The 114,559-nt window shown below is 40.6% G+C and overlaps 1 protein-coding gene, 1 long non-coding RNA gene and 1 pseudogene across 3 annotated transcripts; 1 reads left to right on the top strand and 2 right to left on the bottom strand.

Annotated features, from left to right (window-relative positions):
• Positions 1-31,242: 31,242 nt before the first annotated feature.
• On the bottom strand, positions 31,243-71,551 carry LOC134296495 (cysteine-rich protein 2-like). Of its 2 annotated transcripts, none has more exons than XM_062971564.1 (4): positions 71,307-71,550; positions 50,178-50,272; positions 40,158-40,212; positions 31,243-32,533 (listed from the first exon to the last, which is right to left on the bottom strand). In XM_062971564.1, the coding sequence occupies exons 1-4, from the start codon at positions 71,350-71,352 to the stop codon at positions 32,454-32,456; spliced, it is 276 nt and encodes a 91-aa protein (XP_062827634.1). In that variant the 5' UTR covers positions 71,353-71,550; the 3' UTR covers positions 31,243-32,453. The 2 variants fall into 2 exon arrangements, with proteins under 2 accessions (XP_062827634.1, XP_062827635.1); XM_062971565.1 differs by lacking the exon at positions 31,243-32,533 and adding an exon at positions 37,544-37,835 and having other exon boundaries at positions 71,307-71,551.
• Positions 40,377-40,511, top strand: LOC134297226 (U2 spliceosomal RNA; annotated as a pseudogene).
• A 4,683-nt stretch (positions 71,552-76,234) lies between the features above and the next one.
• LOC134296494 (uncharacterized) lies at positions 76,235-78,531 on the bottom strand. The gene is made up of 2 exons (XR_010003270.1): positions 77,921-78,531; positions 76,235-76,456 (listed from the first exon to the last, which is right to left on the bottom strand). It is a non-coding gene; the product is annotated as an uncharacterized LOC134296494 (long non-coding RNA).
• Positions 78,532-114,559: the final 36,028 nt, after the last annotated feature.

Here is a 114,559-nt window from a genome sequence, read left to right as displayed (position 1 = left end):
ATGTTATGTTGTAATTACTGTATTTACGAATTTAGCACCAAAATATCATGATATATTGAAAACATTGACTACAAAAATGGCTTGGATAATCCAGAAGCTTGGATAAGCGAGGCTTGGATAAGTGAGACTCTACTGTAATTCATTCCTTGTGTTGTCAAAGGCTTTCATGGCCAGAATCACTAGACTACTGTGAGTTTTCCGGCTGCATGGCCATATTCCAGAAGCATTATCTCCTGACATTTCACTCACATCTATGGCAGGAATCCTCAGAGGTTGTGAGGTCTGTTGGAAACTAGGCAAGTGAGGTTCATATACCTGTGGAATGTCCAGGGTGGGAGAAAGGTTAAAAATTGCTCACATAATAAATTACTTTTTTTAAAAAGTCCTGTGTATTGTTTATTACTCCAGCTTTGTGAAATCATTATGCTGGAGATTTTTCCCTACCAGTGACAACTATTGATGTGAACTGGGACTGGAGAAATGTATGCCTTAATGATACACTGTGGAGCTAAAGTGATACTCTCTGTTTTCAAAGCAAGGCACAAAACGTAGAATGAGAATAGAGCCCAGCACCTGAGTCTTCTCCTTTTGCAACTATTAGAATGGACTACCAAGAAATAAACATGCTGAAAATCAGTATTCCAGTGTGCTGCATTGTTATCCTGCAGGTATTCCTTTCCATTATTTTAATTCCACTGATTGCTCAACAATTTAATTTCCTGCTAGGATTGTGAGCTTGCAAACAAATGCCTGATCCTTGCACCATCTGTTCCTTTGGTGATACGTTACCTTATTTTTAATTTTTCCGGATTGTCAAATATTTGTTCTCCCATCAAGCTAGCATCCTCGTGTCGACAGTGTGTTGAATCAGGTGTAGAAACCAGCCTATTTGAAGAGTATAAAAACTTATTTATAAAAGCAGCAGCCAATAATACGCCCATGAACCTTTCCAGCTAGATTTATATAGCAAATGCATTTTCTCTTCATTTCATCCAGCTATGTGCCCTTTATCTATTGATGAATGTACACGAAATACAGACTTGGGATTCCCCATCAGGATAGTGTCTTGTCTGTTTATTCTATAGCATTGTTCTCAGACATGGCCATGCAGCCTTCTTGGAGTCTAAATAAAACAGCTTTAGATACTTCCACCTGAAAAGACACCGCTAATCCGGCTTCGCACCCCACCCTTCAGACTTGGCCTCTTTAATATTTTCAAATGATACACAGAGATTGCAACTGGAGCCAGGAAAATGTTGCCCTGTCTAGAATCTGTTGTCTGAAGCAACTGCTTTATGTTATTTCATGGCAGAGCTAATCAGGCGAATATATCAAGAACATAAAAGCCAGATAGATCAGATTAAAGGTCTAGCTAGTTCCACATTCAGTTCTCATAAGACACATCTATATTGTAGAATGAATGCAGTTAGATACTACTTTCACTGCCATGGCTCAGTCCTATATTGTGAGATTTCATGACAATAGTTGTTATTTGTTCCTTGTTATGAAATAAGGCAAAGCAGGCAACAAAGATTTACAGTGGACCGTCAGTATTAGCTGGGGTCTGGTTCCAGGAAATTCCTGATATACCAAAATCTGTGGGTGCTCAAGTGCCATTATAATATATACAATGGTATAGCAAAATGTTGTCTTTTATATAAAATGGCAAAATCAACGTTTGCAGTTTGGATTTTTTAAATTTTACTTAAAGTCATAGACAATAGTTACAGAATCTATTAATATAGAGTAGTGGTTTTTTTAATGTTATAGGGAAGGCAGGATGGTTGCTATAGTAATCTCAAGCACAGATATCCTGTGTTTAATTTGAAATATTCATAGCTGTAGACAGATGGTTTGTAAACTTGAGAACACTGGCCTGCATTGGCCAGCTGTGTTTGTGCATTTCCTCCTTTAATCTGAAGGAGAAATTACCATTTTAGTGCACCCCATTAAGGTTTGGCTTTGATTGATAATGCCTAACAAGAGACTGACATTGTTTGAGGTTTGGATCTCTTTCTTCTGTTAGTGAAGGGAAAGAGATAAAAAGTTACTTCTGAGGGCCCTTCCGCACAGCCATATATCCCAGAATATCAAGACAGAAAATCCCACAATACCTGCTTTGAACTGGGTTATCTGAGTTCACACTGCCATATATCCCAGTTCAAAGCAGATAATGTGGCATTTTATTCAGCCATATGGAAGGGGCCTTAAGCTGCCATATAAAATCCAGATTTGTGTTGTCGAAGGCTTTCATGGCCAGAATCACAGGGTTGTTGTATGTCTTTCGGGCTGTGTGGCCATGTTCCAGAAGCATTCTCTCCTGACGTTTCGCCCACATCTATGGCAGGCATCCTCAGAGGTTGTGAGGTATGGATAAACTAAGTCAGGAAAGGAAAGAATATATATCTGTGTAGAGTCCAAGGTGTGGCAAGAGTTCTTTGTCACTGGGAGCCAGCATTAATGTTTCAGTTAATCACCCTAATTGGCACTGGAAATGTTTTGTCCCTTGCCTGGGGGCATCCTTTGTTCAGTCAAGTCCTCATTGTGTTGGTTCCCATCTACTGTTTTGAAATCCACATGCTTGTGGATTTCAATGGCTTCTCTGTGTAGTCTGACATGATAGTTGTTAGAATGGTCCAGCATTTTTGTGTTCTCAAATAGTATTCTGTGTCCAGGCTGGTTCATCATGTGGACAACTTCAACAGAAAGGAAGAAACCATGAAAATGAACAAAATCTGGCTACCAGTATTACAAAACTCCAAAATCAAAACAGTAGATGGGAACCAACACAATGAGGACTTGCCACACCTTGGACTCTACACAGATATATATTCTTTCCTTTCCTGACTTAGTTTATCCATACCTCACAACCTCTGAGGATGCCTGCCATAGATGTGGGCGAAACGTCAGGAGAGAATGCTTCTGGAACATGGCCACACAGCCCGAAAGACATACAACAACCCTGAAAATCCAGATTATCTGCTTTGAACTGGATTATATGGCAGTGTAGACTCATATAATCCAGTTCAAAGCTGATTATTTGGATTGTCCGCATTGATAATCTGGATTATATGGCAGGTTCACCAAGGGGGCAGAATTAACATCCAGATGGTATCATCTGACATACACTATGCATAAAATATCAAATATTTGTATGTACAGTTACTCCGTGTCAGAAATTCTTAAACCAAATGCTTATGTAAAATGAAAGCAAAACAAAAAATATTGTACTTGTTTATGGCATTCCATCAATAAATGCAAATTTAGAAGTACACATTTATCATATGTGCCAAAAAAAGTCGTGTATGCTTAAAGGTAAAGATAAAGATTTCTCCTTAACATTAAGTCTAATCGAGTCCGACTTTGGGTGGTAGTGCTCATCTTCATTTCTAAGCCGAAGAGCTGCTGTTATCCGTAGACGCCTCCAATGTCATGAGGCCAGCATGACTTCGTGGAGCGCTGTTACCTTCTCGCTGGAGCGATACCTATTGATCTACTCACATCTGTATGTTTTTGAGCTGCTAGGTTGGCAGAAGCTGGGGCTAATGGCAGGAGCTCACCCTGCTCCCCTGATTCGAACTGCCAACCTTTCAGTCAACAATTTTAGCAACTCAGCGGTTTAACCTGCTGCATCACTGGGTGCATACCGAGCATCAAAGTTGGGTACTGGCCTCCAAATGCAACAAAAGTGATATATTCTCTGAACAAGTGAATGGCAGGCCACCATCATTAGTCTGAAATAATTTGATCTGATAAGATGAATCAAATTGAGATATACAGGCCTCTTCTACACTGACCATTTAATGCAGTTTGAAGCTAGATCCAAATTGTAGCAGCCTGACAAACTCTCACAAAGGTACATGAAAGAAAGCTGTCAGGACTCAGCTTCCTCTTAAGGGGCCACACACAATAAGTAGAGTTAACAAATGTTTATTAAATGATATTTTGAACTTAGAAACACTTAAACTCAGAACTGCCCCTTGGCCCAACTACAACAAAAGCCCTTAATGCACATCAGTGCTCCATGGTTTGTGTAATCACCATCTGGGCCTCAAACTGCTTCCAGGATTTTCTATGTAATCATTTGCACAGCAAAACCACTTCCTTCAATACCAGTTTGAAACTGCATTAAATGGTCACTGCAGGTGTGACCTGTCATGGTTTTCCCACCTTTTGCAGGGGACCTGGAAACGTAATCCCCATGAATGTGGGTGGGGTGTGTGTATACATGTAATCAAATAGTTGGTCCATGCTATAGAAATATTAAATCTCAACATTAGTGAGTGTTCAAGAATTTTTTTTTTAATATATTGGTGTCAACTTTTATTTTGCTATATGTGATCTCAGCAAATTCGCATAAAAATAAATGGCAGCACAATTTATCATACTAAAATCTGGGGAGAACAAAATAGGCTTAAGGAAGCTACCTGGAGAGTTTGCTTCCAACTCATAAAGTGTTTGCATGCTTTCTTTTAATTTTATGGGCAATTGGTACACATATCTCAAAAGATCTAAGTAAAATTACCCATTGCTACAAAAGCCAACCACAGGGTTATTTGTCTCTCTAGACCTAGGGTGGTTACAAAAAGGACTCTGCCACAGCTGTAAATAAGCTTCTGTTAAACATTGTTAACCACTGCCTTTACTATAGCTAGTTTTATCAACTAAATGCTGTCAAGCTACACATTTTTGTACAATGGTGGTGCATAGCTTGTGCTTTGTTTGTTTGGCTCTTGGGGACAGAAAGAAATCTGAACTTAATTCTTGCTGCTTTGTTAGCTTCAATAAGACAGTTTCATGTACTTACCCCTGAGAAGTAATCTATATGGAGAATGTAAGATCAGGACACACATTAGGAAGAACTTTCTCACTGTGAGAGCTGTTCAGCAGTGGAACTCTCTGCCCCGGAGTGTGGTGGAGGCTCCTCCTTTGGAGGTTTTTAAGCAGAGGCTGGATGGCCATCTGCTGGGGGTGCTTTGACTGAGATTTTCTTGCTTCTTGGCAGGGAGTTGGATTGGATGGGCCATGAGGTGTCTTCCAACTCTATGTTTCTATGAATAGGAAATGTCTCATGATCTCAGAGTCACTTATGTACCCATGTTGGACCTAGGATGGTTTCACCTCTTTCCCGAGCTCCATTAGTTTTGTTTTGCTTTGTTATTACATCTGGAAAGACTCCTATCCTCTAGAAAAAATGGGAGGAATTTTGCCAAGTTTTCACAACATCTTTTGGTATGTTTTAGGATCAAGACTAACCTTTTTTCCCAGTCAGGAAAATCTATTGGGAAGAATAATAGAACACTGACACTTGAGCACATTTTTCTCCTGCTACTTAAATAGCAAGGGATATATACAGGATCTTTAATGATATGTTTGGCAGGAAAAAATGTTTCCATGCAAAAAAGTGCATTTCTCCACAGAATTATTATAAGTGCCTGCACATAAATGTTATTTTCTTTGAATAATGCTATTTGTGCATATGTTTCTTTCTGTATATTTGGCAGGAAATGCTGTTTTCTGTACAAAAAAAGCCACATATGAATGTTGTGCAGAATAAACCCAAACTGTAAAGATTGTTGCTAATTCAGGATTCTCCTTGGCAGGGTTTCCTGACATCCAAGAAACATGCCTTTGAGTAATTTCTAATAGTCTTTGCATTTCTGAAAGTATTGGGGCCCTAAATGTGGTCAGGAGAGTCAACATGGCATGCTGGGGTGAGCACTGGACTATGACTTAGAAGACCATGGTTTGAATACCCACTTGGCCACAGAAACCCACTGAATTGCCATGGGTATTCAAGGCAATTGGGGTAAACATAAAGCAACTGGGTGTGCTCAGTTTTCAGTCTCAAGTGTTCATGAGCTGGAGAAGGAAAACATTTCTGTCTAGAAAATTGATACTATAGCAGGTTCCTGGACCCTCTTTGAATATTAAAATCAATGGATGCTGAAATCTCATTCCATACAGTTGGATAGCAAAATGATGTCTCTTATACAGAATGACAAAAGAAAGGCTTCCTTTTTGAATGGGGAGGATGTTTTCAAGTTTTGGAAAGTGAAATCTGTGCATACATAATCCGTGGATATGAAGGGCCAACTGTACAGAACTTTGCTCTTAAAACAAGGATGTTCCTAATGACCACAATTTCCTATATTTTTTCAGCAATGCATTTTATTTATTCAGAATGTACCTTGACCTATCCATATGGCTCAGAAAGTACTACAAATCATTCAAACATTTTGACCTATCTATCTTCAGAAACATTCATGTAAAGAGACTTTATTTAAGTTCTTGGGCAACGTGTGTGATTCATCAAGGCTTCCTATCTTCCTGATCACAAGTTTGTCTGACCATGAATGGTGGTTGCGTTGGGCAGGGTATAAGCTGTATGCCAAGACTCATTGGTAAAGCTAGTGATACTATGTGGCGCCAAGCCTGGCATCAGTCTATAATGCCAAATATTTTAGACATACAACCTAAAGCACAGTTCAACGATTCGTCTTAGTTTTCACTTCCCATCCCCACCCTGGTGTGTTTTGGCAAAAACTGACATGGAGTTAGGTTTCTGCCTTCAGGGTTGAAAAGAAATAGAAAAAAAACAAAAAAACAAGAGCAGCTATTTTCCTTTGCTGAGAACATAACCTAAAAATCTCAGCAGCAAACTTGTATGATGTAGATGCAGGTAGAGCATTGCTTATTTGAAATTCTGAAATACTCCAAAATTGTCCCCATTGATGGTTGAGATAGTGACATCCTTGTTGATGGTGACACAGTGTGTTAAAGCACTGAGCTGCTGAACTTGCAAACCAAAAGGTCCCAGGTTCAAATCACGGGAGTGGAATGAGCACCCGCTGCTAGCCCCAGCTCCTGTCAACCTAGCAGTTTGAAAACATGCAAATGTGAGTAGATCAATAGGTACCGCTCCGGCGGGAAGGTAACGGCGCTCCATGCAGTCATGCCAGCCACATGACCTTGGAGGTGTCTATGGACAATGCCGTCTCTTCAGCTTAGAAATGGAGATGAGCACCAACCCCGAGTCGGTCACGACTGGACTTAACATCAGGGGAAACCTTTACCTTTACCTAATATATGCTAATTTTGTTTCATGCACAAAATTGTTAAAAATAGTTTGTATAAAATTATTGTCAGGCTATGTATATAAATATATATGAAGCATCAAGGTACTTCATGTTTAGACTTGGCTACTATCTCCAAGATATTTGGTTATATATGAATATGCAAAAACAAGTATTTCAAAATCCCCTCAAAATCCAGATCACTGCTCATCCAAAGCATTTCAGATATGGGATACTCAAGCAGTGTATCAGACTACAAAAATATCTGAAATTCTTGGACCTAGAAGCAATCTTTGGAGAGAAATCAAGGCTTGCCTTACTATTGAGGGTGAAGAAGCTTCTTGGAACTGTAGCAAAGGAGGACAATTGTATATTACATACAATCTGCTCTAGATCCCCTAAGATAATTTGCTGCTTTTGGGCATTGTAGAAGATGTATGCTCACTGGCACTTTCGAAGTTAATCACCTCCCAATCTTGATAATCTTTGTACAAAAAATATATTGTCCTTCACTTCAGGCTGTAAAATACGTGACATCAGAGAGTTTACTTCTATGTATTGCATAAATGTTGTAAGAATTAGACATTAAGTTAGCGTGGTGTTTTAAAATCTTATTGCATTCGTTTTATAGCAGTTGTGTTGCCCCATTTATTCCAGTATAGCAATGCTGTAGCTATATTACACTGGAGTTGCATTGGATAGCACCATTTTGCAGCAAGCAGTTATGAAATAGGTTGCAATGACCTGTGCAAGGTTGTAAGTGTTCCTCAATAATCAATTAAAATAGGTAGACCTGACATTTCTGGAAGCTCCAACCATTTGTGCAAGGATTATGTTGATATAACATGGTTTGTGAGTCTCTCATTAGTATTCACACAAGTATAAAGCCTGCTTGCTTTGGGGCACTGATCTAGCGATGTATACATCTAAGCTCTATGAGGTATAGCTCAAGACATTTTGCTGCATAAGAAAAACAGCAAACAAGACATGCAGAAATTCCCTTCCGATACTGCTTTGCTCTGTTTGGATGGCGAGACTATTTCTGCATGTCTTCATCCATCCATCCCTGTAATCATGGTGGGCTGTGCATTATCAGAAACAACCTTGACTGACCAGAGAGAGAAAAAGGGCAGCTCCTCTGCAAAAGAAGTTATCTGTATTGTTAGCATTGACCGTGTTGCTGACCATCTTGGTTAGAGCTTCCCTCATTCCTCCTGACCCATTGACAGAAATCCCTGGAGCCTGGATGTTAGTGCTGAACGGATGTGACATTCCCAACCCTAGAAAGAGAGACATCCACAAAACCTGCAGACTTCAAGGACAGGACAAGGTGTAATGGAGTAAGTCCTGCATTATTGACAAGAGAGGGCTGCCAGCGCCATGCCATTTAGGTGCCCATCAATCCTGATCACTTGTGATACAGGAACAGCCAAATATCCGTCTACCTGTGTGATGGCCAGCAAAGACTGATAGTATCTTCACTCTACAATTAATACAGTTTGTTGGCTCTTTAATTGCCATAGCTCAGTGCTATGGAATTGTGAGAGTTGCAGTTTGGTGAAGCACCAACACTCTTTGGCAGTGAAAGCTAAAAACCATGTAAAACTACAACCCTGAGAATCCCATATATTTGATCCATGGCAATTGAAGTGGTGTCTGCATTATTCTACAATGTACTTTTTTGGGTTATATCCAACTTTACTAACATTGCCATCTAAATTATACCTTCTGTACCATGAGTACGTCAGGTCAGGATCATTAAGGCTAGTTTCAGTTCTTGTAAAAATGACTTATTTGGAACGTAATTTCCAGACTTCCACAGCCAGCATGGCTACTGGCAGAAAAGCAACCAGCTACTTTCCCATATATCACAATTGCTACCCCGAGGATAATTGAGAGATTTTCTCTTTTTATGCTGAGTATGAATCAATGGATAAAATGTTTGTACTCAAGCCAATGAGCCCGGGGTAATTCCTTTAGCCTCCAAAATCCTGCAAACTATCTGTTGTTATTATTATGATGATTAGAAACCATGGTGGCGCAATAGGTTAAACCCTTGTGCCAGCTGACCTGCTGACCTGAAGGTTGATGGTTTGAATCTGCAGGATGGGTTGAGCTCCCATCTGTCATCTCTAGCTTGTGGAAACATGAGAGAAACCTCCCAGCAGGATGGTGGAGCCCCCGATGGTGCAGTGGGTTAAACTCTTGTGCCGGCAGGACTGATGACTTGAAGGTTGGGTTGCTGACCTGAAGGTTGCCGGTTCGAATCCATCCCGGGGAGAGTGTGGATGAGCTCCCTCTATCAGCTCCAGCTCCATGTGGGACATGAGAGAAGCCTCCCACAAGGATGGTAAAAACATCAAAACATCCGGCATCCCCTGGGCAATGTCCTTGCAGAAGGCCAATTCCCTCACACCAGAAACAACTTGCAGTATGTTCTCAAGTCACTTCTGACATGATTAAAAAATTATTATGAGTGTTGTGTTTATTATGCTGATTTATATCCTGCTTTGTCTCTCCATAAGGAGACCAATTGGGAAATATGTTCATACTTTCCAACATTTCACAGATGAAAAGCAGGACAAAATGGCAAAAATTGTTAATGAGAAAGAATACACAAGCTAAGAGATACTGCAACAGTTTGCTTTCACCAGTGTTTACTAGGAGAGACAGGATTTATTCCTCCTCTTCTCTATCCCTTTCCCTCTGATACCTGAGTACAAACTATCTTTGCACTTTGAATTCAGTTTTCAGCAATTGAAGCAGTCTGGGGCTGAAGGAGGAAAGTCAAAGGAAGAGACAGAATCTAGGGACATCACAACACACCATGCACAAGCATCACAGGATAGTAGCTACTTGCTATCAGAATGACTGGTAACATTGTACAATTGTAATTCCTCATCACACTACCCTCCCACTGTGCTGCTTTCACCTCTTTGTTTTTACCTTTCATTTTTAAGTCTCTTTGCAATTGTGAAATCCTTTCATTGTCTTCCTCTGTCTTTCCTCCACTTTACCCCATGTTTTTCTATCAGGAGTCGATTGACACCTGACTCTTGGTAGAGGTCCTCTGGCTCCATTTCTATGTGCTTGGGAAACGAAGCACTGTGGAATCCCACCAGAAGAGCCACCGTGTCAATGGTTCTCAACTTGTGGGTCCCCAGGTGTTTTGGTCTACAACTCCCAGAAATCCCAGCCAGTTTACCAGCTGTTGGGATTTCTGGTAGTTGAAGGACAAAACATCTGGGGAACCACAGGTTGAGAACCACTGCCTTATGTCATCTGATGGCCTCCGTGGGACTCTGTTTCTCAAGCACATGAAAACAGAGCCTGAAGACAATCTGATGAAGTCCTTAATGGGCTTTGCCTCTCAATAGCCCCTGACAGCTTCATTTTGTAGAGACGGCAGGAGTGGGCATCACACAACATTGTGCGATAGGTACTATCAACAAAGGTGATGTCCCTGCTTCTATCTTGGTTTGCAACCTCTGTGCTATACAGTCCTAGGATATTTTAAAAGTAGTTTCAACAGCAGGATAAAAGGTAAAGATAAAGGTTTCTTCTTGACATTAAGTCTATTTGAGTCCGACTCTGGGGGGTGATGCTCATCTCCATTTGTAAGCCGAAGAGCTGGCGTTGTTCATAGACACCTCCTAGGTCATGTGGCTGGCATGACTGCATGGAGCGCCATTACCTTCCTCCTGAAGTGGTACCTATTGATCTACTCACATCTGCATGCTTTCAAACTGCTAAGTTGGCAGAAGCTGGGGCTAGCAATGGGAGCTCACCCCCTCCCACGGATTGGAACCACCAACCTTTCGATCAGTTAGTTCTGCAGCATAGTGGTTTAACCAGAATAGAGGATTAATCAAGACTGTCCTTGCCAAATCAAGATACTTTGGGGGGGGGGGAGGAGGGTACGCATGTTTGGCTATGGTATTGTGGACTATTAGATAACTATTCATTTTCTTGCCTGAAAATCAGGAAAATATTCACATATAATATTTTTAGTGGAGGGGCTGTCACTTCATGAGTAACTTTAAGTGCCGCATTGATTCTTCTACCTCCTCATATATTTTCTCAAACGCTGTTGCCTTCAGCAATGAACGACAACCTGAAATGTTCTTTATGTTACAGTCTGATGTGTATTTTTGAGGGAATGAATCTCCACTGAGTAGACATATATGAGTGTGCAGAACAGCAGAGAATGAATCCATCAGCTCAACCTCACATACGTGAGCACTTGAATTTATAGGGTTCCACTATTTTCTTTCCAATTATACCATCTGACATATCTATGTGTTTTTATAAACTCTCCATATGAAGGCTGAAGAGAAAGAATCCAGACATTTATCACATGCCAGATGTTCCCTGGAGAACCTGCCATACAAATACTGCTAATTTTAGCTCCTAGGTTACGTACCAGTTCTGTGAGTGATAAGAATTAAATGAGTCACAGAAAGTTTTAGTATTATTTATGGGGAGAATCCAGCAAATAATATATGTAATGTGGATCATAAAGAAAAGGTTAACTTGGCATACTCATAAGTTAAGCACAGTTTTTACTGTTATTTTGTTAGTTTGGAGTATAATCTTCACAAACAACTTAATTAAGGACTTTGTAGTCCAATCCAAGTGCACGGTGTTTAGTGAGACTTTTTACAGACTGTTCTCTATAGGGTTGTTGTATGTCTTTTGGGCTGTGTGGCCATGTTCCAGAAGTATTCTCTCCTGACGTTTCGCCCACATCTATGGCAGGCATCCTCAGAGATGCCTGCCATAGATGTGGGCGAAACGTCAGGAGAGAATACTTCTGGAACATGGCCACACAGCCCAAAAGACATACAACAACCCTGTGATCCCGGCCATGAAAGCCTTCGACAACACATTGTTATCTATATAATTTTGCAGCTCCTTTTGATTCATTGCTTAGGAGTAAAGTTCAAATGGAGGGGGACTGATTGTGAAGACATACTTTTTATACTTAAAGTATCTTATTGTGAAATTGAAGGCTTTTGTGAAGTAGCTAAGGGAATACTAAAATGTTAGTGGGGAGTTATTTAAGGCAGCGAGTGCTAGATTTTATTCAGTGGCTAATTTGATCAATGGTTAACTTTTTCTGTGATTAATTTTGTTTTTTAAAAATATTTTTATTAGAAGTTTTCTTTAAGATAAAAATATGGGAGGAAATGGGGAAGGTTAGAAAGAAAGGGAAGAGAAAAAGAAAAATAAAGAGGAAAAATGATAACAAAAAAAGAAAAAAAAACTATGATAAGTTAAAAAAATATTGTTGACTTCCAGTCCTCTTCGTCATGATGTATAGTCCAGAAAAAAGAACATTTGAAATCCAAGATGGAAGCTTGAGGCAGATGAATAAGGCAGTGTTCTGAAAGTAAAATGTAAATTTGATGGGAAAGTGCTGTTGAAAAAGACTGATTTTTGCAGCTTCTCGGCATCTACAAAGCTTTTTCCTTCCTCTTCCTTACATGAAAGAGACGACTCTCTGTTTCTTAAGAAGATCACACCAGGTCATGATCTAACCCTTATCCCTCACACAGACCTTTTATCTTCTCTCGAAACATTATGATTCCAGAAAAGGGCTTGGCCATTTGTTATCTCCTGTTCAGGACCATGCAATTTATAATGTTATCCTGTTACTTTGTAAAGTTAGAAGGTTGATCTTTTCTCTCTCCTTGCAGAGACCGAGACCTGTGACCTGGGGAAAGGCAGTTTGGCTTTATGCACCGGAAAGATGACAAGCACCAAAAAGTGACACAAGAGCCTGTTCAAATGCAAAACTATTCTCAGCGAGAAGAACAGGTGAACCTAAATCAAGGCAGGGGCATCTAAGCAAGAAGGCAGATGCTTCTTAGGGAAAGATCTGATGAAGGAATGTTATGCTGGACTGACTCTGCCAAAGCCGACTGATCTTCAAAGAGAATATAATAAATACAAGAGAGCCTGGGCTGAAAGAGGGAGGGGACACTTCAGAATGCTATTCAATATTCTCTGTGTTTGGCCCAGAACTGCACACATGAAAGCTGGGATGTTATGATTCCACTTTAACAACCATGATGACTTCCTATGGAATCCTGCATTCAGTAGTTTGTTGAATCACCACTGAGAATTCTAATTGCAAATCCCAAGAATCCACAGGATCTTTCCATGGCAGTTAAAGTGGAACCACACCAATATAAATGTGTAGTGTATAAGGGCCCGTCCAGACAGTACTTTTATCCCAGGAGCTCCCACAGCAATCAGGAGGGTGGCCAGATGCCATTCCCTGTAAACCCGGAAGCAATCGCTACAAAAGGCAAAAAACACAAGATTTCCAGGTATGGGAATATCACAGTTTTAGCCGAATATCCGGATCTTCGCATGTCTGTATGTCCCTGCAATCGGAAATCATGGAATTTTTTTATCTGGGTTTGTTCCTGGGTTTTAGGTGTTTGTTCCTAATTGGTCAGTTCCTAAAAAGAAGGTGACACTTGAGTAGAAGGCAAAAACTTTGTCCTGGGAAAAGGAACTTTGTCCTTCACTTGTTTAATGAAGTTTGTGGCAGAAAAATAAAGTTCATGGCGTGCAATAAGTACTTTCACAGTAATTAGTACACAATGAAACAGGAACAGACACTTTCAAACCAAGAACAGAATGCCATAATTACTGTAATTACTCAGACCTTGTTGTATGGCCATCTGTACAGACAGGTTTCGTGATGTACTTGTGCCAGGGAACAACAGGATGATTTTGCTGGGTTATACTTGTTGGTTCCTCATTGGGTGTATGCTGACAATATGTGTACGCAGTTTAGTAAATGGCAAAAACTTACTACTGGCTGTTGGGACATGGACGTGCTGGAGAGGAATGTACTGAGAGCAAAATCATGCAGGTGTCTAATAGGAAAAGCAATGTATAACCCAGGAACAGCACCCTGTTGTTCGATGCCACAAGTACACAACCAAATCTGTCTGAACAGATGGCCAGGCAGCCAGGCTCTAAAAAGTGTCAATAATGACAATGCTCTGTTCCTGGCTTGAAAGTGTGTGTTCCTGTTTCATTGTGTACTGCTGACTTGGGCAGAAGTGACCCTATCCCATGAGGTCTGTTTGTGTGGCAGATACTTCATGAAATGTCTGGATGGGCACAGTTTTTCTGGCCAGGACAAAGAACAGAACTTTTGCAGTGATCCACATATCCAAATCTCCGCATATCTGCATCTCGCCAGTTTTTTTTAAAAAAAAAAAAACTGTCAAGGTTTCTGGTGGAAGTCCCACAGTGGCCATCTTGGGAGTCTCTAAATCTCAGAACAAAGCAGCAAGTCTGGACAAAGGAGGCAGAAATCCCAGGAGTAACACGTCTGTATGTGGACCTTCTCTGAAGTCCTGGGATTTTTTGCCCTGTTTATCACCCGTGATTTAGAGCTGTCTGGAAGCGCCCTAAGAGTCTCCACTTTTGATGCGGCACTAGAGCTGAGCTAAAAAGATCTGTTCACTTCACAGCCTTGTTTTCAGGCTGCAAAAGTGGGGCTACTTTTTGCCAGTGCTTTTGGAAAAGGTTTCAGAATTAGGCATTACACCAGTGAGTCTCCCTGTTTTCCACCAGGGAGCTACAGCACAGTGACAGAAGACAGGAAACATCACAGTGGTTGCTGAGGCAACCTGGGGCTCCATCGGTCCTTTGGGATTGTGCTTTGCTGCATTGCTGGAAGAACAAAATGGCACTCATCTCTGTAGCCGTGAACAGCCACAAAAGAAAGGCATGCTGGATATCTTTAATCTGAGGGGCAATTCACAACACACACCACAAACCCATCTTATGTGCATGGATCTTCCTTTTTTTGGCTGTGGGATATTTTAGCACTCTACTGTGGCTTAGGGCTATGTTTTCTGAAAAGAACCTATGATGTTTTTGTGATACAGGTTGAGCATCCTAGAATTCTAAAATCCAAAATACCCCCAAAATCCAAAATCGTCTGCATTGATGCTGAGATAGTGACACCTTTGTTCTCTAATGGTTCAATGTACACCAACTTCATTAAAATTGTTTGTTAACACCCCTTTTTTTGTATGTATTGATTGTATGACTGCTTTTCATGTTTGATTTTACAATGTGTAATTTGTCACTGTTTTTATTATTGTTGTGAGCCGCCCCGAGTCCCCTCGGGGAGATGGGGCGGGATATAAGAATAAATTTATTATTATTATTATTATTATTATTAACTGGAAGGACTATGCAGTGCACAGCAACATTTGTTAGGGTATACTGAAAAGGGAGTAAGTTTTAAAAGTACCAACATTGAGGATGTATGTTTCTATTGTTTATTCTTTCAGTCGCTTAATACAGTAGAGTCTCACTTATCCAAGCCTTGCTTATCCAAGCCTCTGGATAATCCAAGCCATTTTTGTAGTCAATGTTTTCAATATATCATGATATTTTGGTGCTAAATTCGTAAATACAGTAATTACAACATAACATTACTGCGTATTGAACTACTTTTTCTGTCAAATTTGTTATATAACATAATGTTTTGGTGCTTAATTTGTGAAATCATAACCTAATTTGATGTTTAATAGGCTTTTCCTTAATTGCTCCTTATTATCCAAGATATTCACTTATCCAAGCTTCTGCCGGCCCGTTTAGCTTGGATAAGTGAGACTCTACTGTAATTCAGTCTGGGAGGTTTCATATGCATAGTGTGTTTGTTGTTGTTTATTCGTTCAGTCGCTTCCGACTCTTCATGACCTCATGGACCAGCCCAAGCTAGAGCTCTTTGTTGGCCGATGCCACCCCCAGCTCCTTCATGATCAAGCCACTCACTTCAAGGATACCATCCATCCATCTTGCCCTTGGTCGACCCCTATTCCTTTTTCCTTCCATTTTCCCCAGCATCATTCTCTTCTCCAAGCTTTCCTGTCTTCTCATGATGTGGCCAAAGTATTTAATCTTGGCCTCCAATATCCTTCCCTCCAGTGAGCAGCTGGGCAGTATTTCCTGGAGTATGGACTGGCTTGATCATCGTGCGGTCCAAGGCACTCTCAGGATTTTCCTCCAACACCAAAGTTAAAAGCATCTATCTTCCTTCGCTCAGCCTTCCTTATGGATGCATGTATTAAAGAAAAACTCATACTGTTGATCATTATGTGCAGGTACAGTAGAGTCTCAATTAACCAAGCTCCGCTTATCCAAGGTTCTGTATTATCCAATGCAGTTTGCCTTTTAGTAGTCAATGTTTTTGTAGTCAATTTTTCAATAAATTGCGAAATTTTGGTGCTAAATTCAGAAATACAGTAATTATTACATAATGTTGTCATGTACTGAACTGCTTTTTCTATCAATTTGTTGTAAAGCATGATGTTTTGGTGCTTAATTTGTAAAAACAAAACATAATTTGATGTTTAATAGGCTTTTCTTTAATCCCTCCTTATTATCCAACATTTTCGCTTATCCAATATTCTGCCAGCCTGTTTATGTTGGATAAGTGAGCTTCTACTGTACTAATTTAGGTCAGTAAGTTTGAACAAAATCCAGTGGAGTATAACTGTGTTTTAGGATACATCTTTGCTCTTTCCTTTGGAAGAAGAAGAAGCCATGCTCTTTGCGTTTTGTAATGCTTACACAGATTATATAAGTTTGTTACACTGTAAGATTTATTTTTGATGCAACACTGCAAGTTTGTGTTTTGACTCTGCTGAAAAGAGTAAAGTTTTCTGTTTTTCCTCTTGCAACTGTCTAAAGTTACTGTGTCTTTGTTGGACTAGACTTCCGCTTGAAGCGCAACAATGTTTACCAAAAATAACTTTGCAATGTATCAAACATAAAGGGAATGCTTATTATACTACAAACAAACAAACAAAAAGCAGAATAGCACCTGGAAAGACCTGTGGAATTGTGCAGTCAAATTAAAAAATAAAAATGGGCAGACAGAGCGAACGGGGAAACAGGGAAATGGAGCAGAGAAAAGTGACAAACAACACGCCCACACCACCATGTGGATTCACCTAATACCACAGCAGTAGCACCAGTTATTTGTCATCAGTGTCAGTGCAGAAATGGTGCACTTTCAATAATCTATTCATGGGTTTCCTTCATGAATTAAAATATATGTCCAAGTAAAAGCGGGGGGGGGGGGGGGAGTCTGATATGCAGCAACATCTTACAATAAGCCGCACAATCATGCACTGTTAAATGGCTGCTAAGCACACCCTATCCCTCATGTTAAAATGTCCTCTAATTTCTGGTGGATGTTATTTATTTCAATAGCATTCACTATTATCCATGGTATCCTGTTTCCATGGTAAGTTAAAGAATGCATCACCTGTGGATATGGGGTGTTGTACTGAATATGCTTTCAATTATTTACTAACTCTGGGAAGCAGTAGCTAAGGACCTCATCACGTTTTATTTATTTATTTATTTATTTATTTATTTATTTACTACATTTATATGCCGCTCTTCTCACCCCGAAGGGGACTCAGAGCGGCTTACAAATCAAATGTACATACAATATATTATTAGCATAGCACAATATAAGCAATTAAATTACTATATTGTACTATATAATTTTATGGTAATATTATTAGTAATATTACATTTAATATATAATATATAATTAATATTATATTATTAATTAGTATAATATTGTATTACATTATAATACTATTATCAATATTATAAGAACATACAATAAATTGTATATTTATAAATTATTGTATATTATTTATATACGTTGAGGTCCTCAAGCTGTGTGACAGTGGGGGGATTTGCCAGGCAGTGTGGCAAATCCATGGATCAGCAGGGGAAAGTGTCACCCTGCACCCTGCATCACCCCCATCACAGCTTTCCCCATCACATTGGGGAAAGAGTTGCCACCCAGCTTCCCCCCACACTGGCCCCATTCAAACTAATGAGCTCCATCCTAGAACGCTTCCAGGATGGAGCCCCACCAGAAGTAGCCCTGCGACATGTGATGGGCTCCAGTGGGCTCTGTCCTGGTTCCGACATGGAAGCATCCTAGGATGGAGCCCTAAGCTAATGTGATGAGGTCCTTAGTCAAACATGTAAGATATGTTACTTGAATTCTGAGTGGTCAGATATTGTGGGGATCCTTTTACAGAGTCACAGTAGAGGAGTGCTAGTTATATGGTGTGTCATGTCTTCATGCGATCACTGGTACTGGATACATAGCAGCATAAGCACCTTTGTTATCACTGCTGCTGCTCAGTCGTTTAGTCGTCTCCGACTCTTCATGACCGCGTGGACCAGTCCACGCCAGAGCTCCCTGTCGGCCGTCACTGCCCCCAGTTCCTTCAAGATCAACCCAGTCACTTCAAGGATACCGTCCATCCATCTTGCCCTTGGTCGGCCTCTCTTCCTTTTTCCTTCCATTTTCCCCAGCATCGTGATCTTTTCCAAGCTTTCCTGTCTCCTCATGATGTGGCCAAAATACTTCAATTTTGCCTCTAATATCCTTCCCTCCAGTGAGCAGCCGGGCATTATTTCCTGGAGGATGGACTGGTTGGATCATCTTGTGGTCCAAGGCACTCTCAGGATTTTCCTCCAGCACCAGAATTCAAAAGCGTCTATCTTCCTTCGCTCAGCCTTCCTTATGGTCCAGCTCTCGCATCCATAGGTTTCCAAGGGTGAATACCATTGCTTTGACTATACGGACCTTCGTTGCCAGTGTGGTGTCTCTGCTCCTCACTATTTTATCAAGGTTGGCCATTGCTCTCCTCCCAAGAAGTAAACGTCTGCTGATTTCCTGGCTGCAGTCTGCATCTGCAGTGATCTTCGCGCCTAGAAATATAAAATCTGTCACTGCCTCCATGTTTTCTCCCTCTATTTGCCAGCTATCTATAGGTGTAGTTGTCATGATCTTTGTTATCACACCTTTCACAATTTCTGAAATGCTTTGATTCACCTTTCTCCATCTTGGTCCCTCAATTATATTTCTGCATAACATCATAACTTCAGCTTTGTCCATAGACACCTCCAAGGTCATGTGGCCAGCATGACTGCATGGAGAGCCATTACCTTCCCACAGAAGAGGGTTAGAAGGCATTGATCTACTCACATTTGCATGTTTTCGAACTGCTAGGTTGGCAGAAGCTGGAACTAACAACGGGAGTTCACTCCGCTCCCTGGATTCAAACTGCCAAACTTCTAGTCAGCAAATTCAGCAGCTCAGCGGTTTAATCCACTACTCCACTGGAGGCGCCTAAGAATGATATAATAAGGGTTAAATCTTGGCCAATTTACAAAGGGACTGACAACCACAACAAGGACCCTTTCCCATGTTAAAACTGTGTACATTTAATCAAGATTTTATAAGGGTAGAAAAGGGAAAAGTCAAGTAAACAATATATTTGATATTCTTGCCCTTATTTCTCACATTTGAAATGTATCCTTCTGCCTATCCTTCTACCTCTCTTTGACTCACCTTTTCCTGTTCCCTTGATGCTGGTGCAAGATTCTACTAAAACACACAGATGTCTAAACCATCATCCACCAGATGATGGTTTAGAATTTTGAACCTGTAAAGTGTATAAAAGTGCATGTTTACTGTGTTATGTATTTCAGCTTATTTTGGGTGGATTACTGCAGGCTGGCATCACTTTCAGCTGAAATTAAATAAACACTTCGGTGGCTTCTGCTTCAACTTGGTGAGATCTATTCTGGAATACTGGCTTCTTTTTATCACCAGGCATAACCCACAGCAGCTTGGTTCTCACTATCCACTGCCGTTTTAAATTGCTCGACAACACTAACATGCTGGCACAGAAGCGAGCTGGAACCATTGCACAGATTGGTGCTGGGAATGTGGTAGGATTGGCATGTATTGACAAGTTTTTCCTGTCAGTAGTAGGGGATGAGAGGAAGCAGACTGGCAGTGGGATGCACACAGTGTCATACTTCAATGCCAGTTTGCCTCCTTCATGCAATACAGTCCTGTTTTTGTGTCTTATTTGCTCACTTTAAACTATACAGTGGTGGGTGGATTTGAACAGTCTTGATGCCCACATGCAACATTCATGAAATTGCATGATTCTCCACATGCAACAGCATGAAACCTGGGTGATCTTTTCTTTCTGATCAGCTACTTAGGTTTCTTATCTAGCACTTTCATCCCATACTGACTCATTCCCTATCCTGACTCACCCTTTTGCCACTCAAGGCATAAGTGATTAATTTAACCACAGTTTTGCCTTCACGGAATATATGGACAAATGTGACCAGAGTCTGTCCATGATAAATATTTTAGCCACATTTTTCAAACATGATCCATCCTTCCAGATGAGACAGGAGACAAATATATATGTGGGAAAAGATGAAAGTTGCATGTCCAGCATGATGCTGGAAGAGACCAGCCTGTGTTTGCAATCCCTCTCCTCTCTCTCTCTGTCTTTCTTCCTTGCACCAGGTGCAGTGCTTCATCACACTGCAGCATCAGCAATTACTCATGGCCTCATGGAGCTGCCCAATCTAGTTCATTTGCATGTAGATGCATATGACTAAGGGGCTCGAACCCCGCAGCCTGCTTGTCTAGGAGATCCTGCCAGCATAAAGCAAGCAAGACAGCCATGATCAAAAGAGCAGCCCGAATTTATGAATTATGCAACCTAGCTTAATTCAACACATTTTAATAGAAGGGATTGCTTTATAAACTAACTAATAGAGTTGCTGCCATTATGGAAATGAGCATATCATTTGAAGGGCTCTCCCTCAAAATGCCCTTTTCCCACCTGGGAAGATGCCCATAACGAAATAGGATATTTCAACAGCAATCTCATGCAGATATGCAAAACAAATTGTATTTCAATTGCACCCTTCAAGAAGAGAATGGGATTAAAAAATTAAACATCAACCGAATCCTATTTTCAGCTTGGTAATAGATGCATGGTCGAGCCTAAGAATCTATCATGTTTTTGATTAAAGTATTGTTTTGTTTTTTTAAAAGGTGGAGCAATATTTTCTTTTGAATGGAGTATTATCACGCTGATTGTGTAATTTGCAGAACAAAGCAAAGCGCTGCTGCTCTGTGAAGGTCCTGCGGCTAACCCATAAAGAAAACAGAACTTGCATTTCAGAAAGAAAGCATCTAGGGTGCTCCTTTAGTTATCCTTTACATGTTGTTTACTGGATATACAAATCTATCTCATATTGGTCCAACTAATCCTGAACAGTACATTCTGTCACAGAGCTTTTAAAAAAATAATTTTTTGGCTCCCAGAGTCCTTCATATTCCCTGGAATCCCATGTACTGCCTCTTTTCTTTTCTTTTTTTAAAAAAATAATTTTTATTAAAGAAGAGGGAAAAAAGAATGTTTAATACATAAAAAATGGGGGGACATTTTGGATAAAGAAAAGTAGGAATAAATAGATGTAGGAAAAATAGAGAAAAGGGAAATAAAGAAGAAGAGAAAAAATAGGAAAAGAATAAACAATAGGACATACACAGAGAGGGGTAGTTGGTGACTTCCAGTCTCTTCCTCTTGGGAACAATCCTTGCATGTTCTTTCTTCTTTGAATAAGACTCTCTTTATTCTTTATATTCTATTTCAAGTGAACATTTCTCTATTGTCTGAGTTTAAATAGTCTCTAAAACATGTCCAGTCTGTTTTTTTAAAATTGGAGTAGGTTGATATTTCTTTAGATGGTATGTCAATATGTCCATATTCATAATATCCATGATTTTATTAATCCAATTTTGCATATTAGGTGTTTCTTTAATTTTCAATTTTTTGCATATTCTATTGCAGCTGCTGTTGTAAAATATGTGAATAATTTGTCTTGATTTTTATCAAAAGTTGAGTCCATTATACCTAATAAAAATATTCTGGTTTCATTGGGAATTTCAATTTCAATTTTTTAAAAAATTATTTCATGTATTAGTTTCCAGAACTTGTTTGCTCCTTCATAGGTCCACCACATATGGTTGAAGATACCTATTTACTTTTTGCATTTCCAGCATTTGTATTGTACATTTTTGTAGCATTTCGCCAATTTATCTGGTGTCATATACCATCGATATTGCATTTTGTACCGGTTCTCCTTTAAATCATAAGAATACTAGCTGTGCCCGGCCACGCGTTGCTGTGGAGAAGTATGGTGGTATGGGAAATAAAGTATTGAGGAATTAAGGTTAAGGTAAAGGATCCCCTGGGCTGAGTGGGTTGCTAGGAGACCAAGTGAGTAGAGCTTAGCCTTCTAACTGGCAGCAATTGGATAAAAACAATTATTCCTCTCCTTCTAATTAGGACTTTATTTTTCTTTTCTTTTTGTTGTATCAACCTAGAGGCATGGATGAGGGGTTGTGCTGTCAATTTTCGAGGTTGTGGGGTGTTTACTTTTGTTGTTTTGTCCGCTGCCATGATGCCATCACTCTTTTATATATATAGAGGTATACTTTAGCTTCTTATTCCAACATTTTCCCCAATCTTCCATTTTTCTGTTATGTCCAATATTAATGGCCCATGTAGTCATACACTCCTTTACTTGTTCTGTTTCTGTCGACCATTGCAGTAGAATTTAATATATTTTTGTAATTAATTTTGTTTGCATTTTACTGACTCTTTTTTCAAAGTGCACACACAGCCAATATGGGATGATGAGTGGATTTAAGAGTGCCAAAAGCAAGATTCACATTTCCACAAAATCAAGATACTCAATGGGTGATATTAAACCCATCACCAATTTTCAACCTAAGATTTAGTTGAGAATATGATGGTAATGTGAGATGGTAGAAGACATGCATGATATGTTGAGCTACTTAGGAGTTTATTGTGCAAAGCTTCGGTTCCATGGCAGTCACACAATAATAGATAATGGATATATACTTGCATGAGCATTGACATCTCTGGCCCATCTTGTGTTTTGATAACATCCAGCAAACCAATGCCTTAAATCAAGAAATAGCTTCCTAACATCTACAGAGATACTCACAGGAACACCTCAGCAAGCAAGAGTCCAAAAGTGGCAGGTTAAAACCCAAAACCTCAATCAGTGGCTGATACTGGAGGTGAAGCTCCCCCCGGGCACAAAGAAGACTGAGTGACCTGGGAGGTCATGAACAGACTGCGCTCAGGCACCATGAGTTGCAGAGCCAACCTTAAGAAATGGGGCTGCAAAGTGGAGTCCACAACATGCAAGTGTGGAGAAGAACAAACCACAGACCACTTACTCCAACGCAATCTGAACCCTGCCACATGCACACTGGAGGACCTTTTCACAGCTACATCAGAGCCTGAGGCATTCCAAGTGGCCAGCTTCTGGTCAAAGGAAATTTAGTATAATGCCAAGTTTTTAACTTTGTTTGTGTTTTTTAAAAAAATACATTATAACTGTATTCTCAATTCGCATCTGATGCGATAAATAAATAAATAAATAAATAAACTTGCGTGAGCACCTTTGTTATAAAATATCTCTCCTTTCATGCAATTGTGCCAATGTGCTAATCCATGGCCATGTAGTCCTACTTCATCCTACCTTTGTAACCCTGCCTTCCTGTATTTCCATGGCTCCATACTTTTTTTTCTATTTATTTTTACAACAATTTTACAATGTTAGGTATGATTTACAAAAAAAATAGGCAAATGTTATGCACAAAAATTAAATAAACAACAATAATTGTTTGGAAATAGCAAAGAGGGACAAAGAGAGGAGGAGAATCCCACCTGCTGACATCACTTTGCTGCAAATACAGGAGCAGATCAGGCCCATCTCACAAGGCAGCTGCTAAGAACATTGTGGGATTGTAAAACATTGGTGGATTTTGCCCATCAGTAGCAGAAAACAGTTTAATTGCAAGAAGGAAGCAGACTAGCAGTAGGATACACACAGCATTGTGTGATAGAAACCATCACCCAAGGTAACAGTTCGGTTTCAATGCTGGTTTACCTGCTTTATATGATAAAGTCCTTAGGGAGAAAAAAGGATAAAATTATAATAAATCATTGTTAGATCAGTGCAGTGCTTTATAAGCCATTAAAATATACTACTTATATTAGAGCAGCTCCATTAATATGAAGAGAGTAAGCTAATGAAAATTATTGAATTATTCTTTTTCAAAGTCATGGAGCTACTTTATGGTAAAGATGTTTAGAGATGTGGGGAACATATGGAAAATTTAAGAGCAGTTGCCTTAATCAGAATGTTGTCTTTGAAAACATCTTCGTTTGAATCTGAAAGCAAGCATGTTTGTTGATATGCACTTTGCAGGAATGTCCATTTATTTGCATTTGCTTTCTTTGATCATTGATGGATTCCAGCTCATACCAAATATTGTAATTTAATAAGACCATGAGATTCCCTGTAGGTCAAACCAATGGGGTCCTTCGAAGGGTGTGTGAACAGGAAGACTTGTTCTGTTACATGGGTCAGTGCCACACATGCTCTGCATTGTGAGGAAAACATTTACTTGTGTCATTTGTCACCGCAGTAGCAGTCATGGAGCTCTAAAGAGGTAATGACTATTGCTTGGCCCCTTGACAATGTAAGCAAAGGCGACTGCACAAGTCAGAGAAAGAAGGAAGATTGTAAGGGTGACTGTCCGGTAGAACTGAATCAGATTTGGCCCAACTGAACAGTGAGGACCTATTTCCACTGCTGATAGGGGCAGAGTAGGGTGAACACCAAGGATGAATCTGGGGTTGGTCTGAAGCAGCAATGCATTGAACCAATTCCAGAATTTGTTGCCTGTGAAGATTCGGCCTGAGACCAGTAACTCCTGATTGACTGGCACAAATACTCCCTGTTTCCAGCCCCCCTCCCTGCTGAATCCTGTTTGGACAAGCCAAAAATTAAGTCTGGGATGTTTCATATGCATAGTGTGTTTGTTGTTGTTTATTCATTCAGTCGCTTCTGACTCTTCATGACCTCATGGACCAGCCCATGCCAGAGCTCTCTGTTAGCCGTCACCACTCCCAGCTCCTTCAAGGTCAAGCCAGTCACTTCAAGGATAACATCTATCCATCTTGCCCTTGGTCGGCCTCTCTTCCTTTTTCCTTCCATTTTCCAAGGCATAATTTTCTTCTCCAAGATTTCCTGTCATTATGTGGCCAAAGTACTTCATCTTTGAATCTAATATATTTCCCTCCAGTGAGCAGTCGGGCATTATTTCCTGGAGTATGAACTGGTTGGATCTTCTTGTGGTCCAAGGCACTCTCAGAATTTTCCTCCAACACCACAGTTCAAAATCTTACTTCGCTCAGCCTTCCTTATGGTCCAGCACTCGCATCCATAGGTAACTACAGGGAATACCATTGCTTTAACTTTGCAGACCTTCGTTGCCAGTGTGATTTCTCTACTTCACTTTTTTTATCGAGGTTGGCCATTGCTTTTCTCCCACAAAGTAAATGTCTTCAGATTTCCTGGCTGCAGTCTGCATCTGCAGTGATCTGCACGCCTAGACATATCAAGTATGCCACTACCTCCATGTTTTCTCACTCTGTTTGCCAGTTATCAATCAGTCTGGTTGCCATCATCTTGGTTTTCTTGATGTTTAACTACAACCTAACTTTTGCACTTTCTTCTTTCACCTTGATTATAAGGCTCCTCAACTCCTCTTTCCTTTCAGTCATCAAAGTGGTATCATCTGCATATCTAAGATTGTTAAAGTTTCTTCCAGCAATTTTAACTCCAGCCTTGGATTGATCAAGCCCTGCATGTCAGATGATGTGTTCTGCATACAAGTTGAATAGGTAGGGTGTACTTCACTACTAATCTGAAGCTACTGCTCCACCCATTGATCAACAGTGGTAATTTATTTATTTATTTATTTATTTATTTATTTATTTATTTATTTACAGTATTATATTCTGCCCTTCTCACCCCGAAGGGGACTCAGGGCGGATCACATTATATACATATAGGGCAAACATTCAATGCCCATAAACACATCGAACCGAGACAGAGACAACAGAGACAACAGACAGACAGACGCAGAGGCAATTCAACTTTCTCCTGAGGGGATGTTCGATTCTGGCCACAGGGGGGAGCAGCTGCTTCATCATCCACTCTGATGGCACTTCCTCACTTCCTCATTCCAACGTTGTAAATTAGTTAAACTTGCCTCCCCACTTTTATAAGTGGTACCTTATTTCCTACTTGATAGATGCAACTATCTTTCGGGTTGCTAGGTCAGCAACTAGCAGGGGCTCTATTTTATTTTTAATTGACGGGTGCTCACCCCGCCACGGGCTGGCCTCGAACTCATGACCTCATGGTCAGAGTGATTTATTGCAGCAGCTGTTTACCAGCCTGCGCCACAGCCCAGCCCCTGCTTCTTTAAAGAAAATGATAAGGCATTACTTTCAACGCAAGAATAACATCAACAGATAGTGTATTTCTGTTTTTTAGTGGGTGGCTACAGCCTCTTGCCATACATTTAGAATGACAAAATTGGACTTACTGGCTGGGAGGAATCATAGAATCATAGAGTTGGAAGAGACCTCACGGGTCATCCAGTTCAACCCCCTGCCAAGAAGCAGGAAAATGACATTCAAAGCACCCCTGACAGATGACCATCCAGCTTCTGCTTAAAAGCCTCCAAAGAAGGAGCCTCAAGAGATGTAGACCTCCCACATAACACTGAACTCATTTATTGTCAGAGTTTGGAAAACCTTCTTTTTAAGGATGGCAACACCTAGAATCTCCCCAATCAGCATGGTCATCATCCATGCTTGCTGGAGGATTCTAAGATTTGTTGTCCAAAAAGGAGGCTTTTATCTGCAGCCACCAATGAATTATGATTAACAGTTAATCAAATGCAATGCGGGTCACATAAATGCACAGAATCCTGCATGGCATTAAAGCACATCTAGCTGTTGCATTGGCTTTATCATGAATCATTGCTAATGAAAGCTGTTTCACAATGGTTAGATTGAATTACCAGATGCTTTCCCTTTAGGGGTGAGCATAAATATGCCCACTGCAATCTCCTTTGATAGTGCAATCAGACATCTCTTGCCTTCAGGGCCTCCTGGTTTGCTAAATACCTCTTCCCTTCCTCCTCCTTGACTCCTAAAGAAAGATGACAATGATGATAACACGTAGTTTCATATGCATCTTGGAAATAAAATGCTCTTTAAAAAAACTATGAAGAGTTAATAAATAGCAGGACCCTGCAGAGATTGGTGTCACATTAGATCCCAAGCTCATTTCTAGAAGACTGACAAAAAGGCAATATTCTAAAATCTTTTCATTTAGATGTCAGTGGGGTGGTATACTATTAAGGATTTCGTAACAAAAAAAGTCCCAGTGGGAAGACAGAATTTTAGCCTTTTTCCTATTAATTATACAAATGCTAGAACATAATGCGAAAAACGTTTTAATGCTAAAATATGCTAAAGACAGAAAACAGCTATCTACTTAAAATGGCAGGATGTTATGATTGTGCAAAGCTTGATGGGTGGAGGAGGGGATAAATTTGATTCCTATTTTAATCGCGACTGACTTAATTTGCATTTCTTGAACCAGTACACGATCCTCTGGTTTTTCCCATATCTCTGAATTTTGTAATGGAGGCTTTCAGTTAAAAATGAATACACAAATGTGTGCATTAAGGAAAAATCCAAAATAATATATGAAAGGAAATTGTTTGAGAAAATAAGCATATTGGAGGAAAAACATACCAAGTTTTTTTTTCATGTCAAGAGTGACTTGAGAAACTGCAAGTCGCTTCTGGTGTGAAAGAATTGGCTGTCCGCAAGCATGTTGCCCAGGGGATGCCTGGATGTTTTACCATCCTATGGGAGGCTTCTCTCATGTCCCCTCATGGGAAGCTGGGGCTAACAGACAGGGGCTCACCCTGCTCCCCAGATTCGAACCTTTCAGTCAGCAGTCCTTCCGGCACAAGTGTTTAACCCATCGTGCCTCCGGGGGCTCCAGCATACCAAATACATATGGATTATACACACATACCCGCATACATAACCATTTTTGCCCCAGATATTTCAAAAATAGCAGATCTGATGTGGAAAAGCAAAAGCAAAAGAAGTGGACTAGTCCATCCCCAATGTTCAAACCCAAACTCTTGTGCATTGGAGGCAGCATAGAGAGCCATGCAAAGTGGTGACAGAAGGGGACATATTGTTCTCCAAGGTGTCTTTTGGAGATATCCCTCAGCCTCCTACAAAGATCCCATTGGTTTCCAGCCTCACATTTTCTTTGCCCCAACACAAGTGGAGCTTAGCGGTCTTGGGTAGCACAATTTTTTCTCACTTATAGTCAAAACATTTATATTTTGATTGATTCTGTTCATGTATTTTTGACACCAACCTTCCTTACAGAAATTAAGTGGAGAAGCTTCCCCTTGAAAAGAAATAAGTGATGAAGATAATGTCATATTTTGTGGAGCTACTGTTACAGGCCCAGGAAGTCGTGTGAAAAGGCCAAAGCCAACATGCATATGTTGAGATTGTATTTGATGCTGATGAAGTAAAAATCTGTCAGGATACTTGTGAAGGAGATCTAAGGACCCTTCCACACAGCTGAATAAAAACCCACATTATCTGCTTTGAACTGGAATATATGGCAATGTGGACTCAGATAAGTCAGTTCAAAGCAGATATTGTGGGATTTTATGCCTTGATATTCTGGGATATAGGGTAGTGTGGAAGGGCCCTAAGAAGGTGCTGGCTACCAGCACAAGGCAGTATTCCTGAAAGACCTCTCAGCATTTCAATGGTCATTTATTTTGGAGAAAACATTGTGCCTCTGAGCTGAGAGGAAAGTGGTAGCACAAGGAGATACTGTCTTTGTGTAATGTTCAAAACAGGGTCATTCTGCCCAACAAGATCACTCTGCCCAAAGTATTTATTCTAGATTTTGTTATTCCATTAGATGTGATTGACGGTATGGATTTTTCCCCTTCTGAACTTTCATGAAGAAACAAAGAAAAATGACAGTGGCGCTATGTTCTGTGTGTATAAAAGTGCCCTCCATGCAAAGAAGACATTGTGGGGATTCAGACATTTCATAGCTCACATGGCACATGGATATCTGAATAATTGGACACCAGCATCCATATGTTTCTATGCAATCTGAAACCTTGATCATATACATGTGTAGAGCCGAAGGTGAGAATGATGATTGATTTGTACGATGTTAGGGGCAGGAACACCAGCATGGTCTCATTGCCTCTTCTTCTTCTTTCTGTTCCCATCTCCTCCTGTTAATACAAAGCCTTTTGACCTCCAATGTTCTTTTAATTTACAAAGACACATTTCAGCATAAGCAAGATTCAGTCCCACTGAGAAAGGAAAGGCAAAGAGGGAAGACTTTCACATACCTAAAGGGCAAAGAATACTGTGTGTGTTAAAAAAAAACACACTTGTGGACAAAGCACTGCCTTGGGACAAAACACAAAAGATATTTGTGGAGAATATTGTGCAATCTTCTCACACTAAAATTTAAAAAAAAATCAAAAAATCTTGTAGCTACATCCCACGGTGAGAACACTTTCATATGGAAAAATGAAATCAGCAAGGTTTTTCATGCCTACATAGAATAATAGTAGTAGTAGTAATGAAGAAGAGGAAAAGATGTTCTTGTTAAACTCAAGGGAGAGGAAGCCAACCAATCTGTCTCAGAGGCCCCATCATGTAATTACAGTAGAGTCTCACTTATCCAACATAAACGGGCTGGCAGAATGTTGGATAAGCAAATATGTTGGATAATAAGGAGGGATCAAGAAAAAGTCTATTAAACATCAAATTAAGTTATGATTTTACAAATTAAGCACCAAAAATCATGTTATACAACAAATTTGACAGAAAAAGTAGTTCAATACGCAGTAACGCTATGTAGTAATTACTGTATTTACGAATTTATCACGATGTATAGACTACATTGACTATAAAAATGCATTGTATAATCCAGAACGTTGGATAAGCGAGTATTGGATAAGTGAGACTCTACTGTATCACTATTGTGAAAGACCCCCCGCTCTCATGTCTTCACTAAGCAAATGTCCAAAGGTCAAGAAGCACAGTGTAGAATGTCAAATTTTCAATACACTTTTATTGTTGTTCCATTGTTGTGTGTTGCTCCTTCAAGAATATTTTTTTTCACACTGCAGTCAACATTCGAGGGTTCATCTACACCTATTAAAAACCTGGGAACAGTATAGAGCATTTCTCTCTGAACTGCCCTGGAGGGTTTCAGATACTCCTCCCCAACCAATGGCACCTGTAGAAACAGATTCCAGATAATGATTCAGCCCAACTGGACTGTTACCGTGACATGTCTTATTGTTCCTGTGCCTGTGCCAGCTAGCCAAAGAACTCCAAAGAGTTTCTGACCATGGCTGAGTACCTTTACTCTTTTTCATGTCAGGAGCGACTTAAACTGTAAGTTGCTTCTGGTGAAAGAGAATTGACCATCTGCAAGGACGCTGCCCAGGGGATGCCAGGATGTTTGGATGTTTTACCATCCTGTGAGAGGCTTCTCTCATGCTCCCACATGGGGAGCTAGATCTGACAGAGGGAGCTTACCCGCTCTCCCCAAATTTGAACCGTGCCCTGCCAGTCAGTAGTCCTGTCGGCACAAGGGTTTAACCCATTGCACCACTGGGGGACTCCAGTACCTTTACTGATATCAGAGAATTATTCCTTTTTTGTGTATCAGGAGTGACTTGAGAAACTGCAAGTCGCTTCTGGTGTGAGCGAATTGGCTGTCCGCAAGGACCTTGCTCAGGGGACGCCCAGATGGTTTTTTTGATGTTTTTAACCATCCTTGTGGGAGGCGTCTCTCACGTCCCCACATGGAGCTGGAGCTGATACAGGGAGCTCATACGTGCTCTCCCGGGGCTGGATGAAATCCCAAGCATAGGAACCTTTCTTAACAAGAGGCTAAACTGATTCATCCGAGTTTACACCTCTTTGAGGACCGGCATCCAAGACGTCCAGAAGTGACTTCTGATCCACTTTGAGTTTTGTGGTCAGGAAACACAAGCTCTGTCGGGGGTGCTTTGAATGCGATTTTCCTGCTTCTTGGCAGGGGGATAGACTGGATGGCCCATGAGGTCTCTTCCAACTCTATGATTCTATTATTTTAGTGTAGCTTACTTTCTCTAATTCCCATTAATACTGTGAGATTCAAAAGTAGTTTTCTCAATTTAAAGCAGAGCTTTCCAAATGTTTTGTGTTGGTGACAAGAGATTACAAAATGATGAAGTTCATCAGAGATTTATTGTACATATTGTCAGCATACACCGAATGATCAAGTTTCCTAATTTAATACAAATTAAGGATATTCACCATTTTCCAACAAGCATGTAGCCCACCAACATTAACTATAACTTAGCAAAGTCACAACTCCTGCCTTTAACAATGATAGGTGTGTCTCCATTGTTGGAAGCTGTCCGTTTGTATAGATTGGTATTTATTTTCACTACCTTTTAGTCAGTTAAAATACACAATGCCATTTTGTTACAATTCATTACACTTGATTCTTTTTTCCAAGACATTTTAAAATTAGTCTTAATATGGCACAAGCAAACCAACTATACTATTTCTAAACAGGTTGTGTTTTATGCAAAAAGATATGGATGGATCTCATCTTAATTTTTTTCTTTCCAAAAATGTAGAAATGCTTTACTATAAAACAGTTATTATTGCTGCCTACCTTCTGGGGTTGTAATAAAATGTGGTAATGTTACCAGTTGTCACATGTATCCCATATATACATGTTTTCAATTGAGAGGAATACATTTATCCTGTTTTTAGAAATGTACATTCCCACAACATTAATAACAATTCATTCTACACCTTCTGGCTCTATTGTTTCCTTTTACATACCAAAATCATATTAAGAGTGGATCAAATAGCAAAACATGTTCACTTTCTTCTTAAAATAGACACATTGTCCAATACAAAAGCATAACTGTAATATATAGAATCTACAGCTATATCACCTTTCCAGAAAATTATCCATAATTTTCAGGTCACTCTGATTCAGCACTTATGGAGCTATAGACAATTTATACTGAAGTGAAATAATTAAAATGTATGGCCATGTTCTAGAAGCATTTTCTCCTGACGTTTTGCCCACATCTATGGCAGGCTCCTCAGAGTTGTAAGGTCTGTTGGAAACTAGGCTAGTGGGGTTTATATATCTGTAGAAAGTCCAGGGTAGGAGAAAGAACTCTTGTCTGTTTTTTCTAAACTAGTGTCCAACAGATCTCACATCCTCTGAGGATGCCTGCCATAGATGCAGGTGAAACATCAGGAGAGAATGCTTCTGGAACATGGCCATGCAGCCCAAAAAACTCAAAGCAACCCAGTGATTCTGGCCATGAAAGCCTTTGACAACACATTAAAATGTATATCTTAAATATCGTTTCATACAACGTTCTTCCTCGATGTAACAAAGGATGGACATCTAAGAGCCTTTCCGGATTTCTGCTAGAACCTTAGAAGAAGATGCGCCAATGGCTGAGCGAGATGTTGAAGGTCTTGTTCCTTTAAAAAATATGTTTAAATGTTAGGATGTTTCGTAGAATGCTATATATAACCAGAAGAAGTATTTCACATTCAATATTCAAGACGTGGGTAATTAAAACATAGATTCATACTGTAAAACATGCTGCAGAAACTTAATCTACAATATTTCCTTTGAAATCCTTATCAAAGATTTCTCTTGCCAGGAAATTAAACCTGCCCCGAGTTCTGCTGAAGCTTTGCCAAACTGTTCAATTAAAACCTGGACTCAACTGAACTTCTTTCTCTCACGAGAAACCAGAATGAACATAAGCTCTCATATTATTTATACTGTTTGACACACATGCTGTGGTTGGGCAACCTGATCCCCACTTAATATACCTATAATGGACAGCAGGAGATTGTGCTGATGCTGGAAAATGTTACTCATTATACCAATAAGTAGCCAGAAAGCTGAAAAGAGATATTTGGGGCAATTTTTGACTGTTGCCAAATGCTTGCTCCTGGTTTCTCCCTGGGTAACTTTTCGTTAGTTAAAACATATGATGCCACTTTGTTACAACTTCTCTCCATTGCACTTGGCAGTCAATAAAATGGAAGTTGAGCAGTAGGGGGGCTCACATTGCAATGACTTTGTTTACAAGTATGGAGATGAAGGGTTGGCTGTATGGAGAGGAAAGGAGGTGCAGGGCTATAACTTTTGGTCGTCTGCTTACAGTTTTTAATCTATCTATTGAATTCACCCTAAAGCAAACTAGTCACCTCTCCTTGGCTGTTAGCATATTTATTTTTCAAAGATGACACAGAGATTTTTTGATAGAATGCATGCCTTTGGTGGCACAGTGTTTTAAAGCACTGAGTTGCTGAACTTGCGGACCAAAAGGTTGTAGGTTCGAATCTGGGGAGCGGATTGAGCGCCCGCTGTTAGCCCCAGCTTCTGCCAACCTAGCAGTTCGAAAACATGCAAATGTGAGTAGATCAATAGGTACCGCTCCGGCGGGAAGGTAAGTGCGCTCCATGCTGTCATGCCGGCCACATGACCTTGGAGGTGTCTACAGACAATGCCCACTCTTCGGCTTAGAGATGGAGATGAGACCAACCCCCAGAGTCAGACATGACTGGACTTAATGTTAGGGGAAAACCTTTACCTTTACCTATGCAAAGCATTTTAAGGATTTAAAAAATGCATAATCATAACCATGATTATCATGGTTATGTGTTTGCAAGAATATGCTTTCCTGTTGTCTTATTCTTTGGCAAGGAATCGTCAAAGGTTGTTTTGCCACTTTGTTCCTCTGAAATGCAGCTACAATTACTCTTACTCATTGGCAGTCTCCCAACAAAGTATGTACTAGCCACCAGGCCTGATCCTGCTTAGCTTCCAAGATTTAATGCCTGCCTTCACGGTTTTTAGGTCCTTACCCTAATCATTATCTGACAGCATGAATATTGTGACTTTTCTGGGCTGTATGGCCATGTTCCAGAAGCATTCTCTCCTGATGTTTTCCCCACATCTATAGCAGGCATCCTCAGAGGTTGCGGAGTCTGTTGGAAACTAAGTAAGTGATGTTTATATATCTGTGGAATGTCTAGGGTGGGAGAAAGAATTCTTGTCTGCTTGAGGTAAATGTGAATGTTGCAATTTGATACCTTGATTAGCATTTTAATGACCCGCAGTTTCAAGGCCTGGCTCGCAGCTGTCTGGAGGAATCCTTTGTTGGGAGCTGTTAGCTGGCCCTGATTTATTCTTGTCTTTAATTCCCCTACTTTTTGAGTCTTGCTCTTTATTTACTGTTCTGATTTTAGAGTGTTTTAAATACTGGTAGCCAGATTTTGTTCATTTTCATGGTTTTCCCCTTTCTGTTGAAATTGTCTATGTACCTGTGGATTTCAGTGGCTTCTCTGTGACATCGTGGATGTTAGAGTGTTCCAGCATTTCTGTGTTCTCAGATAATATGTTGTGTCCAGGTTGGTTCATCAAGTGAAGGGAGATGTTGACAAGCTGGAACGTGTCCAGAGGAGTGCAACTAAAATGTTCAAGGGTCTGGAGAACAAGCCCTATGGGGAGCGGCTTAAAGAACTGGGCATGTTTAGCCTTAGAACTTCCTCAATGTGAGAGCTGTTTCGTGGTGGAATTCTCTGCCCCAGAGTGTGGTGGGGGCTCCTTCTTTGGAGGCTTTTAAGCAGAGGCTGGATGGAGTTGTTCTATGTTTTCCGGGCTGTATGGCCATGTTCCAGAAGTATTCTCTCCTGACATTTCACCCACATCTATGGCAGGCATCCTCAGAGGTTGTGAGGTAAGAGGCTGGATGGCTGGGGGTACTTTGAATGTGATTTTCCTGCTTCTTGGCAGGGGTTGGAGTGGATAGCCCATGATGTCTCTTCCAGCTCTATGATTCTATGCTAATCAAGGTGGCAAATTGCAGTATTCACATGCACCTCAAGCAGACAATAATTCTTTTCCCTACCCTGGACATTCCCCAGATATATAAACTTTCCAACAAACAGCTCAGCCTTTGGGGATACCTGTCAAAGATGCACCACCAATCTACTGACACTTATACTTTATTCTCTCTGCTGGTTTCAATGTTTCTACAAGATTCCTGGCAATGAAGGTCTGAATAGTTAAAGCAATGGTATTCCCTATAGTAACCCATGGATGTGAGAGCTGGACCATAAGGAAGGCTGAGCAAAGGAATATAGACACTTTTGAACTGTGGTGTTGGAGGAAAATTCTGAGAGTGGCTTGGACCACAAGAAGATCAAACCAGTCCATATTCTAGGACAGGGGTCCCCAAACTTTTTAAACAGGGGGGCCAGTTCACAATCCTTCGGACTGTTGGAGGGCCGAACAATAGTTGGCCACCAAGCAATAATAATAATTAACAAGAACAACAACAATAATAATAAAAAAGAGGGTTGGAAGAGACCCTTTGGGCCATTGAGTCCAATGCCCTTCTGCCTTTGTGCACCAAAAGCACAAGCAAAGCACCCCTGACAGATGGCCACCCAGACTCAATGTTAATAATAATAATAATAATAATAATAATAATAATAATAATAATAAAGAGGGTTGGAAGAGACCCTTTGGGCCATTGAGTCCAATGCCCTTCTGCCTTTGTGCACCAAAAGCACAAGCAAAGCACCCCTGACAGATGGCCACCCAGACTCAATGTTAATAATAATAATAATAATAATAATAATAATAATAATAATAATAATAAAGAGGGTTGGAAGAGACCCTTTGGGCCATTGAGTCCAATGCCCTTCTGCCTTTGTGCACTGAAAGCACAAGCAAAGCACCCCTGACAGATGGCCACCCAGCCTCAGTGTTAATAATAATAATAATAATAATAATAATAATAATAATAATAATAATACAGGGTTTTGGAACACAATACTCCTGACCTCACAATCATGTTAAAAAACAAGGTATGGATTGCTGATGTTGCAATACCAGGTGACAGCAAGACTGAGAAAAAAACAACTGGAAAAGCTGACACGATATGAGGATTTAAAGATCGAATTACAAAGACTCTGGCACAAGCCAGTCAAGGTGGTCCCAGTGGTGATCGGCACACTGGGTGCAGTGCCTAAAGACCTTGGCCTGCACTTAAACACAATTGGCGCTGACAAAATCCCCACCTGCCAGCTGCAGAAGGCCACCTTACTGGGATCTGCGCACATTATTCGCCGATACATCACACAGTCCTAGACACTTGGGAAGTGTCCGGAATATGATCCAGTACAACAGCCAGCAGAGTGTCTGCTGTGGACTCATCTTGTTGTGTTTCAAATAATAATAACAATAACAATAATAATAATAACAATAATAATAATAATAATAATAATAATAATAATAATAATGGTTGTAAGAGAAGAAGAGACCCCTTGGGTCATTTAGCCCAACCCCCTTCTGCCCTTGTGCCATGGGGGCCGGATAAATGGCTTCGATGGGCCGCATCTGGCCCCCGGGCCTTAGTTTGGAAACCCCTGCTCTAGGACATAATGCTTGACTGCTCACTGGAGGGAAGGATATTAGAGACAAAGATGAAGTTTTTTGGCCATATAATGAGAAGACAGGAAAGCCTGGAGAAGAGAATGATGCTGGGGAAAATGGAAGGAAAAAGGAAGAGGGGCCAACCAAGGGCAAGATGAATGGATGGTATCCTTGAAGTGACTGGCTTGACCTTGAAGAAGCTGCGGGTGGCCATGGCAGACAGGGAGCCCTGGTGTGAGCTCATCCATGAGGTCATGAAGCATCAGATGCGACTGAATGAATTTGAGTACTTTTCAACCTAATCTTAATGCATGTGATAAAATAAAACTTATTCCACACCTTTCCATGCTGATTTTCTCAGTTTCACTGTACTTTCATTTCAATGACTGAATGCCAATTTAAATTCTTTGTAAGAAGCAGGGAATGTTTCCTAAAGGGGGTTGCCAGGTTTTTAAATGTGAGTGCTACATATGGAGCAATTTACCCACTGGGATATCATCCTATGCCCATATACAAGATGGATGCTGAAAAGTGAAAGAAATCTCCCTGGACATTCTTCAACATCTTTACGTTCCTCCTGAGAAAGCATTGTGCTTTTAAGCTGGAATAGTTGGAGAGCAACATATGGCACAATGTTCCACTTGGCCAGAGCTAAGAAAGGCTTGCTGACTAAATGGCAACAGGGTCCACCCAGTACGAAGAAGAGGGAATTAGTATCTCCTTCATTTTCACCTTTTCTTACCCCTTCATGCCAGATGCCAGGTTCAGGAGAAAGGCTCTCCAAGCTGACGCAAGTAAAACCACAGCATCTTTCCTTGCTCCTGTGAACTGAAGAGGGATTTCTTCAGCCTCTGTCTGCATCTTTCCATATGCAGAACCTTTGCTGAAGCAAAAAGACGCCATGGCAGAATTACAACCACATATTAAACCCAATGGACCCCTGAAAAAAAGTCCTGTCAAGTCAGGATAGTTAAAAGCTGATGATGCAGTTCATCTGTGCAAGTACCCTCTCCAGCTGAGATGGGGAAATAACAGCCAAGATGCCTGAATATGTCCATGCAATGCCCTCATTATCTAAGGAATTTGTTATTTCAGGAAAACCAAGTAACTCATTACAGGTACATCACTTATTCAACTGGCTTCATTCTTACCCTGTCTCTGATCTAATCTGTGGATATTCCATAAATGGAATAATTGCCTTGGATGGAAAGTCTGCTGGGTCACTATCAGCATCACAGTTGTGGTTGATGGTGTTGTAGTACAGCATGAGGCTGATGGGTTCACTGATGGTTTAGAGAGAATTGTGGGATTTCCTGAGATTTCCTGGGGCACAAAATGGGGAACATTCAAATCAGAGAAATGATTATTCTCTCTGGGAAAAACCTAACTCAGAAAGTGCCTCATGGTCAGTTAGAAGAGCCAGAAACTGCAACATTAGATAAGGAGTCAGGTGAAGAACTAAGTGATATGGAAGGTTCCCAGGGAAAAACACCTGGAGCTACGGAGGTCAACAAAAGTCTTTGTTTACAGATTACAGCAGAACATAGACAGTGCACTTACATGGGAAAGTCAAAGCAAGAATTTGTGGGAAAAGAAATGACTTTATGTGTGCTTATTAATTAGCATATTGTACATTCTTGTTTCATATTTATTATTCTTTATTATGTTTAATTTGTTGTATGGTTTCTTTGCTATGTTGGAAACTGTCCTAGGTCCTCTCAAGGAGAGAGAGCGGTATATAAATAAAGTTTTATTATTATTTATTATTAGCACGTTGTTTACCTAAGAGTTAGTTCAGGCAATGTAGCATTCAAGCAAGAAACTAGGCCTGTGTTCTCTGGTTCTTGTTTCAAGTCAAGCCAAGTTTTGGATTTAAGTATCCTGGAAGTTTTCTATGTTCTTGTTTTTGTTTTCTTGCTCAAGTTTTACTAAGTATACCTTTGCTTGTGGACCTATGTTATGCTGGTGATTTTCTGGCTATTCCTGGACTATATTACCTTGAGATTTGCATGAGGCATTTGGATTACTGTCTGCTTACCACCTATTACTAACCCTTTTTTGGATTATACATCGTCTTTCCTTATTCCTGTTTTTTCATATATTTTTATGTATTTCTACAATAAACTGCTTACTTGTACTCTGGACTCTTGTATGGTGCTGTGGTCATAGGGGTTTCCAGGCCTGGGGTGCAACAGATGGTTACCATGTCAATCAGGTTCTGGATTTTACTCTGAATTTTAAAGGAGCAAATCCCAGATTCTGAACCTTAACCTTCCCAAATAGATTCAGCAACTTGGTTGGCTCCTTGAAATTTCACACTAAAAGCCAGAGCAGATTTATCATCTCACTGACATGAAAACCATCAACAACAACTCATTCAGCACAATGTTTAATAAGTATGCAGGAGTGGAGGATGAAATCACATATACTCACAGCACATCACAAAACTGCACATTAGATAATGATACATGTGTAAATGTACATTCTTGAGCATGTAATGTTCTTTCCTGCAATCAGACAATCATTATAGTCTCTTATGCTCATCCAAAACAAACAGGTGTGGACACAGAATTGTATAGGCAGTGCATTACATTCCGCCTGTTTGATTTTAGCCTTTAATAAATATCAGGAATCAAAATAATTTCTGGGTGGTTGTAGCTAGAGAAATAATTCTGGAGAACACAGGGCAAATAACACAAATCAAGAGCAGTAGGCATTTGTATTATGACTATAAGCACTGCACAGCTGAAGTCTTCTTTTGAACATTCAGGCTGAACATCCTCTATCCATAATTCCTAAATCCAAAATACTCTCAAAACCAAATTGTCCAGGTGGGTGGATGAGATACTGGCACCTTTGCTTTATGATGTTTCAACATACACAACTTTGTTTCGTACACAAAATTATTAAAAAATATTGTATACAATTACCTTCACTCTATGTGTATAAGATGCATAGGAAACATAACTGAATTTCATGTTTAGGCTTGTGTCTCATTGCCAAGTGATCTCATTGTGTATATGTAATGCAAATGCAGATATTCAAAAATCCACAAAAATCCAACCCCCCTCCCTGCCATTTCCAAAATCCAAAAAACATCTGGTCCCAAGCATTTCAGATAATGGATAGGTAAAGAAAAAGGTTTCCCTTGATATTAAGTCTAGTCATGTCTGACTCTGGGGGTTGGTGCTCATCTCCATTTCTCAGCCAAAGAGCTGGCATTGTCCATAGACACCTCCTAGGTCATATGGCCAACATGACTGCATGGAGCACCGTTACCTTCCTGCAGAAGCGGAACCTATTGATCTACTCACATTTTCATGTTTTCGAACATAGGTTGGCAGAAGTTGGGGCTAACAGCGGGAGCTCACTCTGCTCCTTGGATTCAAACTGCCAACTTTTTGGTCAGCAGGTTTAGCAGCTCAACGGTTTAACCCACTGCATCACTGGGGGATACTCAACTGATATTTACCAAGTTCACAGCAGCATATATTACAGTTTGTAAAATTTAGAAACTGGGGGAGAGAATTAGAAATATAGAAAAAAGAATCTAGAAAAGTTCAGAATTTCCCCAGTCATTCAGGGTCCCAGTCCAAACTGTTTTATGCCATTACGGAACAACGGGTTTTCAAAATAGGAATTTACCTCTTGGTCCAAAGCGCTGAAGATAACAATGAGTGCAGTAGGGTTTGTCATCATACTGCAAAAAAAAAAAAAAAAGAGGGAACAGTGAACGGATTAATTTTGCATATTTACTCAGGCTAATCATTCACCAGTCATAACAAGCAAGACAGAGAGGCTACTTTAGCCTCCTCAAGATAGACAACAGGACCTTGATCCATGGTCATTGACTGTACTAGAGCAATGGTTTCTCGGCCTTTTGGCTAAGATCAAGTGTAGTATCAGATCATACTTGAGCAATGGAATTTATACCACAGGCAACTTGACCTGAAATTACATTTTTCAATTTGAATAGCAAAACAAGATAGTGAAGCTTACAGGACAAACAGTAAAGTCACTTGTATTGTCGAAGGTTTTCATGGCTGGAATCACTGGGTTGCTGTGAGTTTTCCTGGCTGTATGGCCATGTTCCAGAAGCATCTTCTCCTGATGTTTCACCCATATCTATAGCAGGCATCCTCAGAGGTTGTGAGGTCTGTTGGAAACTAGGCAAGAGAAAGAACTCTTGTCTGTTGGAGGCAATACTAATCAAGGTGGCCAATTGTAACATTCCCACTTGCCTCCAACAGACAAGAGTTCTTTCTCCCACCCTGGACATTATTCCACAGATATATAAGCCCCACTTGCCTAGTTTCCAACAGACCTCACAACCTCTGAGGATGCTTGTCATAGATGTGGGCGAAACGTCAGGAGAGAATGCTTCCGAAACATGGTTATACAGCACGGAAACCTCACAGTAACCCAGTAAAGTCACTTTCTTTCAGCTCCAGTAATTCCTTCCCCCTTTCTTTACATTTTAGAGGAGGAGATTAGAAGCACTTAGTTTTGCATTGCCACAATTTGCTGATGACTAATAATGAGAGAAATTTAGTTCATTTAAACAAAGATTTCAGAACAAACTGGAATCTGAAACCATGTTTTAAACCTAGCATCATCTTTCTTACTACAGCTTGCAAATCTGGAGAAACAGACATTCTGAAACTTCAGAGCTTGGGGGATAATAATAATAATAATTATTATTATTATTATTATTATTATTTTATTTTTATACCCCGCCTCCATCTCCGCTGGGGGACTCGGGGTGGCTTACATGGGGCCAATGCCCGAGCAAATACAATAACAAACATAAAACAACATCAAATAACAGAACAGAACAGAAAAATACTTTTGGACCACAGCTCCCAGATTCTAGAGGACATAGTCCCAAAAATAAAACTTTTCCAAGCTCTGTAGAAGTCAGATCCAGTTTGGGTTTTGGACGATCCAATGGTTTGAGTGCAGATAGGAAGGAGTCTTATTCTCATAAATGATATTTTATTAAACATTGCTAATAGGAAATTTAGCTGTTATTTTTGCTACTTTTATTTTAAAATTTAACCCATTTCATTACATTAAAACGATTGGATTTCATTGTTTCAAACTGTGGTGAATGTCCCTGGAGCTCTTTTTGAAAGCATAGAACAGGACACAATTTAACTGAAAGCAGTATTTCATATTTTATGCATAGTGATATACATTTAGTATAAAAGAACAGAATAATAAATACATTTTACCCGTCTCCTTTAAAAAAAAAACACCTGCTGAAAGATGCCTGAAGGTTTGGATTGCCTGTTTCTCTCTTGGGAACTTTTAAATCCATCCAGGTGATTTTCTCCTTGAAGCTTGAGTATTAATTATCGCTAAATCAGGCGCCAATAATATAAAATTATTTATAGCATATGCACCAGGTGTATACAGTAGGCGCCTTCTAGCAAACATCAAGTGGGAGAGATGGCGCTCTACCTTTTCTTATTAATATTTTCCCACTCCCTCCTCCAATCTCTCAAAGCATACCTTGAGTCTCAAGTCATTTCAATGTAGGGATCGAGGAGGTATGCCATTATGCCTCCCTCAAATGTTCTTGCTAATAAGATCTAAATTCTGGCAAAGAGGTGGGTGTGATCATGTGGAGTAAATCACATAGCTGTTACACCAGAGAACAAGCTGAAAGCAGAGAGAAACTAGTAGGGAGAGGAGTGTCGGAAACTCACACAGGCTTTGAGGTTGTCGTGCTTAGCATTGTTTCAGGGGTTATTTTCCTTTTATTAGAAGCATGCTTTAAGCATGGCAGAATCAATGCTTGCAGCTCAGAAGTCTTCTTATGCTGGCCCATCTCCAAAACACCTCAGTGGCCATAGAAGACCTGGGCTGCTTGTTTCCCAAAGCAGCCATGCACAGAAGACATTCTTTGTGGTTGCTCCAAAGTTGTATAGTCTCCCCACATGTTTGCTAGGGTTAGGGGGGCACACGTTCCTTGTGAAAGTGAAAAACACACAAAACAATTGCTATTTTTAAACATCTAGAATCATAGAATCATAGAATAGTAGAGTTGGAAGAGACCTCATGGGCCAGCCAGTGCAACCCCCTGCCAAGAAGCAGGAAATCGCATTCAAAGCACCCCCGACAGATGGCCATCCAGCCTCTGCTTAAAAGCCTCCAAAGAAGGAGCCTCCACCACAGCCCGGGGTAGAGAGTTCCACTGCCGAACAGCCCTCCAGTCAGGAAGTTCTTCCTGATGTTCAGGTGGAATCTCCTTTCCTGTAGTTTGAAGCCGTTGTTCCGCATCCTAGTCTGCAGGGCAGCAGAAAACAAGCTTGCTCCCTCTTCCCTATGACTTCCCCTCACATATTTGTACATGGCTATCATGTCTCCTCTTCTGCAGAAGTTTCTAGGTCATCCATCCTAACACCCACTGAAAACTGACAATGGAATCTCATTTGGAGACCTAGTTCAGGGGTCCCCAAACTAAGGCCCACGAGCCAGATGCAATCCTCCAATGTCATGTGCCTGACCTGCACCCTAAACTTTAAACTGAGGGCCATCCTAAGTCTGAAATGACTTGAAAGCACACAACAACAACAATCCTAATGAAGTTGACTCTCTCATCAGCCAAAAGCAGGCCCACATTTTCCATTGAAATACTGGCCGGTTTATGTTGGTTAAAATTGTTATTCATTTTGAATATTGTATTGTTCTTTCAGAGCACCTGGAGGTGTTGCGGCTTAAACCACTGAGTTGCTGAACTTGTTGACTGAAAGGTTGGCAATTTGAATGCAGGGAGCGGGGTTAGCTCCAGCTGTTAGCCCCAGCTTCTGCCAAGCTAGTGGTTCGAAAACATGCAAATGTGAGTAGATCAATAGGTACCACTCTGGTGGGAAGGTAATGGCACTCCAAGCAGTCATGCCGGTCACATGACCTTGGAGGTGTCTACGGACAATGCCGGCTCTTTGGCTTAGAAATGGAAATGAGCACCAACCTCAGAGTTGAACACGACTAGACTTAATGTCAGGGGGAAACCTCTACCTTTACCTTTTATTCTTCTTGCATGTATTTTTGCACTACAAAAAGGATATGTCAATTTTTTTCAAACTATAGACTGCCCCCCCCCCCCACAGTTTGAGGGACCGTGAACTGCCCCCCCTTAAAATGGTTGAGAACCCCTGACCTAGAGATTCCTCCAGAGGTGTTCTATTTAGAAATCTCTAAGGACATCATCACAAGGTTTAATCACTACAGAAGTGGAGTGCTGATGCTGTTCAGGTGTAGGTACTGCTATAACTTTTATAATTTGCACAGTTTGATGACTGAGTTGCAGTAATTATCACTAAAATGAAGAAGTTTCTTATTAAAAAAAGAAAATCTTATTAAACCTTTTAATATTTAATATTAAAATATTAAATAATATTTTTAATTAAAAAATACATCCGCGCGTCCCCTGGGCAGCGTCCTTGCAGACGACCAATTCTCTCACACCAGAAACGACTTCCAGTTTCTCAAGCCCTTCCACATAGCCATATAACCCAGAATATCAAGGCAGATAATCCACAATATCTGCTTTGAACTGGATTATCAGAGTCCACACTGCTATATGATCCAGTTCAATTTTATACAGCTGTGTGGAAAGGGCCATAGAGACAACATTTTAAATCAAATCCATGAATAATAAAATCCACAAAAGTCAAAACTGCAAATGTGGATGGATGACTGTAAAATGTTCTCCCAAAGAAGGTTACATTGGCCTCATCTCTCTATTTTCAATAACACGAAAATACATTTTTATTCAAGCAGACCAGTTTTAAAAAAATCCCTGGCTGCTCAGGAAGCAACGTTAGTTGGAAAGGTGCCTTTAAAATTGGGTTGTTATTTTAATATGATGATCTAGTTAATTGTGTTTTAATATGAATTTATTGTGTTTTTGATTGTATGTATTTTTAAATCATGTTGTGAAATGACTTATCGGTAAATCCTAATTTTGGGAAGAAACGTGGAATATATATTAACTGATTAACTAACTAACCAGCTAATTAATTTTTGTGTCCTGCCAAGTCAAGCTCCATTAAGATGAATTATACTTGCCTTGAGTCACTTCAGTGCAGTATGTACTCAGCCTAAAGACTAAAGACTAAAGATTGCCTTTCAAAAATATCTGAGCAGTTTGGAAGTCTAGACAAAAGAGAAGGGAAGCCTCTCTTCATATGGTCAGTGGTACAATAATATCACATTGAGTCTTTAGTCTTTACTGGGGTTTGATTCCAAGACCCATGTGGATACCAAAAACTGTGAATACTCAAATCCCATTATATACATTGGTATAGTAAAAAAACAAACAAACTGAAATTGCAAATTCAAGGTTTGCATTTTGGACTTTTGGGGGAAGGAGATGAACAGTTTCAAGCCATGGATGATAGAATCCTTGGAGGCAGCATCCGTGGATACAGAGGACTGATTGTACGGGTATGTGGTTGTGTTGTTGTTGTTTTAAGTTATAGAGAAGATACAATAGTTGCTGTTGTAATTTCAAGTTCAGACACATTGTGTTGAATTTGAAATATTCGTAACTATGGGCCGACAGTTCAAAGCTACACTTATAACTTGATCATACTGCATTGTCTAGGAGTTTGTGTGTGTTTTCCTCTTTAATCTGAAAGAGAAATTAGCATTTTTATGCATCCCATTAAGATTAGGCTTTGATTGATAAAGCCTAACAAGAGACTGACATTGCTTGCTATTTAGGTAAAGGTAAAGGTTTTCCCCTGACATTAAGTCCAGTCGTGTCCGACACTGGGGGTTGGTGCCCATCTCCATTTCTAAGCCAAAGAGCCGGTGTTGTCCATAGACACCTCCAAGGTCATGTGGCCAGCATGACCGCATGGAGCACCATTACCTTCTTTCCAGAGCAGTACCTATTAATCTACTCACATTTTCATGTTTTCGAATTGCTAGATTGGCAGAAGCTGGGGCTAACAGCGGGAGCTCACCCCGCTCCCCAGATTCAAACCTCTGACCTTTTGGTTCACAAGTTCAGAAGCTCAGCGGTTTAATCTGCTGCGCCACCTGGGGCTTCTTGCTTGCTATTTGGGTCTCTTCAATTTCCTGCTTCTATCTGTGAGAGGAAAGACAAGAAAAGTGACTCCTTAAAACAAAGGAGCAGAGCTAACATCCAAATGGCATCACCTAACACTATGCATTACCAATCCATGAAATGTTGAACATTGGTTTTTCACACTGTCAGCAGCACTACAGCATTACAGTGGGTCCTTGGTATCTGCTGGGGTTTGGTTGCAGGATACTTTGTGGATATCAGAACTCATGGATGCTCGAGTCCCATTATATACAACAAGATATTAAAATGGTGTCTCTTATATAGAACGGCACAACTGAGACTTGTTTTTTGGATTTTTTTAGGAGGGGAGATATTAATCTGATTAGGATTTGACATCAAGCCCAGGGAAAGAGACTTTAAAAATCATTACTATCCTGCACATGTGGATAGCACTCTTGCCTCATTCCAGCCTTCTGTAGAACTTTTAAAAGTTACTCAGGTCATACTAGCTGGTGAATTCTGAGAGTTGCAGTCTAAAAACCTATTTTTCCCAACAGGTAAGTGAATGAGAGATTTTTTCCCCTCTAGGTTCAAACGTGATATCTAAGCATTTAACTTGCATCTTTAGAGAAAAAAATTATCTATGACAGCCAGAGTGGTATAATGGATTAAGAATTGGATGACAATTCCTGGAGTTCTGGGTTTGAATGCTCAATCAGCCGTGGAAACCCACTGGGTCACCTTGGCCATGTCACACTCTGTCAGCTCAAAAGAAAACAAAGGCAACACCCCTCTGAACAAACGTTGCCAAGAAACAAGTATTCCAGACCACACCTGGAATACTATGTCCAATTCTGGGCACCGCCGTTTAAGCTGGAATGTGTCCAGAGGAGGGCGATGAAATGATTAATGGTCTGGAGAACAAGCCCTATGAGGAGCAGCTTAAAGATCTGGGCATGTTTAGCCTGCAGAAGAGAAGGCTGAGAGGAGACATGATAGCCATGTATAAATGTGTAAGTGGAAGTCATAGGGAGGAAGGAGCAAGCTTGTTTTCTGCTGCCCTGGAGACTAGGACATTCAAACTACAGGAAAGGAGATTCCACCTGAACATTAGGAAGAACTTCCTTACTATGAGAGCTGTTCAGCAGTGGAACTCTCTGAACCGGAGGCTCCTTCTTTGGAGGCTTTTAAGCAGAGGCAGGATGGCCATCTGTCGGGGGTGCTTTGAATGTGATTTTCCTGCTTCTTGGCAGGGGGTTGGATGGCCTCCAATTCTATAATTCTTGTGATAGGAGAAAGAAACACCAATAAACTCCTGTGACAGAGTCACCAGAAGTTGGAAATGATTTGAAGGTGCACATCAATGACAACAGTCTATTGAGGGTGCAATTGTCTGATAATGATCATGTTTGCTGCAGGCTTGGGAGAGGGTTTTTAATCCTTTCCTTCCGTGCATAGCTTCTGACAAAGAAATCCCTTCTCTGATGGTCCTATTTGCACACTGAAAGAAAATCCTTCCCATGGGGGGATTTCTTCATCTAATGCTTACATCACTTCTGAAGGAGAAATCCAACCTTCGAAGCAGCAGGAGAGACACACATCAGGTGATGTAAAAGCAGACGACTCCCACAGATGTGTTTAGATTGTTTTAACTAAACTATGAAACTTTTAAAAACAGAATTATTTATTTTTTATTTTTGCAACATAAAAAATTAGCTGCATTTTGTTTTGAATGGTTGGAAACCACTTTGGGTTTGTACAAAAAAAATGTGTGATAAGAATTTTTGTGTGCGTCAGGAGCGACTTGAGAAACTGCAAGTTGCTTCTGGTGTGAGAGAATTGGCCGTCTGCAAGGATGTTGCCCAGTGGAAGCCTGGAAGTTTCAATGTTTTTACCATCCTTGTGGGAGGCTTCTCTCATGTCCCCGCATGGAGCTGATAGAGGGAGCTCATCTATGCTCTCCCCGGGTTGGATTTGAACCGGCAACCTTCAGGTCAGCAACCCAACCTTCAAGTCAGCAGTCCTGCCAGCACAAGAGTTTAACCCCTGCACCACCGGGGACTCCCTGTCATAAGAATAAAATAAAACAAAATATGTGCAGACATGAGCATCCCGGTATCCAGGCTATTGCTTTCCCAATTCCAAACTATCTATTTCAGCATATTGAGCAGGTTAGTATAATGATGAAAAGCTCCAAAGAAAGAGAACCATTCAGCACATTTTGGGCTTCTTTAGCTTTTCTATTCAGAGCCTAGAAATAATATTTTATTTCAAAAAAAACCCTCTAATTCCCATTGGCCATGCTGGTTTGGGCTTTGGGAGATTTGAAGTCCAAAACAGTCCCGCTTCTAAGCTTTCTCCTAAACAGAGCAGCATGAGTCTGATCAGATATTCCAGGCCTAAACACAGAGCTCTCCAGAATAAAAATGATAGAAAAGGAGAGGATAAAACTCAGGAAACGGCCTTGGAGTTATACATTTGATGCTCAGTCTGCATAGTCTGATTCCCCCCCAAAAAACTTTCAAATGTGGCTGAAATGATAGTATTTCCCCCCATTGATGTGCCACATGCTGTGCAGGTATTAGGGCTGTTCCATATACTATGAATTTTTCATACAGCCCATGAAGAAAACTTGATTTTATGCTGCAAACTGGATCAGACATTCTTAGGGAAAGCACTTTGCAATGTTGGTGAGCTTAAGTCTCTTACTTTGGGTTTGCCCTGAAAGAACCATATTGGAATTGATTCTCCTTTCCTGTTATCCAACATGAGAAGTCAACACTTCACAGCTCTCCTTCCTGAAATGGAAGAATGATGTTTCTGGGCTCCTTTCTCTTTCCTGACTTCAAATGACAGAGATTATTTTTATTGCTGAAGTAAAATTTTCTGCAACTGAGCAGCATTGAAAGCTACATAATATCATCACCAACATGTGTTGGCTGCACTACCTCCACCCTAACAGAAGGGTTTAAAGAAGATGTTGTGGGTTTTAGTATGAAATCTTGTGAGCAACTGGGAACAATGGTTAAATCTGCATTCAGTCTATGCACCCTTTTGTTTGCTGCTGCTGCTGCCATAGAATCATAGAGTTGGAAGAGACTTCATGGGCTATCCACTCCAACCCCCTGCCAAGAAGCAGGAAATCACATTCAAAGCACCCTCGACAGATGGCCATCCAGCCTCTGCTTAAAAGCCTCCAAAGAAGGAGCCTCCACCACACTCCGGGGCAGAGAGTTCCACTGCTGAACAGCTCTCATAGTGAGGAAATTCTTCCTGATGTTCAGATGGAATCTCCTTTCCTGTAGTTTGACGCCATTGTTCCACGTCCTAGTCTCCAGGGCAGCAGAAAACAAGCTTGCTCCCTCCTCCCTATGACTTCCCCTCACATATTTGTACATGGCTATCATGTCTCCTCTTAGCCTTCTCTTCTGCAGGCTAAACATGCCCAGCTCTTTAAGGCGCTCCTCATAGGGCTTGTTCTCCAGACCTTTGATCATTTTAGCCACCCTCCTCTGGACACATTCCAGCTTGTCAACATCTCCCTTCAACTGCGGTGCCCAAAATTGGACACAGTATTCCAGGTGTGGTCTGACCAAGGCGGAATAGAGGGGGAGCATGACTTCCCTGGATCTCGACACTATACCCCTATTGATGCAGGCCAAAATCCCATTGGCTTTTTTAGCTGCCACATCACATTGCTGGCTCATGTTTAACTTGTTGTCCACGAGGACTCCAAGGTCTTTTTCGCACGTACTGCTGTCAAACCAGGCATTCCCCATTCTGTATCTTTTTATTCCATTTTTTTCTGCCTAAGCAAATTATCTTGCATTTATACCTGTTGAACTTCATTTTGTTAGCTTCGGCCCATCTCTCTAGTCTGTTAAGATGGTTTTAAATTCTTCTCCTGTCTTCTGGAGTGTTAGCTACTGTCAATGCAATGACTTTTAAGGTTTTCATGGCTGAAGTCAAGGTTCTCTGTACCTAACCTATTCTCTGGTGTCAAAATCAGCCTTCCCAAAACAAATTTCTCCAGAGGTGTCAGCCTACCATCTCTATTGTGCCCACCAAGACAGCATTCCACATAACTGGTGGTGGTGTTGGCGCTGGGCTGTGGCGCAGGCTGGTGAGCAGCCAGCTGCCAGCTGCAACAAATCACTCTGACCAAGAGGTCATGAGTGCGAGGCCAGCTCGGAACCTGTGTTTGTCTTTGTCTCTGTTCTATGTTAAGGCATTGAATGTTTGCCTTATATGTGTAATGTGATCTGCCCTGAGTCCCCTTTGGGACACTCTCTCTCTCTCTCTCTCTCCCTCCCTCCCTCCCTCCCTCCCTCCCTCCCTCCCTCTCTCTCTCTCTCTCTCTCTCTCTCTCTCTCTCTCTCTCTCTCTCTCCTGACCCAATGACAGGCATGTTGCTAATTTCAAGAGGAACTGAGCCTCTGCTCTCTTGCTCTGGCTCTGTTTCTTGCCACAATATACAAACATGATTTCAAAGCCTTGGATGGCAAACCCAGTTATGAGCAATCAGTTGAAAGTGCAGCCTTCCATCAGGAGAGACAATTTCTACTATTAGGATTTAACTAGCACAATATGGAAACAGACCGATACAGTGTTTTCTTCCCTACCTCGGCATGCTGGCCAGGGCTGAGTTGCCGTTTGCAGTGGTAGCACTTCAGACAAAGAGGGTGGTAGTCTTTGCCTAGAGAACGCTTCCTCTCAGCTGTTAACAGAGGGGAGAAGAGGTAGGAGCAATTATACACCAAGCATTTCATTAATATAGGAACATATGTGAAATGCTGCTTTGATCCACAGAATGACTTGCCAAAGTAATTTCAGAATGAAAGGAGTCGCTGAATCTTTGAATGCAGGCACAGTTTGGCATTTTCCCCACCTTGTTTTAACACCTCAGTTTTTGCAACATGAATCTTTTTGAAGTTTGTTCAAACTTTACATATTGGATATTTCGTTACTTTGCTGGGACAATAAAGAAGCTTTCATCATCACTTCAATCAAGTCTCTTTTTTTCCTCCTCTTTTATATTTTGCCATATTTGTGGAAGAAAAAGAAGGACATATATTTCACCCCAAGTCACATAACTTTTAGCATACAGTATATGATTTATATTTTCTAATTAGGAAGCATTTATGCTTCTGACATTTTCAAGGAAATTCCTCTGAGTGTTCAGAGTCCTATTTTTCATTGCAGGATGAAAAAGTGTACTTTTGGTATGAAAAAATAAAATCAATATGTGGATTGTCAAATGCGTTTCTTAGATATTTTTATATTTGTATCTATTGTTTGTATATCTTACCCTTATTCCAAAGTATTCAATGAAGTGAGCATGGTTCTTTCATCACTTTTAACATCACAATAATCCTATGCGATTGTTCAGACTGAGAGAGAGCATCCCAGTTCAGATTATTTTACTTGTGCAACAGCCTATTCTTCTCTTTGTGCAATTGCCATAATTAAATTGGAAATCTTATACTTACTAGCTATTAGTCATGGATCCGGTATTTGTGTCACCCACTTATTTCATGTTTCCGTTTTGTACAGTCCATTTGGATGGCACCAAACAGTACACCCTTTCTGGTATGGAAATATCAGTGAAACGAAAGGAAAATGGGAATTGTAACTGGTCACCTAATTTTTGTCCTATTGGCGGTAATGGGTGGGCTTCCCATGCTCCCCTTCCCCTCAGTTTTAGGGCTAGAGGGTCTCACCATTGCACTGATCCTCAGGCTCTCTCCAGCATTCATTTGTGTTGGTGGGATAAATCCCTGTCTCTGAATTTGGATAGGCAAAATGCAGTCTGTGGCTCATTGATGCTGATTTTGCAGCCCTTGGCTCTTCCTCAGGCTCCATTATCTTTTTAAATGGGTAGCAAGGCCATCCCCCTGTACTTTTCAACACACAGTAGCTTGGAAAGAGACTCTCTTTATGTGTGTGTGTGGCTAGCTATGGTTTCCTGGGTCATCTGAACTAGGAAACAGTCGTTGGAATAAACTAGAACTTTAAGCCAACTTGAAACCATTGTTTATGATCTTAGGTTGCTCTGGAGCTCCTAATTATGGTTTCCCAGATTGGAAAAAAAGGGAAATTGGTTAACTAGATGTTTCTTTTTAATCCAACTCACTACAAAGGGCATGGACAAAAGGCAAGTATATGCTGGCTTTTATAAGCAAAAGTATTATTGTCCCATCATGACCAGTGAAAAACTAAGCTTCATGGTTGAATGGGGGGTTGAACCAAAGTTTCCCATATCCTAGTTTTACATTCTAATCACTGCATCACATCAGCTCCATTCATTGGGTTATGATACACAATTTCAAAAACATCCAAGAAACAAGTCGAACATGATTATACACCAACCAACGACACTTTCCTGCTGTCAGAGTTGCGTCCACTGACTAGAAATGCTATAGGTGCCTTTGTCCCAAGCAGGTCTGAAATGCCCAACATTAGAGTGATGGATCCTCCAGATGTTATTGAGCTACAGTTCCCAGAATCCTTGACTGCTGACCATGCGGGCTGTGGCTTCTGGGAACTGAGAGTCTTATCACATAAGATGCTTCTCCCAGTACATTTGTGTTATCTGTAAATATTATTCAGACAAAATTGCTTTATTTCCTATCAGATCAATAGAATCACATCAGGACTGCAGCAGTCATTGGTGCTAACAATGTATCGCACACTGTGTTTTGGACAACACAATTACTCTGATGCAGTTCTGCTTTACCCACTTTGTGTGATAAGACCCTTGGAATCCAATAACATCTGGGGCCCAAAGTTGGAAAGCATAGCCTTAAATCATTCCCAGATCCCTTCCACACAGCTGAATAAAATCCCACATTTTCTGCTTTGAACTGGAATATATGACAGTGTGGACTCAGATAACCCAGTTCAAAGCCGATATTGTGGGATTTTCTGCCTTGATATTCTGGGTTATATGGCTGTGTAGAAGGGCTGTCAGCCGCTTGGCTGTTAAACTGCAACTGGAAAGAGTTAGTGCTAACATATGGAGCCTCATATTTAGGAAGACAGTGGAGAGAGAAGCAGAAGAAGGAGCTTGGAAATGTGGAGAGACAGGATGCAATGTAGGATCAGCTTCTTAAGACATGAAGGGATAGAATGAGCAAACTGACCATCCAAATAGTTAAAGCAGAGCAATAGGACTCAAACTGAGCTGCTCTACTTGTTTTGCACCCAGTTGTAGAGACCTCATGTCATTTCTGCTGGGGAAGCTCATAGATTATACTACCCTAACTGCCCTGGATAGCTAGCTACTACTTCCCCATAGCACCTACTGGTAGGCATAGTTAGCAGACGAGAAGCGGAGTAGTAGGTGAAGGGTCACATCAGGCTTAGAAGCCACAAAGAAGAAAGTGGAGCATAGAAGGGAACAACCATCTTAACATGAAGGAGACACAAATGCCCTATAAACAGTGAATGGGAAAGAAGAGATTGTCCCTGCCTTGAAGGGTCTTGCATTCACAGAAACGGTATATATCTAGACGTCTTAGGATGTTATCCCACACAGCTCCCCCACTTTTCTAGACACTTTTAAAACAGAATAACAATGTATGACAGAGCCCATTTCATAACGCAAGGGGACTTCACAAATGTATATATTTATTTACCCTATTTATATTCTGCCTTTCTCGACCCCAAAAGGGACTCAAGGTGGCTTACATATGGCAATTATTCAATGTCTTAAACACATACAAAACATTAAGCTTAAAATAAATTAAATAAAAATTAATTAATATTAAATATTTAAAAACATTACAATCAATTTTAAAATCACGCCATCCAGAAATAGTAGTCTAAGGCTGTTCCATAGTCATTACACATACAGTAGAGTCTCACTTATCCAACACTCGCTTATCCAATGTTCTGGATTATCCAACGCATTTTTGTAGACAATGTTTTCAATACATCATGATATTTTGGTACTAAATTCGTAAATACAGTAATTACTACATAGCATTACTGTGTATTGAACTACTTTTTCTGTCAAATTTATTGTATAACATGATGTTTTGGTGCTTAATTTGTAAAATCATAATGTAATTTTATGTTTAATAGGCTTTTCCTTAATCCCTCCTTATTATCCAACATATTCGCTTATCTAACGTTCTGCCGGCCCGTTTATGCTGGATAAGTGAGACTCTACTGTATTCCAAATATGTTATTGCACTGCGCTATTCTCCAAAAGCCTGATCCCAGAGCCAGGTTTTTACTTTCCTTCTGAAGGCTATGAACGAAGAGGATGGTCTAATGTTGCTATGGAGGGAGTTTCAAATCATCATGAAAGTGTCTCAAAAGTTCAAGAAAACAGGGGTGAGGGGAGGAGATGGGGCAGAGATCATCTTCTGAGCTCAGGAATTAGTATATAACTGGAGAAAACATGTGGGATGAGATTTGTCAAATTTACCTATGTTGAATCGTTTCAGTGACATGGAGTAAGGAACATTCCTGTTCCCTACCAAGCACTGACATTTCTCTCCCAAAATCCTTCTTCATGAGCCTGGCATGGTAATTTTTTAAAATTAATTTAATCATTAGAAATACAGAAATTTCAAAATATATGTTTTCCTGTCATTTTTCCTTCATAGTATTCTTGATTTTTGAAGTCATGGTACTACTACCTTTTTAAGTTTCACAATTCTGAGAGAGTACTGAGATTGGGAGGAAAGCCCTGTATTCCCGAAGTGGTGTCTAGTGCCTCTGGTCTACTCCAGAGTAGAGGGACTGGAGGGGAAAGCCCAGTGTCCCCAAAGTTTTTTCCAAGGTTTTTTTTTAATGGAGTGAGTGGGAGTGGGAATTGTACTTCTGCATGTGATAAATCTGAAAATGGGTGATTTTCGGGAGTGGGGAGGAAAGAACTGTTGGAAATAGCAACCTTCTTCAAGCCTCCACTAGTAATTCGCTTATATATGATTCTGCTTGCTTTCTGAATTGTATATATATATATGTTTTGGTATGCAGCTTTCCCTTTATGTTTCTTGAGGTTGTGGGAGGGGCTGCAGACCACATGATCAGATCTGGGACTACTCTGAGCTCAGACTCCATTTTAGACTTCAGACTCCATTAGAGCACAGAACACAAAGATGCTATGAGACTTTGGACTGTTAAGAGCAAACTCATGTTGCTGTTGATTATAAGAAAGTTGTTCTGTGATGTTTGCACAGAGAATCACTTCAAAACCTATCTGTAACTGGATTGACAAGTTATGTACCTGTATGCTAAATACATGAAGGTTGTGAGTAAACCAAATATGTTACTTTTAACGAAGACTACTTTATTTTTGTCTCTTGAGAGCATGATATAGAAACAAGATGTTTGTGGGAGAGTTGATGTTTTTGGGCACTGAAAATAACACTTCTGAAACTCTGCTGTTTTGTGCATTGGCATAATCTCTGTTCCTAACAGATCAAACACAATTAGTTTATCAGTCTAACAGCTAAAAATCCAAATTACCTTGCATAAGTACATGTAGTTATATACCACTGAGAAGAAGATTTTACTCAAATGAGTTTTTGGCTTTTCTCTGGAAGATCATACTTTTCCAAAAGCTTATGATTTTCAAATGGTTGTGAATGCCATTTTTCTCCAAAAGGTTATGGGGATTCTGGTTTTCCAAAAGGTTATGATCTCTGAAAGGTCATGTCTTTCCAAAAGAACAACATGTATGGGATCTAAGAAACTATACGATTTGCTTTCTAATGCAACGAGACCTAACACCACTATAATATGACACCTCCCTCCCCATGGGATAATGTCCTTAGCCAAGAAATCACAAATCAGTGTGAGTACTATACAAGGGGAGGGTTCCTTTTTTTGATACTATTCCTTTTAAAAAAGGAACACGTCCCCTTTCTACATAGAATAACAAAAGTCCTTTTCAAATGTCTGGGTGAAAAAAATGATGGTGCCCAGAGCTGGCTGTCCCCTGAATGTATCTGTAGAATGATCCTGAACTTATCCATGGATCAAATCAAAATTCATAATTTTTGACCCCAAGACTGCCCTTGATTTATCCATGAGGCCAACTTATACAGAAGTGCATAGGGTACTTAAAAACACCGGCACATTTTCTTAGCTGTTTCCCTTAATACTAGAGTTTGCAAATATTTGTAATGAAATGGTTATGTAGCTCTCTCTTATTCTTTTGCTCTGGAATTTGTAGTTAAGAAAGGCTTTTAACATTCCCCTTTTTCCTGAAGACAAAGCCATGTGGACTTTCTTTGCTAACATCCTATCGCTCTCAAAAGAGGTGGAAGGAGACTTGTTGTAACATGAAGCCATGTAATGTTCCCTGACACAATATTTAAAAATTCATTTCATTGCCAGCAGGGTGGGCTGCTGTTGAAATGTAGGTTAGCGGTTGCAAGAGTTCACAAAAGGGGAGGAGGGCTTCACCTATTTCTTCAAAGCAGCTTAGGAACAAGGCTGATTTTTGTTTTGCATCAAGCTCCATTCCCTAATAGGTCTGTACCACACAGAGAGGGAAAGCACAGCAAATTCTCACTTGTGGCTGATAGTTACAAGTCAAAGGAAACACATAGGCTGGAATCCTGTTGCAGCATTACATAGATGTAAATGGTGTTACTTAAGCAGTTGCACTTTCTCAGACTTACAAAAGGACAGGTGTATGCGAAGGTGTTCGTGGACGAATTTAACTATACAGTAGAGTCTCACTTATCCAACACTCGCTTATCCAAGTTTCTGGATTATCCAACACATTTTTGTAGTCAATGTTTTTAATATATCATGATATTTTGGTGCTAAATTTGTAAATATAGTAATTACTACATAGCATTACTGTGTATTGAACTACTTTTTCTGTCAAATTTGTTGTATAACATGATGTTTTGGTGCTTAATTTGTAAAATTATAACCTAATTTAATGTTTAATAGGCTTTTCCTTAATCTCTCCTTATTATCCAACATATTCGCTTATCCAACGTTCTGCCGGCCCGTTTACATTGGATAAGAGAGACTCTACTGTATATGCATTTTAAATGTTATAAGTCATGGTTTAATACAGTTTAATTAGAATTTTAATTAATGCGGTACTGTTTTATTGTTTATGGATTCTGTTACTATTTTATTGAATGTATTTTGGGCAATATAATTGCCGACTGTTGTAAGCCGCCCTGAGTCCCTCCGGGTGAGAAGGGCGGGGTAAAAGTGATGAGAGAGAGGGCCTTCTCGGCCATGGCCCCTCGGCTCTGGAACTCCCTCCCCAGGGAGATTAGGTTGGCGCCCTCCCTACCATCCTTTAAGAAACAGTTGACCAGCCTCATTATAATTCTATTTTGAATGTTATTAGGTTCCTTTCATTGGGATTTCTTCCTCTAGAGTAAGAAACAGCTTTAAGAACTGCCTTCTTTAAATGCCTTGGAAAGTGTGTGGGGTGTGCAGGCCTGGGAGAGAAAGCACGGGTGCCTGCCTGCAGTGAAGTCTAGAATAAGAAACAGCTTAAATGCCTAAAATGACTGGAAAAGGAGGCTGGGCCAATAAAAAATGGATCTTTTGGCACCCGAGAGCGAAAACAGATATCTGCCCTCCCAAATTCGGAAGGCTCCCAGAAAATGGACTGGGCCCCTACCGAAAGCCGTCACACGAAACAGATCAAGGTTTACCCGGATTGCACAACTCTACTACGCATCCTAGAATTCTATACCATTCAGCCATGAAAGTTATATGGTGCATTAATTTTACAGTGCAGAGTTAGCATACACCTTGGTTTTGGGCCTGAAACCTCAGGGATGATCCTAAACTGGCAACTATTTAGAAACGATAGAACAAAAGCCATAGCAAGGTTGGAAGTACTCAAGATTACATTCCAATTAAAGATAGAAGCATTTTTACAGATTATTTGATTTTGTTGTCCTTCTAAATAACTATGTCAATGTTATCCGGAGAAGATACAGGCACACATATGTAGTACATATTTGTTCTTATTCTAACATAAACTGTGGTGGAAGCCCTGCAGGCAGACAAAAATGCTTCAAATAAATAAATAAAATCAATGTCATTTTGTTGGAGAAGTGATTTGTTTATTTGATAAATTTATACTCTGCCCTTCAGTGTAAAAACATTTCCAATAAAAAGAGAAAACAACAATAAAACAGCGATCAAACAACAACAAAAAGAACATATTTGAGCCTCTGGCGTGCATACTAAGTACACAAGGCTGCTTAAATGGCTTATAAAAAAGTAGTGATGTGAAAAAAAATCTTAGTCCTGATGGGTTTTTTTTTTTTTGCATTTATTTGAATCCCACTTCTTTTTTCCTCCCAACCTTGTTTTATACCAGGTTGATAGACTTGGATTATCTTTTCTATGTTGAAATATTGATAAAGTTTTAAATTTCGTTTTGTAATATGCATATTTATGCATGTGTTTTACATCATGTACATACTCCCTCCGTCCCCCACCATTGACCAATGGCATATATTTGTCCACATTTTTAAAAATTGTATACATTTTTAGCCATTTGTTTTTCAAAATTAGTACACTTCTTGTACTTTATTCTTCTGAGAAATCCTTTTTAAGTCCCATAAATTGGTAAATTATTGGAGAAAGGTTATTGGTGATATTTTTAAAAATCACTTCGTGGAAAAAAAAAAGAAAGTGATGTGGTAACTTTTGGTTTTGAGGATTAGAAATCTGTACTGGTTTCTGCCAGAGTCTTTGAAGTTCGATCTTGAGGTCCTGATAGCGGCTGAGTTTTTCCTGTTGTTTTTCATCAATTCGACTGTCACCTGGTATGGCGACATCAATAATCCAAACCTTTTTCTTTTCCACAACTGTGATGTCTGGTGTGTTGTGTTCCAGAACTTTGTCAGTCTGGATTCGAACGTCCCACAGTATCTTTGCATGTTCATGATCTTCTAGGCAGATATAGCCGGTCAACATCACTACGAGGGTTCAGTGAATGATGAATGGTCATGAGTTTTCTTGTCTTTCTGTCCAAATTGTCCACTTCATCTGTGTCCAGTTTATGATGCCAGCAGTATATCTTATGACAGGTATGGCCCAGGTGTTTATGGCCTTGATGGTGTTGCCTCCATTGAGCTTGCTTTTGAGAATTATTATTACAGTAGAGTCTCACTTATCCAAGTCTCACTTATCCAAGCCTCTGGATAATCCAAGCCATTTTTGTCGTCAATATTTTCAATATATCATGATATTTTGGTGCTAAATTCGTAAATACAGTAATTACAACATAACATTACTGCATATTGAACTACTTTTTCTGTCAAATTTGTTGTATAACATGAAGTTTTGGTGCTTAATTTGTAAAATCATAATGTAATTTGATGTTTAATAGGCTTTTCCTTAATGCCTCCTTATTATCCAAGATATTCGCTTATCCAAGCTTCTGCCGGCCCGTTTAGCTTGGATAAGTGAGACTCTACTGTATTATTATTATTATTATATGCTTCCTGGGAATGTGGTAGAGTCTCTTTCTCTTGAGGGTTTTAAACAGAGGCTGGATCATCTGTCGGAAGTGCTTTTATTGCATGTTTCCATGCAGTTGGACTGGATGGCCCATGTGGTCTTTTCCAACTTTTATTTATTTATTTATTTACAGTATTTATATTCCGCCCTTCTCACCCTGAAAGGGACTCAGGGTGGATTACAATGAACACATATATGGCAAACATTCAATGCCAACAGACAAACAACATTCAGTTTTAGACAGACACAGAGGCATTTTTTTAACATCTTTCCAGCTTCACGATTCCGGCCACAGGGGGAGCTGTTGCTTCACCGTCCATTGGTGGCTGTTCTTCCTCTTCTTTTCCTCGTGAGCAGTTTTATGGTGTTGTAGATTAGTTAAATTAGCTTCCCGCATAAAGCGTCCCTAAATTTTCCCTACTTGACAGATGCAACTGTCTTTCGGGGCTGCTAGGTCAACAGCAAGCCGGGGCTTTTTTTTTTTTTTATGGTCGGAGGCTTAACCCGACCCGGGCTTCGAACTCATGACCTCTCGGTCAGTAGTGATTTATAGCAGCTGGTTACTAGCCAGCTGCGCCACAGCCCGGCTGAACTTTATGATTCTATGAGAGAGTATGACTTGTCCATGGTCATACCCTCCATACCCTCCATACCCTCCATGGTCATACCCTCCATTTCTGAGTGGTGATTTGAAGCCTGATCTCCAAAGTCATAGTGCAATGCTAAAACTACTATACTGAGCTGGCTGTACTCTTCAGAAAATACAGTTCCAGAATTCTTGGGAGATGATAAAAAAAGAAAAAATGCCATTAACTAGTTCAAATCCTCCTTGAGTCCTTCCTAAGCTACCTCACTGGGTTGTCATGAAGATAAGATGGAGCAAAGCCATGCCTGCTGCCTCGAGGTCTTTGGAATAAAGGCATGAAAATAATGGAATCAATCAATCAATTATGTTGGGAAAGTATAGGGTTGCTGATATAGGATGCGAGTAGGTTTTCAGCGGTGTTAGGGGAAAAGAAGAAAGGACCAATGAGACTTGTCTGTCAGAGCAGCGAGATCCCATGCTCATTATCTGGCCCACAGCCAGCAGATTAAACTAGATTCTGAATGTATGCTGGAAAGTGTTATCAAAAATTCCCTTTTCCTTTAATGTTTGCAAACTCAAAGCAAAAGGTGAAAGCAGTTCCATACATTTCCTATCTAGTGTGTGTGTGTGTGTGTGTGTGTGTGTGTGTGTGTGTGTGTGTATATATATATATATATATATATATATAGACACACACACACACACACACACACACACATTTATTTTTTAAAATATCTTTTATCCCATGCCTTTCCCCTAGTATTTCCCTTCTTTGATTAATAATAGAGCCATTTGAAAACAGGAAAATAAACTGTCAGCAGTTTTGTCCCATCACCTTCCAGCAGGATGCGCTGGGACTTATTAAATGCATGACGCCCCCATCACACCTTTTTGAAAAAAACCACCGTCCCCCTTCATTAGCTGGATTGCAGAAAAGACTGTGGCAGGCCTGCTCACTTTGGCACAGTACGTCCTCTGTGCCTTAGGGAAAAGACTGTCCCTGAACATTTCGGAACTGAACATTTCTCACAGCTGCCCTTGCTGAGGTGAAGCATTAGTAAGCATGTGAGCACCTCTCTCCCCTCTCTCTCAGCAGAAACTCATTCATTTCAGGTGGCTGTAGAGGGCTCCACTTCCTATCAAATAAAAAAAAAAACACTGGTAGAAATAGACCATCCTAAGCCTGGCTGTCCCTATGATTAAACTATTCTCCCCCATCCAAACAGGGAGGTATTGGCCTGGGACCTGAACTACATTTGCAGATTTGATTCTGGCCATTTCATGTTTTTAAGACATCACATTTCTGCATATTTTGAAGCTGCTGAAAAGGAAAATGCTTGTGTGTGGGAGTAAATGGAAATAAGGAGAGATGGCCATTGGGCAGCAGGGATGAAAACCTTAGAATCATAGAATAATAGAGTTGGAAGAGACCTCATGGGCCATCTAGTCCCTGCCAAGAAGCAGGAAATTGCATTCAAAGCACCCCTGACAGATGGCCATCCACTTTCTGCTTAAAAGCCTCCAAAGAAGAAGCCTCCACTGCTTTCCGGGGCGGAGAGTTCCACTACTGAACAGCTCTCCTAATGTTCAGGTGGAATCTCCTTTCCTATAATTTGAAGCCATTGTTCCGCATCCTAGCCTCCAGGGCAGCAGAAACCAGTTTGCTCCATCCCCCCTATGACTTCTCCTCACATATTTATACATGGCTATCATGTCTCCTCTCAGCCTTCTCTTCTGTAGGCTAAACATGCCCAGCTCTTTAAGCCGCTCCTCACAGGGCTTGTTCTCTAGACCTTTGATCATTTTAGTCACCCTCCTCTGGACACTTTCTAGCTTGTCAACATCTCCCTTCAATTACGGTGCCCAGAATTGGACACAGTACAGTGTTCCCTCACTTATTGCTGGGGTTAGGTTCCAGGACCACCCGCAATAAGTGAAAATCCGTGAAGTAGGGATGCTATATTTATTTTAATATTTATACATTATTTTAGTAGTTATACACTATTTTAAGTCTTTATCCACCAATCATGTGTTGATAAATCACCTCCTTCTCCTCCCGTTGCCGCTTGTGCTCCTTTTCTCTCCCTTTGGCTTCTCCTTCCTCCCTTCCTTAGGCTGTAAATTGTAATTATTTATGATTTATAATAGCCTTTTAGAGTTTATTGAAAAACCGCGAAACAGCAAATCTGCAAAAAGTGAACCACAAAGTAGTGAGGGAACACAGTATTCCAGATGTGGTCTGACCAAGGCAGAATAGAGGGGTAGCATAACTTCCCTGGATCTAGACACTATACTCCTATTGATGCAGGCCAAAATCCCATTGGCCTTTTTAGCTGCCGCATCAAATTGTTAGCTCATGTTTAATTTGTTGTCCATGAGAACTCCAAGATCTTTTTCACATGTACTGCTGTTGAGCCAGGCGTCCCCCATTCTGTATCTTTGCATTTCATTTTTTTCTGCTGAAGTGGAGTATTTTGCATTTGTCCCTGTTGAACTTCATTTTGTTAGTTTCGGCCCATCTCTCTAATTTGTTAAAATCGTATTGAATTTTCCTTCCTAGGGGTAGATTTTCCTCATTTCCTAGTGTCTCACCCCCATTTAACCTTGAGTCAGATGTAAGCCAAATGTTTGTAGTTCAGAGTCTGCCTATATTCAGAGGTGGGCTTTTGCCTTTCTCTAAGGGTTTTCTCATACTCCACAGTCATTTCACTTCAACTGTGATGGCTGCAAACTATATAACCCTGAGATTTGTAGTTTCATGAGGCATTTAGAATTCTGTTAAAGAGCTCTAGTGCCTCTCCAAACTACAAATTCTATTTTTTTTCGTGTCAGGAGCAACCGGAGTTGCTTCTGGAGTGAGAGAATTGGCCGTCTGCAAGGACGTTGCCCAGGGGACGTCCGGATGTTTTGATGTTTTACCATCCTTGTGGGAGGCTTCTCTCATGTCCCTGCATGGAGCTGGATAGATGGAGCTCATCCGCGCTCTCCCCGGGTGGGATTCGAACCTGGCAGCTTTCAGGTCAGCAACCCAACCTTCAAGTTACGAGGCTTTTATCCCCTTGGCCACCGGGGGCTCCTTTACAAATTCTATGGGATGCAGCCATGGCAATTACAATGGAAAATAATGCTTTAATTGTGAAGTGCGAAAAGGCTGAGAGTGTGACATGCCCAAGGTCAGACAGTGTCTCCACTGAAGCTTTCTCACCAATCTTTCCACAACAAGTCAAATTTTTCAAAATCCAATTATCACAGGGACCGTAAATGAGGTGATATCTTCTAAACAGAAGTACAAACAGCAAAACAAACACCACATATGGCTGAAGTTACACTTCAAAATGTGCCTGTTCCAGTTTACATACACATTGAACTTAAGAACAAACTTACAGAGCGGTATCTTGTTTATAACTTGTGGACTGCCTGTATATCTCACCGAAGGAACTGTATATAGGGTCACCATATGCTGGAATCAACTTGAAGGCACTTAACATTAAGATGTGTGCAAATCTCTTATTTGGTTTCATACACATAACAATGCTCCTAACAAATGAAGTTTGCTTTTGTATAATTAAGCAACTCAAATGTAAAATGGCACAATCTGGTATACCTTGATCCCTCTACATTAGCAAGTTAAGCATTTGTGGTTTTTATTATTCTACTTTGACGGAGACCCGGTGCCCTGACCTATCAAAAGATATTGCAGACTATACTTATGAAATCATATCCCCTCTTGGCCATGGAAACATATTGGTTGTCCCTGGGAAAGTCACATTCTCTCAGCCTCAGCGGAAGTCAAAGGCAAGCCCCTCTGAACAGATCTTTCCAAGAAGACCTTATGATAGCTTTGCCATAGGGGAAAGCTATCATATAAGTTGGAGACAGTCTGAATGCCTACAACAACATCAACTTTGTAAAGATTTTTTGAGCTAACAAATACAAAATGGGTTGCTGTGAGTTTTCCAGGCTGTATGGTCATGTTATAAAAAGAAAAACAGAAGCCCCCAAATGTGAACCTATTAGGACATTTATAAAAAGAAAAAACAAAAGATCTGAAGTGTGTTAATGCCTGAATCTAAATTTCTGATAGCAATTGTCAGTTTAATTCATCTCTTCTTTTTTTATTCACCTTGTCACCTGAAATATTCTCCTGTCACATTCTTTCTCACAAAGTCAAAATACTGGCAAGCAAACAAGCTTCTTAAGGTCATGTTGTGCCCATAAGCACTCATTAATGGGAGGGATTTCACAGTCAGGACTCACATACACAGTCATTTCTGACAGCATTTAGAGCACTATTAGTATGCCGCCACTATTAATTACTCCTCAAAGGAGTACTTACTTGACCAAACACCTCAGCAGTTATTAACAGTGGTAATAACTCCGGTGGTTGGTAGGGAACCTAGTGATGTGAAAATACTGCCAGTGGTAACCATTGCTATAGCCATCAAGGCTTAGTTACCCACCAGCAATGTTGCAATGAGATCATTAATTGATTCTATCAGTTATTATTAATCACACTGTTAGCACTTTTCAGCATGATCTTTTATTTTTACAGCTCTGTGATAGTGGTCTCTGACTCAAGTTTTGAAACAAGGTATGAATTCTGAAAATTTCTCCTCAGAGAAAAAAGCACAAAGGCCAAAGAAATTAACATCCATTCCGATCCCACCACTAGGCCACCTTAGAAACAAGTGAAATCATTTCTGGGTTCTATGCCCTCTGTGGCACAGTGGGTTAAACTGTTGAGCTGATGAACTTGCGGATTGAAAGATTGGCAGTTGAGATTGGGGTGAGCTCGCACTGTTAGACCAGCTTCTGCCAACCTAGCAGTTCAAAAACATGCAAATGTGAGTACATCAATAGGTACTGCTCCAGTGGGAAGGTAATGACATTCCATGCAGTCATGCCAACCACATGACCTTGGAGGTGTCTACGGACAATGCTGGCTCTTTGGCTTAGAAATGGAAATGAGCACCAACCTCCCAGAGTTGGACACGACTGGACTAACGTCAGAGGAAAACCTCTACCTTTACTATGAGGCCAGCTTTGATTGACTAGTGCAAACACAATCACAATTTGAATTCCAATATATGTGTTTTAAGAAATGGAACAATTATATATTAAATTAGGCACACAGAGTACGACTCCCAGGGGATACTTTCTAGACTTACCATGGAAACACAAAACCGCAGATAATAGCAACTCCTATTGAAATTTATTACTTCTAACACAAGCGTACCATAGAATCATGCTAAATAATAATAAAAATAAATAAACTTTATTTTTATATCCTGCCCCATCTCCCCGAAGGGACTCGGGGCGGCTCACAACAGGGACAAGCCCAAAACAACGACACAGCATATTTGACAAAACTTAAAACATTTCAACGATACACAAAATAAAATAATGGACAATACATTAAAATCCAAGCAGACAAAATCAGAGTAATTAAAAGCAAACCAGCGGGGACAGGTTTCGTAAAGTGCTGTATCATGGAAATGAGTAACAGTGATAAAGTGCCATATGCTTTTAAAACATAAAGAAGTATTCTGATGACAGCTCTATTTGGCCTATTCATTCAAACTTGCTCTGGAACAACCATGTTTTCAATTCCCGGCGGAAAATGGGCAGAGAAGGAGCTAAAGAACCTAGAAAATGCCTAGAGTGTACATCTCTCTAACATCTCCAGTTCCCCCAGTCTGACTCTATGGTCAGTTTCTGGCAGAAGAATATCATGCTGGAGGATCTAGAAAACATTAGACAGAACACCTTTATAACATTTATTGGATTTCTAGGTCCCCTATGGTGAACTTATGGCAGAAAATGACATAGACAAATGAAATGGCAAATACTGGTCCTGAGTATATGGGGCTACATGGTACCATGAAAGCCACTATGCATTTTTCCAGAAGCTTCAAGCACACAATGAGGTGCCTCTGCAGGATTTGATTTTATTACTCTTCTGCCTATAGAGCTCAACAGTATTGCAACACTGGGTGCAAATCCTATGCAGTTTCTGCAAGAAGACAGTGCTTAGTTCCAAGTGAATAAGTTCTCCATCAGGGCAGTAAGTGCAGAGCAGTTTCAGATTAAGTTTTACCATGCTAAAAATCAGAAGGCTATTCTGTCTTTTGACAATTTATTTTATTGTACAAAGTGAAAAAGACCTGTTCCTTATTCTTGCAACTGCAGCTCCTATTCACTTCTCTTTGAGTAAATCTATGCTTCCCTATATCCCAGGATGTGAGTCCAGATTATCTGCTTTGAAATGGATTATATGAGTCTATGCTGCCAGATAGTCTGGGATAAGCAGAAAAATCTGAAATCAGATCCTAGGATATAGGGAGAGATATCCCATTGCATGATAAGTTCTCCTGATGAATCCACACTTCATACCCAAATGCAATGGTGTATTAGTTGAGGAACATCATCCATCCATTGTGGCCCTCTTGGAGAGATATCCCATTGCATGATAAGTTCTCCTGACAAATCCACACTTCATACCCAAATGCAATGGTGTATTAGTTGAGGAACATCATCCATCCATTGTGGCCCTCTTGGAGAGATATCCCATTGCATGATAAGTTCTCCTGACAAATCCACACTTCATACCCAAATGCAATGGTGTATTAGTTGAGGAACATCATCCATCCATTGTGGTCCTCTTGGAGAGATATCCAATTGCATAATAAGTTCTCCTGACAAATCCACCCATAATGCAATGGCATTTTAGTTGAGGAACATCATCCATCCATGTGGCCCCCTCGGAGAGATATCCCATTGCATGATAAGTTCTCCTGACGATTCCACATTCATACCCATAATGCAATGGTGTTTTAGCTGAGGAACATCATCCATCCATTGTGGACCCTTGGAAAGATATCCTACTGTATCAACTAGCAATGGATTCCAGTGATGTTGAACTACCACCCCACCATCACCAGATAGCATGGCCAATGATTGCTAGAGATGTAGGTTCATTTTTCTCACACAAAACCATTTTCTCATTGCATCTCATTTGCTCTCTGTTTTCTTGCCACCAAGGTAGTCTCGGAAAGACTTTGTGCTTTGAATATCCTGTTTGTGACCTACATTTCCTGTTTCTGCTGCACATGTTACCTTGTGGCTTCCTGTATAGTAGAGATTATGCTATTTGTCCGATTAATGGGCACGCCTGGCCTAATTTTCCCTTGAAATGGCTAGTATACAGAAACTAGAACAATGGTTTGAGGATGAGATGGGGTGGACATTGAAAAGTCTCTGAGTTCCTCTCGGAACATGATGGGAGTTGAAGTTTTTTCTCTCTGTGTTTCTCAGCCAACAAAAAGCTCAAATTTCACATTAACCATGGTCTCACTAGCAAGCTTGAGTGTTTCCCTACTACATTACTTTCAATACAGCTATTGCAATGTTAACCTTTAACTGCTATGGCAACTTCCTGTGGAATTCTGGGATTTGTAGTTTAGTGAGGCACAGGAGTTATCCCTAAACTGCAAATCCCAGAATGCTATAGGATTTTTCCATAGTTAGTTAAAGAGGAATACAGTATGATCTCCATATCCACAGTTTCACTTAAGATCTCCCATACAAGTTACATCTTCTGCTCTGTACCTATGTCATTTGTCCCATTGAAAATTTTACAATATTTTATTAGACAAAACATTTTCCATATATGTTCTATAAAAACATTAAAAAGAGAGAACTAGTATATAAAGAAAAAGGAAGAAAAAGCAAGGAAAGAAGGAAGGGGTGGAAGGGAGAGGTAAAGAGGGGGGAAAGGAATTGTATACAGTATACATATACATAATGATTTCCATCTACTATATGGTGTTGAGGGCAAAAGAGCCTTTCACAGAATCCTGGTAAATTTCATATTATTTCTTCTAAGGTAAAGATAAAAGTTTCCCCTGACGTTAAGTCCAGTCATGTCTGACTCTGGGGGTTAGTGCTCATCTCAATTTCTAAGCCGAAGAGCCGGCGTTGTCTGTAGACACCTTCAAGGTCATGTGGCCGGCATGACTGCATGGAGCGCCATTAACTTCCCATCAGAGCAGTACCTATTGATCTACTCACATATTTTCAAACTGCTAGGTTGGCAGAAGCTGGAGCTAACAGCGGGCGTTCAAGCCGCTCCCGGGATTTGAACCTGGGACCTTTCGGTCTGCAAGTTCAGCAGCTCAGCGCTTTAACGCACTTCACCACCGGAGCTCATTATTTCTTATAGTGTCCCTCTTTCCCCCCCCTAATATTTAGGATCAGACCTTTTCCTTCTGTTCTTTACCACTTATTCTTAAAATTAATATTTTCATTTTTAAATAGTTTTTGAACAATTGCCAATTCATTTGTTTTTTTTTTGTTTTCCCTGGTTAGTTGATGTCAAATAAATTAGCCTGTCCATTATTCATAATGTCCATTACTTCGCAATCCATTGATCCATATCCGGTACTTCTTTATCTCTCCATAGTTTGGCATAAAGTTTTCTATCCTTGCCGCTGTTACCCTGTAATTAAATAATCTCTCCTTATTGTTTTCTTTTTCTATGTCTAGCATCCCCAAAAAGGAAAAATTTGGGTTCCATTTTAATTCTTATTTGTAAATTTTTTTGAATTTTCTGATGAATTTCCTTGCAGAATGTCTTCACTTTCTCGCACGTCCATCATTGAAATTAATAGGATTATCCTGGTTCTACACATCCATGTGAAGTCTAGGAATGTCTCTCCCGTGGATTTTGTGGTCATGTCATTTAGCACTATAACATTTGGATCCTGTACAACAAATCAGTAGCAACTGAGGAACTGCTGTACTCAGCAAAATTCATTTGGAAAAGCTCTTACTGGAGTTGTACCTCAATGCCAAACTTTTCCCCAGTTTGTCGGATGTGACTCCCAAGCCTTTAGGCAAGTTGGAACATCTCCTCTGCTGAAGAAATAGTCCACAGGGAAAGAGAAGTGGTGAAGATCTCATAACATTATCCCTAAATTTAGAAGGGATATGTGGAATGTAGATCAGCAGTTTAGGTCTATATCTGCCATGTCTGCAGAGTGACTATCTCTCAATAGATGGAAGTCAAGTGAGAGCTGAATTCCACTCCAAGCCTGCATCTACACTATAGAATTAATGCAGTTTGACACTACGCTAACTGCCATTGCTCAATGCTATAGAAACCTGGAATTTGTAGTTTATTGTAACATCAGCACTCTTTGGCAGAAAAGGCGAATTTTGTAAAACCGCAACGCCAATGATTCCATACCATTTAGCCATGGTAGTTAAAGTGGTATCAAACTGCATTAATTCAACTGTGTAGATGCATCTCAACACAAGGGCAGGTTCCTGGGATCCACTTAGGATATTTCTAGTTATGTCTTACGGCTCTTCTAGCATACCCTGAGAACTGCAGTACATAATGTCTATTTGGAGTATGTCTAGAGAAGCTTCGAACAGCCTTCCCCAATCTTTTGGCAGACCTGATGGGATGTGTCCGCCTTCCCTATCCAACATATAGAATTTGATGAGTCCCTTCTCAAACTCTCCATGAAGTCTGGGGCCTTTGTGGCCAAGAAACATCCGAGTGTCTCCCAGATGGCAAAAGTTACAATAAACACAAACAGACAAGCTAGCAGAGGTTGAAGCAAATTTGCTTTTGCCTGAGCTACTGGGTAGGGCAATATTCCACCTTCTCATCTTCTCTTCCCTCAGACAAGTTAATGAATGCAAACTCATTTTGCTCTTTGTACTCAGTTTGAAGGAGCCCCCAGTGGTGCAGCGGGTTAAGCCACTAGGCAGCTGAACTTGCTGATTGAAAGGTCGACAGTTCGAATCCGGGGAGTGGGGTGAGCTCCCATTGATAGCCCCAGCTTCTGCCAACCTAGGTAAAGGTAAACGTTTCCCCCCTGACATTAAGTCTAGTTGTATCCAACTCTGGAGGTTGGTGCTCCTCTCCATTTGTAAACCGAAGAGATGGTGTTGTCCATAGACACCTCCATGGTCATGTGACCGGCATGACTTCATGGAGTGTCATTACCTTCCCGCCAGAATGGTACCTATTGATCTATGCATATTTGCATGTTTTCAAGCTCATAGGTTGGCAGAGGCTGCGGCTAACAGCAGGAGCTCACCCTGCTCCCCAGATTTGAACCACCAACCTTTTGGTCAACAAGTTCAGCAGCTCAGCGGTTTAATCTTCTGCGCCACCAGGGGTTTCTCTGCCAATCTAGCAGTTGGAAAACATGCAAGAGTGAGTAGATCAATAGGTACCGCTCTAGCGGAAAGGCAACAATGCTCTGTGCAGACACCTTGGAGGTGTCTAACGCCGGCTCTTTGGCTTAGAAATGGAGATGAGCATCAACCTCCAAAGTCAGACACAACTAGACTTAATGTCAGGGGAAAAACTTTATCTTTACCTACTCAGTTTAAAGCATCTCGGGTAAGCTGAAAACAATTGGGGGAAGTGGAAGGTAGGGAGAGAAACTGGGAGTTTTTTTTAAGCAGCTGAAAAAGTGAAACAACCAGATTAGCCAAGTCTGTCTTCGCCAAATCAGGAAAATTGAACAGTTTACTTCCACACCAGTTCAGAAATGCATTCCCTGCAAAAGATGAACTTCAATATTTGCAGTGTGTGTCAGAAGAATCATAAAACGGAGAAGAGAAAGAACAGGGAACAATTTATAAACTTTCCCTCCTGTTCCCTCTCTGTCCTGCCCCACCTGCTCCCAACCCAAATACTGGGCGGTAACACACAGTGGGCCCTTGTTGAAGCAACTGTAGGGTTTTGCAACACAAGGAAGTGTGACGCAGCACATGTGCTTTGGCTACTGAAGCCTTTCTGACTCAGATTAGATGACAGAAAGATCCCCTCTTGAAAACCTATTCTTTGTCTTGGTCATGGCTAGAATTCGATGCAGCTTATTACTCTTGTTTTAAATGAAAGCTGATAACTTTGTGAAAAGGAGCAGGTCTGCAATTGTTCATATTTGCTGTTGGTGTGGGTGGAATACTCCTGAAGAAAAGCCAAGTTATATTTCACTACAAGAATGTTTGGTCTGGGTTTTGTTTTTTTAATGAATAGGAAAGTGTTTTAGGCCTCTTCCACACAGCTGGATAAAATCCCACATTATCTGCGTTGAACTGGAACATATGGCAGTGTGGACTCAGATCTCCCAGTTCAACGCAGATATTGTGGGTATTCTGCCTTGATATTCTGGGTTATATGGCTGTGTGGAAGGGCCCTTAGTGCTTGGGCCCTTCTACACAGGCGTTAAACCCAGAATATCAAGGCAGAAAATCCCACAATATCATGCTTTGAACTGGAATATCTGATTCCACACAGCCATATGTTACATTTCAAAGCAGATAATGTGCGATTTTATTCAGCTATGTGGAAGAGGCCATGGTTGGAGGAAGATTTGTTTCTCTGAGACTACAAAAGTAATACCAAACACTTCAGAAATAATATTGGATATACATTTTAATGGAAAGCAAAATGAATAATTGTAGGGTTTACTGAAGCATCTGAATTTGAAAAGTTATTTTCCATGCAAATAAATGTTTTACCCAGTTATTCATCTCCAAAAGAGCACTCTTCAAACCAAAGATTACTATTCAAGCCTTAGGTAGAGTGACCTTAGCACCCAGCCAAGCTATATGAACTCATGCAATTGACTACAATTTAATCCAGTTACAAGACAAATACACTCACCAAAGTAGACCGGTTTTCCACACATGGGACAGTATGAAATCATCATCCGTCTTCCTTCGGGCACCGCTCATCCATCAGCACAACTTGAATAAACAGTCTTCCGTGCTTCTTAGACAGACAGGAAAACCATGGCTGGGGCAGGGTGGTGATCAGTTCTGCTTTTGCAGTCAGGATGTTGCGGTTGTAAGAAAATGAGTGCACTGAAGTAGTGACAGAAGGTTGAGGGAGGGGGAATACATGGCTTCTGGCTGAAACAAAGACGTTGCCACAGCCTGGCTTTCTGTTTTGAGCATGAAAACCCTCATTTCCCTTCCCATCCATTAAATGCCTTACTACTTACTTCAGATCAAGCTTGCCACAACAGACCCCAGCACTTGTCTGCCTTCTTCTAGTTCCTTTAGCACAGCTCTATGGTCAACTACCAGCAGATGCTAACAATGGACTTGTGCTACAGGACCTAGACATTTTTCTAGGCATGTATAGGTCCTCTAGAACAGTGGTTCTCAACCTGGGGATCGAAACCCCTGGGGGTAGGTGTCAGAGCGGTCACCAAAGACCATCAGAAAAAACATATTTCTGATGGTCTTAGGAATCCCTTTGTCAGAGAAAGATGGATGTAGGTGAACTACAACTCTAAAACTCAAGGTCAATGCCCACCAAACCCTTCCAGTATTTTTTGTTGGTCATGGGAGTTCTGTATTCCAAGTTTGTTTCAGTTCCATTATAGGCGGAGTTCAGAATTCTCTTTGATTATATGTTAACAAAAAATCTCAGGAATTACAACTCCCAAATGTCAAGGTCTATTTTCCCCAAACTCCACCAGTGTTCAAATTTGGCTCTCTCTCTCTCTCTCTCTCTCTCTCTCTCTCTCTCTCTCTCTCTCTCTATATATATATATATATATATATATATATATATATTATTTGATACATCGCAACAATTAACACATTTTTGCAATACATGTCTTATTTCAGTATACATAATACCAGAAGTAACTAATGCTTAAATTACATTTTAAACAATCATTTGAAACGTATCACCCCCCTGCCCTCCCCCCTTCTCCCCTCCCCCCTGGGACATTCAAAATATTATCATTGTATCATTTTAACCGTGTTGAACGCCTGGTTCAAGGTGGTGTATCTTTCGTCTCCGTCTATTTTGTCAATTAGTACTGACCATTTCCTGAACCAGTTTTGTTCTTTTAGGCTATTTGTATATTTTCTTTTTCTTTGATTAATGAAGTCATTAATTATATATTCTGATATATAAGACCACCAAGTTTCTACATCCCATTTTGTCTCTCCCACATGTGGTGGGACTGTAGAAAAATTAAGATCTTTTATAGTAAAATAAGAAAAGTAATGGAAGAAATAATAGGGAAAGAATTAATATGGGACAAAGCCAGATATATGTCTCTCACAATAAAGGTAAAGGATGATAACAATAATTGGACCGAGAATCTAAAATAAATGACAGCTGCAATACAAGCCACGATAGCCCGAGGATGGAGGGATGGGACACATTGGGCTATATTGAGTATTCGTGCCAAGTTTGGTCCAGATCCATCATTGTTTGAGTCCACAGTGCTCTCTGGATGTAGGTGAACTACAACTCCAAAACTCAAGGTTAATGCCCACCAAACCCTTCCAGTATTTTCTGTTAGTCATGGGAGTTCTGTATGCCAAGTTTGGCTCAATTCCATTGTAAGTGGAGTTCAGAATGTTCTTTGCTTATAGGTTAACTAAAAATCCCAGCAACTACAACTCCCAAATGACAAAATCAATCCCCGCAAGTATTCAAATTTGGTTGTATCAGGTATTTGTGCCAAATTTGGTCCAGTGAATGAAAATATATCCTGCATATCAGATATTTACATTATGATTCATAACAGTAGCAAAATTACAGTTATGAAGTAGCAATAAAAATAATTTTATGGTTGAGGTCACCAAAATGTGAGGAACTGTATTAAGGGGTCACGGCATTAGGAAGGTTGAGAACCACTGCTCTAGAACAATTCTATTCGAGGTTGACCAGAGTCACACTAGAGGACTTACAGATTTGTAGAGAGGTGTTCTCTCGGATTTATAAAAGTGTACCGAAATTCCATTTCATACAAAACCATTAAAAGTACAAGATTCCTCTCTAGTGCTCATTCTGACAACTTTAGATTTTGTACTCAGAACAGGAGATTCTTCCAACACTTTCTGCCCATTTCCAGTATCGGCTAAGTTGGTTTGTGGTTAAGCTGTTGCATGACATTTTGCTGCAACAAAGGCTAAGAAGGCCTCTCTCCCTCCACATGAACACAATCAAACTAAACCAATACATGAATGTTACTTCAACACTGACACGAGGATCGTGTTCTTCAGGGCCACCACATGAAGAACATGTGGAAAACTCCATCAAAATACAAAGCTCTGTCCTCTAACAAAGGAACTAAATAGGGGATTCAAGGGACTTGGTTAGAGGTCCACTGCCAACCAGAGCATGTCCCACAGATATTGTTGTCTTCTCCTGTCTATGAACAGGGCCAGTGTGGATCTAGTGTAGAAAAAAAACCCATGATAGTATCGTATAGACTTCCAATTATGATGTCATAATATGCTTTGAAGAACTAATGTTGACTCCATCAATTATATTATCACCAGGCTTCAACTAGTTAGCTGTTGCTAACTGATGCTTGGAGAGGCTGCCTATAAATTTCATCTTCTAAGCAATGAGAAGGAGCCCCGGTGGTGAAGTGTGTTAAAGCACTGAGCCGGAAACCGAAAGGTCCCAGGTTCAAACCCCAGGAGCGGCGTGAGTGGCCGCTGTTAGCTCCAGCTCCTGCCAACCTAGCAGTTCGAAAACATACAAATGTGAGTAGATCAATAAGTACCGCTCCGGCGGGAAGGTAACAGCGCTCCATGCAGTCATGCCAGCCACATGACCTTGGAGGTGTCTATGGACAACGCCGGCTCTTCGGCTTAGAAATGGAGATGAGCACCAACCCCCAGAGTCTGTCATGACTGGATTTAACGTCAGGGTAAAACCTTTACCTTTTAAGCAATGAGAATTTCATCCCATGCTGACAGCAGGGCCCTTCCACACAGCCCTATATCCCAGAATATCAAGGCAGAAAATCCCACATTATCTGAGTGCTTTGAACCCAACTCAAAGCAGATACTGTGGGATTTTCTCCCTTGATATTCTGGGATATAGGGCTGTGTGGAAGGGCTCCCAGTGGGTTAGCAGTATTCTCTTGCCTGAGCAGAAGAACCTTACAGACACAGCAGCTTGTCAAGTATTTCATGCACCCTACTTGATAGTCAGCTGTATTCCCCTTATATGTAAGACAAAACAGGACAAAAGGTAAAACTGACAAATGGGGTGTTGGTAGATGTCAGGAGGAAGCCAATACCCTAACGAAACAGTGTCCCATCAGTGTCTAGCTGTGATTTGCATATGCTGCAGTGAAAGGAATGAAGCAGCTGGTGACAAAGCTAATGAGCCATAGTTATATAATGAAAATTAGTTTGCTGTCTCAGAGAGTAAAACTAAAGTAAGACAAAACCTGCTCATTTTCAATTCCTGGCCAGTTATTTTCCCAGACAGTAAGACTACTTGGAGGGACAAGGGAAGCTATGGCTGGAGCTCCTGCCTCTTAGGCTGCATTTTAATATAAGGTTTACAGGGAGAAAGAAGCTGGATTGGGACCATGGTAGTAGGGGAACAAGGTTGACACTTTCCATCCATATCACTTTCCTGATCTAAATATGCTCCCCAGCTGTTGCTTTTCTCCGCTAGAGGAACTTCCAAGACCTGCCTCTTTCCCTTAACTGGAGAAGAGAAAGGGAATTTAGACTGGGCAAACAGCACTGGGAGGAGGAAATATTAACTCTTCCCATGTCTATCAGCATGGTCTCAATTCATTTATCCTCCCCCTCTCTTCACAAGGCTACTTTTAGTTTTAAAAGAAAACGCTGGACCATCTTGATAATGTATTCCTGTTTTAGCTGTTCCCCTCATTGCACTAAGCTACAGTATATGTTGTGATAGTAATAGGTAAAGGTTTCCCCTGACATTAAGTCCAGTGATGTCTGACTCTGGGGGTTGGTGTTCATCTCCATTTCTAAGCCGAAGAGCCGGTGTAGTCCATAGACACCTCCAAGGTCATGTGGCCGGCATGACTGCATGGAGCGCCGTTATCTTCCCGCCGGAGCGGTACCTATTGATCTACTCACATTGGCATGTTTTCGAACTGCTAGGTTGGCAGGAGCTGGAGCTAACAGCGGCCGTTCACACCGCTCCCAGGGTTTGATACATAGCATTTTATACAACACTCTTGTTCTGGGTTGCTGTGAGTTTTCAATGGGTGGCCAAGCCTATGATTCAGATCTTCTTCACTTAATAGCTTACAGCTTCTGTATCATTTCTCTCCTCTTGTTGACTAACACTATATACATTCATTGAAATGTTTTAGATCACAACATCTCATTTCAATTTTTGTTACCTAGAACCAGGGCCTCTAAAAGATATTTATCCCTTTATCATCACAATATGTCCAACTTTATCATTACCACCATATCTTCGCCAATGGAAAATCAATGTAAAATTGGAAGAGGTATTCCCAGTGACATTTTTGGCCAGTTGTTGTTATTTGTGGCTTACAATGATGATGTCTGAAATCTCAGGATCTATTCTCCTGGTGTGCTGGCTCAAATCTGCTTCAATGAAGACATGAAGAAACTGAAGACAGGATCAGAAGCCAAATTATTGTGTCGGTGGCCAAGTCAAACTGTCAGGAGATTTCCCAAATCTGACATAAGTTACAGGTATGGACTTTTTACAGACATTTGAAGGAATAGACATTTGCTGTGATTGGTGTAAATTACAAGCCACAATCTTATTGGTTCACAATACATTCATTGTTGAAATAGTAGGCATGATTGGTACAAATGATGATTTGCAGTTTTATTGGTTCAAACGTTTGCAGTTTCTAATTGGTGCATGTTATCGTGGTGTTAAAGTTTTTATTGGAGAAATTCTGGAATACATCTCCTCTATTCACAGCATCCCTTTCTGCGACAAGGGAGTGCATCACCTTCAAGCTGGGATTAACTTGATAAACAATTCTTGTTGATTGGCATAGATGGCAGAGAGAAAGATTCCTGTGGTGGGACAAGAGGTAACATTTCTGACTTGACAGGTTTAGCATTTCTAGGGAGAGATTTATTGTATAGGGTTTCTCCAACTTTTGAAGCAGAGGATTCACGGTCCCTCAGACTGTTGCGGGTCAGACAATAGTTTGAAAAAACATGAAAAAACTATACTATATGTACTTTGCACATATCTTATTTGTAGTGCAAAAAAGATAAAGGAAAAATATAATATTTAAAATAAGGAACAATTTTAACCAACATAAACTTATCAGGATTTCAATGGGAAGTGTGGGCCTGCTTTTGGCTGATGAGATAGTCATGTTAATTATGAGGGTTGTTGTTGTTGTTGGGTACCTTCAAGTTGTTTCAGATTTAGGATGACTCTAAGTCTAAAATGTAAGTTGGGGGCTAAGTAAATTACTTTGAAAGGTTGCATCTGGCCCATGAGCCTTTGTCTGGAGATCCCTAGTACAGAGGGATGGAAAGGTGGCATTCTTATAGCTATGTTGCCAAAGGCTGTAACTCCTCCTTGTCCATACTTATAAGTCATTGAGAGAGGAATGAGGAGTTGGCTGTGGGATCAGTTGTGGGTCATTCCCATAGGACTTTTGGACTTAGAGAAGTAACTTGTGGTCATTTATGGACCCTAGTATTTTGAGGATCCGTGATTTAGGCCAACAGTGACCCGAAAGGTGAACCTATTATAGGGTTTTCTGAGGCTAAGAATGTCTGACTTGTCCAAGGTCACCTAATGGGTTTTCATGACTGAACAAGTCCTATTCTCCAGATTCCTAGTCCAAAACACAAACCATTATGCCAACCATTATGACTCACATTGACCTCATGTAGAAGGAAATGTTGACTGACTGAGTAACCAAAGAAAAACATGGCCCATCACAGCTCCTGAATGAGTGCTATGGACTTGATATTTCCCCATTTATTTTGTGTATTTGTGTGTGTTCCTAGTGATCATCCCATCTCAAAAAAGGGAAGCAGTAGATTTTAGCTGTTGCAGCAAAACAACAGAGTTTCGCTGGACTTTGAAAATGAACAGTACATGACAGTGTAAGCCTTTATGAATGACCTCTGCTTCAATGTAATCTGTGAAATATCCCGGATAGGTCTAGAAATGGTAAAAATATGGAAGCAGATCCTTGTTGAATAAGAACCAAGACCTATCTAGTCTGACATTTTGCTCCTACAGGGCCCAAACAAGTCATAGGAACAACTAAAAGTGGGAAGACCAGAAAGAACAAGAGGATTCGATAGCTGGGGTTTATCTTTTGTATGATGTTAAGACAGTACATAGAATTTCCACTCCAGTTCCCCCACATCATTACATGACATTCAGATCCCTAAGCCCAGTAGTACCCATCTACTCATGTTCAATATAACTAGTATTAAGAGGCATAATGTTTCCCCTTTTAGGATAAAGGTGGTAGGAAAATCAAAAGCAAAGTGTCTTCAATTTACCTCTTGACATATGTTGACCTGATTAACTGCGTACTGTCTTCTTAGGCAAAGAAGCTTCAGAAGTGGTTTGCTAGCCATTGCCTTTTTCCTGATATATAGCTTTTAGGATGTGATATTCTTTGGTGGTCCATCATACAACACCTAAACACACCGGACCCTTTTTAGCTTCCAAAATCAGATGATCCCATTAGCTTCAGGGCCCTTGCATTTCCCCACATTTTTTCTGGACCTTCACATCCCTAAGCCCAATAGCAGACAAAAACACACTCATGCTCCCCATAATTAATACTAAGAGTGTAGTGTTTCCAATCTAGGAAGTGGCATATAATCATTAACCATTGAAAGACTTATCACAGAGACACTTTTTTCCTAAGATAAGCCAGGCTATGTGAATGGGCAGAACAGGTCTGGCGCCCTTGGTCTCCTCAGGAGCGAGGCAGGCTGGAGTCCTCCCTTGACGGCACATCTAGCTTTGACTACAGAGAAGCAGACTCATACTCTCTGTGGGCTGCAGATCAAAGAAGAAGGTGACATTTTAGCAGGTAAATATTTTGCCAGGGAAAAACATTGAATATACATGGGCTGCCCCTAGCTCCTACCCTCCTGGGATGCTGGTTTGATTGATGTATGCAGCTGAGCAGAAAGGGCTAATAGCCTATTGCTTCAGAATTTATGGTTGCCTAGAAACCTTCCCTTTGTTGATTTTTTCTCCTCCCTTCCTGACTGTGCTTCGCTCTAGGACTCTCTTGAGCAGCTTACCTGATACACGGTTCCAGCAAGAGCCTGCCAGCCTCCTAAGTGGCCCGTTTTCTTTTCATAGCCCACAGTTTCAGTAGCTCTAGTTTCCTGAGCTGGTGCATGGTTACCGTGGGAAGGGAATGCAAAGCAAGTCCATTTTCCTAGCAGCTGACAATGTTCGCATCTCTAGAAGTGAAATGTATTTGCTTCCAGTTTGGATACCCTATGTTTTGTGCTCCTTCTCTTGAATACAGTATGGCTCCCATAAACACCAGGGATGCATACTCAAACTTGGTGTGGACATGAGAACTACAGTAGAGCTTATCCGAGCTCCGTTTATCCAACACTCCGTATTATCCAATGCGCCGCCAGGGGCCTGGTGGCGTGTCGTATTCTCTCCACACCTAGCTTGCTCACCTTTGAGGCCTGGGCCTTTTGAGAAGTGTAAAGCATGTGGTTAAGAAGCGGCACCCCCCGCGCTTCCCTAGGCCGGGGCACCTGCCGAAGGGAGAAGTTTCTTCTCTCCGGCAGGGCTCTGGGCCTTTTGAGAAGCGCAGAGAGTGTCCCTATTGCATGGCACTATGTATATCCCAGTCTGTCTCCTCCCCATGATTAGCCTATCCCAATCCTGCAATATTCCCATCACCTTGTACAATGGGCCTTTTCTGGTTCTGTGCTGGCAGTAAAGTAACATCAGGGTTGGGATTATGAAAATAAAAATAATAATAAAACTTTATTTGTATTCTGCCCTATCTCCCCAAGGGGACTCAGGTCGGATTCCAACATACAACAGCAAACATTCAATGCCTCCACAAAACAAACAGATACTAACATAAAATCCCAGAATAACCCACACATAAGAATAGCATTAAGATCTAACATCGAATTGAGGGCTAGCATCAGTAAATTAAACCTAAATCAATAAATTAAAGTACATGTAGTCAGACAAAATTATATAATGTCATAAAATCTGAACAAACATCCATATTAATTTACAACAGCCACCTAGATTCCTCTCCTCTCCCTCTCACCTCACTCCCATGATATAATAATAATAATAATAATAATAATAATAATAATAATAATAATACACTTTATTTATATTCCGTTCTATTTCCCTGAAGGGACTCAGAGCTGATTACAGAACACATATAAGGCCTTTTACATTCAGTGCCTTTTACACAATGACATACAATACACAGAGGTAAAGGTCTTCCTTTTTTTTTTTCCATCTCTGACATCTGGAGGCAATGCTCAACTTCCAGCCATGGGGAGGTGCTCCATTTTTCCATGAATAGGAACCTGTTATCCGTAGATATCTCTGATCTGTTCCCAGTATCTTTTGCATATCTGCAAGGGAGAATCTTTTTACTTTCCCGCCAAGGCAGTACTTATTGATCAACTCACATTACATGCTTTCGAACTGCTAGGTTGGCAGAAGCTAAGATGGGAGCTCACCCTGTCTTGCAGCTTTGAATTGCCACTTGCTGTCCTAAAGCTGTCCAGGGAATTTTTTATAGTTATATTTGTCTTTTTTTAAAGCTAGAATTGTGATATTGCTCTAAAATAAAAAAATAAAATACAGAACAGCAGTAGTGTTAGGAGTAGGATTATGAAAGTACTTACTTACTTAGGTGAACCCTCGTTGTCTGAGTATGATTGTCTTCCAGGTGTGGTGTCCTGGCAGTGGATACATAGGTGACTGTGGAGCCCTATTCTTAATCCACATGTTTTTCCACAGTGAGAACATCAGTTTCCAGGTGGAAGGCGGTCCCAATCATGGTTGGCTTGATGTGCCTTCCTCTCGGCACATTTCTCCCTTTCGCCCTCCATTCATGCCTCTTCAAATTCCACAGCACTGCTGGTCACAGCTGACCTCCAGCTAGAGTACTCAAGGGCCAGGGCTTCCCAGTTCTCGGTGTCTATACCACAGCTTTTAAGGTTAGCTTTAAGCCCATCTTTAAATCTCTTTTCCTGTCCACCAACATTCCATTTTCTTGAGTTAGGAGTACAGTAACTGCTTTGGGAGACAGTGATCGGGCATTCAGACAAAGTGGCCAGTCCAGCAGAGTTGATGGCTTATGAGCATCACTTCAATGCTGGTGGTCTTTGCTTCTTCCATCACATTGACATTTGTCCACCTGTCTTCCCAAAAGATTTGCAGGATCTTTTGGAGGCAACACTGATGGAATCGTTCCAGGAGTTGAGTGTGATATCTGTTGACACCCCACATTTCACAGGCATATAACAGAGTTGGGAGGACAATAGCATTATAAACAAGCACCTTGGTATCCCTACGGATGTCCCGATCCTGCTTCATTTGGAGAAATGCTGCACTAGCAGAGCTCAGGCCGTGTTCTATTTCAGTGTCAATGTTGACTTTTGTGGAGAGGTGGCTGCCAAGGTAGCGGAAATGGTCAACATTTTCAAACATTACACCATTAAACTGGATTTCTGGCATTGCAGAGGGATTGGCTGGTGACTGCTGGAAAAGCACTTTGGTTTTCTTGATGTTTAGTGAGAGGCCAAGCTTCTCGTATGCTTCTGCAAAGGTATTTAGAGTGGCTTGTAGGTATGAAAGTATGTGAAAACACAAACATGGAGTTGGCACAATTGCTTGACTGAAGAGAGGTATGATATTGAAGATGCTCAATTCAGTATGTGTCTGCCACCAATGATAACAAGACTATAGTGCAATAGCAGGTTTGTGCAATAATATCCCTAGTCTTATAGCAACATTAACCCTTGTTTAAGAATGCCATCTTAATGTTGTTGTTTCTTGTTTTTGGTCATGTTTCCCAGCTAAACTACAAAAATAAAAACAATGTTTTATGTTAAGAGTATGTTTACTCATTATCAAATTATTTTACTCTATTCCTCCTCTCCTCCCCCACACACTTAGAATTAAATGTAAACTAGATGCATTCCTTATTGATTTTAGATGAGAGGTTTTCAGTATGTTACATTCACTTCCTTCTCTACAATAACTCACTACATAATTCAATTGAGCTCAACAAAGCGATGTCCCAAGTGACAGCAATGTCTATTGAGTGGCATAGGCTTGCCAATTCCCTGCAAAAGCAGTTTGCATCTCTATTTTCCTAGATATTTTCAAAGGCTTTTGGGATTAATAATGAGCCTTTGGGCTCACAGGTTGAGAAGAGGCTATTTTTGTATCCCCATCCATCTTGGAATCACACCACACAGTCCATTTCAGCAGTGAATCTTCATGGGTTTGCACAATAAAGGATAGCTACAATCCTGTGGAGAGTAAAAATAATTCCCAGCCAAATGTGAGCACAAGAATCTATACAAACATAAATGTGCCAGATAAATAATATGCTCCATTCAGGAAAGTGACAGGCTTGACTGGCAGTTCATTCAGAACAGAAGATGGAAAATATTGCTGCACATGTGCCAAGGTCCTTGTCACACGATATGGAGCCATTTGCATAGTCCAAGACTCGGGGGATGAGTTTCTGACACAGTCGAGCTTCAAATCTTGTTCTCAAATCTCCTGGGCCTGGGAAATTGTGATCCACAAGAGATTTCAAATTCCTTTGTCTCTCGAATGATGATGAGCAGTTTCGAGTCACCATTAGGAGACCTACAAATCCCACAATGCTCAGGAAAATTCATTCCAAGCCTCCTTAATTTTCCCCTTTCTGCAGTACATATAAGACAGAGGGAGAGTGCCTCAATTTGTTATGCAAAAGCAGATCTGTACAGGAGAGAACTGCAGAGATGCAGCAAGGGAAAACTTTGCCAGACTTATGCCACTGGGATTTTTAGAGTTTTTCAGTCTGCAATGAAGAAAACATGGAAGAGGCAGATAATGGAGTGACCTTGTGAGAAGTTCAATAATAATGTTTTGTATATGCATTGTCTCTTGTTTGTATATTTACTGGCATCAGCCTAATGTCTTATTAGTCAAATGTATAATTTGTTCTTTGGGACTGAAAGGTTGGTGGTTCAAATTCGGGGAGTGGGGTGAGGTCCCGCTGTTAGCTCCTGCTTCTGCCAACCTAGCAGTTCGAAAACATGTAAATTTGAGTAGATTAATAGGTACCACTCCAGCAGGAAGGTAACAACACTCCATACAGTCATGCCGGCCACATGACTTTGGAGGTGTCTACGGACAATGCCGTCTCTTCGACTTGGAAATGGAGATGAGCACCAACCCCAGAGTTAATGTCAGGGGGAAACCTTTATCTTTACCTATAAATTGTCCAGGAAAGGCTTTATGAAATGGGCTGGCCCAAGAAAGTTGGGTGCTTGAGGTGCAAGACAAAATGGTCGCATTCCCAGTATGGAAGCTGGCTAGACAAGCCATTGACTTTTGTTTCAATACAGATGATTGGATAGGATACTTCACCCATACCTGAGGATGTGTGCTAATTCAGGAAGCCCAGGAAAGATGGTGGCAAACACAGACCTCTACTCCAAAACAGGGAAATAGCAAAGGAGTTCAGGAGGAGTTAACCTCTGAGGATGCCTGCCATAGATGTGGGTGAAACGTCAGAAGAAAATGCTTCTAGAACATGGACATACAGCCCGGAAGACTCACAACAACCCAGTGATTCTGACCATGAATACCTTCAACATCACATAGTTGCCACAATGCCTCTTAGCTGCTTCTACTAGTGGTGATTCTCTCTCTCTAAGACTAGCAGTAGAGTTGGTCATAAAAGTTAGGCCAACCAAGAGCAAAAGAATTCTAGTGATGAGAAACCAGGATTCCTCCCTTTATGACAAGCTAACTTCATGATTTCAATGTCGCCTAACCTAACTTGAGATTAGGTTACTACTTTCTGCAGCTACATATAAATGCTTTCCTAACTACCAAGTCAACCCTAATCAAACAATCAAGAATGGTACCTTTTGTTGGCTTCTATGTCAGTGAGCATTTCTCCACCCATTAACATCACCATATAGGTGTATCTACTCCCCAGAAAAGGAGGAAAAAACGACAGCATATGGCTGGGAGGACTAGAGTTTGTATCCGAGGAAGGAAATAATTTAGTGCTAGCTAGTGAGTCTTGTGTCATCTTGGAAAGAGCTATCCAAGGTGCTGAACCTCGCTTAGGTGTAGGACTCAGAATTTCGGGTGTATTCTTTATAGTTCAGACTAAGACATATCTACAGAATAGCATTATTGCAGCTTGACAACACTTTAACTGCCATGGCTTGATGCTATGCATTATGGGAGTTGTAGTTTTACATGGCCTTTAGCCTTCCCTGCCAAAGAGTACTGGTGCCTCATCAAGCTACAACTCCATGATTCTATAGCATTGAGTCATGCCATGGAATCAGTGCAGTTAAAGTAGTATCAAAATGCATTAATTCTACACTGCGGATGTACCTAAAACTCAGAGTGGATTCATCACCTTACCCAGCAGTTGCCAGTGGTGGACTGTCCAAAGCCTTGGTGGTCTATTTCTCACTTCAAGTAGGAAAAGCTATCAGGCTATCACTCTCATAGTATCCTTTACTTTGAAGCACTCTGACTAATCTGGCCTTTACAACATGGCCTTTGTGAAGTACAGTTTGTCATCAAGAACTCACTCCAAAGGCCAGGAGTATAAAATGGAGATTCCTTTGAGGCTTTGAAGTCAATGTATGGTACCTTTTGTTTACCTGCTTGCGAAAAGTCCAGGACTGTTGCCCTGATTAGTTTTGAATTCTAGAATGTTCATGTGTGCAGCCACCCTATGTACTATTGCTATAGTAGAATAAGTGAGGACAAAAGCCAAACTCCTACAGAACTTCAGCATAGCATAAATGGTACAGTCTAAACACTGACTGCAACTATATGCATACGGTTAATGCACTTGGCTGACAACCCACTGTGCAATTCCATTGAACATTACAATGCATAGAGGCAATGCACATTCCTACACTACTATGTTTTTTAAAGCACTATAGCAAGGAAACCCCTTCCAAATAGTCAGCCCTGCTCAGGATATCATCATCTGGATATGGTAATTATGCATTGTCTGAAATAATCTCTCCACATGCCTACTGCATGTGAGATGCCAGCCAATGTTCACAAAATTGATAAATCCACTTGAAACCTCTTCAAAGTTGCCCTTAGAAATATGTATGTGTGTGTATATAGAGAGAGAAATGGGTAAGAAAAGGAAAAATCTCAGCAATGTTTTTTTTAAAATGTCTTTTGAGAAATGTTGACTCCTTTATAGTACTGACCTTATGATTCCACATGCAGCAGATGTGAAACACTTTGTGTTGCATTGAGAGGCCCTGAAGGGTAAAGTGCAGCCCAGGGTCATTCCTGAGCACAGCAGGTAAGGCAAAAACATACCCAGCAGAGCAGGCACTTGTGGGAGTGCCAGGATAGCAAACTGAGACCCAATTGTTAAGAAAAGAATGTGCTCTTCTCATACAAATAGTCATTTCAATGTATATTCATATGTTTGAATGTAACAGTGAGAATCACAGCTGTCAAAAATGTTGGAATCTCAAGGAATTTAAACATGCATTGAATTAAGTTGAAAGCATCAGACTCAATGACAATTTTAATCCAGTTCTGCAAAGAGGAAAAACCTCTGCCCTCCAGCTATAATGATGGGTGGAACCTTACTTTAAGTTGATTGGCATTCCCTAAAGTGGAGTGAGGTTGTGGCGTAAGTTGAGCATTCGATACTTTGTCTGATTTTGATGCAAGGCCAGTGGTAGCAGCTTTATAAGGCCTTATACATCATCTGATCCTACTATTTATTTCTCGTGTCAGAAGCGAACCTAGGGTACAAGTTGTAATGGATTTGCAAACATAGAGATTTTTTAAGAAAAAAAACATTGGCATTAATACTAAATGTCTTTTGCCCAGTAGCTCGCCACTTGGAGTGCCTCTGGTGTTGCTGTGAGAAGGTCCTCCATTGTGCATGCGGCAGGGCTCAGAATGCATTGCAGTAGGTGGTCTGTAGTTTGCTCTTCTCCACACTTGCATTTTGCGGACTCCACTTTGTAGCCCCATTTCTTAAGGTTGGCTCTGCATCTCGTGGTGCCAGAGCACAGTCTGTTCAGTGTCTTCCAAGTTGCCCAGCCTTCTGTGTTCCCAGAAGGGAGTCTCTCATCCGGTGTCAGCCACTGATTAAGGTTTTTAGCCTGCCACTTTTGGACTCTCACTTGCTGAGGTGTTCCTGCGAGAATCTCTGTAGATCTTAGAAAACTATTTCTTGATTTAAGGCATTGGCATACTGGCTGATATCCAAACATGGGGTAGGCCGAAGATCTCAATGCCTGATCCTACTGAGATGGTTGTGGTGCTACAGAGTGAGGGGCCCTTCCACACAGCCATAGAACCCAAAATATCAAGGCAAAAAAATCCCACAATATCTGCTTTGAACTGGGTTATCTGAGTCCACACTGCCATATATTCCAGTTCAAAGCAGAAAATGTGGGATTTTATTCAGCTGTGTGGAAGGGGCCTGCAAAATGCTCCTTTTTGACAAACCTCTGTGTTTTTCTGAGAAAGAGAGCACAGGAAACTGACATATCAGATCAGACTCTTTGCCCCTTCAACTCAAATATTGCCCATTCTCTTTCAAGGATCTCACTTGGACCATTTGATCGGAAATGCTAACTATCAAACTTGGGACTTTTTGCATGTAAAGGATGTTTGCCCTGTCTGAACTATTACCTTTCCCATGCAAGTAAGCAGCAGGATCCTAGTGCCTGTATGTGTGGTTCAAACATGAGAGGATTAATGACTCATCTGAGCACACAGGACTCCCTAATCCCTTAAATTGCAACTGGTTGCTTGCATGTCCATGTGGTGGTAAATCAAGTCCAGGCTTTAGTATAAATATTAAAGGAACTATCCAAGGTGCTCAACCTATTTGGGTTCAACACTTTGGCTTGCTCCTTTTAAGTTTAGAGGAGAACCTGACACAGATTCATCACTCCACTGCCATAGTAGCTGTCATGATTCAGGACCCTTCCACACAGCCATATAACCCAGAATATCAAGACAGAAAAACCCACAATATCTGTCTTGAACTGGGTTATATGAGGCCCCTTCCACACGGCTGAATAAAATCCCACATTTTCTTCTTTGAACTGGGATATATGGCAGTGTGGAAGGTCCCTGAGTCCACAATGACATATATTCCATTTGAAAGCAGATAATGTGGGATTTTATTCAGCTGTGTGGAAGGGGCTTCAGACTCCAAGGATGAAGACAATTCTCCAGTTTAACCTACGACATGGCAGGCAGGACACACACAGGCAGATCTTACAGGAGACTTCTCAGGGTCCTTCCACACAGTCCTATATCCCAGAATATCAAGGCAGAAAATCCCACATTATCTGAGTGTGGACTCAGATAATCCAGTTCAAACCAGATATTGTGGGATTTTCTGCCTTGATATTTTGGGATATAGGGCTGTGTGGAAGGGCCCTCGGACACATCAAACACATCCCAAAAACATCTGGAATAATCAGATGAGAAGGCACAGGACTGTAGCCACACACCAGATATTGACAGTACCAGTCACTGGGCCACAAATGTTATAAAAATAGAAAGTTTTATCTATAGCTCTCTCTCTCTCTCTCTCTCTCTGTATATATGTGTGTGTGTGTGTGTGTGTGTGTGTGTGTGTGTGTGTGTGTGTAAGATATCATCCCATTGTCCCTCCTGCCCATTAGCTATGGCATTTTTCAGTGCTGACAATAAGTCCCAAAGTAATTGGAGCCATAGTTTCAAAGGGGCATTTCTGATTACATTAATTAAATATGGATTTGCTGAGCAATACACATGAACAAGCTGCATTCCCTTCATGTCAACAGCAAGGTCCATTCAAACAAAAAGATTGATCAGTTTCTTTTTAGTTTTAACACACTTGACCTCTCAGTTAAATTGTTATTTGACATTTGTTTCTCGCAAATTATAAACAGCTCATTGGATAAACATGAAACACCATTTCAAATTACTCATCATCATACCTCCAAGACTGTTTTTTTTAGTGAATACTGCACCCCATGGTTTATTTGATGTGTGGTCAAAAATTCTTGATGTTTTGATCTTGGGTCAGACCAAGTTCCATGTAACCCAGTTTCTGCTCCCTGCCCACATGCCCAGAGCTTGAAACAATGTTTGCTATAATAATTCCTCCAGTCAAATTTGAGTTGTAATTCAAAAAAGAAATGGGTTGCTGTGAGTTTTCCAGGATGTATGGCCATGTTCCAGAAGCATTCTCTCCTGACATTTTGTCCACATCTTTGACAAGCATCCTCAGAGGTTGTGAGGTGTGTTTGAATGGACCTCACAACCTCTGAGAATGCCTGCCATAGATGTGGGTAAAACATCAGGAGAGAATGCTTCTGGAACATGGTCATACAGCCCAGAAAACTCGCAGCAACCCAGTGATTCTGGCCATGAAAGCCTTCGACAACACAAAAAAGGAATGTTTCTAAGCACTGCAGTTACATAGTTGTGGTTCACTATATAGAGATTTCACAGTAGCTTTCACATGATGTTTAAGTATATTTTGAATGAAAAAAAATGTGAAGGACAGGTGTATAACAGCAGGCAAAATCTCCTTCTACAGAAGGTAAAGTAATAACTACGAGTAAGCGGAATTGCTTAGGACAGAGGCAGTATATTTCTAAAAACAGATGGTAGAGACAACAAAAGATGACCAGCTTATCCTGGTCAATGGTCATGACCTTCCACATTTGTTTCTTTGTTTTTGGCCATTTGTTTGTTTTTGCTCAAAAGAAAACACAGGAGGTGATTCTCTTGGGTGAGAATTCTGTAAAATAGAGACAATATCTGAAATGGCAAAGAGGTGTTCCTTTAGACAGAAATATTATAAATTATGGAAGACTTGAAGGGTCAAGATGAGCATTTTGAATTGGTCCTGGTGAGAAATCAGGCGCTAGTGTAGGCAAAAACAGGCTGATATACTATATTTATGGCATATTAGATTAAATGGATTTTTGTCTGAGTCAGCACCCCCCAATTTATATTATGTTCCTGTTTTCTTTCTATGTTTATATTCTTATCATATTGGGGCCCATCTACACTATCATATAAAATCCAGATTATCTGCTTTGAACTCGATTATATGGCAATGTAGACTCACATTCAAGGAGATAATGTGGATAATAGTCTTTGATAATCTGGATTATATGGCAGTGTAAAAGGAACCCTAGTGGCTAATTTCTCCAAAGGAAGCCTTGATGAATTCATTTGGACTAACTTTTATGTAGAGAATAGCTGTATAGGATTTAATTGTAAGACCTCTTCACGTGCAGTTGATTTCACAGTCAAAACCATACCAGTATCTATTGAATGCCTTTCTGTATCTTTTATAGGTAGATAATCTGCACAAAGAAAAAGGCAAGAGAAACACTGCTGTGCTCACACTCACAGTCAGATGAAATAATTATTTTCCTGCATTCTCACCCACAAATTATTTCAGTAGCACCATTTTATCCCCAATCACAGTTTTCTTTGAAAATAAACAAGAAAACTAGATTACTTTGTGTTTTTAGATTTCATTCTACCACAAGAAATTGCTTCCCTTCTTCTTGTCAGAAAGAACAATTTTAAAAACAAAAGCACAGTGCCTGAGTTAGCTTTTTTTCTTTTCCTTTCCAGTCCATTTTCTTTTTTTGGGCCTTACCTTTCAGACTATAAGCATGAGGAGAAGGACTGTCTGATTATACATGACTCTGAAAACCTGTTTCAGTGAAGATAGGGACAGAACTGCTTTAACTGAATACATAAATAAAAGTTTAATAGCCAATTTAAAACTTTTTTAAAAGTACATTACATTTTCAGGGGGAATACACTATTGAACTCACTGTGGAAACAGGTAACCTTAGATATTAATAATAAACCCTATTGAAATGAGCAGCCTCTGCAAAAAGTTACCATACAATCACCCTGGATGACCTAAAAAATTCCTAGAGGGATGATGGTTATGATGATTATGATATTATAATAGAGTCGCACTTATCCAAGCCTCGCTTATCCAAGCCTCTGGATAATCCAAGCCATTTTTGTAGTCAATGTTTTCAATATATCGTGATATTTTGGTGCTAAATTCGTAAATACAGTAATTACTACGTAGCATTACTGCGTATTGAACTGCTTTTTCTGTTAAATTTGTTGTATAACATGAAGTTTTGGTGCTTAATTTGTAAAATCATAACTTAATTTGATGTTTAATAGGCTTTTCCTTAATCCCTCCTTATTATCCAAGATATTCGCTTATCCAAGCTTCTGCTGGCCAGTTTAGCTTGGATAAGTGAGACTCTACTGTATTATGTTTATTTATATCCCACTTTTTCTCTCCATAAGGATACTCAAAGAGGCTAACATTAAAAGCACTACAATACAATTTAAAATATACAAATATTAAAACAGCATTTGTTGCACTCTAGCACTGAAACACCTTTTCACCCAGCACCACACCCAAGTCAAATAATTTTATCTAAAATTGTTTATTAAAGAAAGCATATAAAAAGGGGAAAAGGCCAAGTCCAAAAGGGTCAGTAGAATAGAAAGTATAAAATAGCAGTAATCCAATAATGCCAAAGTACATAAAGTCAAGAAAACCAAAATCCACAGTAGTTCTTCATACATAAATCCATAAACATAAATCCAGGGGCCGGGCTGTGGCGCAGGCTGGTGAGCAGCCTGCTGCAATAAATCACTCTGACCATGAGGTCATGAGTTCGACGTTGGAATGAGGAAGTGCCGTCACAGTGGATGATGAAGCAGCTGCTCCCCCCTGTGGCCAGAATCGAACATCCCCTCAGGAGAAGGTTAAATTGCCTCTGCGTCTGTCTCTGTCTCAGTTCTATGTGTATATGGGCATTGAATGTTTGCCCTATATGTATATAATGTGATCCGCCCTGAGTCCCCTTCGGGGTGAGAAGGGAGGAATATAAATACTGTAAATAAATAAATAAACATGAAAACAAGAATCTTTCCAAGGTAAACCCTTTCAGGAAACGAAGGCCTGAACCAGAACAGGAAACTTGAGAATACTTGAATCAAAGACTTAAGAGCAGAGACAAGAGAGCCATTCCTTATGGCAACGTTGAGAGGCTTGAAGCCTACACCACTAAATTTAAGCCCGTCCAGGCACCCATGAAATCATGCCAAAGACACTTGGCCTTCGAAGTCTTATCTTGGATTCTCTGAGAATATCTCATTTGTCTATTTTTCACTCCTTGTGTTCTTAGGCCTAATCTAGTTTCTTGAGAACACTCCCCATCAGCTCAAGGCCTTTTCTCAAGGGCACTGGAACTTTCACTTTCCCCTGTTGCCTGGGAACGAGCACAGGCATCCACAACATCAGTCTCACCTGCCTGAAACTCTCTCTGATCAGTCACATACTCCTCACTTTGAAACCTATCATCCCCCTCATTCTCTGGCCCATCATCAAAAAAATCCTCTGCCGCTTGCTGAGCTACAACAGTATTAAATATCATTAGTATTAAAAATGATTTAGATCCAATCCATAAAAACATATAAAACCACAGCAGCCCCTGACATTATCTTAAAAACCTTCTACTTTAATGACATAACAAAGGGCTCAAATCGGCAGCCGGCTCCTATCACATGATGTTGGCATGGCTCCATGGGTAAAGGAAGGTGGCGCTGGCATATGCCACTGCTAGGGTAACATGGGAAGGCTCCCGTGTTGCCGTAGAATCAATGGAGGGAAGTCACGCACCATCTGACCGCCCTCAGTGTAGCCAGGCGATGTCAGATTTCCCATGCCCCTCTATGAAGCAAAGAGATGCTGCTGGCTGTCTGATGAGATCATAAAAGCCTGCCTGAATAATAAGAGATCTCCTCTTTAGGAATTTGCTAATTCCTCCACCTAACTTCCATCTATGAAATCAGATTTTCTTTCAAGACTATATTACTTCAGAAGACAAATAGTTGGAGGTTTGACTGCTCCCGTTTTCCAAGGTACCATTCACTGTATGTGGAAAGTAGGCAAATCAAGGTAATTCCCCTTTCTAAACTAATAACTGAATTCCATAGGGCAGGCAGATTGAAAACTGAAGACAGCTTCTGTAGCTTTCATATTAGTTAAGTACCATATATACTCAAAGATAAGCCAAGTTTTTCAGCCCTTATTTATGAGCTGAAAAAGCCTCCCCCAGCTTATATTCGGGTCAAGGTCAAGCCAGCAGCCTGGAGGCCACAGTATGTTTTCTTTTCCAAAACCTTCCTTCTTTGCTTCTCCTCCCAGGCTGTTTATCTTATTTTTTTTGAGAGAGACAGAGATAAGAAGCGAATGTTTTCAAAAGCGAAAGGAGAATGTGAAACCCTTGCAAGCGAGATTGCATGGGTAGAATGGGAAGGAAAAAAGATATTCTTGCAAATTTGCACAATCCATTACTATTACTATTATTACTACTACTGCTACTACTATTATTGCAAGAACATTTGAGTCCAAAGGGAGGGAAGGAGGGAAAAGAGAGCAACAGAAGGTGTGTATTTCTTTTTATTCCTAAGGAAACAAAAATGAGGTGGGGGTTTTTGGGAGGGGGAGAGAAGTTTTAAAAAGCCTTTTCTGGCTACTTTTAGAGTTTGAAAAAGGGAGAAAGAAAAGAGGTGGGAAAGGGCAGGAGAAAAGAGGGCAAAGTTGTTTTTAGGGGGGCTTTGCTTGCATTTCTTCCTTGGGTAAATGCATGCCCCAAAGCTTCTAAATATTTATATAGATGTTCCCCCTACAAATATATTAATATATAAATTTTCCTCTCATATGTTTACAGGTCTTTGCAAATCCTATGTAAATATAGATAGAGATTTCCATGTACCTGTATATCTGTTCCTATATGTACACATTAATTTTATATATGAATTTTCCCCTCACATGTTTGCAAGTGCAGAGGGAAAATGTGTGTGTGCGCGCACACACACACACAGATGTCTAGATAGATATAAACATTGATAAATAGGGCTTACAAATATTTGAGGAGGAAAATGCACATAGAGAGAGGATTTGCAAAGGTTTCAGGGGAAAATACACATGTGAAATTAGTATATATCATGATAGATCTATATCTAGCTCTGCATTATTTATGTAGGCATTATATGTTTGCCTGTTACTATGTTGGAAGCTGGCCTGAGTCCCCAGGGGGAGATAGATAGGGCAGGGTACAAATTAAGCTGTTGATGATGAGGATGATGATTATAAAGTTATTGTTGCTTTTCCACTTATAGAGTTAGTTTACTGTTTTTCTTTTGAAATACAGTAAATATTCAAAACATTTAACCCACTGATGCCTCAATTAATGTAATTTTATTGGTACCTAATTTTATTTTTGAAATTTACCAGTAGCTGCTGCATTTCCCACCCTCGGCTTATACTCGAGTCAATAAGTTTTCCCAGTTTTTTGTGGTAAAATTAGGTGTCTCAGTTTATATTCGGGTGGACTTATATACGGTAATACTGAGAAGTTTACTGTAGAGTTTTATTGATAACTTTGGCAGTGTGGTTGGAAGTCAATTTTGAACATGTTTAGTGGGATGATTTGGGAAGGTAGTAGTGATTATCCTGTTTTGGGCTTTGAGCATTTGTTTTGTCTGTATGGATTTCTTCTCTCCTTTTTGTTGCTGTTATGGTTGTCTTTTTAGAAGTTATTAAACACAATACAAATTCTTTTTAAAAGGAAAAGAATAATTCTGTAGGAGCAGAAATTTCAGGCTGTGATGCTTTCTCCCTACTTGCTTGGCTTTTGAACTATTTAAAGGTACAGGAGCCCCTTCCAAACATGTGTCTTTCCCATTTATATTCTGAATTGGAGCAGTCAAGGCTGCTACTATACATGTGTATATTTTCCCCTTGGACATGGAACTGTTTTGATGTGTTCACTGAATATTCTCCTTTGAAAAGTAATTGGATAAGGTAATGTTGCCTACTTATTATGAATTACTAAGATATTATTACTGTTCTGAAGTGTTCATGAATAAAGACTGCTTTCATTTTGGTGCTACAGAACTCTTAACGTCATTCATTACCTGGCCTGGCGACCAATGAGCCCTTTTCATGCAGAGAAACACAATGTACCACATTCAGGCCTTTGGCTCCCAATAGGTTGATCCCATTCCAGTCTATCTGAACTACAAATATAACCTGTGTTTGTTAATAGTTGAGTCATTCTGTCCACATCTTCAATAAGGGATACAATAAAACCATTGTGATGAAGGCAACAAGCTAAGATGTTCTACTCAAATGTCTGAGCTTGTCAGAAATCTACCAAATGTCCATTTCTTTTTTTCTTTTCTCTTCCTGGAAAAAAAAACCTATGTCACTGAGGATATATAGGCCTTAATCCCATTATTGCTCCCATCTAGAGAAGGTCAATTGAATCAGTGGGATTTACATAAGAGTTACCATTCAAGAGATGATACAATGGATTTATTCTGTTGAGGACTAATGGTTGGATTTAGGCCATTCTCAATAATACTGAGAAACCAAATCCCTCTTTGCTGACATGAAGACCTATAATTGAAATTTCTCATATTCATCCCTGTACCTATAAATACCACTGCCTCTTCCCTTCTATTCTTTTTTCTCCTTCTGGTGCTGTTTTTCCCTACCAAATTTAGACTGCAAGGTTATTTTTTCATGTAGAAATTGTATTCTGCCCACCACAACCCCATCACTTCTTTTTGATTTATATTACTATATATAGCTCCATGTACATTTGACTGAATTAATTACTGTAGTCATCACAACTGAAGATAGATCTCCAAAAATACCAAACAACAGTGCAAGAGAAAACCTTTCAGCAATATTTGAATCTCGTTCCTCTTCACCTGGTGCCCACTTCCTTCATCAAGGGAGATCTTGACTCAATCTCGTGGGTGTCTTGAACAAGCTTTTTTTCTTTTTCTTTTCTTTTTTTGTGAAAACAATAAATTTGTGACTACTCATCATTTTTCTCAACTGGGAAGTCTAAATGTCTTACCAGAATACAGTGATGAGGTGTCCATGGGCTCATCTAAGGCTACAGTTGCTAGGTAATCACCATCCCTGAGATTTCCAAAACCGAGGGACATTCTCCTTGTACGCATCATCCGAAAATACATCACACAGTCCTAGACACTTGGGAAGTGTTCGACTTGTGGTTTTGTGAAACGAAATCCAGCATGTCTATCTTGTGTGCTGTGTCATACAACATCGTTGTGTCAATAATAATAATAATAATCCCAGCAGTAAAGAACTGGTGGGATCACAAACCTGTAAAAGTATTGGAGAATGAGCACGCAAAGATACTATGGGACTTTCAAATCCAGACTGACAAAGTTCTGGAACACAACACACCAGACATCACAGTTGTGGAAAAGAAAAAGGTTTGGATCATTAATGTTGCCATCCTAGGTGACAGTCGCATTGATGAAAAACAACAGAAAAAACTCAGCCGCTATCAGGACCTCAAGATTGAACTTCAAAGACTCTGGCAGAAACCAGTGCAGGTGGTCCCGGTGGTGATCAGCACATTAGATGCCGTGCCAAAAGATCTCAGCCGGCATTTGGAAACAATAGACATTGACAAAATTACGATCTGCCAACTGCAAAAGGCCACCCTGCTGGGATCTGCGTGCATTATCCGAAAATACATCACACAGTCCCAGACACTTGTGAAGTGTTCGACTTGTGATTTTGTGAAACAAAATCCAGCATATCTATCTTGTTTGCTGTGTCATACAATAATAATAATAATAATAATAATAATAATAATAATAATAATAATAGCAACAACAACAACAACAACAACAACAACTTTGTTTTTATAACCCGCCTCCATCTCCCTAAAGGGACTCAGGGCGGCTTACATAGGGACAAATCCAATCCAACAAAGATTAAAACCAAACACAGATTAAAACATATCTCAATAAAATCAACGACATTACAAGAAGACAATAACATAAAAACAGCATCATCAACAGCCAATAATCTGAGCAGTAATGGGTACTGAAATTCAGGGGGAAGGGAATTGTACAATAGAATATAATCACTATGAAAGGTTAAGCATCATCCACAGTTGCTCAGAGGATGCCATTCATTTTTTTAAAAGTTTAACAAAGGAGAATGTACACAAATATGCCTTCCAAGGCAGTGCTCTCACATTGAAATGCCTCTTCTTCCCCTGAGGACTGTAGAAGAAGGCCCAGGCCCTAGATTTGGGGATTCTTATTGGGACACATGTAGAATCCCTAGCACAACTTTAAACCAGGTTTGCAAGTTTCCCTAAGACTCCAGAGACACTTTCTCAGAACAGCCTTATGTAGAACATCCTGCCTTTGTTGGATTCAAGTTGAAATGGTATTTGAGTTCCCCAGGTTTTGAGGATCTCAGAGGTAGTTTTGACAGAGGGATTCTGAATAGCCCAAGGTCACAACGTTTGACCTGAACCTAAGTATCTCAATCGCAATCCAACACTGCAAAAATACTGAAAGAGACTATGAATCTATGATGGTAAAGATTCAGCTGTCTGATGAAAACTTTGGGGGTTATGCGATATAACTCTTTTTATTTTAATGGAGCTTTTGCCAAATGAGTGACTGGGGGTGACATAGGGAAGCCAAAGACATTCTTACCCATTCTTCCTTGACTAAAAGCTGATGTGGCTCTCACTTTTAGAAAGGAGAAGCATAACATGTTCTACGCATGCCCAGTTGGATCTGGTCCTATAATCTGAATGTGGAAGTTATGTTTTATTTGCTCCTGAAATAGGGTATTATCGGTCTTTATATCTCATATGAGATCCTCATTACTTTGCACAACTGGATTGAACTGCAGCTGGTGGTGGTACAGTATATCCAGATGGAAGGAGAGAGCAGAAATGCTGAAGGAATTTTATTGTCCATATGCTACATTCAGTCAACACATAATAATTACTATTCACAGGAAAATACAATGTGAGTCCTCATATCCACAAGATATTCGTTCCCAGATTTTGCATGGGTAATACTGAATCTTCTTATTTTCAATAGGGCAATTTTTTTGTATCAGGAGCAACTTGAGAAACTGCAAGTCACTTCTGGTGTGCCCGGATGTTTTGATGTTTTTACCATCCTTGTGGGAGGCTTCTCTCATGTCTCCGCATGGAGCTGGAGCTGATAGAGGGAGCTCATCCGTGCTCTCCCCGGGTTGGATTCGAGCCGGCAACCTTCAGGTCAGCAACCTAAACTTCAAGTCACCAGTCCTGTCAGCACAAGAGTTTAACCCACTGCACCATTGGGGGCTCCTTAATAGGACAAATAACAAATATCAAGAAGAGGGTTTAGCTTGTAGAGGCCTTATATAAATAAGTGAATAAGTGGAACCAAGGATAAGTGAAACCATACACATTGGTTCCACAGATACCTGGGTTGTGTTGTATACATCTGTGGTTCTTTCCTAGGCTGAAATTATGTTAAAGGTATCACTTGACATTTTCTATATCTTCTTTTCAAATGTTATATATAGTTGCTAGGCCACTGAGTCAACACCATAGCAAGAAGGAAAGTGTCTGCAGTAGCAGAAGAACTGGAGGTAGAAATCCTTTTCCAACAGAATCCCTGGAAGGTGGGGAATATGACTCCTCCCATTTCCCCCTTCTGTTCTAGGACAGAGCTATGCATGGCCTATGATCTGTTCCCTAAACTAACCCGCTGCTTCAGGTATGGTGAAATGGTTTGGCCACCAGCAATAAGGATGAATCACAAGACCAGTAGGCTTCTTCATGAGGACACTCAGGGGTACTTCTTGTTCTTTGCCTCATACTCTAATGTGGCTTGGATCAGTTTTCCTACCCCTCACAAACTCAATTGGTTTGGAAGGCAGTTAGTTAGAGGATCTGGTAACTCCCAATCCATCTAATCCAGCATTTCTCAACCTGGTGGTCAGTACCCCGGGGGGGGGGTCATGAGGAGGGGTTTTAGAGGGGTCACCAAAGACAATAAAAAACACATATTTCTGATGGTCTTGGGAACCCTCATTTCTCCAGTATTTTCTGTCAGTCATGGGGATTCTGTGTGGGAAGTCTGGCCCAATTCTATCATTGGTGGGGTTTAAGGGGCTCTTTGATTGTAGGTGAACTATAAATCCCAGCAACTACAACTCCCAAATGACAAAATAAATTCCTCCCAACCCTACCAGTATTCAAATTTGGTCATATCGGGCATTTGTTCCAAATTTGGTCCAGTGAATGAAAATACATCCTGCATAGCAGATATTTACATTCCGATTCATAACAGGAGCAAAATTACATTTATGAAGTAGCAACAAAAATAATTTTATGGTTGGAGTCACCACAACATCAGGAACTGTATTAAGAGCATTAGGAAGGCTGAGGATCACTGATCTAATCTATCCTGGGGTTTAGTCTAGACTATCTATGGAGCTATCTATGGTGCTGAACTCTAATTAGAACAAAGAAAACAGAACTGTCCCATTGAGATGGAAACCACCACTTTGTCCTCCAAAAGGAAAAACAATATGGGCAGAGGCTAATTTCGCTGGAATTTTCTTCCCAACATAAGTCTGAAATTGTACGAGGGTTATCCAAAAAGTAGATTACGTTTTGGAATTAAAAATGAACAAAGTATAGGAGAAAACATTTACCATATGCAGTAGAAAGCCACACTCAAATACCACTTTTCAACATAGTCGCTATTCAAATCTAGGCACTTATCATAGCAATGAATGAGCTTGGCAACTCCTTCCCCACAAAACTCTGTTGCTTGCGTTCTCAACCAGCCGGTCACCCCTTTCTGCAGCTGCGCATCATCGCCAAAACACTGCGTTGAGGACGCAAGCGGCAGAGTTTTGTGGGGAAGGAGTTGCCAAGCTCATTCATTGCTATGATAAGTGCCTAGATTTGAATGGCGACTATGTTGAGAAGTGGTATTTGGGTGTGGCTTTCAATGGCATATGGTAAACGTTTTCTCCTATACTTTGTTCATTTTTAATTCCAAAACGTAATCTACTTTCTGGATAACCCTCGTAATTTTTCTGTCTGTGTGTGACTTTGAGTCACTCGTTAGTGTAACTCAATGGATTTCATAGAGTTTTCTTAGATGAGGAGTACTCACAGATGTTTTTGCCAGTTCCTTCCTCTGAAATAAATCCTACAGCACCTGGTATTCAATGGTGGCCTCTCATCCAAGTACTAATAGAGGCCTATTTCTATCTTCTTCCCAGTCTGATTAGTATGAAAATATCCAGACCTCAAAATCTATTCTGGTCACTCAGAATTCTGCCCAGGTCGAGCTCTGCATTAGTTTAATAAACTGACAACTGCAAATTGACGTGATCATGAACATGTCAATTTATAAATACAGTAGAGTCTCACTTATCCAACATAAAAGGGCCGGCAGAACGTTGGATAAGCGAATATGTTGGATAATAAGGAGGGATTAAGGAAAAGCCTATTAAAAATCAAATTAGGTTATGATTTTACAAATTAAGCACCAAAACATCATGTTATACAACAAATTTGACAAAAAAAGTAATTCAATACACGGTAATGCTATGTAGTAATTACTGTATTTATGAATTTAGTACCAAAATATCACGATGTATTGAAAACATTGTCTACAAAAATGCGTTGGATAATCCAGAATGTTGGATAAGTGAGTGTTGGATAAGTGAGACTCTACTGTAACAGTATATAATTCAAAAATGCAAAAACTTTGACAAATTCACATTTGAACAAAATTACTGTGTTGTTTATTTATTTTAAAACAATTGTTTGAATAAATTAGCTAAAAGAGAGGCTAATTCAATGCAGCATTTGTCTAAAAGAATATTACAGCAGAAATACTTGATTTTGGTCAGAAATACTTAAGCTGGCAGTTGTTTTTTCCCCTCAGAATCAGTCTGTTACTAGGCATAGAAATAGAAGATGATATATTCTCAGAAGACTTTTATCTGTCCAAGCCCAGGACATTCTCTGAAGATACTCTTCCTTGCCTTTGTGTGTGTCTGCCTGCATTGTTACTTTGTGATGGCAAGCATCACAACGACATGAGAAAGAACTATTTCTTTGTCGAAAAGTTTACCTGCCCAGGGAAGTGTTGTCTTGATTCCAATTATACATGTGGCTTCAGCAGTGTCATGACCAAATAATAACTGTGGATGATCATGCATGAGGCCAGTCCTGGAATATATATTCTTTAGTTCAAGAGGTCTTCATCTCATATTGGGCTATGACAAAGGCCTAAGATGCATCAGGAAGAAGTTATTACTTTTTTTGGCTAAGTAAATGGGAAAAGGGCTCAGGGCTAGTTCTACCACAAAGCAGAGTGAGGCAACCACCTCAGGAAATATATGTTAAGGGGAGATAGCCCATGAGACCCCTTCCAATTGTTGTGATTCTATAGATTGTTGTGGTTTATTCATTCAGTCGCTTCCAACTCTTTGTGACCTCATGAACCAGCCCATGCCAGAGTTCCCTGTCGGCTGTGTCCACACCCAGCTCCTTCAAGGTCAAGCCAGTCACTTCAAGGATACCGTCCAAACATCTTGCCCTTGGTCAGCCCCTCTTCCTTTTTCCTTCCATTTTCCCCAGCATCATTCTTTTCTCCAAGCTTTCCTGTCTTCTCATTATGTGACCAAGTACTTAATCTTTGTCTCCAATATCCTTCCTTCCAATGAACAGCCGGGCATTATTTCCTGGAGAATGGACTGATTGGATCTTCTTTCAGTCCAAGGCACTCTCAAAATTTCCCTCCAACATCACAGTTCAAAAACGACTATCTTCCTTCGCTCAGCCTTCCTTATGGTCCAGCTCTCACATCCATAGATTACTATGGGGAATATCATTGCTTTAGCTATGTAGGCCTTTGTTGCCAGTTTGATGTCTCTACTCTGCACGATTCTATAGGTGGTAGACTCCATTGTTCTCTCCTATTCAATTTTTTAATTTGTTCAAATAAACTTTCTCTTCACTGAACATAGTCTTTTGTTGATGATTCCACAGACCAGCATCCTCATAGGCTAACAATTCAGATGTGGGATGGCTTTTCATCTAGCCTCAACTGAACATTATGCATCCCTAATCATAAGACCAGCTGTTCCTATTTAAAACTGAGGAAGCACTATGAATAGAAAAGACACCTACAGCTATTCTAAAAGAAGCACAAGTTTAAAGTATGGCAAGCAAGACCAGTTCTTGAAAGAGTATACAGCTAAGGAGAGACATTTGTACGAAGAAAGGGATTCAAGAGAACCTTATTGAATATAACGAGCCGGGGTTTATTAGGACAACCATAGTCCAATTAGTCAGCAATGTAGTCAGCAGCACATTGAAAGTACAACAAGGAGGCCATTTGGTGAGGTTGGAGGGTAGGACTTAAGATTTAATTAAGAGCAAACCGTGGGATTTCTGGGAAAGTAGGTCACACCCTACTAATAGCTTGAGATTCCCAGTGCTGTACTGCCATAGGAGATTCAGACATTCAAAGTGAACCGTGACATCTGTGAAGCTCTTGAGAGATTTCCGTCCTTTGTGGGGAGAGCTTAATACGAAAGGTTTGGAGGGTCAACAGCCAGAAAGTTTGCAAATGATAGTAAGAATTTAGACTAAAAGGGCAAGTGACTCGGGGGAAACCAAATGAAAGCTTTCTTCAGTGTGGTCTGACATTTGCTGAGGCGTGTCACGCCTCACCCTCCAATTTATATAAAACCTCTTCTCCATCTGTTACATCTCCATAAAGAAGGCTTCAGAGACAGTAGGCCAGATGATTTCACAGAGAGAGATACACATGCAAGCTTTGTGCATTAATGATGTAAAAAGACAGAGCTTGAGAAAAGACGTGAATAGCCAAAGGTTTGTGTGGAGGACTCTAGACCCCCACCTCTGCTTTGAAGTCCCTGCTTAGTTGCCTAGCCTTCGCTCCCAGCTTTGACAGTCTAGCTGTTTATAAAACATGTTTGCTCTTGTTTATCTTCTACAGCCCTCCCATCTTTTCTTCTTGCCAACTCTATGTTACCCTTTTACAGTTGGCCCACCAAAATGTGTGGATTTGTCTTTTGCAAATGTCTTTATCCACTGATTTGATTAATATGTTCTCTCTAGGAATCTCTAAGGGCCTAATCACATGGGGAAAATTTTCTTTCCTAGAACACTTTGCCCATGCAGCCAGCACGGAGCCATCCAGATCTCATCACATGATGCTTATTTACTTCCAGCAGGGCTTCGTGCCAGCTGCATCAGCAAAGTGTGATAAGAGGAGGAAATCTAACATGGGAGACTGCCCGCGTTCATAGGAAATCATGGGGACAGTGTGGGAGCATGCCAAAAAAGTATGCTTTCCTGCGTGTGATGGGCAAGCAGGCAATGTGGGCAATGTGGGGCACTGGGTGATAGATTTGCCCTGCTGTCCCCCACATCAAGGACCTCAATGTGATGAGGTCCTAAGTCCCCTAGCACAAAATTAACAATAAACACATGCTGAGGATCTAAAGCAGTGGTTCTGTTGCACCCCAGGGCAGCGTGAGCACTGATAACCAGACAGAGACCAATAATCATATAATATCTTTATTAAAACATTTATAAATCCAGGAATGAAAAAGTGGAAAGGTTGAGCAGATAATAGTCCTTTATGAAAAGGTATGAATTAGTCCAAAGAATTGAAGGGAAATGTCCAATATTATTGTCCAAAGTCCAGAAACTGAAACACACTCAGAACTGTTGGAAAGTTCTTGAGCAGGGAAAAACAAGGAAGCAAGACTGAATAACAAAGTCCAAAGTCACTAAGAAGTCTTTGATATCAAGGCAGGAACGTGATGAAGCTGAGGCAAAATTTGGTTCAGGAACAAGGCAAGGAAGTAGACTTAATCCGGGTCTACTCGGGAGTCGCGGCTCGGCTTGGCCACCAGGATCTGTAAACTTGGCTTGGAAGAAACAGGAGCTAGAGTCGGTGAACCTTTCTCAGGAAATAGCAAAGTTGACACTGCGAAGTGTCCACGGTGCAAAGCACTTTTATGGAACTTAGATTTGATCACAAACAAGGAAAGCCAAACTCCCTAAAGGTTCCCAAGGGAAAACCTTCTATCCATTATCCCCTCAAGATGCCAAGTGGTTACTCCTGTGGAGTTCTTGTTTCTCAGATCTCTGGCGATGCAGAAACTCCCTTCTGTTGAAGGACACGTTCTCTGGGGAACTAAGAACATCTGGTTCAGCTATGGGAGTAATATTTTCACTTTCTCTCCCATTTAAGGAATCATCCGAGCTATCAACAGCCGGCAGCTGTAATTGGAAAGAGCTCTGTGGACTAGGTAAAAAGTCAGAATAAGCTTCATCCTGGTCATAGTTCATTTCTGGATCAGGTTTAGAAGCCAAAGGTGGCTGGGGTATGATAGGTTCTCAACCTGTGGGTTCCCAGATGTTTTGGCCTTCGACTCTCAGAAATCCTAACAGCTGGTAAATGGCTGAGATTTCTGGGAGTTGTAGGCCAAAACACCTGGGAACCCACAGGTTGAGAACCACTGAGCTAGAGATTGCTAGAGAGAACACTTCTCTGGGCATATGTAGGTCCTCTGGCACAATCCTAAGGTCAACTTCCACTAGAGGATCGAGAGATTCTCAGAGGGCTGCTCTCTCAGATTTAAAAATGATTTTTAATCCATATTATTTCCACTTTTGTGTGGATCCTGCATACCTAACGCTGTAAATGTAGAGGGCCCACTATACTGTCAAACATTAGTGTAGAGGCTACTTGGGGCAGAGAGCCTCCTTCCTTTATAGATTAGCCTGACAATTTGACATCTACACAGTCTCACTTTGATATTGAGGTTCTGACTACTGTCTCCAATTCTGGGCATTGCAGCTGAAGGGAGATGTTGACAAGCTGGAATGTGTCCAGAGGAGGGCAACAAAAATGATCAAGGGTCTGGAGAAAAGCCCTATGAGGAGCGGCTTAAAGAGCTGGGCATGTTCAGCCGGCAGAAGAGAAGGCTCAGAGGAGACAGATAGCAATGTATAAATATGTGAGGGGAAGTCAAAGGGAGGAGGGAGCAAGCTTGTTTTCTGCTGCCCTGGAGACTAGGATGCGGAACAATGGCTTCAAACTACAGGAAAGGAGATTCCACCTGAACATCAGGAAGAACTTCCTCACTGTGAGAGCTGTTTGCCAGTGGAACTCTCTCCCCCGGACTGTGGTGGAGGCTCCTTCTTTGGAGGCTTTTAAGCAGAGGCTGGATGGCCATCTGTCGGGGGTGCTTTGAATGCGATTTCCTGCTTCTTAGCAGGGGGTTGGACTAGATGGCCCATGAGGTCTCTTCCAACTCTATTATTCTATGATTCTATGAATTCCACCAATGGGTGTGGTGAGCCAAGAGAGCAACCTTTAAATATCTAAAAGGCTGTCACAAAATGTGGACATATTGCTTACATGTGTGCAATACATGTGTGCAGAAAGTGGGAATGAATGAGTTCCTATCTGATCCAGATTGGTGTGTGGTGCAGTGGTCTGAGAACTGAACTATGACATTGGAGACCAGCTTTTGAGTCCCTGTTTGACCATGGAAACCCACTGGATGACCTTGGGCAAGTCACACTCTCTCAGTCTCAGAGAAAGGCAAATAACATTTCCCTTCCCCCCTCCCTTTTAACAAGTCTAGCCCAGAAAGCCCTATGATAGGTTCACCCTTAGAGTCTTCATAAATTAGACATTGACTTGAAGTCACAGAATAGCAATAAGAGAACATTTATGAGGTTATAAATACATCAGACTTGAAGTAAGCATTGCAAGGTAATGAGGTCGGGATTCCCAAAAAAGATAACCTTAATAACATCCTTGTAGGAAAAATATTAAAATCCTGAACCAAAAATGGAAAAAAGCAAATCAAAGAAATTATTATTATACATAGCATGACTGCCATATATATGGCAAATATATTCCAGGATACCCCCATGGATACCTGAGACCATGGATATCAGCAAACTATATGTTTTGATTATGCTTGGACCATTAGCAGATGCTACAACTGAACTGAAGGCCCTAAAGAGGTCTATAAACTCTTCTGAGAAGGAATATTTTTTGGAGCATGGGTATGTAAAACTGTGGATATTGAATCCACGAATAAGGGAGTCATTGTGGTTGAATGTAAATGTGCCAGATTAATGTACTACCCAAAGAGTAAATACAATAGATGTAAAAATGAGAGAAACAATTTCTTTAGTAAAGACCTTCACTCAGAAATTATAATTTGGATTAAATTAACAAATACTTAATGAGCAATTACTCTGAGACAGAGCAAATATGACAACTTTGTTCTCCTGGTTTTCAGACATAAAATTGATGATGGGGAAATGACATGTTGTACACTTTGAGAATGCTTGTAAATTATGGTTATATAGAAAATATTTCCTAAAAAGAGAAAATATGTTCAGTTTAATGATGGCATCTGAATAAAGAATACAATGATCACCTGGTGTCTTTCTTCAGAAGGGAGCATGCACTTTTCTAGAGACCAGATAGAACATAGTTTTAAAATATATGGATAAAATATATAGAACAGGTTTCTGCATTTGGGAGACTCTGGGCATGTGGCCATGGGGACTGTTATAAGGACATGCAGCCCTGCAAAACATACTGCTTCATTGTCTTACAATGGCTATACCACGCTATGTGTTGATGCCAAGCCTACTCCCCATTCTTAGCGTCATGATGTGTCAGTATAGCCTACTCTGAAAATGACTGCAAGAACAAAACAGAGGAAGGCTATGAATCATAGTCTCCTGAACTCCTTGGATACAGAAGGAGATATAAACACAAAATATTAGAAAACGTAAAGGTTTTGATAGGTTCCAATGCTCCCCTCCTCCATTTCCCACTTTCTCCCCACAATAGGATTGAGCCCATCTTATAAATGTTAAAAAGAAAAATATGGATATCATACAACATTAAAAATGCAACCAAGCTAAGACTGTATTGCACGAGACAGGCAACTGGAATTGCATCTGTCATCTTTGGTGGCAGTCCCTATCACAACATTATGTGTGCCTCCCATTACCAATTTGCCTGTTTATAAAGCCTATTTATAGCTCTCAATCCCAAAACATTCCCACACCTTCCCACACCTTCCTTGGTGTGATGGGTCCTTTCTTCTTCTGTGCCAGGGAGCCAGAAGTCATGCGAAATGGGTGAGGCCAGAATTATCCTTTCCCCCTCACTATTCCCAAACTGGCTGTTTTCCTTCCCTTTTCTATTTTCTATTATTTTTGCCTTGTTTAAATGCAGACATTCTACAAAAAATAAAAATAAAAATTAGAATATTAAGGATCAGCAATAGTACAAGAAGGCAAAGTTATGTGGGTGTAAAGAAATACCATTGTGAGAACATCACAAATTGGTGCAAGATAGGTGTATGCCATAAATACTTCTTTTAAGGAATGAGATGCCATTAAAATAAAATAGTGAAAATAACGCATGAAATGGTAATATTGCAGGGCTGAAAAATTTAAAATGCTTAACATGGGATATATCCATTATCAACAATAATGTGACTGTTGCGGAATAGTGAGTTCATGTGATAAAATCCTAACAATGGAATTAAAAGTAATCAAAAGTGAGACCATTCAAAAGAAAATAATAAAATAGTACAGCACATTCTGAAACTTCTTTTTCACCTGAGCACTCAGCTCTGAAAGGCCTTCTAAAACAAAAAGGTATCAATATGCCTGCAAAATTATGGGAAGGAGGGTGTCATTCAAACCCCTCTAAGGACCCATCCAAACACGGTAAATAATTTGGGAGCTCCCACGGTTTTACCGGAGCTATCCAAATGATATCTCCAGTAAATCTGAATTAATTTGAGACAAAGCAGGAAAACCCTGCTTTGTCCCGAATTAATTTGATATCCCATTAGACCCATGGGTCTAATAGACTACGGCATGGGTCTAATAGACTACGGGCCCCATGTGGATTGGGCCCAGGGACCATGTCACGTGATCCCGGGCCCAGTCTATACAGCCCTCCTTGGCTTTTCAGGTTCTAGATAAAGGTAAAGGTTTCCCCTGATGTTAAGTCCAGTCGTGACCGACTCTTGGGGTTGGTGCTCATCTCCATTTCTAAGCCAAAGAGCCGGCGTTGTCCATAGACATCTCCAGGTCATGTGGCTGGCATGACTGCATGGCGCATTGTTACCTTCCCGCCGGAGCGGTACCTATTGATCTACTCACTGCTAGGTTGGCAGGAGCTGGGGCTAACAGTGGGCGCTCATTCCGCTCCCGGGATTTGAACCTGGGACCTTTTGGTCCGCAAGTTCAGCATCTCAGTGCTTTAACACACTGTGCCACCAGGGGCCCCATTTTCAGGCACTATGAGCCCAGAAAACTCAGGGGGCACCAACCCCCATCCCCAACCCCTCCCTTAAAAATTAAAAGAACTTACTCAGCTGCCATTAAGGTCCTGACAGAGTCCTCCTGGCATATAGAAATCATGTACCAGGAGGGGGGACAGAAGGAAAATCACACACACACACCCGTCTCCTGTCACATCATTTCTACGGGCCAGGAGGACTCCAGCAGGACCTTAATGGCGGTTATGTAAGTTCTTTTAATTCTAAGGCCTTTGGGTGGGGGTTGGATGTCTGGATGCCCCCCAGAAGATATTGGGAGGGTATCTAGACACCCTCTTGGGAAAGCGTGCGCTTAAACGTGTGCCACAGTGCGTTTCTTAAACCCGCTTCAATGCGTGTTTAAGTGCTGTCTGGGAGTTGCCTAAGAAGGGAGTTCCAGAGCCTGAGAGTAGCTACCAAAAAGACTCTCTTCTATGTCCCTAACTTGCAAGAGTGGTGAGACAGAGAAAGGCCTCCCTAGAAAATTTCAAATTTGCTGACCGAAAGATTGGTGGCTTGAATCTGGGGAGCAGGGTGAGCTTCTGCTGTTAGCCCTAGCTTTTGCCAATCCAGGAGTTCGAAAATATGCAAATGTGAGTAGAGCAATATGTACCGTTCCGGTGGAAAGGTAACGGCACTCCATGCAGTCATGCTGGTCACATGGCCTTGGAGATGTCTACAGACCACGCCGGTTCTTTGACTTAGAAATGAAGATGAACACCAACCCCCAGAGTTGGACACAACTAGACTTAATGTCTTTAACTTTACCTATGATATATAGGGTTTTGTCGTAACTACCCCTAGGAATTATGACCAGAAATAGACCAGCAGTTGAGGGAGCTGAACCAACAAGGGAGTTCTTGCTCCCTGTAGCCAGCTCCTGACAATAATCTGGCAGCAGCACATTGGACCACCTGAAGTTTCCAAGCATTCGTCAGAGGCAGCCTCATGGGGAGCATGATATAGTAATCCAAATGGATGGAACTAAGGCATGTGTCACTGTGGTGAGATCTGGTGTCTCTAGGAATGGGTGCAGCTGGTTTGCAACCCTTAAATGTGTCAATGCATTTCTGCCCACTAACGAAACCTGAGCTTCTAGGCTCAGGGTTGAATCGCACAGCACACCCAAACTAAGAATATGAGATTTCAGGGGGAGTGTAACCCCCATTCAAGACAGACAAAATCCCTGTTCTGGGAACTGCCTTTAGCCTGACCAGGGTCACATTAGTCTTGACAGGATTAAGTTTCATTTTGTTTCTGCTTAACCAGTCCATTACGGATGACACCAGTTTAGAGCCAAGACAGCTTCTTTGGCTTGAGGTGGGAAAGGAGTAATAGGAGCTGAGTGTCATCTGCATACTGATGGTACTGGATTTCAAAACTCCACATGACCTCTCCCTGCAGTTTCATTTATATCTTAAATAGCATTGGAGAGAATCAAATGCTGACCAAACTTACTGGCCAAATTATTGATCTGCTGTCCCACAACAACACTTTGTGGGTCTCCCCCAATAGGAAGAAACATAACCACTGTAAAACAGTGCACCAAATACCATCCCAGTATAATGCTGCACAAGGATTTAAAAGTCAGGTTTTCCCCTGACATTAAGTCTAGTCGTGTCCGACTCTAGGGGTTAGTGCTTATCTCTATTTCTAAGCTGAAGAGCCAGCGTTGTCCGTAGACGCCTCCAAAGTCATGTGGCCAGCATGACTGCATGGAGTGCCATTACCTTCCCGCCAGGGCGTTACCTATTGGTCTACTCACATTTTCATGTTTTTGAACTGCTAGGTTGGCAGAAGCTGGGGCCAACAGCGGGAGCTCACCCTGCTCCCCTGATTCAAACTGCCGACCTTTCAGTCAGCAAGTTCAGCAGCTCAGCGGTTTAATCCGCCTTACCACCGGGCACAAAGATTACTTGATTGATAAGGTTGAAAGCAACAAGAGGTCTAGAAGAACCAATAGAACACACTCCCGCTGTCTAGTTCTTAGAATAGGTAATTCACAAGGCCGTCTCTATGGCTTGTCTACACTGATGAAAACAATTCTGTTTCACATCACATTCTCCTGCAGTGCCCCTGCTAACCACACACATGGTGCTGAGATCAGCGTAACTGGCCATATATTTTCCCCTGGTGAGCTCACTTTAGAGTATGGGGAGAGAGTCCACCCCTAATCCATATGACCATGACTGCTCCCCTTCCACTTTAAATGTAAAAAGCCAGTCGCTTTTCTTGCTCTATGCATTTCCATTCCCATAGAATATCATAGTGTGTAAAGTTTCCATCCACCTATTCCTCCCCACACTAACTCCTGATACCATTTTCACAGCAATGCCATCCTGAAGGCAGCTACACTAAAAAAGACAAAAACAACAAATTTTATGGGAAACTGTGAGGTAAAAGGAGGTGGGGTTGCATCAACTTAAAACCATCAGGCATCAAAAGGAACCACATTCCAAGCAAATCATCAATAATGTTGTATGTCCAAATCACAGTAGCTATGAGAAAACTATGTTTTTTATCAGTATAGACAAGCTCTCTGTCCAATATCCAAGCCTGAAACCAGATTGCAATTGATCTAGATAATCCATTTGAGCTAGGTGCTCCATGTTCCAGTACAGAACAGAAATTGAATATAAGAAAGTGGACAGTAGTTGTTCCCTAAAGTGGGATTCAGAGAGGGATTTTTCAACAGTAGCCTTATAACCAATTGGTTTCATAGCTGTGGAGCCCCCGGTGGTGCAATGGGTTACACCCTTGTGCTGGCAGGACTGTTGACTTGAAGATTGGGTTGCTGACCTGAAGGTTGATGGTTCGAAACTGGGGAGAGTGCAGAAGAGCTCCCTCTATCAGCGCCAGCTCCCCATGCAGGGACATGAGAGAAGCCTCCCACAAGGATGGTAAAACATCAAAAAAACATCAGGGCATTCCCTGGGCAACGTCCTTGCAGACAGCCAATTCTCTCACACCAGAAGCGACTTTCAGTTTTTCAAGTTGCTCCTGACATGAAAAAAAATAGTTGTGGAGACTTGAATTAAATCCAATAACTGACTCCCCAGTACATTGGCTTTCAGGAGCTGACCAATTCAGTGTCTTTTCAGTCAAAATATTTTTAGGGACCTGTTTTGAATCCTCTTGTTTTGTTACATCCTTGTTAATAACCAACATATTGGGCTATTCCAACCCTGCAATATTACCATTTCATGCCATATTTTCGCTATCTCATTTTAATGTCAGCTCTTTCTTTAAAAGAAATATCCATGGCATACTCTACCATCTGAACAGATGTTTCATCACTTACAGCTCACAACATTTTCAACAAGTAACATGTGTTTTATGGTGCCATTTAGACATGATGTATCCTTAAACATAATCAAAGAGATTAACTGTCATTTCTTGTTTGAACTATATTCTTATTCTTTTTCTCTTTGACATTAGAATGAATGTGCAATCTTGCACAATAAACTACGATGTAATGAATTTAAGAAGAGAGTTCCCCTAATTGGATTTTATGTTGCCAATAAAGCAATGGGGTCATCATGAATTCTTTAAGACGATCATGAAAATAGATCCTCCGAGCATAAAAAGAACACATTCTTGTCTTTGTTGCAGTCATTCTGTACAGCATCTATAAGGTGTTGGAATATATGTGTTTAGGGAATTGGAAAAAGTCCAAGTATTGGCAGAATAAATAAATAAACTTTATTTGTATCCTGTCCCAAAGGGGCTCAGAGCAGCTTACAACAAACACAATAACAGTGCAAACTATAAACAATAATTAATTAAGATAAACAATAAAATTAGCAAAATTAACAGAAGGTATGGTTCTTGATGAGTCAGTCAGTGTATCTGTGTTTATCACCCACTGATTGAATGAGCAATCAAGGCCCATGAACTTTAGAAATGAACCTGCTCAGATGAACCTGTACAGATGTAGAGATTATTTATCAGTTTCTCTCTGGAGCTAGAAAAGTGGCCCCAGGAAAATCTTGGATTGGTAGCCTTATGCCCTTTTGGGGACATGCTCTAGCTGATTTTTTCTCTCTTTCTTTTGCAATTTCGGGTCTTCCCAGCCAAGGTCTGAGATACTAGCCATCACACAGATCTATTTCTGTTCCATAACACTATGTAACAATTTTTGGCCAAAACTTATAACTTTCATGCTTTCTATATAGAAATTATGTGCCTGATAGAGCTTTTAAAAATACAAACACACACAAACATATATACACACAAGCTCTTAGCTGGTTATTATGGACTTCGTCAAATTAGAGCTCGGATCCATTTTAAATCCACTTTAGGGAGGGGATTTTAAACAGCTCAGCCAGACAGGTTCTGGCCTCACCAAACTACAAACCCCAGAATTCTGCAGGAGGCAGAAACTGCATTTAAGGTGTATTCATGCTCTCATGTGATGAAATACTATATATAAAACTCTGTAAGCCGTCATCTCAATTCAGTTCATACCTAGCTTCATCCTTATGGATTGTCCCCCAGTTCATCGCGGATTGAGATTTGGATCCCATTTCAGAACCTGAATTCAAATCAAGACTTAGACATTAGAATAATCAGTTCTATTGTTGACTCGCATTAGGAAACCAAAATGGCTGAAGTTTTTTCAGTTTGTTTATACAATTGCATGGAATTTGGAGGCACCGTCACTTCTTCAGTGCAGATGGCCCTGCCAAATTGCAGACAGGTAGCTCCAGGGAGTTTTGAGCTAGCTGCCTTTAAAGTTGGCTTCTTTCGAAAGATGAAATGCCTTTTCAGAAAAGTCTGTACAGTCTAGTTGAGTGCTTTGTCCTGCCAGTTCATGCTGTTTTTTCCACCCTAGGGTCTGTGATGTATGTGTGCTGCTGGGGCAGTCAGAAACTGTAAATGTGTGCATGTGGCTGACAGACAGACACAAAAGAAAAAGAGGGGGGGGGGGGAGAGAGCGCTAAAACAAAGCCGCACTACCACCAGTATTGGAGCTTGGAACACTTTGGAAAATTTACTTGGTTCAGAGTTCAAATACAGCTACAGAAAAGAGTAGAATTAAACACGTGAAATAATGGCCAACGTGCTAATAGGCTAAACCGCAAAACGATATTGTGGGCATGTAGCAGCTGTAACTGGCAGAGGCAGGTAGATAAGCAAGAAGGCTGAACTCAGCTATAGGCAATGACTCTTGACTGAGTATGATTTTCTTCCAAGGGTAGAGTCTTGGCGGTGGGTCCATGAGTGGCTGTGGAGACCTATTCTGGATCCACATGGTCTTTCACATTGAGGACATAGATTTCCAGATGGAAGATGGTCCCGACAAGGGTTTTCCCAATTTTCAGTGTTCATGCCACATTTTTTAAGGTTAGTTTGAAGCTCATCTTTTTTTAAAAAATTATTTTTATTGCAAGATTTGTAAGCAACAGTGTTATATTTTCTTTAACATATATATATATCATTTTTCTTGATACAATAAAAACCAAATTGACTGCTATGGATGGTTAGGAAGGGGAGGAAAGGGGGGGGGGTCAGGCGAGGAATACGAGAGGAGGGGAAGGAACAAAAGGAGAAAAAGGGGGGGAAGGGAGAGGCAGAGAGAATGGTTAATAAAAAACAAAACAAAACAAAAAACAAAAAATATGGGAAAAAAAACTATAGACACAGTTGCTATAATTTTCCTACTACTTCCAGAGTCCGTACCGTGGGGTTTTTTTCTTTTTACGTTCTCCTTTATAGTTGTATAGATAATCATACATTTGCCTTTTAGAATCGCCCTGGGGTTCTCAATAATCCAACTTTATATACATATTTTTCTTTTCTTTTCGTAAGTAATCTATCAGTGGTTTCCAATCGTTCTATTAATTGCTATTCTGTCCTGGGCCATTTTTTGTGTAAGAATGTTCATAATGTCCAATAATTTAGAGATCCATTGTTCGGTATTGGGAGTTTCCTCAAGTTTCCATCTCTGTGCCAGTATAATTCTATCCGCAGTCGTAAAATAAAATATAAGTTTATCTGTGTTTTTATCTACGTGTGGATCTGTAATTCCCAATAAGAAAATTTCAGGTTTGAATTCAAATTGTTTTTGTAGAATTTTCATCATTTTTTTATACACTTCGTACCATTTTTTTACCCTTTTGCACTCCCACCACATGTGGAGGAAAGTGCCAGTCTTCTTTCCACATTTCCAACACTTCTCATCCGTTTTTCCTTTATTATATAATGCCAATTTCTTCGGAGTCAAGTACCACATGTAGAACATTTTATACCAATTCTCCTTGATGTGGCCACTAGTCCATCAAAGTTGATGGTGGAGAATCATCACTTCGATTCTGATGGTCTTTTTTTCTTTCCAGCTCCTTCCTTTGAAATATAACCTACAGCACCTGATATTTATTGCCACCCAAGTACACTTTGCCATCCAAGTACTAGTCAGAACAAACCCTGCTTAGTTTCCAAGACCAGACAAGATCAGGTTCCTTTAAAACAGTGGTTCCCAACCTGTGGTCCGAGGACCATCAGTGGTCCACGGCCTCACTGTTACTACACCGTTGCAACAGGAGCGACTGGTCTTGCAAAACCCTCTTCTAGTGCCAAGGCAACTGGGATGTCGGAAGGGGATTACCCACAAAAAGCACAACAACAAGCCTCCTGACTGCTGCTTCTCCTCCTCCTCCCTCCCCCTGAACGAATCCGTTCCATGTGGCACCTGGAAGTGGAGGTGCCTTGGTGTCTTTGTTTTTAGGTCTGTTTCTGGGGTTATTTGGGGGCTGGCTCAGAAAATTCCATTGGATAGACCACATCAACTCTAGATTATGAAATATGATTTTCTGGGGTGAGCAGATGGTGACCACTGGATGGCATATGTTCGGTATCAGAAACTAGAGCTGATATGGTTTATCCAATTCAGTTTTCTGAATCAGCACTCTAAATAACCAAACAAATCTAAAGTTGACCAAAAACTGATTCGTAACCCTTTTGGTACTAATGTTGGAGAGTGGTCCCTGGTCAAAGTGGGTCCTGGTCAAAAAAAGGTTGGGAACCACTGCTTTAGAATACTTAGATTTGGTGTTTGGGAAGACATAGAGCTCTTTCACATTAAACATTATTATTCCAATGTAACCATAATGGTTAGGTTCCATAGAATCCTGGGTCTGGTATTTAGAATTCCCAGCCAGAAGGCTCCTCTATTGCCTCATCAGGCTACCAGTCCCAGGATTTCATAGGATACAGCCATGGCATAATAATGTAATTGTGGAACAGTCAACAGTGTCTTGCTTTTAAAATATAACTATCTACCACCTACATCACCCAATTCAGTTGAGTCTGAATTGGTCCAAGACACTTCAGACTATGATAATCCAAATTACTGTGAATTGGTCCAACTGAGTTTGAAACTGGGGTTTGCCCAAAGTGGCTGCATAGCCAAAACACATTATGCACATGTAATACATGTGAATTCTCACATGTCAAGTCTACCTGTACCTGTACCTATCAGGGAATTGTCATAGTGTGTATCAGAGCCTCAAGACTACACTACTCGTAGGGATTCAGTTACACTTCCATGGAAATAATTTAATGATAT

The sequence above is a fragment of the Anolis carolinensis genome, chromosome 2 (assembly GCF_035594765.1).
Source record: "Anolis carolinensis isolate JA03-04 chromosome 2, rAnoCar3.1.pri, whole genome shotgun sequence".
In the NCBI taxonomy this organism is placed as follows: Eukaryota; Metazoa; Chordata; class Lepidosauria; order Squamata; family Dactyloidae; genus Anolis; species Anolis carolinensis.
Note: the sequence above shows the minus strand (reverse complement) of the source record. Positions and strands in the feature narration are given on the sequence as shown.

Bases quoted from the DNA above. Each gene is read 5' to 3' on its own strand.
- LOC134296495 (XM_062971564.1), bottom strand. From the start codon at position 71,352: ATGATGATTTCATACTGTCCCATGTGTGGAAAACCGGTCTACTTTG. The intron at 50,273-71,306 runs GTGAGTGTATTT...CTCTGTTAACAG, and splicing joins TGGAAAACCGGTCTACTTTG to CTGAGAGGAAGCGTTCTCTA. The intron at 32,534-40,157 runs GTAAATTCCTAT...TATTTTTTAAAG, and splicing joins TCAGCGCTTTGGACCAAGAG to GAACAAGACCTTCAACATCT.